The sequence below is a fragment of the Haemaphysalis longicornis genome, unplaced genomic scaffold (assembly GCF_048455015.1).
Source record: "Haemaphysalis longicornis isolate Haplotype H1 unplaced genomic scaffold, Haemaphysalis longicornis Haplotype H1 scaffold_371, whole genome shotgun sequence".
NCBI lineage: Eukaryota > Metazoa > Arthropoda > Arachnida > Ixodida > Ixodidae > Haemaphysalis > Haemaphysalis longicornis.
This window is the reverse complement of record NW_027526356.1, coordinates 17,152-161,330: the sequence shown is the minus strand read 5'-3', so window position 1 is coordinate 161,330 and position 144,179 is coordinate 17,152. Positions and strand designations below refer to the sequence as shown.

The window sequence follows — 144,179 nt, the reverse complement described above, 5'->3', positions numbered from 1 at the left end:
TAATGTACGAGGCACCAGGTGTGCGAGCTGCAGAAGAGACATCTCCAGAGTGACACGATGCAACCACCTTCCGCCGAACCATTACCGAAAAAGCATGCAGCTCCAACGATATGCCCCCACGTTATCTATTTTAACGACGGCAGTCTGCATTGAGGTAGCTAAACGAGAAAAGTTTGACCTGTCTTTATGGAAAAACGAATTTATTAAGACATGTATAAGGACGCAACGGCAGCAGTACTCAAGAAGCGGTAACGTATCCTATTTGTTTTTCAGCCACCCTGGCATGTTTTTCACTCGATTCGGCGGCTCAGTGAAAGTGACAGAATGAGTGAACACTGAGTACATACGGACAGGACCATTCCAAAATACTTGAACTGCTGGTGTGACTTGATCACGCAGGCCTTAATTGTTCAACAGAGAGGAAATCTCAGCTCTATTTCCGGCAAAATTAAAGTACACAACAGTGTGTATCAGCATTTCGTTAGTTCAGGATACACGTTGGATTGGTTTTTACGTCAACATACTAAAAAGCACGAAAAGGCGGGGACGCAAGGTAATAATTGTAGCTCCCTTTCTGTGAATTTTTTTTCCTGTGTCCCCATCTTTTCGCGCTTTTAGATCGCAGGTCTCATACGGCCGCTCCTGTAGTTTCGCGGCGGCCCTTGCCATCGTCCCTTGGTATAATTGAAACAACGGGGAGGACATTGAAGAAAGAGCGAGGAGAAAAGTGGAGGGGGAGGGTATGGTGAAAGTGTCAGGAAAGAAGCCAAGTGTAGCGAGTGCGCGTGAGACGTGCTCTGCGGCAGCGACTGTTGTGGGTTCGCCGGTGACGCGATCATTTCTAGAGACGGGGACACAGACGGGAACACACACACAAAAAAAATAAACGCATTAAAACACTGTCGAAGGGAGGCGAAGGAAAAGCAAATACAAAAAACAGAATATGACGGTTCGGGCTGTTACGAGCAGAACAAAACCAAGGATGGAGGAAAGGACCTGTTCTGTTCCCTAAAATGGCGCGGGAGAGGTTGCGACGCAAGAAAATCGAGTTTAAATAAACAAACCTCTATTGCCTTGATTACGAAAGTAAAGATATAAAAAGTGAAATTCTTCAGGGGGCGAGATGAGAGCGAGTTACGTGTCAGGGGGGACAGAAGACTCGCATTTAGACTAAATTTGCAGTGAAGAAAGTAGATACGCGGACAATGTCAGCTACTTTATCATCAGCATGACCTCCAGCAGGTTCTGAGCACACGCCTATGCAGACCTTCAGTTACTGCGTGTATTGTTGCTGTTATATCATTGAATTTCAAACGGCTCCTGTGGCAATGAAGCCAGCACGCTCTTAAAATGGCTCGTAATATTGTTACGAGACATAGGTGGACAACAACCCATGATGTCTTGACACACCACACTATGATTAAGCCTACGCAGGCTTAATCATAGCCGCTATGTACATGCTGTCAATACTTCCATGGCATGTTTTTGTAAATGACCAGCATCCATGGGTCATGTTATCTGTTCTGCAACCACGTAACAATATGAAGAGGGTTTGGAACTATAATGGGGTGCATGATAGCATACAAATCCTGCTCAGTAGGCATGGAAGACTGTTGAGCGCTTCCGACGCAGCGGACTGCCACCTAGACGATCAGAAGGAAAATCGAAGTACTTTCAAATGCAAGGGGATTGAGTCACTGTCAATACCTGCTCTGAGAGAGAGCAGAGATTTCCTCCTTTTCTAATGCTGGTGATGTAGTATGCTGTGCCTTCTGTCGCCTAGAGATGGAACTTCCCTTACAGAGTGCTGCTTGGTGCTCTGGAACACACGCGTAAGCGTCGGATTGCTTTGTTTGGCCAGTGAAGAGCAAAAGCGGGTAGGGTCAAGCAGAAATAGCATATCGAAGCCTGAAAAAAGAATTTTGTTGCTCTAGCAAGACACCATTGAAGGAAACCACTTTGCACGAGATATTTTTGGGCAATGTGCATGCTTTACTGCCGAAACAAAACCAATAAAGGTATAATTACCAGAAGTTGCGAAAGCTACGAAGGTGGAGAAACCAGCAGACAATTGGGTTAAAGTTGTCTCCATTCGTGCGTGAATGTTCCTCTGTAACAGGGGCCGGCAACCCTGCGCCCCCCGTGGCCACATGCGTCCCACCGGGCATTATTCTTCGGCCCCGGCACGACGCCAGAACCCCCTCCCTCCCCTTGTCACTGCCTATCTGAAGCCCAACATGGCAGTTTTGACTTCACATGATGTCAGGTAGGAACACAGAAAGATCCATTACAGTTGGCATTGTCCCGCATCTTCACTCAGCCAGGTAGCCCCTACCCTTTATCCCACGCCCGATTTGGCGTCCGACACCTCGCCGTGTCGGCTTTTATGCAACTTGGCCCTCCGCCTCAAAAAGTTGCCGGCACCTGCTCTGTAATACACCCTGGTCGGAGTGAACCTAAATAAACGCATTCAGAATCATTGTGTAACAAAGAACAATAGGATAAAAACCGATTATCCTTGAGGTTTTATGGGTGTACATTTCATTTCCGAACTCATGCTGCTCTCGACTTTCGTGCTCAAGTGCTGGTCAAATTTAGTTCCAGGTATTAGCTCATTCGTTGCACGCCCATGGCTTGTTGTTTCATGTTGTGAGCTTTGGCTTTTTTTGTTAATTTTTCCTTCATGCTGTAACTCAGCATATCGTGCAACCTCACCGACATAGCTTGTGACATGTCTACTGTGGAAGCGCAGAGGTGAACGAAAAATTGCGGGTGGTATTCTGACTGATACTGTAGGCCCGCGGTATCAAAACGATTTTGTTTGTGTGACAGACTCATGCAGACGAGCTCGCAACACTTCTCACAGCCTCCCACGGTTAGTATGCACTCAAACGAGGGTCTTGTTGTAGGCTTTCAAATGAGAGTCTCCGAAAATATAAATTTGTGTTTTCAAATAGTGGTAATCCTGGCAAATTTGCTAGTGCTCCCTAAGAAAAGAAGAAAAACTCCCCTAAACAGTGTTTGCTTTCCGAAAAAATGCTTTTGCTTATGCGCCACCAGACCAGGAAATGCGGCAAACGTACACCTAAGGTGACCAGTGGCATTGACACCTAATAGCAATAGGGCAATGCCTGACGTTAGTTCTCCACACGGAAGTGCGGAAGTGGCACCCGCTAAATCTGTGAGTGACTATAAAATTTTTGATTTGATTTGGCTTGATTTTACTCTTGCGCAAAAAACAGCAGACAAAACACTTTCGCGCAAAGGGAGCCGGGAAAAAACCCGTAAAACAGCTTTACAGCCCCAGCCCTGCGGCGCAAGCGGCATTGGCCAGTAGCAACAAAAGTCAACACAAACATAAAACGCAACGTATATATTATGCAGCGACTATAAACAGTACTCAAAATACATAATGAGCTGCAGGATTTGGAAAAATAGTAAATTTACGAATACAGTAGCGAGAAAGAGGAAGATATTTATCCTGATAACAACATCATGAGTTAAGTGTAAAGATGCTGCGTAGATGGCTAAAAGGAATGGTAGAAATGCCTTGAAAATTTTTACAGCAAAGCTGTAAATGGCTAGGATCCAGCAGAACGTCTCCGGTCCGAGAGCGATGTAGACAGGAATCGCTAGCGAGCGTACCCCACGTTGCGGAGCCCACTCAAATCCCCGGAATCGTAAAACTGCGCGCCACACCCCCCGGGCACGGAAAAAAATCATACAGATTTAATAAAATTAAAAAGGTCCTAGGGCCTTCATAGAGCATGCGCCGTGATTACCATACCCGCGCTATATTAAATTTCTACCCACGATTCCTGTGTGTTTTGTAGCGTATGCTACACTGGCCGAGGTTGAGCAGTTTCGCGTGTGCCATTAAGGGCCGTTCTGCGCAAGCGCTAGGGGCATTGGATTAGATTAGATTCGATTGGCTTGGCTTAACTTGTCTTGACTGGGCTTGGCTTGGCTTGGCTTGGATTGGATTGGATTGGATTGGAGTTGGATTGGATTGTATCAAAGTGGATTGTGTTGTGTCATAGCCGCGGCACACGCACTGGCGCCGGCGCGTGCCCAGGTGTGCGCCTCAATTGCGCAGTAGCCAAGTCTGACGCTCTCGTCGGAGCCGCTTGATAGCCGTTTCACGTGGCTGGTGAAGAGGCGTGCTGAGCATGCGCGAAGAGCCTTGACTGGAGAGGACTGGACTTTCAGTTAATAACCAGGAACAATACTCAATCGCAAATTACAAACAAACGTGTTTTGCTTCGTGCACCCCTTGGACTACGACCCAGTCAAACCACACGTGGAGGCTCGGCACCGCAGCTTTGCTGGCCATCCCTCTTCACGGGGTGGAAGGGCTCGGAATTTTTTAGTAAAGACGGCAATCTATATCGCGACATTTGTTCTCCGTAATTTGTTCGGCATTTTTTTTAAGTGCGAATGCACTTTATAAGCGACCCTGAATTCCGGCGACCGCCGTCCGTCCACATAGCAACAGCTGCGGGTGCGCGCGCTCCTCGTCTTCCTTGGCAACGGGGGGAGATGGGCGCGCGCTGCCTGGCCGCTGACATGGCACATACCCGCGTGGGGGATTGGCCAGGAATCTCCTCGTCTTCCTTGGCAACGGGGGGAGATGGGCGCGCGCTGCCTGGCCCCTGACATGGCACATACCCACGTGGGGGATTGGCCAGGAATCGGGCGTGAGAAGGGCTAATGCACCCGCTTAAAGGAGTACTGACACGAAATTTCAAAGCTGAGATCCGCTCTAGCAATCAAGTACAACGACAACACAAATAGGTGTCTGTGCATGGCACATACCCACGTGGGGGATTGGCCAGGAATCGGGCGTGAGAAGGGCTAATGCACCCGCTTAAAGGAGTACTGACACGAAATTTCAAAGCTGAGATCCGCTCTAGCAATCAAGTACAACGACAACACAAATAGGTGTCTGTGAATAAATGCATCTTTCTTTCTTTGTAGTTGTGTGTGTGTGTGTGTGATCTCTCTTTCGCGAACATTACCGAACCGCGCAAATTCAACTCGTGCATTCGCACTTTCACATTCTTCCCCTCGGGGAAATGCGGGGAAATTTTTTACTTTTGCAGGTTTCGGCATTGCGAGTAGAATATATGGAAGGGAGCTTTTCTGGATCAGCTAGAATAATTATTGAACCGTTATTTACTACGGCTTGTTTGTAAGATCGGCAAAGTTTATAACTGTAAATAGAATCCATGCGACTAAAATTGTACTTTCTAAATAGTTCTCGCGTAGGAGCAAGATACGGAACCTTGCTGACTAAGCGAATAGCTCGTGTTTGGAAAACCTATTTTTTTCTATATTTCCCCAAGTTGTGGTAGCCCACATTAGTACGCCGTAGGTAAGCGTAGAGCTGAAAATACAGTTGTATAGTAGAAAGTTATCTAAGATTGGAAAAGAACAATAATAACGGCGCATAAGACCTCTGGCCTGGAGTAATGTCTGGAATAAATAGTCAGTGTGTTTATTCCATGACATAGTTTCTTAAAAATATACACCTGGTGTTTTGAAACATTTAACAAATTCAACTGGAGTCTGATTGATTACAATAGGTGCAACTGCGCTGACTTTACGACGTGGATGAAAAAGTACTGCTTTTGTTTTGATAGCATTTAGTTTTAAATTATTGTTGGATGCCCAGCGGTCAATACACGCAAGAGTCTTATTTGCGCGATTTGCGAAATCAATACCTCAGCAACCAGCAAAAAATAAACTTACGTCATCGGCATATCCTATGTATTTAACGGTTTCATCGATATTAACAATATCGTTGATGTACAAAATGAAAAGAACTGGACCTAAAATGGCACCCCCTGGCACGCCACACTTAACTGGTTTAGTCGTTGAATTGTATTCTCCAATTTCGACAAGCTGCGATCGATGGCATAGATAAGATAGTATTAGAGAATGGGCTTTCCCGCAAAATACAAATCGATGTAGCTTATAAAGAAGAATATCATGACTGAAGTAATCAAATGTTTCTGTGCAGTAAAGGAAAATACGTAGAACGACATTGTTGTTGTCCAGATTGTCCAGGATAAACTGTTTTTGATCGAGCAGTCTCAACTCAGTTGATTTGTTCTTTCTGAAACCGTATTGAGGGGGGGAATTATGTTATAGCGATCAGAAAATGATGAAAAGCACGTCAGAAAATTTTTTTCTATACCTTTAGAAAAACAGGCAAAATGGAAATAGGCCAGTAGTTTGAGAAATTATTGCGATCGCCCTTTTTATATAGTACTACAACTTTAGCAGACTGCATTTGCGCGGAAAAACTCCAGTTTAGAAGCTTACGTTAAACACGGGTGTTACACATTTCGCTAATAAGTCAATGACAACCTTTACAGCTTTATCTAGAAACCGTCCACGTCAGAGGAATTGCTGTTGGTTAGAGTAATAAACGCAGCGATGAATTCATTCTCAGCAACGGGATCAAGAAAAATAGTGTTTTCCATGGAGCAATTTAGGTATCTTAAATATTCAGCATTCATTAAAACAGTTGGAACGAAGAAAAAAATCATTGAAGGCATTGGCTAAGGCTTCTCTTTCTAGTATATCACCGTCCTTTATAAGTTTTTCTGGGGGGCTCTGTTGGATTTTCAAGCATCATATTTAATTTTTTCCAAATGTCTTGAGGGCTTCAGAATTTAAAACGCCAATTAAACAGCAGGCACTAACACATTGGTAATTCTGGTTTATTGGAGGTTGGTGTGTTATAAAAACATTTACCTTGTTTTCCACAGCCACAGATTTACTGCATAAACTCTTCCGACCAGTGGGACACGGGCCTAATCACCGTCCGTTTCAAGGGAGTCCATTGCCTAGCCCAAAGGGATGCACAGCCGCCATTAATGTCAGCGTTCCTGAAAATCTGAGGATAAACGAGGTAAGTTGGCTTGTGTCAAGTTAAACATTTTGTTACACTTTTAGGGGCGAAGCCCCTTAGGGGCCTGGGCTGTCGGCGTGTCCTGTCGTCACCGTCGTAACGGTCGTCTCATGTAGTCACGGTACTAAAACACCGGAACACTTGTTCACTCCTCGCGCTAGAGAGCTTCGTGCTGAATTCAAATACAAGAGACTTTTACAACAAAGCTGCATAGCTCTACCCCAAACGGTTTATTCTCCGTTGGCAAAAACTCCGATGCACCAAAAATGCACTTATGCACTACATAATTCGTCCCTGGCCAGGTTTCACGGTAGTGGAGATGGCCCGGGGTTTTGTTCTAACTTTTCATGCCATATAATCAGCCTAAGTTATGTGTCAGGTATTTAAATATCTCGTAACAGCTCAAGGCGCGTGAAGTATTTTTGAAATTGGAGTGATTTTAGACGTGAAGGGTATACGACCAGAAATAAGGCGCTCGATTTCATTTAATGCCGGCAGACGCCCGTATCCCGTTGCTGCGAGAGATGAAAGGAATTTCACTGTCTCGCAGGGAAACTTTGCATGGGAGCCCAGCATGATGTTTGTGGCTTCCTTGTCGGGATATGCTTGACGCAGCGTGTCAAAGTGTTTGGATGGCGCTTTTTGGGTCTTAAACCACCACCACAGTATTTATAAGACGTTACACGATGTTCTTTATTTTTGTTCTAGGAGCCTTGCATTTAAAGTACCTTTTGGAATTGTGCTTTCACTGTTGTTTTTGATCTAGGGCGTCATCGCGTTGCAGTTGGTGCCCTCGTTCCTCTTTGTCCCGTTTAGCCTCAATTCGATTGTCCTCAAACTGAGGTTTTGTTCCTGGCAAAGTTAGTTGCTTCGGGCTTGTTTTTTGTGCTTTCTCTGCAATTTAGCTCAGCTTTGCCGTCTGGCTGAGAAAAAGGGAGAGAGAGTGATAGAGAGAGAAAGGGGAGAGAGAGCAGTTTTTGAAATCAAGGATTGGACGAAGGCCATTTGGTTGGCAAAGCTGATGGCAATAAAAAACTGTTATCGACCAAGAATGTTTACAAAAACAAGAAAAAGACATTTCGGCTCCGGTACGGGAGCCTTGTTCCCAACCTTTGTGACCAACGTTGTCAACAAGATTGTGAATAATGCTCCCGTACAAGAGCCGAAATGCCCTTTTTTTGGTTTTTGTAAACATTTTTGGTCGGTACCAGTTTTTTATTGTTGCCATCAGATCATGGTACGCAGCCGACATGCGACACCCGCACCGCGTTTCAGCGTATTCGTTCCCCATGAGCAAATGGTTCATTTGGTGAACCGGTGCCTTATGGCCCTTATATTACAGCGTACCAATAATGGCCATATATACCATTTTGGCCAACTGTGGATATAAATAGAACGTTGGAGATCAGCGCTCGCCGCATGGACCTGCCTATACACCACGGCGAGAGTCCAAGGCGGTACATGGCTGTGAGATTCAGCACCATGGCAATGTAGTAAACTGTGGTTCTGTTTGACTCGGTGTTGGTGATGGGGTCGTTCCTAGGTACCGCGGAACCCCGTAATCACATTATGCTGGCACTGTGACAGGCACGCAGCTCCTTTGCACCGATTACCCGAGCAAGGGCGATTTTTGTTGCAAGCCGGCAGGGAGCGAGGCAAACTGAAACAAATGTTAAGCAGCTTAGAAACAAGCCATCGGGATCCCGGTTAACCTATTGACCGAACTCTTGGAGGCACTTGAGTCACACTTTTTCCTAGGAGAAATCATCGATGCCCAATGCTTAAGGCAACGAGAACGATTAACCTACATCTCGACTGTCAGGCACGTCTTCGACTCTCTTGGCATCACCTATCCCAGTGCCGCTGGAAACAGAGTCCCACGACCTCCAGACATAAAAGAAAGCATAAACATTCCAGCTATCCCAAAAAACACGCACCCCGTGCACAATCGACAGTGGAGATAGGCGTGTGCCAAACAAAGCCTGCTTTCCTCGAACATGTTACGGTAAGCGCCCGCCGCGCAGGCCCCACTGGCGGTCACTCAGGTCGCGGAAGCTGCAAAACACAAAACAAACTGCTATACGTGTAGAGACTTGAATCTGCGAGCAGTGTACTCTCGCCGAGATCTCCTCTTCCCCCTCTCTCTCAGCCTGACGTGCGACACTAGAGCCGCTATAAACAGACCGGTAAATAGCGTTATTGTGCATCTGTACTTTGTTTGAGCTGTGTGCCAAGCACTGGGAAAGCGGCGACAAGCGTTGACGCTTCTGCTTATAGATTCAGTACTTTCATGGACGATGTCAGGCCGCTTACGGCTCTCGTAAGAAGTGATGCTCTGCTCGAGTAATGCTGTAAGCTCGCCCGCGAGATTGTTGTAACTGCATCGTCGCTGTTCATCTATCGCCATGCAGTAAACCAGTTTTGTTCTCGGCTTTTGTCGCAAACACGAGGGAAACTGCTCCTTCTCGCCGTTCGTTCACCACGCTAACACTACATGAAGAAGGCGAGGGAGCCCGGTTCGGGACACCTTCATCAATGTAACAGCCCGTTTCCCTACCCTCCCCCACTCCCAGTTCACCCAATGGGAGGTTTGGTTACTTCTTCAGACGAATTCGTATCCACACCCGGCTGCGTATTCCCAAATCATAGGGCCCAGGCCGACCCCACCCCTTAACCAGGGGCGCAGCCAATGTGGTTAAAAAGATTGCAATTTTTTAACCTCCTTGGACGCAGCACCATGGCGTCTCTACCTATATGTGCGAGACTTCATGCGATGTGGATTTTTTCTTTTTTCCCCTCCCCTCGTTTCGGCTGCTTTGCGAGCGGCCGATGGTTTCGCTCCGTGGGCGGGACTGGCCTGCGGCGCTGGGGAAGCTGACGCACATGTGATAGAAGCTAACCTTTTGTACCTGAGCCCCTGATCTCTCCGCGCTCTTCTTACACACCTGCAAGTTGACGCTGACCTCCGATCGTGTTCCTAGATAAGCTCTCGGCTCGGTGCTCGAAGTGCGCGCACGCGGATGGACGCTTTCACGTACATGTGGCAATTATACAAGTCCCGGAAAGTAAACACTCATAAAAATGAAGACAAAAATTTGTTTTGATCTTTTGTGATCGCGCTGCTTCGCGGCGGCCGATGGTTTCGCTCCTAGCACAAGCCTGGCGTACGCGCTGGGAAGATGAATCTCGCTCTCCGCGCTCTCTTGTGCGCCGTCAGTCGCTCGTCTCCCATGCTGTTCCTAGTTTAGCTAGCGCTCAGCGCGTTGCTCAAAGTGCGCGCGCGGATGGATGCTTTTGCACGTACATATGTAGTTATTGTTTACGTTCCGGAAGGCAAGCACTACCAATAAAGTGAAGGCAAAAATGTTTTTTTTGGTCTTGGGTGGTCCTTTCGACTCCCTACCGAAGCGCAGAACGTTTGCTCTCATTCGGTCGAAAGCACACGCGTACGTCGGTCGCTCGTCTGCTGCGAACATCAGCCAGCGAGTTATTCGCCATACTCGTCTGTGCCTCGCACTCGCGCCGAACTGCCCATCACAGGGTCCGTTCTCATAATTGTGTGCGCCACGCGCGTCCCCCGCGCATTCACGCGATGGTCGCGAAGCTTATAACTTCTGCTTCATGAATAAGCACGAGCAGCCGCTCGAGGTCGTCAGAGATGACCTCGCGTCAACAAATCATGAGTCTGTGTTCCGCGCGAACCTGTCTGACGAAGTAGCAGTCAACGCCTTCATGGACACGTAGAGAGGGTGCACCAACACAACCTGGATTGTCCAAAAGGTCCAGAAACGGGGCGAAAGGTTTGTTTTTCGATACGAAGCGTTGTAGTACGCGAGGCGGCATTTTGCAACTTGTGTTGTGCTATTTATATTTTTATTCCTGCTATTTCTTGTTTATACATTTGTATACGTTTTTGCGTGTGTGTGGCTTACAGTTGAGGCGCGAGCTGTGACACAATGCTGGCGAATTAAAAGGCCAGACACTACAGAAATCTATATATGTGGTAGCTAAAAATGCGTCGCAGGAAACAGACACAAACTGCTCATCTATACCCATAAGTGGATCTCTAAAAGTGACAATTCTTTGCAGCTATTTGGACTCCGAGATCACTATCGCAAAAATAGTGCGCCAAGGAGATAACGTTTTTACTTAGTTTTATCTCTGCTGCGACTACCGTGACTTCAAGCTCACGGGCAACTACTCATTAGTCCCAGGCTCCAACGAAAAGAATATACGTATCTGAGTGAGTGTAACACTGTATTAAATGAGAGGCCATGGGGCCCTGGGGGAGCAAGGATGAGGAGAAAAGGGGAAGGTCACAACTCGCACAATGAACACAGTTGCAGTCTTGGGGTCCTAACCGCAAAATGAAAACATTAAAGTCAGTCAGTGGCAGCAAAACGCACAGTTCACACTTAAATGTACAGTTCACACTGTAGACAATGCGGTTCACACTGAAAACAGTGCACGCTGCAGACACTTCACATTGTAGACCGAACGGGGAAGTCGGCCAGGCTGGTACACCAATTTGTAGAGTCTGTTTTCAACAGCGTACTCGGAAATTGCTTTTAGTGCGGTGTGATCGTCACGGACCCGACTAACATGTTCCTGTTCAGTCGCAGGGCGGGACCTAGAGTTAAAAGCTGGTGGCGATTACGGTCGAATAATGGACAGAGCCAAATTAAGTGGTGACGATTTGGTGTGCCTTCCCGATTACAGGGGGGGCATCAGCGCCATGCGGATCCTGCTGGAGCTGTCTATTTATAAATAACCAACTTATGCAGCAAAATCTCTCTGTGCATGAAGCACAAATTGTTAAAAATAACTAATCGACATTGGCAACAGTGTGAGTGGTAGCACGCATGTTTACTGATATCAAACTCGGCCTGATGGCTTCAGTTTCGATACTGTGGTCAATAGCCCTGTACAGAAGACATATATCAATCTCCTCGAGTATTTCAGTAGCTGTACAATCCAACTATCACTTAGCCCTTGGTTGGTATATATTTTCGATATTTTTTCCCTAAATTGTTATGACCAGCAGTGCAAATTATGCAGAATTTATGACCGAGTGTAAAACGTGTACGTTTGAGCTGGTGTCTTTCTTATCAACGTATCACCCTTGCAAGAACGATTCACAGCTTCCATTGCTGTTAACAAAAAGTCAATGTTTTCCTTAGTGGCACTGTTCCTGATAAAGAATAATGCAATGAAGTTAATGTTAACGAAACTCAATGTAATAGTGCTTATGAAAGTGCCAAAATGTAGCAGCTCATGCAGCTGTAATATTTCGCAAGAGTAGGACAGTTTGTAACTGTAGTCATGGGTAATTGGCTGCCTTTCCTGTAATCCTTACCTGCAGCACCGAATCGTGTTTTGAGGTGTGTATATAGTGAAAAAGCACCCAACTCAATTGTATACCCTTCTGTGTGCTGTAGGATGAGCTTTCAATGAGGGTGTTTGCTTTCCGGAACGTGTATAATTGCCACATGAGCGTGTAAGCGTCCATCCGCGCGCGCACTTCGAGCACCGAGTCGAGCGCTTATCTAGGAACACGATCTGAGGTCAGCGTCAACTTGCAGGTGCGTAAGAAGAGCGCGGAGAGATCAGGGGCTCAGGTACAAAAGGTTAGCTTCTGCCACATGTGCGTCAGCTTCCCCAGCGCCGCAGGGGAGCCCCGCCCACGGAGCGAAACCGTCGGCCGCCTGCCAAGCAGCCGAAACGAGGGGAGGTAGAAAAAAGAAAAAATCCACCTCGCATGAAGTCGCGCACATATAGGTAGAGACGTCACGGTGCTGCGTCCAAGGAGGTTAAAAAATTTGAATATTTTTAACCTCATTGGCTGCTCCCCTGCTTAGGGGGTGTGGTCGGCCTGGGCCCCTACGGGATATGGTTTGGGAATACGCCACCCGGCTACGCACAGCTATTGCAACCCGGGCAACGTTTTGACAAATGCCACAAATATCGAGACAGGGCAGGCCTAGCACATATGCTATGGGTTTGCTCGCAAGCGTCTACACTGGTGTGCAGAATCCCTCAGGCGGAACGATGGGAGACCGTGTTGCTCAGCTCCGACTCAGCGGATCAAGTCTAGGCCATCCAGCTCGCCGAGGACGTTGCTAGAGGCTATGGACTCTTGGCCGACGCCTAGGATGACCAGCCTCTCCCAATAATGTTATTTTTCTCTCTCCCTCTCTCTGGCGTGGTATACAAGACGCCATGGCAGGCTGTGTTCGAAATGTACAATGAGAGGAAAATCCCGTGAACCACTTGGGTGTGCCATTGAGGCAAGATCAGGGCATTGGTTGATTGAGAAACTTTATTATCCCGAATGATTGAGATTTCTTAGTTCTGGATGCTTTCCCCATCTTGGCCCAGCTTCAGCGTGCGCTGTATATTAGCCACTAGAGCAAGATGATCCGTCAAGGACAGCTTGAGTCAGCCAGGCCGGACTGCTCACGCGTAGGCTGAGTAGTAGCTAACAACCATGACGACGCCGAGGCCCGTATCGCGGTGCATAAAAGCGTCATTTTGCAGGCTTAAATATTGTTTATCCAACCCAATGCAATCCGCACTGTAGCTTAATGACCGGACATCCACACATGGTCTGAATCCCGTTCGAATAGTCTGTATAGTGATAAGTGGGAGGTAATACTGAGAAGTAGGAAGGCAGGAGATCAGCTCTTGCGGGTGTCATCTAGAGGGGGGGAGAGAGAGAGAGAGAGAGAGAGAGAGAGAGAGAGAGAGAGAGAGAGAGAGAGAGAGAGAGAGAGAGAGAGAGAGAGAAACTTTTGTTCTATTGAGCCCCTTGCCGGAGGCCCAGCCGCCAAGGCGTTGGAGTCTCAGGGGTGAGCCTCAGCCGGTGCCTATGTTGCCAGGCTGCCTCACCTCAGTGACCTGTGTGAAACAGTCAAGTCCCCGTGACCCAGCACGCCCCAACCCCCCAGTGCCCTCGTGAGGGCGGGCCACCGGTGTCCTAGCTCTGCGGGCCTCATCGAGGTTATTGTTTGCGCCTGAGAGAGAAAAACTGTGCTTTAGTAGCTGTTCCACTGCGAATAGTAGTAGCTGTACTTCTCCCATGTATTTGTGCACTATCATGAAATTAATAAACTTGGATTTGATTTGACTTGATTTCGAACAGTGCGAACAAAACAGGACCGAGGAATAAAAGCATGTTCGCGCGGTTCCGTTTTTTTCCATTACTTGAACCAACTAACTGGCACCAGAGTCCTGCTAAGAGGAAAACAGCTTGTTCCATGCTAATATCGGGGGGTGGAGGAGGGGGTTGCTGCCGCTTATGCCACACTGGAGGTGCGGCACGTCCAGAAACACCCGACAGTGAAAGGGCTAATAGCCGCCGGGATGGGCGAATAAAGCGATTTTTTAGCGCATTTATGGTATCACGCTACGGAATAAGCTTTGTGGTTCCGGATAGCTAAAACTGTGTGAAATATTAAATGGTCTTGCCTCTTGGCTTGCACTGTAGCTGGCGAACGTGCATAGCTTCCGGAAACGGAAAATTTCATTGTGAGCTTGTCGTGCACACACTGCAAAGTGGGAAGGCAGGAAATCGGCGCTTGCTTCCGCGATTATGCCGAAGCAACGGAGTTTTGTTGTATGTACCAAACAGGTAAGAAAAAACCGGTACAGTAGCGGGTCAGGTAACTGCATTTACCCGAAAAGTCACAGGGCAGAAACTCAATGACCCATATTAAATGCAGAGCATTTCTTAGCCTCGCCTGTTCCTGCGTCGAACGGTATCAACAGTTCCGCGTCTGCAGCAGGTGCGCCTCTCCTTCCCTCCTCTCTCTCAACAGCAGCTGGCGCGCGCATGCGTCGTAGTCAGCCCGTTCGCTCCGTCGCGGTCTCGGCGTAACAGGTGCGTGATAGCAGCGCGGTGGGGCGTGGAAGGGCGCGCGCTGCTTGCGCATGCGCGCTCTCCCCCCCCGTACTGCTCTCCCTCTACTGCGCGCGCTGCAAATATAGCGGCTAGCGGTCGCTCGTGTTTCAGTCACTGCGTTGCTCCTTCCTTTCTTGGTTGACGCTCGTGCCCACGTTTACTCGTGTCTGCTACTCCAGCATCACGGAAGAAGCGATGGAAGCAACACTGCCTTCAATCAGTACTGAGGCCCCAATGCTCTGCATTTACTCGTGTTCCCCTCGCGGGAAGGCGCGGGAATTTTTTTTATTTATCAATAACTAATTGATTTACGTTTCACATTCATTCATAAAATATAACATTGTCTTTTCTGCCGAAATTACGGCTCAGGAAGAGTTAGAGACGCCCAGTCAGGTTTCCTCCTTTAGTTTACATAGAAATGTTTACTCATTTAAAACCACGTTAGGATCAGGAATCGCAACCTGTGACGCGCGGAGACAAGCACGTGGCATAATTAATACTCTTGCCTACCGCCGCATGAAATATGACTTTCTAGACCTTTTAAATGTGAACAAAAGGGTGGCAAGATAAGCAGTATAACATAAAATGACCGTCGCCTCCCCTCGTGACTACGTAACACGCCTGGGAAAGCCACAACGATTCTGCATTGAAAGCACGTCAGCAGACTTGAGTTTTCCGAGGAATTTTTATGGCTTGGGGTCACGTAGTTCGATATATTTAACAAAATATCCGCGGATAATTTATACATAAAGGAACATTTGTATGGCAGCATGGGGAAGATTAAACCGGTAGGGCTTGTAGTACGATCCTAGGGTCCGTAGATCGTGTAAATTGAAGCTTGCGGTGGCTTCGAGGCGGTCGCACTGCCTGTCGGCGCAGCGATGTATTTTCGCCTGGCGTGACGGGCACCGCCGGAGATTGTGAGCCATAAACAGCTCCGCTGTTAAAACAGATGTTGCTTGTCCTAGAATTGGCCGGCGCCAATTTCTGTGCGAGGTAGCGTTAAACGTCGATGTTCAAATCAACCACAACGACTAAGAAAGGAAACCAGAGTACTGCAATGTTGAGGGAAGATAACTATTTAGAGAAACAAAGGAAGTTTGGTGAAAAATGTACTATGATCACGAACTGCTGCTCCCGAAGCTCAACGCTAAAAGGGGTGCGAAAGCACGAGGAGTGGGCAACTAAAAACTTCAGCTTCACAACTTAGAGAACCACGTACGGATTGAAGAAAGGAAACCTAAAGGCTCCGCTGGCGACCGGAGCATTGGGAGAAGTGTGGAGGTCCGATCCGGCTCCGTGTGTGGAGGCAGACCAGTGGGGAGAGTCCTTAGTCCAGGAGTACCTGGCTCTGTCTGGAAGTCCGGGCCCGTCTCACCAGGTTAATCTGGGAGCCGGGTTCAGAGCTGGACAGCTGCGCCGCCCACTGTGAAGGGGAGGGGTGGGCATTCGAAGGGAGGTCGGGTGCGTGGGAGCATTCCCAGACTATGTGATAAAGTGTACCCCTTTCGGGGCAAAACTTGCACTGTGGTGAGTGAGAGGTGGGGAAGATCAAATGCCAAAGTGTATTGTGAGGGAAGGTCCGGGTTTGAAGTTGACGGAGAGTTATTTTACAAAAGCCAACTGAAATTAGATTCACATTTCAATCTTGCAGTTCAGAGGCAAGATGTTCCTTCTTCATTTCAAGCAACGTGCGCCTTTTTTCAACAGTATCTAGCGTGAAATTACAAGAGATATTCCGAGTTGGGTTGTACTTGTCCTTTAATTAGTTTTGTTGCTTCATAGCTAGCGCACCAGGACATAAATTGTTTTTTTTTTTAAATTTTGCCATCCCTTCCTAAACAAAGTAGTCAGAAGCGGAAAACATGTCACGGCGCGCAACATGCGCTGAAAGTGCGTCTGATCGATCGCCACACCTTTAAAGTCCCAAATGGCAAACGAAGAACGAAATCATGCGACAATTTTTCGCGCACTGAGTAAACGCATCTACTCACGATCTAAATCTATACCCATACGTGGTGCATGAGATAAGAGTGTACTACTGTACCCCTTCTTCATGACCGATGAGTGTATTGTCTTACCTGTAACCGTTCATTTTTCATGATTTTTCAAGCGGCCGTTCTGCAGTATGGAAGAAGCCCTGTTCTTCACACGCGCCGTGTGTCCAGATATCATATCAGAGCTTTTCGGTCGACGAACCGGTCTATGGGGAAGTGGATTGATTTTCTAACAGAAGGTCATCGGGCCGACTGAGAAACGTTCGCTTTAAAAACGGCGTCCGCGTATTTGTCGATAAAAGATGTGTCACATCTGGGTTTCCAAACATCTATGCATCGGCGAGTGGTGCAAGTGACTGGATATTTCATTTAATCGCTGCAACCTTTACTAGTACACTTGTCAGGGAATTTCGTTGCTCGTCAGCATGTGCGTGTGACTTTGGCTCTTCGTCGTCGGAACGGAGACAGCCACCCTGCAAGCCGCTTAACAACCGTGTTGCCCCTACATGACGGAGGGACTTATTTGTTCGCCTTCGCGCAAGTAACAACAACCGTTTACTACATGCGGCTTCTCTCGCATATAAACTTTCTTAGATTATTTCATTACCGTAGCAATTTTACATTGCCACATCTGTATGTTTCGTTCTCGATGATTTCTCCACACGCTACCATTATTACCCACAATCACTGGCGCCACAGCCTCGCTACGTTCTGTTAAACTTTTGCGTCTGAGCAGGGGTTTGTATGTGGTGTGTTCGTCAATGTATTTTATTTTCATTCTCGTTATCCTGTTCACACCCGCGTTAGCAGATTGGCTGTACGAACGCATTTTATGTCCTTCCCTTTAACACTTCCATTCAGATGGTGCTGCCGCCTAGAAGTGAAGCGAAGTAGTACGTCATGATGCTAATGAGTGCCGATAGTTGGCACCTCGATAGGGTAGCGTGTAGCAGCGGAAGCTGGTGTGTAACCCGTCCGCCGCCTATGTGGAACGCTGCTCAGCTTGTAGAACGCCGCCGCCGCGTTCCACAAGCTGAGCTCGACCCAACGCATGCATTTTACTAGCGAAAAATAGACGCGGACAAAAAAGAGAGAGAGAGAGAGATGAAACGTTTATTTGAACTGAAAGGTCTTGATTGAACTAGGGTAGGTTCCTTCCTTCCAGGGCCCCTGTTTCCTCTGCCCCAGTCTTGGCCCTAAAGATCAGATACTTCTGAACCCCAGGGTCAGAGCTGGCCAGAGCTGCCTCCCATAGCTCATATAACTTGGTGTTGGTGTTTACTGAGGGCCATATAGTACGACAACCCCAGGATGCATGGAATAGGGTGGATATTTCACCGCACTTATTACATGCGTTTGTGAATTTCTCGGGGAACATCTTCGATAGCCTGAGGATGTTGGGATAGGTGTTCGTATGTATTTGTCTAAGAGACTGATGCTCTGCAGCTGTTAAGCTTTTATCTGGTGGAGGAAAGAGAGCTCTGGCTTTTCTTTGAATGTTGAGTCGCTCACCGAAGGTATTTGGGAGAGGGGTGAGTAAGCTAAGACTACTGGCTGAGCGGTTAGTAAGTTCTCGCGCAGCTTGGTCTGCTCTCTCATTACCCTCAAGATCCTCATGTCCCGGTGTCCAAATGATATTTTGGAACTTTGTGATATTTACAGGTAAAAGTTTTGTGAGCCTTTTGTGGATTCGGCCATTTATAATGTTTTGTACGGCTTTCTTAGAGTCCGTAATTATTTGGAGGCTTTTTCCTTGGAATTCTCCGTACCTTACGGTCAATAGAAGGGCGCCAGTTTCGGCCTCCTCTCTGCTGGTGTTCGTTAATGTGAGACAGTCCCTGATTACTCCTTCTTGGTCGACGATGACTAGGGAAGCATTGGTCTTGTCGTAAAAGCGAGCGTCTGTATATACAACGTTTGGGTTTTTTTCCAAATTTCTGCGTAGGAAATTGACCCTGCCTTTCCTTCTGTCTTCATGTAAGTGGGGGTCCATGTTTCTTGGAATGGGGAGCGCTTTGAATTTTTCTCTGGCGGCGTTGCTTAGGTCTTCTTTGTCGACAATTGATTGTACATCTAACCTGGAGCCTACTCTTTGCAGAATGGCCCTGCCAGTTATTGTCTTTTGCAGCCTTTCCTTTTGTGAAACAAGGGTAGCTTCACAAATTTCTTCAAAAGTGTTAGACACGCCGAGATTCATGAGTTTTTCATTTGCCGTGTAGTTGGGAAGACCGAGAGCCGCTTTGTATGCAGTAGGCAATATAACGTTGGCCTGTTCCTTTTCCTACCTGTTTAGAGATTGAAAATGCAGACTGTAAGCAACCCTGCTTACTACTAAGGCCTGCATGATACGCAAGGTTTCTTCTTCTGTCAGCCCTGCTCTCTTTTTGGTTATCCTCCTAACTATCTTGGCAATTTGCAGCGTTGAAAAAAAATACACAGGACACTCGCTAGCGAGTGTCCTGTGTACTTCTTCGTTTGCGTCTAGTTTTCGCTAGTAAAATGCAGTCAGATAACCAACTAGCCCAACTTTATGCCAAAGCATGCACCTGGCGTACACGCCACAGAGCAGGACCATTGGGGTCGCACCTTTGTCTAAGCTACCCGCCAGCAGGACGTCGCTCGCCAAGCACACCCACAAGGCTGTTGCCAACCCGGAAATCATGCTCCTTTTGCTGCATCGTACTGTTGACTTCACTAAACGATTCGCTGACAACACGCTTGGTTTCGTTCGCATGGTATGGGAGCGCCTGGGGCTTCAATCGGATTTACGGAATGCTCCAATGCGTGTAACCCAGTGTCTAATGTTGATGCGCTTAACGGTGCGATACCAATGAAATATAAATAGCGATGTGCAAGTTCATATCGATGGAGAATAAACATTCAACTGCTCCTGTGAAGGCACATTTCACTTTCGTGTCTTGCCGATTCCTATAAAAAAAGGATCAACCAAATTTTTTTTATTTGCTTTTTTTGCTCCTGGTGGCAGAACTAGGATAACATTCAGAATAGGTTTTATTGCTTCAAAGGTACATTTTTACAGTACTGTGTTATGCAGAACAAGGTCTTATGGTCTGTTACTGCATTCTGAAATCCTGTTCAAATAAACGTAGAAAGAGTGGAAAATAGTCATTGGTTGAAAAATACAAAACAATTAACTCAGAAAATGGTAATAATAAAATGGCAGCTACTAATCAAGCACTTATACAGACGAGACCGATAAAAAACGATAAAATGGAATGCCTGTTACTTTCTGAGATGTAGCCTCAAAAAGTTATGAAAAAAATGGAAGGCCAGATTAGACATTTCGGCTGTTGCCTATTATTACAATATTATTACTAGAATTAGGACTGATTATTATGGCATTTATGATATTTTTAGGAGTGGCTGTGAGACAATGTGTCATCGCACACATCAGTGCAGCTGCGCTATCCTTGGAAATGCCTAACGTCTCCGGCACACACGTCATGTATAGAAAAGTAAACGTTTGCTGTTCATATTGAAAACTCATGAAGTTGGAACATCTTTCTGGAATTAATTTCTAGCTGAGGGCGTTTTTATAAAACTACTTAAACAGATGCAGAGAAACCCTTCTCATCCCGGTGTTTTCTCTTATCTGCATCGCAGTGCATTTTACAAAATATTCCTACCGAGGCGGCGTTCCAGTTACTGGAGAAATTTATGTGCAATCTGTTGAGGACAATCTTAACTCAACTTTCATATACGACGGCGGCGCCACTGTTGTGCCCCCTACTTAATCTGATCCGGCTACTACTAGGATGTAAGTATTCGAAAGGTTTCGTTATCCAAAACTCGTCACAAAAGAATCACTCATCAATATTTATGCTTGAATGTGCGCGTGGTATTAGCAATATTGCCACGCGCAGTTAAAAGTTTTTCTTATTCTCTTAACAACTCCTCTCTGAAATAGTCATTCATTTTTATAACGGGAGTGTTATAAGTTGTAAGTATTAAAATAAAAGTTACAGCAATTTTTCGGGCACTCTTTGTGAGAAATGCAGCCCTGTATTTGGCATTTAAGTATTTCGGTAAATATAAAGACAGTGTATTGCAGAGAACAAAATGGTATAAAAAACACACAATGAGGAAAAGAACAAAGAGTTACGTATATATTTGGCTAAAGTGCAAAAGAATTTTAATGTTTTTTCCGAACACATTGCGTTGATTTCCATATATTCTTTGCTATCGCGAACAAGACTGGCAGACGTCAAGTCCCTTGAACTAGGGCTTCAACAACAACAACAACAACAACAACAACAATAACAACAACAACAACAACAAAAGTCGATGAGGAGTGCGCAATTCAGAGTGGTTGTTTTAAAAAGGTGGCACTATAACATATTAAACTCGATACATTTAATATGTTATTTTAAGGGAAAGAGGATGGCAAGGAGGAAGAAAAGTAAAATAGGCAAAGTTGCGTCCTTAAGGCATTGATAAAATAGAGTGCAGTGAAAACTCGTTAATTCCACTGCCCTTAATTCGGAAAATTGGTTAAATCGACCTGCGCGCGTAATTCCTAGATTTATATATAGAAGTCAATGGAGGAGCACTCCTGTTAATTCGGCAAAATTATAACGCGCACCGGTTAATTCGATATAGCGTCGCAGCATGCGAGCTGGCCCAGTCGATGCGCAGAGAGCAAAAACCGCTGCCAAGAGCAACGCTACTGTACCGCTGAAAAAAAGAAATGCCGCATAGGCCAACTCCATGGTCATCGGCCTCATCCGAAACGGCTACATGTATAGGCTAGGTGGCGCAATCTGGTACCCGATACAAGGGGTTCAGCCACTACCACCCATCCATTGGTCCACGAGGAAAGCGAGGTTGTTGGCGGCTGGAACGTGGGAAGCCTGTGTGCTTTGTTGTCTTTGTCGCCTTTGTGCAGGCGTGTCGCAGATATCTCTATCTTCAGCAAGTCTCGTTTTGGCGAGTATCCTCGTTTTTGCGTGTTCCTTGCGTGCTTCGGCAGGCGAGCACATGTGCAGCGGAGCGTCTGGAGGCTTAGAGGGTTATTGTCGGCGCTCAAATTCGCGTGAAAAAAAAGACGAGCTGCACAAACTTCCTTGGCAAATAAAGGTACATCATGTTGGGAAACATTTCGCGTTTTTGTTGTTCATTCGATATTGTGACAATCGGATAATTCCACATTTTTTCGCTATCCCACCAGTGTCGAATTAACGAATTTTTACTGTACCACCGAAGAACCACAAAAAAGAAATAACTTCTTGCTGTAAAAACTTGTAACATTTTGCCTGTGATCCTGTTTCTTGCAGGTGAAGCGTATAATCCTGTAACCGAACTTGCGGAAAGGACTCTCCTCAGCAAATGAAAACTCAAGTGAAACCTAATTTTTGCTTCTAAAACAAAAAAAAACGTGGTAATTAAAAAGACATATTTGCTCAAGAAAAATAATAAAAAGAATAAAATACACCAGTATCTGTGGCAATGCAGTATCTGGGAATGCATAAAATTATGTGTTTGCACACAGCAATGACAATCTTATACTAATAAGGAGCTTGCTTGTGCAGGGTAAGAAGTGTACTTGACTCAGTAGTTCTTGAATAATTTTGGAAGAAAAGGAAATTAGAGCTATAATACCGACAACCTATGAATTCACCGGCGAAAGTTTACCGGCATCAGACAATGGGCGGCAATTCCATCCAGGGTATGGTCTAATAATGCGTAGCTTTCCTGAGCTGCCTGTCTAAATTGTGAGTTCTTTGCTTAAAATTTCGCTCTAAGTAGCCGAAGATGTGGGGTTATTTTATTGTTTTAGGTTTTCATTTGTTTCTTTTCACCATTCAGGTAATTTTAAATCACTGTAGGGAAATAAGCAAACTAGGTCAATAAGCTACTGATACAACGAAGGCACGGGAAGCTGAACGTCAACGGAAACGACGAATTGAAAACTTTAGAGGAGGATGTTCAATTTCCTGCGGGAAAGCTGTGGCGGGAAGCTCCACGCGCCTTGCAGCTCAACGAGAGAAGAGGACGAAGAGGGCGGGCAGCGGGGTAGGAGCGTGAGCACGCAATAAAGAAATACGAGAACCAGGAGGTGTTCGATCAGGTAACGCGGGTGTTGGTCTCTTCGCTGTCTCATTTCTCTGTCTCTACATGGGGGTTCACACTACGTTCCCATTCGTGTTCCTATAAATGAAACAACATAACGGCAACACAATGGAACCTACACGGAACCCCCATGATGCTTCGCATCCTCCTCATGGTTCCCCACGGGAAGATGGTGTAATTTTTTTCTAATTTTTATTATTTTAGTTCTACAAAAGCCTCTTCGACCAATGATTCTCCCCTTACGCTATTATAGAGATGAAATGCTGTATATACCCAAGGTATGCATATTGTGGAAATGCAGGGCGTCACACGGTTTGCTCACTTTCGCTATTTTTTGTAGGTGTTGCCAACGTTGTTTTCCGGTTATTTTCGTTAAGTCTTCGTTTTTTTGGAGATGTAGAACAAAAATATCTCTGAGTGCGTGATTTATTTTTGTAGATTTTTTATTTTTCTTATCCCCCGGTTTTTAAAATTGCGTTCGACAAATTTTCTCCATTTTCGACAATATAAATGCCTGGCACGGTAGAAGACACCATCCCGAATACCCGAAAGGCCGCACTGCAAACGTGGTTGACTGCGAAGCTTTAACGGTACCCACAACGGTTATCCATGCGACACCACCTAAATTCACAGTCGTGGCTCTCCAAAAAGTAAAACCAGAAATTCTGCCAGCCGTTACCTGACTTTCGAGGGGGAGGCGTCCGAACGAAGCTGCGACGGCAGGAAGAAAAGAGAGAGGAATGCCTTTCGACGGGTGAAGAAGAGGGCGGCCGTTGCCGCCATGGCGTCGTTTCTCTCACTGCTTCCCTTTCACTATTATTTCATGTGTCGCCCACAAAAAGCTCTCTCCTCCCCCGACGCTGAATCCTAACCACCGTCTGTCTCTCCACGTATCTACGTGTTGGCGTAGCTTAGTTGGCGAGACGACGGACTTGTTCCGCTTCTCTTCGACCCCAAGTCAGATCCCTGGCAGTGCCAGTATTTTGTTTGTGTAGCCTGGGTATCACCGGTAGCCAGTAGTAGTCTGGGATGTCTGTGTAGCCAGTAGTAGCCTGGGAGTATTCTGCTGACGTGGGCACGAAAATGTCCTTGGCTGGTTATAGGTGTACTGATTCGCAGTAAAAGGACCCCCCACCTCCCCAGACGCTTTATCCAAAACACCGTCTGTCTCCCCGTTTCAACGTGTTGGCGCACCTTAGTCGACAAGACGATGGGATCTCGCTCCGATTCTCTTCGGGTCCTGGTTCGATCCCTGGCGGTGCAAGTAGTTTGTGTAGCCTGGTTATAGTCACTAGCCAGTAGCAGCCCGGGATGTTCGTGTAGCCAGTAATAGCCTGGGAGTTTTCTGCTGTTGCGGAAACAAAAATTTCCTTTGCTGGTTAGGATCAACGCTTGGATAGGACCAACTACGCTCTGGTCACATTTGTCACCAGCAATCCACCGAAAAGGGTGATAAAGTTTTTCGAATTATGTGTTGTGAAATTGTATGTGCCGCAAACTTTGGTTCTTAGCAATGTCAAAAGGATGGGGACCTCCAAAATCATTCCCAAAGCGGCTGTCTGCGCAACCTGCGGAAGAGGGGGTAAAAATGAGGGTTGTTTAAACTCGACGCCATGCTGCAACTTATGTCATACGAAAGGCCACTTGACGCGTGAGCCCGTACATGTTCAACAAAGCCCGAAAGGTAAGAGCAAGTGCGGGAGCGCACAAAGAATAAAGTTTGTAAGTGTGTAGCAGCCTCAAAAGAAAGAAAATGCCACCACCCGACATCGCCAGCTAGAATGATTTGCCATCGATAGAGAGTAAAATAAAGCCGACAGCATCGGTGAAGGCCAGAATACAACCTGCTTGTGAGAGTGAGGTTGCGGTTGAACCTTCTGCTGAAATGAATTAGCAGTCGGCAGCATCTACGTGGACCGCGCCTTGGAGGAACCAGGTTTTTCGGGCCAACAGGTCGCCATGCTGGCCCGCACAACCACACCTGCCAGACAGCGTCAAAATATTGCAGCAAGAGATCGCGCCCCAGCGACGCCACCTAGAGTGCCTTCAGAAGCAACCTGACCGAGCTTTTGCTGAACAGAAGATGGAGAGCGAAGACCAAAGGAGCAAGTCGTTACGGGAACGCTTACCTCCTCGAAAATAGACGCCCCACTGTGCAGCAGCATCGGGATTTTCGTGTAGTTACCTTCCTACTACAGTGAGATCCATAGTACGGGAACTTAACCTGTATCTGATCCCAAGAGAAGCTACTGCTGTTGAAACGGTGCAAAGCTCGAACTCACATAAGAAGAAGAAGAAGAAGAAGAAGAAGAAGAAGAAGAAGAAGAAGACTTTATTGTTCAGCAGACGTTGTTGCAATTCCTGCTGAAGGGGCAGGAGCTAAACGCATTGAGTGCCTGACGAGGGCTCCAGACCCTCTGGAGTTCACAACAGAGGCGTTCACCTCAGAGGACATGTTCAAATCAAATATGCGTGCTTAGCAGTAAGATCCAGCAATACAGAGAGAAAAAATTGGCCGCGTATCTGCTTCTTTCGTTGGAAATGTCGTCAAAAGACGATAGTCTTTATCGACGTTTGCCAAGTAAATGCCTCCCTTCGCTTTCCCGCTCACCTCTCATGTTGTTCCTCTTGCGTCGCGCTCCTCCCAAGGTAAAGACGCCAAAGGTTTGCTTAAATCCTTTTAAATTTCCCGCGTTCCACTGCTCCAAACCGGGTGTCTCGATGCCAACGCTGCCGAACGGCGAAGACGCGCGCGAATCGATGCGCCCTACTTCAACGTTTATAGGACCGCGTTTCCATACTACACGTGCGTTGCAAGCAGAACGTGGAACCTATCTAGTTGAACCTTTCGTAACTGTTGCCGGTTGATTCCTTAAAGTGGCGCGGGCGACAGCAGGCGACGGCGAAGTGAATTTTTTTTCTGGAGTTGATGAAGTATTTAATTTCACCAAAGTCAAGCATGTATGATTTTTTATAAAGGAACACTGCAAACATCACTTCTGTCTTAATTTGTTGTCTGATATTTGCGTAATGTCTTGTTCTTCTTCAACAATGTTGACAGGTATGCACATTACACTGGACTTAGACGGGTAGATTTAGCTGTGACTATATAAGATTATTGCGCAGGCTCTGTTTTACTTTGGCCGGGTGGCTGAATCGAGTCACAGATCGACAGACGGAGAGACAGCCAGACAGATAGACATACAGACAGACCAAAATTTCTGGGTTTAAGTAGCACAAGAAAGGCTATCGTCTTTAAAAATAAGTAAATTAAGAAAAATACAAAAATCGTACAGCGTAGAAGGGGGAGAGCACCCATGTCCAACAGCGAGCGAAGCAACTTTATTGAAAATGCCTGCAGAACGATTAGCCCTCCCATGTAAGGAAGGCGTCACCGTGACGCGGCCATGACGTCTTCCCGGCTGTTGGCGCCTCTACTCCGGCCGCGGCCTCACTACTCCCTTTGGTCGACTGCGCCTGCCCCTGTTTTGGGGTGGCAGCCTCCCTCTGGTTTCGCTCGGTCGTTGCCTTTCGAGGGCCGCCGAGATCTGCTGGACGGCCTGGGCTTGGACTTCTTGATCGTAGCAACGCATTGCGGCCTCGAGAAGCGGTGGGATCGTTGTCATCGTTGTAGCTTGCTGCGGGTTCTTGGCACAGTCCCAAAGGATGTGAGCCGCAGTGGCTCTCTCCTTTCGGCACACACAGCAAAGGTCACTTACATAAACACTCGGACATATGTGCTTCAGCAGAACCGGGGTGAGTAACGACCCTGTCTGTAGTTGTCGATATATTACTGCTTCCTCACGGGTCAAGCCTGGATGAGGTGGTGGCATAGTCCTTCTATCTAGTCTGTACCACTTCACGATTTCATTGTAAGAGGTCATCCTGTCCTTGGTTTCCCACCACCACGTCGGGTCGACCGCAGTAGCAGCGGCACGGTTGGTTAGTCCTCGCGCCGCCGCGTTCGCCGTCTCGTTGTGGTTTTCGTTGCCGCGATCCGAGACATCACAGCCCATGTGCGCCGGAAACCACTTAATCACAACACACCTACTTTCACTCGCGAGATCGACCGCACGCAACACACGTGCGGCTTCACCACACACTCTTCCTCTGGCGTAGTTTTTCACTGCCGTCCTAGAATCACAGAGCACAGTCGTGCACTCGGGGTCGGCGATGGCTAGGGCAATGGCCACTTCTTCTGCTCGATGCGCCGCTCGAGTCCGCACACTCGCCGCCGTCCGTGTAGCACCCGTCGCTGCCCCTACAACTGCTGCGGCGAATGCTCTTCTGCCGTCTGGATACTCTGCCGCATCCACAAACACAGCACCCCTGTCTTTGGCATGGAGATCGATGAGCGCCTTGGCCCTCGCCGCCCGCCGCTCCTTGTTGAACTCGGGGTTCATATTTCTTGGCACAGGACATACCCGCAACCGTCTGCTAATTGCTTCTGGTACATGCACGTCTGTATTCTCGGGTCCCCCTTCCTCTGGCTCCAGGCCTAGGTCACGCAGCACTTGCCTGCCCGTTCTTGTTTCCGATAGCCGCACGAGCTGGGCGGTCCTCTGCGCCTCGGCGATTTCTTCCAAGGTGTTATGCACTCCCAGGGCCAGGAACTTTTCGGTGCTTGTGCAGTCGAGAAGTCCGAGTGCTGCCTTGTACGCTTTGCGTATGAGGGCGTTGATCTTAGTACGCTCGCATTGCCTCCAGTTGTGGAAAGCAGCAACGTACGTAATGTGACTTATAGCGAAGGATTGCACTAGCCGGGTGAGGCTTTCTTCCTTCATGCCTGCTTTTCTGTTTGACACCCTCTTTATGAGCCGAATTGCCGTGGTGACTTTGGCCGCGAGACGGTTCACCGTCTCGCCGTTCACTCGTTTGCGTTCAATCAGCATACCCAGCACTCGGATCTTCTCTACCTCCGGGATAGTCTGACCGCCGCTCGTCCTGATCTTGATTTTCTCTTGCTCTCTCACAGGATCGTTGCCTTTCGCCTTCCTAGCTGCCCCTTTCGGTGGAATCACCAACAGCTCGGACTTGCTTGGAGAGCCGACGAGCCCGGACCCGTCCAGCTGCTCCTCGATAGCATCAACCGCCTCTTGCAATGCACCCTCGATGTGTCCGTCGCTTCCACCTGGGACCCATAGCGTTATGTCATCGGCATAGATGGTGTGTCGGACCCCCGTGACTCGCGAGAGCCGCTCGGCCACCCCAATCATTACAAGGTTGAAAAGTAATGGCGAGATGATCGAGCCCTGGGGGGTCCCGACACTGCCGAGCTTCTTCTCATTGAGCCGCAGGTCCCCGGCGTTGATCTCGGTGGTCCGCCCCGTCAAGAAATCTTTGATGTACGCATAGGTTCTGTTGCCCATGTTTAGCCGCGACACCTGGGCCAGGATTGCAGAGTGCCTCACTTTGTCGAAAGCACTCTGCAGGTCTAAACCCAAGATGGCTCTGTTGTCTTGCGTGTTGGTAGTGTCATCGAGGATTTCATTTTTTAGTTGTATCATGACATCCTGAGTTCCGAGCTTGTTTCGGAAACCGATGACGGTGTTTGGGTAGAGCCCCGAATCTTCCAGGTACCTCTGCCACCTGTTCATGAGAACATGCTCCAACGCTTTGCCCACACAGGATGTAAGCGAGATCGGCCGGAGGTTCTCAATGTTGGGTGGCTTGCCCGGTTTGGGAATCAAGATGGTCTTGGCAGCTTTCCATTGCCGGGGCAGTGACCCGGCTCGCCAGCATTTGTTGAAGTATGCCGTGAGGTTCTCGATGACCGCTTCACTAAGATTTTTCAGCGCTCTATTTGTAACCCGGTCGGGACCAGCGGCGGATTTGCTGTTAAGATCGTGCAGAGCAACCCTCACTTCCCATACTTCAATGTCTCGATCTAGCCACTCGTTTGCTTCGCCTTGGTAGTCCGGGTGCGTCTCTGTGGGAGTGACCGGCAGGTACTTATCCTCAAGGCGTTTCTTCACCCCATCTTCCCCGTGCTCGGTCAGCGCCCTGTGGACGATCTTGGCCACGTTGTTGTGCTGGTGCGTCTTGGTCGAGGTCTCATCCAAAAGATGTCTCAGCATACTCCATGTCTTGCCGCAGTGCATCTGGCCGTCCGCCGCGTTACAAGCCTCATTCCACTGCTGAGTGCAAAGCACTCTGCTATGGGACTCGATCTCTCCGTTGAGTTCGGCGACCTTCTTGCGTAGCCTTCTGTTTGTCCGCTGCGTCTTCCATCTCGCCAGGATGGACTGCTTGGCTGCGATGAAGTGAGCCAGGTGGCTGTCGACCCTTCCGATACGCTCGTCCGTCTCGACTTCCTTGGTGGCCTCTTCTGCCTTCTTTACAATCTCGGTCGACCACTCCTCGATGTCTGTAATTTCGGTCTTCTCCTCGGGTAACAACCTCCGAAAGGCTTCCCAATCCGTAAGTCGATGTTTCCGAAAGCTTCTGCCGACTTCTTCGTCGCCACCGAGCGGGACAGTGACCTCCACAATGTAGTGGTCACTGCCCAACTCGTGACCCGTGTTTCGCCATTCAAAGTCCCCCGTACCGCTGCCGTTACCCCTGACGAAAGTGAGATCGGGCGTTGTGTCTCGGGTGATCGAGTTGCCGATTCTGGTAGGGTATGCTGGGTCGGTTATTAGATTTAGACCCAAGTCAGTAGCATCTTGCATTAAGTCCCTGCCCTTTGCCAATGTTTTGTGGTAACCCCAGGCTTGATTGGGCGCGTTAAAGTCCCCGCAGATTACTAGCCTGCTGTCGGGCCCCGCGACGTTGCATGCCTTGTGTAACAGTGCTTTGAATTTCTGCTTTCCGTGTGACGGGCTACTGTACAAGTTTACCAGAAAAGTGCTTTCCTTCTTCTTTTTCCCCGTAAGCACTTCTACCATGGTGTGCTCAATTGTGCTATTGCCCAACAACTCGTGCTCGACGTACGTGAGGTTTTTCCTCACCAAGGTGCAAACTCCTCTGCCACTACTGCCAGCCACCGCCCGGAGGCTTGGCGGGCTAGCGTGGGACCGGTAACCCGAGAGCTTGACCTCTTCAATGCAGGTCTCTTGCAACATGATGACATCTAGCTTTCTTGATACTTGTTGTAAGTGTTGTTGGAGTACAGGCTTCTTCCCAGCAAAACCGTTGCAGTTCCAATGCCAGACGAGGAGGCCTTTCACTGCTGTTGTGGTTGCGGTGGTTGATGCCCTATCCATGTTTGCTGAAAGTTAGCCATTTGCGTCGCCAAATTCTGCACTGTCGTAGCCAACTGCTGGCATGTCTGTTCAATTGCTATGAAACGGTCGGTGATTGTCCTGGTGAACGTCGTGCGAATATACTCTTCAATGCGGTCGAGCCTATCTTCAAGGTTGTCGACCCTATCGCTGAGTCTACGCTCTTTGAGATTTTCAATTGCCCTTCTCTTGGGTGCCGGAGCCGCTTCTGCCCCGTTCGCTTCCCTCGGGTTCACCTCTACTTCTGGTTCATCCTCGGTCATTGCCATTTGCTGTGGTGGTGGCGATAACTGCTGCTGCTGCTGTGCCTGCAGTCGCTGTAACTGTGCCGCCATCATTCTCTTGAGCTCTGCCATTTCCTTATCTATCTTATTGACTGTCGCCTCTAGTTCAGTGTTCTTCTTCCGCAACGCCTCGTTTGCGTCTCTAAGCGCTTTCATCGCCCCACTTTCACCTTCAAATTTCCTTCTACCACTTTGCAATGGCAATGACTGCTGCTGCTGTCGTTGCTGCTGCTCCCTCTTGGCTATCCCGGACTTTGCCGCGTCTGCCCAGCCGACTCTGTCTTTGGATTGCGATTGGCGGCGGCGGCTCGTGCTTCGGTTTCGGTGTCTGCTTTCGCTTTTGTCCCCGACCGAGCGTGACTCCCGGCGACTAGCTGTGCCGCTCTCTCCTGCTGACTTCAGCAACGGTGGAAACTCCCCAGGCGCCAGTTGTTGCTTTACGCACTGCTCCGCAATCTTACGCTCCCACTGCCTTCTGGTAACTACGTAGGGAGTCTTGTATCTATTTTTGCATTCTCTGCTGCCCGTTGGGTGTTGTCCCCCACAAAGCTTGCATTTCGGGTTACACTCGTGCTCGTGGCCCTTAGCAGGATTGTTGGCCCCACAGTCGAAACACACTTTCACATCAGGGTTAGGGCAAACGTCTTTTCTGTGGCCTACTTTGCCGCACTGTTTGCAGACATCGAAATGTTTGCGATACAGACTACACCTTGTTAATACAGGGCCGTAACATACATAATTTGGAACCTTTTCGCCCTCAAAGACCACAATTACGGTAGTCGTGTTGCCAATCCGTTGCGCTCCTCTTGCTAACGGATTTCTTGAGTTAACGACGTTGCGGTCGATCTCCGCCGGAGTATCTTCGGTGGGAATGCCTCGAATGATCCCCTTTACCGTACCATATGGTGTGGTTTGGTATGCGCCCACCTCGTGTATCTTGTCCCCGATACGGATTGCCTGGATCTTGGCATAGGACAAAGCCCGCCCCTCATCAGGGGTACTCACAACCATGATGTTCTGGTGTAGGTTAGAGCAGAAAGTATCCGCCGCACCGTCTTCCCTCGAAACCCTCGCCGCCGCCATGATGGCCGAGGCAACGATCGCAGTCTGCGTTCTTGCAATGTTTAGGCCTCCCCGCGGCCTCACGATCACTTTGATGTCCTCTCTCGGCAGCACGTCTGGCATTCTCGCTGCCCTCGTTGTCGATGCGATCACTTTTCTGGCGAAGTGGTACCTTGTTTTAGGCCTAGACTCGTGGGTAATGTCGGAGGCGCCCTCACCTCCGGCCGGGGCTCTAATACGCCGGCCCACGTGCGACCAACCCGAACTCCCATTAAAATCTTCCGAGGAAATTTCCTCACCTGGAACCTCGATGCACATCGGTCCGCCGCTGTTGCTGGGGCCTGGGGTCGTTAACTCCTCCGGAGACGTGGTCGTCTCCATCTCGGAAGCCATGATGCCGTACTTTTTCACCACGCCAGGGTTAGGCCCAAACGGCCTAGCGGGCCGAAGTCCTCGGCCGTTGTCCTCAGCAGGTCGGGTAGGCTTAGCGGCAGGCCGCCACCACCACGAACACGAAGTCCGCGAAAATCACCAGAAATCGTACCGTTTGCTCGAAACTGGTACCGGTTGACGCCCTCGTACCTTCACGCGCACATCGGTACCACTTATAGCGCGGTAACTGCTAATTAACACTGCGAAAATTGACAGAAAAGACAGAGACGGAACAGACTTCAGCGCTCTTCTTCTTCTTCTTCTTCTTCTTCTTCCCATGTCCAACAGCGATTAATTTCTGCTCCTGCAGTGGAATTGTCATGGCCTCCGTGTGGCGGCAACCGAACTAAATGAGTGCATCCAAAGTGCGGTTACTAAGCCATTGGCGACTTTGCTCCAAGAAATGCTGGGGCCCAGACACGTTCATCGTGGTCAGACCCTTCACAAGCTGTTGTAGAATGCCAGACTATCCTTTACGTCCTGAAGACAGTAGCACACTGCCAAATCCCTACTGCCGCCTTTGGCACAAACGCCCAAGAGGTGGTGGGTGCACCGTTGGGCGTGGGACGCCGCAACTGCACGATTGCATTTACATAAGTGTGACCATGCGCTGCTCAACATGATTCCACAAGGGTGAACTTCTGGATGCGTCAACGCAAGGGTAATCGCTGGTAATTTTAAAGCTGAGCACAAGGCCTGGGAGTACCACGTATCCCAAGGTCGAGGACTACAACGGCAAGAAAAGGCTGACAAGGTGGAGCTGCTTTTTGTAAACGCCGATGTACGACTACTGTACGTCGATGTTGAACATAAGACTTGGGACGAAGTCCTTCCGTATGCCACCTTTGCGTACAACATGGCTATCCAGGAAACTACGCAAATGACACCGTTCGAGCTTGTTTATGGAAGACGGCTGACTACGATGCTTGACGTGGTGCTTCTGCACGTAGACGACGATAACTTCCACGCTGCCGTCCAAGGATACCTTCTGCGTGCGGAGGAGGCCAGCAAGCTTGCTCGAGGTCGTACAACGGACCAGTAGCTGGTGAATGCAAGGCGCTACAACCTCTGACGCCGGGGTCGTGTGTGTGTTTGGACTGCCATCCGACTACGTGTACCTTAGTGGGAAGCTCCTGCGATGGTATTTCGGTCCCTGCAGGATTCTACAAAGTGTTGGCCAACTTACGTACACACATGGTTCGCCTAAAACCTTACTACGCCCGATGATAGACTTTATTTTGTTTGTTCGGACAGCCGTTTTATTTTACCATCGGGTCGATGCACTCTTAGAGGGAATGGGGTGTAATGGCGTTAACCATGCACTAGATTTGTTTATTATGTTTTTGCTTTTATCGCCCGGCTGCGCCGATGCCGTGTTATCTGTGCCCCGAGTGAAGCGCATGTCCCATTCGTTCTTTCTGATGCTGCACGGATTTTCTCATTTGATAGGAAATATGTTTCGCCCTAACACCACTGGTCTTTATCTACAGTGTATTCGATGCAATTCGACGGTTCGAGAAACGGCCGCTCCGGAAGATAAATGCCCGCAGAGCAGACGCCGCGGCGTTCGACTTACAGACGCTCGCTTGCACACGCCACTTTCTTTACTGCTGCTTTGCCGCCGGTGTATTCTTTTAGTTGTTAGGGAAGCACAAAATCGCTCCAGTAAACGCGTTTTCTTTGAAGACCACTGCGTCGTTTTCGGCTTCGTGACAATATTCAATACATTGCTATTTGATAATTTTCTGTACGTAGGGTCACATTCTTGAGTTGCAATTCTCATGCGAAAAAGAAACGTTAGTTGCAGCAGAGTGCTTTAGGTCTCCGCCAAGAATCAGTGGCGCCTGGGCTCAATGCTACTGTGTAGACAACTTAGCTTTGTTTTTGAAATTTGTGTTCAAAGTATAACACACATTCAAAGATTGCTCACGTACAGCCGGAAACATTTATGCCAAAAGTATGTTTTATAAAAAAACAAAAACAAACAATTGCGGGTGAATCCACCCTCTGAAGCCGGTTGGAAAGCGAAGCTGCAAACCACACCCACAACATTTACGTATGCGACGTCACTTGAATTCACGCACGTGGGTCTACAAAGAGTAAAACCGGAGGCAAGCGACCATACTCTTTATTACTTCGAAGAGGCATTCTTCGCAAAGGTTCAATCAATCCATGACTCATGAACACTGGTTAGTAGAGTTGTATTAGTGAAGCACATAAGTGGAAACTGTTTTTTAATTAAAGAAATCTAGAACTCGCGATAATACAGGAAGCTCGAACTCGGCGTTGGACGATCTCACTCCTCCTCCGTCTCTACTGTCTCCAGCGGAGGCGACGGGATCGGTGGCAGAGACGGAGGAGAAGTGCGATGCCAGGCGTTGGTGTGAGTTTCCTTAAATTTTTGTAAGTGCGACGCCAGGCGTTCCTGTGAGTTTCCTTTAATTTTTATAACTCCCAGCGCATGCGCATGGCGCGCCCATGGACCCTACACATGTCGTGGCCGGATCTCACAGCGGCGCGAGAGGTGGCGTGACGCTACTACATGGCATTAAGCGAGAACACAGGGAGAAAACCCGTTGCTGTGCTGGGTGAGGGCACAGTCATCGCCCCCGTCTGCGGGCGGGGTCGCAGCTCCATGGGTAATAGAACGGCCTCTGGCACCGTTTTTCTATTCGTTCAGGGTTCGATTACTGAGGGTGCCAGTAACTTCTTTTATTTGTTCGCGGGAGTTCTCAGTTGACACGTGCGGTCGCGACAGAACCCGCGGGGGGTAGCGGTAAAAAGTTTCCCTTTAAAAAAGCTGTTACAAAAGCAATGTTCCTCATTTGAGCTCACAAATGACGGCAAAACAGGCTCTTACAGTGTCATGCGCGGTGTGCCCCAGGGTGGTATTTCAAGTCCAACCCTATTTGTATCAACATTATTGGAATTCAGATGTGCGTACCATGTACTGTTAGAGTTGTTACTAACCGCCAAAAAGCCGCCAAATCAATAGTGGACTTTTTGTCAAGACGCGGCCTCGACATCTCGGCTAGGAAATGTGCTGCAATAGCCTTCACCAGGCGCGATGTCTCACGCTGTCATCGTTCAGCGGCAGAGGACCCCATGCCCTTTGTGGACTCAGGCTGATTTCTGGGCGTAGCACTGGACAGGTCGATGACGTGGTCCCCGCAAGTTCGTCTCTTAAAGAAGATGCTTGGACCTTTGCTCAGGTGTTACGCATGCTGACCATCGGCTCAGGAAGCAGTTCTGTTGTGCCCCTCCGACGTCTCTACTCAACAGTCTGCGAAGGACTGCCCTAACTCAGCCTCTCAGCACGCGGTCCCCTTCCCAAGACCAACACAAAGCTGCTAGAAAGTATGTAGGCCCGATGCCTGCGGTTTTGTCTTGGCCTTCTGAAGACAACTTCTCTTCTGGGGACTCTCCGAGAGTATAGGCGTTTATCATCCAATGTACTGAACAGAGGAGCAGCTTGGAACACATCTGCGGCTGGCGACTAGGGTTCTGGAACATCTGTTAAGCTCTAGCTCCGCCTTACCAATACAAGAAACTGTACCACGCTTGTGTCAAAAGTTCCCTGATTCGCTTCATCTCCCGCCCTGGATGTTCTCCCCTTGGCGAATTGTCACCAGAATACCGAGCATCAGCCGTACATCCAAATTGCCCACTCAATCCCTAAAGTACGGCACCCTAGAGCACATTTAAAACTGCTACCCTAGCCAAAAGCATATTTACACCGATGCATCGGTGACGGCCACATCATCTACATAGAGAATCTGGGTTCAATCAACGCAGACCACAATTGCGGGCAGGTGAACTTTCACACGCTATCTACACAACTGTGTATATTCAATCATGCGCTTTTTTACGAAAAGAAATACGAAATCGGAACATTTTCGCTAGTTTAGCATACTTTTCTATCCTTCGTGTAAGAATGAAGATTTTAGGGCCATTTGGCGGCTAGTAAGATTAGTACAACCATAAACCAACAAACTGGAGACGCATGTGACGGCTTCAGCGAATGAGCTTTTTCAACTCTTTCTCCTCGCTTTCTCAAATGCCTTGTGGCACTAAAAAATGTATAAATAATGCATATCACACAAATATACACATATGTGGAAATATTCAGCGCTACTTGACGTTCCTTAACTTTGTGACGCTATGTACACAATAATGTACATGACTGAAAAAAAATCTAAGATTGTGCTTGGGTCAGTAACCTGCCAATTCATCTTATTTGGTGCATGGCATAGAAGTAAAAGGAATTGTAGGGGGAAATAGCGAGCGGCGTCTCAAAGGGTTAAGCCAGAAAACAACGCCGGCGATATCAGAAGTTGCTGCTTTCGACTCTGCTTTGCAAAGCATTCAAAGGCAATAAGCGTCTATGTGGATGATTTTTACCTGTCAATGAGCGGCGCTTCAACAACTGGCGTCATTTCCGCCAGAGCAAGTGGCTCACAAAAATCGCACTCTGCCTACATCGGCTACCACCTTGCTGCACGACGTAGTACTAGAGTGGCTACATGGGTATTGTGGGGTGATTGGGAATGTGGTGGCTAACGAAATAGCTTGCGCGGCCCACAACCATTCTAGCGTCATCATCCCGATTCCCTTCTCTCGACGTGATGCCGCAACGCTTGCGTACTCCGTTGCCCTGCAATTACATATAACAATCAATATGGACGGACAGATATGCCGTTGTTGGTGTTGGTAAGAGTCTTTGTGTCTTCGCTTCCCTCACTCACTTTCGCACCTGACATGTTCATATGAAATAGCAAGCCAGGCTGGCTGCCAGGTGGACTTTCTTCACATCATTTAAATCATCCCTCCCTTCTCCTTAGCCGCGTTTCTCTTTAAAAAGAGGCACCAGCTCAAAAATACGGCCCCGCCTGTTTAGATGCATGGAACGTGACGTCACTTTCAGCTTGAGTCGGCAGGAATATGTGACGTTAACAGGTATATGAAATGCTTCTTTGAAGGGCATAAACACGTGAATTCCTTCGGATTGGATGAGCGGTTTTTATTTTTATACGCGAATGGCTAACGGTGGACGATGTTGCAATATAAGTTTTGCCGACATCCGCGGAATTCTTTCCTTACAGGCGAAAGGTTTCCTCGCCTAAGCAGTTTTCTAGATGCTTACCAACAGCCAATGTCCACTAGTTGTGGCCGGCAAAGGTCATAGAACCTCGTTGAATATTTGAGAGCATTGGGGACATCGGCATCATGCGAAATAATAAAGTTCAAATTTTTTAGGTTTTAGTGCCCTTTATGTATGCTCCCTGCCTATTCGCTCAGCTAAACATTTATTTTCAAGATTGATAATGAAGCCGGGTTCAAACGGGCTTTTGTTCTTTCTCGGATGCGCCTGAAATTAACTGAAGCAAAACGCGTTTGAGCACTGAAAAAAAAAAAAGCAAAATTGCAACCGTAGTGAACCGTTTAAAAGCTGCCTACATGTATCAACGTCCCCTAAAGAACATTTCCTTCAGGTGGGCTTCTGTTGGCAAGTATGCTTCTGAGTACCTATTGAAGCGCTGGTTTCTACATTGTTATTTTTAGTTTCTAGCCGGAGCACCACGTAAAAAAGCATGCAGCTAAGAATGGAACAAACGATGTGATATATTCTTTCGAGCTTAAATCCAAAGTGAAAAAGAGCACAACCGGAGCAGCATTTCTTTATAATCTCTTCTTGACAAATCCACATCATGGTTATTGAATCAATTGCTTGGCGTAAGTTTATAGCCAAAAATATGTGGAAGTTGGTGCACTAAAGTTGAATTGAGGGTTTGCGCTCGTATGCGTAATGAGTTGACGATAACGTAGCCACATGCGGTGAACCGGTAACATCGAAATTCGCCTTTGGATAGTACTGTATGGATGATGGCCAGCTTTCAGAAAACAAGAGGTATTAAATGAAGCGGTAATAGCTGCAGCGACACACTGGTCCGCGACCACTTTAAACGTACATCTTGAGTTTTGGACGAAGTATCGGCGCAAGGAATATAGGAATGCCCATCGAATATGGCGGCCATTGCCACGAATGCTTGAAAAGGCATCTGTGGTGATGAGGCAGTCATGGAATGAGCACGGGATTTCCAGGAACTAATAAGTTACAGAAAAAATTATCGGCCATTGAACGCAAAAGCCTTGCAATATTCGTTCGCGCCCACCGCCAATGGGGCGATTCCGGTCCCGTCGGCACCACTATGACGGGTAATTTTCATATACACGTTCACCTCTCGACATGGTACCTACGCTATTTTACCGCTTCAGTGCTATGTTGGCATCCGCTGACGCCCAACTTAATTATACTTTTCTCCTCCTTAATCTTACCATATTAGCCAATACTATCAATCACTAATCAATCAGTTATACACCTAATTCATCCTTTTACTCCCTAGTATATGATAGTCTACCTTACTACACATTGTCACGAATCAGTAAACAATCATTATTGACTTGGGTAATTATTGTTTCTCTTTTATACATGGTTGGCGCTATTTGGCTCGCTTCTGGCTATCCATGTCATCGTCATTACTTCTCATTAATTGTCTTGACTTCTTAGTTTCTACCCCATGAAACATCAGTGAAGCACGCGTAGGGTGCCTTCTACTCATCGGTGATATCATTTTCTATTCAATTCATTCATGTTGACGCCGATTACGACGACGGTCGCTTGTGCGTTTCGGGAGACAATTTAAGCTTCCAGATTAAAATTATAGTACAGTCGAAATTTTTCGAAACGCGCCAGATAACGGATGCAAACAAGGTTACTTGACATTTGTTCGCCCGCAGTTATGATCACCCATATGGCCGCCTTAGCAATTGTTCCGCAGTAACCTGCCTGAAGCTGTGGAAAACAAACTTCACAGACCATTTCACGCGTTTACAGTCGCCAGTCGGGTATCGTGCAAATAAAACATAACCTTTCATCACAGCATCTAGAAAAACGGAACACAGTTGCTCTCATATCCTTCCTTGACAAATACATTCACCCATTAATAAACCACGCCCTTTCCCTCTTACCGCACCATTACTCAATTCAAAACGACCACACAATCAACGAGGCATTGCACGCATCTCACAAAAAGCAGTCAATCAATTCCATTGCGTTGCCTCCGGCATTCCACTCTGGAATGATATTTCCGACGTCACTGTCAATTTAACTGATCATGAATCTTTTCACCAACTATTGAAACATTAGTAATGCTAGCTTTGTATAAAGCCCTTTGTTTTTGTTCTTGGTGGTTTCCCTACGCTGCTGATATATTCTTGTTGGTTATGACATACCGCTATAGAGAATTGATTCAGTCATTGTTAGTAGTCCCAGTGTATTGGAGTCCTGTAATATTTATTGTATTTATTGTATCATTGTTTTATTAGATTATTCCTCGGCATTGCGATTGTGAATATGAGCGACTTAATTCTACTAGGTCAGTTAGGTGCGGGGTTGTGAGCCCTTGGAGACGGGTGAGCTAGGGGACAAGGCAGTGGCGGCTTCGGTGGCGGTAGAGAATTCTAGTGTATCAAGAAGAAAGGGATTTGAAAGAGTGCATGGCTGAGTCGCGACACTCGACGGGAATGGCGGGAAAAGGATGTTGTCAGCAGCGGCACGAGCAATGTCATTTCTTTAAAGGGAGGCATTTCCATGGACTCGACTTTGATGTATGGAAGAGCTTGGATTGCTTGTAGTAGGTTATATGCCGAGAAGGATATATGCGGCCTCTGAGGTAGTTAAGGGATGTTTCGTGGGAGTTTGTAATGAAGATGATGTATCAGCCTAGGGTAGTGGTGGCCGCAGTACAATGGCGGTTTCTTCAGCCTTAGCGTGGTAACATCCGCAGGCGTGGCAGATGTCTGGAGTGGTACACAACAGTAGTGCCGGCAAGTGAGTGGGCTGGTCGGCCGGTTTTGGCTGCGGCTTCGCGTACCGGTTGTCGCTGTTGTTTGAAGGAGTCAGCTGTTTGGTTCAGTTGATTGAAATATTCTACAGCCCACTCGCGCTGTAGGGTATTTTGTTACGTAAACGTGTGTGTAAAACGTTTTCAAACTTATTTTTACTGCGGCAGCATCGAATACTTTATACGGGTACTTTTCTTGCGAACGGCGAAGACTGTGCCTGGGTTGTTGTTCCCCGGTCATGTAAAGTTTGTTGCCACTGGTATCACGGGCCACAAATATCGCCCAGAGTACTCTACTCACTGATATTTTTACACGCGGTCTCGTTGCTTCCCCGGGCTTATAGCGTGCCTCGGTCGCAGGCCGTAGCCAGAATTTTTTTGGGGGGGAAGGCGGGGGGGGGGGTTAAGGGTTTGGGGAAAGGAATAGGTTTGCCGAAAGCAACAGTAGTTATTGCATATGGGCTTCCGGGAAAAGATATCGGGACGGGTTTGAACCCCTCCCCCCTTCCCTTTTGGCTATGGCCCTGCTCTGTAGTCGTCACTACCTGCGTAGCCTGTTCTCAGAGCTGACCAGTTTCTTGTCGGCGTGCGCCGGCAACCAGGCATGGCAAACAGGGAATGGGGGTATACCTGTCACCGCCGTTGGATTGCTTAAAAAGCTGCAATAATTGCGCATTTTATGCCTTTCTGCAGCATCAGCTACCATGTGGACGCTGGCGAGAACTGTAGCCTGTACTATTGTTACGGCTTTCCTGGCACCAGGATTCGGCTTTGCTCAATGTAAGATAATTTGAGTACACTTTTTTTCGTGCAATTGCAACAAACTATTATTCGGGGTCAAAGAGCTTTATTATAAACGCATGTTCACACCCTGAGCCGACGGAGGAAAGCATACTGACGAGGTGTTTTTTTAACGCTTTAGGTGGTGGCCCGGATCCAAGCTGCACTATGGTGCCCTTGCCCGATCCACTAGAACTAAGCACGGTACGTGTTAAGAGCTTATTTTTGTCTCATCAAAGAGCCACTACACGCCACTTTTTTATGTGTTCTCATTACTTCGGCGGACAGATCCAGGTCCGCACACTGTTTCTGGGGGCTTCGTAGCCGTAAATTCGCTTTTAACCTTCGCGCTGTGCAAGAAACGGCCAATTTCGCACAAAATTTGTAAGATTTATTGCTACCAAAATAATGATTTCGCTCGTTTTTTTTCATGGATGCGGCTTGAGCAAAGGAATGTAAAACGGAGCTGTTGACTTCCAAGCATCCGTGTACGTCCCTAAAGGCGCGCTTTGTCACAAATAATACGCGCTTCATTGCAAAATAACAGAGCGACGAGAATCTCTGTTCATGTGTACTACACCATTTATGAAGTGAAATAACCTTACATTTCATTTCCCCCCTCTTACGTGGCAAAGGTAATCACAGGACACGATGACGTAAATAGCGCTGTAACAGTTTTAAGGGTAGTATTTTCCGGTTCATTAACGACTAAAATTTAAAATCACTTTTTTTGTTGAGAAATGACATATTGTTATTAAAAAGAAGTATCCGAAAACTCTCACTATCAGATTTGTGAAAGCAGCCATACAAACGCGTCGCCCCTTCAGCTTAATCCAGGAATGATACAGCGACGTACTTCACAAATCAGCGTTAAAATTGCACATACACTTTTAATATTCGTATGTAGCCCGTATAAAAGATTGCTGAAAGGTGATGGTGTATCTATTTGTGCATACAGAGTAGCGTGATAACATCGAATTCACTTCCCTCGCCAGCTTGAGCATCGGCTCGAGACGCCCGTTCGAATCCGGTTTCATGAACCCGGAAGTCATCATTTCAAGCACTCCGTTTACGAGCCGCACCGTCGCAGCGGGTACCGTTTTTTGCCTTTTCTTCTCTTAGCAGGCGTGCTCACTAATCTACGGCATTGCTTACTGTTGCGGCTTTCGTTGTACAGCAGTCTCAGTATTCGTAAGTCGTTGTTCCCGTCTTCCAAAAGGAGTGTGCTAGGGCCCTTTTATAGCCAGCCATATAAGGCTCACTGTGCTTAAATATTTCCAGAGCCTAATATAATTTCAACATTTCAGTTGTACCCGTATTCAACAAACGGGAAGAAAACTTAGATTGGTTCAACGGGCCATTAAACAAATAATATTAGGAGTAGCCGTTAGTGACGGGAAACAAACTTCCTGGATCACGGAACAAACTCGAGAAGATGATATCATAGTTGAAGTAAAAAACGAGTAATGGATTTGAGCTGGCCATGTAGCGAAACTAAACGACAACCGGTGGACAATTAGGGTAACAGAGTGGATACCAGGAGACAGGTACAATAGAAAGGGAACGCCAGTAACACGATGTAGAGATGAAATCGGGAAATTCGGAGGCCAACAGTGTACTTAAAGGCCAACTGAACTCAAATATTCGACAACGTAAAAATAATGTCACCTAATAGTACACATAAAAAGGGTGCGAAATGCAAAATACAGCGTTTCAAACGTCAACGCGCGCGACGCAAACGGCTCGCGAAATTGGCGTTTTCGGAACTGAAACTGAATAGAAAAGGCGGCCATTACCGGCGGCCGGACGTGACGTACGTGAGGGAATGGAAGCGACCGCGCTAGCATGGGCGGCCGCTCAGAGTCGCCTTCAAATGCGCGTGGCAGCGTCGCGTTTGACACTGTTATTTCCACAGAAGAGCTTCCACCAACGTTTGCCCATGATAATGGAGTTATGCCCAATTCCGGCCTTGCGTTGCTATCAATCGAGATGAAGTAGACCGTCCGACAGTAATTTTTTTCCACCAGAATAACTACCGGAGTGGCGAAAGCGGACCCTGATTCACAAAGCTACTTGCTCCTACGATATCGAAAAGTAGCTTTCATTAGCCGGCGCCTCGGAACTCACATCGCTCAGTTTGAAGGGAACAAACTGCAAGCGGGTGGACATCAATCACTATTTCTACAATACATTAGGTACAAACAGCTTCGTGAATATCGGCCCAGTATTTTTCACCTTGCTTTACATCGAGAATTGAATTAAAAAGTGGTCTGAAAGTATAAGCCAGCTTCCACAGCTAAATGATGCACTAAAACACGAAAAAGTTTCCTATCTGTAACGCTGTTTTCTACTTTCCCCAGAGGCATGTGCTGTTGAAAACACTTTATTTTCAAGAAATAAATCTACCGCTTCACAACTAGTAAATACTTCACTTGAGAATTGAACAAAAAATCTAGTTTATTGTTTAGGAGAGCAGCGGTTTCGTTAGCTTTCGCATTTCGCGAAGACGACAGCCGATATTTGTGCGGATGTATTTGTTACTACGAGAAAGGCTGATTTTGGTTCACTTAGCGAGTGAGGCAAAAGACGCACAGATGTTTATACCTGCGTGTGCAGCAACTGTAGTTAGGTCGTGAAACTTTTGGATAGGTCTAAAAGATGGAGGTGGCGTTGGGCCATCCCAAATATGTCCAATACTGGACGCGGAAGTACAAGTGGTCAAGAATTTATAAAATATATTGCTGTGGTAGGGGCAATAGAAGTGACAAATGTAGGGTAAGTGCTCGTTTCGCGCTATTTTGTTGCTTGAGTAAAAATATTTTCAAGTAAAAAAAGTTTTGGTAACTCCGAAACGTTCGCAAGTGCGTGAATAATTTGTAGGCTCCTAATCTCCCTTATTGCATTGAAAAAAAAATGGCGGATATTGCTACCTATGCGGTTAGTTTTAAACATGTGATGATGACGGCGGTACAGCACGCTCGTTAAACAGAGAAATCCCGGCCGAACGCATCCCTGCAGCCGGCGCAGCGCCATGCAAGTCGCCGGAGAAGCGCGAGCTTCACGGGACAGGTTCCCCAACCTCCGTCACAGGCCACTCGGAACTGGTTTCGGCGACTCTCCGCCAGGTGCATACGTCGTCTGCTCGGGGGTGCTTTGAACGAAGGTACCTGGCGTGCTCTGTGATACCGAAGCTAAGGATTTCGCCATGGTGATTTTAAGAGCATAGACTACTCATTTGGATCAAATTTGGACAAACAAAAATTTGAGTTCAGTTGGCCTTTAAGCGCCGCAAAGCAAGAGTGGTTGGAAGTCAATAGGAGAGGCGTCGACCTGCAGTGTGCCTGAGTAGGCTATTGTTGATGATAATGACCGCATTCAGCTAAATAAAAGAAACTTGTTTTTGCACAGCCTATATACATAGAAGGAAATTTATATTTCATGAAATCTTGATATCTTTGAGCGTATAAATCTTTAAAATCTTTATATTTCTCGCCACAAAGAAGAGTGCAAGGTGAAACACATTAATACAACATGTTAGGGGCGAGACTCAAAGAAGAGAACATGAGACTAGTGGTGGAAATAATGTTTCACTGCTCTAGCGACCAGCTCGCGCTCAATGCATTTACATCTGGAAGGGGCTCACTACGCGCGTAAAATATTCCGCTAAAAAGTGGCCGCTCACGCTACCATCTTTTTAGAATTACCTTGATCAATAACGTATCTATTTGCGAAGAAATTCTAGTCATTATGTTCGTCAATTCTACATGACACATGTTAAGAGCTTATCTTTTATGTATCCTGAACTGTAGGTTGCGCTGAAATAGATATTCTCAATGCAGTTGCCTGGCGCAGTGTGCGGGACCTTGTCAATCGGCCTGTCTTTTATGCAGTTTTGTATAATGTCTTCTTTATCATGATACGGAAATAAAATTATTAATATTTTTTTTACGAATATGCCGCCTCTGCGGCTCTGCACTCGCTTTTCCTTTCATTTACGCTACGCATGAATTCGATCAAGCGGCGACGCCAAACGTTCAAATGCGCCCTACCAAACGTGACGAAGCGGAGGCTTTCGGCTTGCTGTCATCTTTTTCCGCACGCAGCAGGTTATCTCTCGCTGTACTACGCCAATCTGTGTCCATCGCGCTCTGCTCTCCTCCTGCCCCTGGAAAGCTCCTCGCACTCCCTTTACGTACACAGGATTTCTCGAGTTATATTTTGCGATTTCTATTCTTAAAACAATGGCCTTCGTGTTCCAGCGTTCTGAACGTGTGGAGTACTATATATAGATTTCTGATTAGTCGCTAAGGTGTATTAGAGCCCACACGGTTACCCAGTAGTGACTACATCCTTCACTACGGAATTTGCCTACACACTGTACACAAGCTCCGCCGTAGTTTCTTAGTTTATAGGAGAGGTAGATTCAGCAATGAAGAGTTGTACCCGAACAAAGCCGAAGAGAAAAGTGTCTTTTTATCCTTTTCCTTCTAAATTATGAATGCCAATCGCATAACCCACGTTCCTGCGAGTTTCAGCGCAATTTTCTATATCCCACATTGTCAGTGCCAATTAATATAATGGCTACCTATATCGGTTTTGCCGCAACTATAATCGCAATTTCTGATATCATTTTATGCAGTATTTTTGTATTCCACCATCGCCACAAAATCCGAAAGTTTTTTTTATTTGCTGAGGGTTTTTATTTAAAAATCATGTGAGACAACTTCATGACGCTGTTGGTGGCAACAATTTTCAAATGCACCAGGGTCCTTTATTCCAATTGAAGTTGAAGGTAACGCCAGGGAAATCATGTTTGAGGATACCGGTGCGGCCTCGATGACTAGCACATATCCCTGTACTTGAAGGGGTATATTGCCGTAACCCGTCGCGTTGGCTTTTCCTGCAGAGAGCTGCGTTTAATATCTTTTAATAAACCTTTTTTATGATTAATGATAAAGCCTGGCTCAGTTGCGTTTAGCAAAAGGCAGTTTTGAGTAAATGAATGTGGGTCCCATTTCGGCGGAGAAATGTCTGTAATTCATGTGCGATGCGCTAGCAGCAGAGGCCACAAAGGCCCTGCGTCAGGTGTCTATTGATGATTGATGATTTCTATTGGTTTCCCCTTTGTATCGGGGTGATGCCATGTCATCTTACCAAAAAAACTAATATACCTATGTTTTACACTTTTGGTTCAATACTAGCGCTGCTTAGGGCAGGCACAAAAAGCTTATTAGACACAAAATACTTTTTTTTTTCTGTTACAAGTGGTAACTGTCCTAGGCAATATTCCCCTCTCTGCTTTTCGTCCACCAGCACTCTAATCTTCTTTTCGTCCCCTCGACAGCCTTGAAGTTAACTTCCTCTGTGATACCTTTAAATCCTAGGGCTTCTGACAGCCCAATATTCCCTTCATGTAGATTTGGATGGATACCCTCACATTCTAGCACGATGTGCCTCATAGTTTCTGTTTCTTTTCCGCAGACCACGCATACCCCATCATTTTGTGAATACTTCCCCACAAAACTCTTAGTTCGCAGGCAACCTGCTCTAGCCTCAAAAAGCAAAGCACTGCCCTGGGAATTATCGTAGAAATTTTCCTTTCTGATGTTCATCTTCTCAGCCCTGTACATCTCTAACGACGTTTTGGCTTCCATTTTTTCCCTCCATTTATTCGTTTCAATCTGCCTTGCCTCTTTTTTGGTTACCTTGGCTCTACTCTACTCTACGAACGAAGCTAAGTTGATGCATCCACAAAGTGAATACAATAGCGATGTCAATACCGCTTAGTAAGGCTTTGGCCTAGAAAAACGGATGAAAAGGGGAAGCAGTTTAGAAAGAAGAGTGCACCTACCGTCACCTAGCGTGCCCTCGGTACCAGTTGACTGTCAATAGGTCTAGTTGGTACTGATTTATCATAGGAAAACAGCGCAAAGACAACGAACAAAAAAAAAAAAGAAGGGAGACTGGACAGGCCTGCCTCCCTTCTTTCCTAAGTCTGTCGTTTTTGCCTTGTTTTTTCATCATGATCCAGTTGGATTTTATTGCCTTGTCTGCGGTTTTTTCCCCTGCTGAGGGAGTGTGGCTGTCGTTCCCGTTTGTGCTCCCTTGGTGTCCGGATATCCGAGTCGTAAGGCGCGATTGAATGCAACAAAAAGTGGTATGTATCAGACACCGTAACAGACAACGTAGGCAAACTGCACGCAAAAGCGCCCAACCTATCATAACTCTCGCCCTCTGCTACACACGCCGACAGCGTTACACGTTTACCAGTTAATGATGAAGCTTCAATCAGGGAAGCCATGGATATGAACGAATAGGTATACATGAACCACCTGAAATTTATAGACATCCTTAACTTCTGTGAGTTGGCAGATATACTGCAAAGAGTACTTAAAGAGCTGCATTTAGGAAGCTTTCGAATAAGACTAATGATGAATATGAAGAAACTGAAGGTAACGGCAAAAAGACGCGAAAAAAGCACATATGAGCTCATCGCTTGGTTTGGGCAGGCAGCTTCTCGCCACCTTCCTGTCAAGGACGCGCTTTCATTCAGCATCATAATTGCGAGATGAAAATGAAGCGATGAGTTCAATGAAATATTAATGTTTGCTTTGTATTCTAGATAAGGAATTTCTGTTGCTATGACCAAATATACTTCGTCACTAACTTGGTCGGAAGAGGCCTGGTGTCGTTAGCATTCACCCGAATAAAATAAATATGAGAGCTTCAGCAAAAGTTTGCTCTCCGTATGTCTAGGCGACTAACCCGAAACTCGTTGCTTTTACGACATAATGCAGGCGCAAGAAAAGCCCAATCAATTCTTTGGAAACACTGTCTTATCCAGCTTTTCTAGCCATGAATGCCTTCAGCCGTAAGAACCAATTTAAATAAATCATTGGGAGATATTACTGATGTGCTTGGCAGTTAATTAGCCCAGATTTAAAAATAATGCATCCTTTTGGGTACTTTTTTATCAAGCGTATTCCTCAGAAGCATTGAAATGAGACTTATTACCACACACCCGCAACCTGATTTGTGGCACATAGAAAAACTGGGTAATTTGGAATTATACATGAAAACGTTTATCACGATAACGTTGCATAGATTGTTTCAATTGTCTGCGCAAATTTTCTCACTCTTTCGGAAGTTTCACCCCTTGGTAGCGCAAAACTCTGAATAAGTGCTGTAAAACCTACAAAATTTTAAATCAGGGGCCCTTCTTTTGAAGGGACCCGGCAGCAAAACACAACGTCACATAATATAGAAATAATTCTAGCTTTGAGTAACTAAGTCAGCTAAATTCTGGCACGAACGACTCCGGTTCTCGGTAAAAAAAGATTCGAAATAATAACCTTCAAATTTTCTGTTACGCAACATCAGCATGCACTGGCGCAATAAGCGCAATAGTAAAAACGGAGTTGTCAGTTAACTGCGGGTGAACATTCATGCTTCTTGTCGGTGGCTTTGGCTGGCAGCCGTCGATCTTACAAACTATTTCCTGCGACATCGGGAGAGCTCAGAGAGGAAGTGCGTGGTGAGTCGCCAGTGCTTCATCGGCTTTACTGCGCAGCACTTGAGCCTCTCCTGTGGTTCCGTGGTGCCATCCATGGCCCTCGGTGAAACCGAGCGAACGAAGGGAACACCGAAGACAGAAGCAAGAAAGCGGAGAGAGAAGGTGTGGCGACAGTGTGAGGGGGAGGGTGGTACGCCGAGACGGCGCAAGAGATTCTCTCCGGCTGAGAGCTCCCTCCGGCGGTGAATGGCTACGAGATAAGCGAGAGAAAAAAACTTTTCTTCTATGCTGGCAACGAACAGAGATAGCACAGTTAGTGGAGTGCCGGGCTGCTGCGGTGCGGACCCCTTCCAAATCTCACTGGATCATTCATGTACTTTTTAAAGAGACAGCTTTCTTAGTGGCACTGATGGCATCCTGTCAAAAAGAAATATCCCCCTCGCGAGGGGCACGATCAAATGCAGAGCATTTCCGGGGGCGCACGACGTTAAGTAGTTTGCGTTACGTTAATGTTGTTGCACTTGTGGCAACTGCTGACGAGAGAGCGCTCGTCAGCAGTAAAGGGGGACTTGAGTAAATGCGTCGCATAGGGGGTGGGTGTATTGCGTTAACGTTTAGTGTTTGGGGAGTTGGTGGTAGTGAATGCGTTGTATCAGCAGCTTCTTGACGTAGTTTGAATGAGCCAAGGATATAAGGCGCGTTCGTAGCCTTCCATTCTGTGTCGGCTTTGTGGCGCAGTGGGTAGAACACCATGCACATTGCGTTCCGCCCGCAGGGTCGAGGGATCGAAACCAGGCGCCGGATAGTATCTTTTTTATATAGTGTAGGGGAGGGGTGCGGACTACGACTACGGACGTCAACGCGGGTGACATCGTGAGTTACTGAAATGCTCAGCATTTAAAAGAGGCCACCGAAGATAGAGCGAGGAGGAACGCGGAAAATGAAAGCATAGCGCAGTCCTTCGCGGTCACGTACTACGAGACAACACCAGAGTATATCGCCCGCCTTCGTGCGTTCGCCGATGCAGGCATCCCTTCGTGAGACGCAGCAGGAATGCACAGTCACGCAGAATACTGCATTCACCCTGCGCGCAGATTTTGAATTAGGGAGTATCGCAAAGGTTAGCAAGTTTTTCTGATTTTTGTCACTAATTGTTTGGCGTTTCAATTAAAATTGTCTTAATGAATATTTTCCACGACTTTTATGTGTGCATGCACTTGCAGACACGGCCAAATGGTGGTGGCTCGTTCTCATCGGAGTCGCCGCTTCTCTGAAGGATGCAGTGGGCATGCCCAGCCCAGCTCCAGATAGATTCCGGTTGGCGATTGGTGGCCGCTGCAAAAACGCCAAGTTATAGGACAGGCGATCCCCGGCATTTGCAAACGTATGCAATTTCGTCAGCCACCCACCCAAACAAAGGTGTTCGCACATCAAGTTAAAAAAATTTGCTTGATCCTTCTTTTATTGAAATCGGTTAAATACGAAAGTGAAATGTGCCTTCACAGGAGCATTTGAATGTCTATTGTGCCCCGATACCAACTTCTACATTGCTAGTTATCTTTCGTCGGTGTGGCACCGTTAGCCGCATCAACGTTAGACAGTAGATTTTGCACGCCGGAGAATTTCCTAAGTCCAATTGAAAGCCCAGGCGCTCGCAAACAGTGCGAACGCAACCGAACGGGTTGTGAGCGAATCGCTTAGTGAAGCCACGGTCAGCTACAGCGAAAGGAGCATAATTTGCGGATCGGCAGGAGCCTTGTGGGTGTGCTAGGCGAGTGACGTCCTGCTGGCGGGTTGCTTCGAAAAAGGTGCGACCACATTTCTCCTGTTCCGTGGCGTGTACGCCACACGCTTGTATTGCGACGAGCGGAGCTTGTGGAACGCTGCGGCGGCGTTCCACAAGCTGAGCGGCGTTCCACATAGGCGACGGACGGGTAAACACAGCAGCTCCCGCTGCTATCCGCAGCCCTATCGAGGCGCCAACTATTGGCGCTCATTAGTGTCATGACGAATTACTTCGCTTCACCTTTCCTAGACGGCAGCACCATCTGAATGTAGAAGTTAGAGGGAAGTACATCAGGCGTGTATTTAGTTGGCAGAGCCTTTCACACCTCTCGTTCCGGCCGGACTGATCATGGGCTCGAATCCTAGCGCCGCCGCGCCAATGGAACATTTTATTGTGATGTCATTTCAGTGACGAATATGACGTCTGTGAGGTGTGTGTACCCCGGCATAAAACATGTTCTTGTAAAAACAGATTGTTTAAAATGTCACTGTTCACGTGCCACTGTTTTTCTAGGTTTAACGGAACGTTTTAGCATACCGTGATCTAAGTTACTGTAATGCTTTTCGGGACTCAGCCAACATATTTTGTATGCGACCGGAGCCGACAATGCCTGGCAAGAAACCGCTATATTAAAAATAATGCGAACATTTTACGCTAGCTACATGAAGCTTAGACTCTGCTTTCTTGGCACACCTGTGCACATACTAGTGACCTGTCGCATTCATTTACGGTGTCACTTCACGCTGCACAAAACATTTTTCGCGATGCAGTTTTGGCCCCATCTGAAAACAGCAGCCGCATGCAATCTCTTCAACGTACTTCATTAGTTGGGACCATAGGCCAGGTAGAAGTATTCTGACTTATCAGAACTAAAATAATTTATTACTGCAAATTTATCTTTACAGATGCCTTTTTGTCAACTCCCTCGGTGATTATATCGCTATATAAATGGCTATTTGGTAGCATAGTAATTTTACTTGGTGTTTCATGTAGGTAATAATTGGTCAAGTAAAGAAAGATACATCCTAGATATTTAATTTCTAATTCTATTTTCAATTTCAGTGCCTAGGAAACACTTGGGACATATGCACAACTACAGAAGTAAGTTGCTTTAGGAAACGGATTGTTCAAACTTTCGCTAACTTGGCGCAACCTTCGCACATGACGAGGTGGTCATTGTGGGCAGGTGTGGAATCGTTATATGGCGCTGTGCGACTCTTCTCGAGAAAAACATCGTAGTATCCATGGCCACCTTGCACCTATATAGTGGTGTTATTTGCGCACATGGTTCCAGAGATTAACCTATATTCTTGTAATAATATGCCAATTGCGACGAGAAACGTCGTAGCCAGGCATTATTGGATATACCTTAGTACGCTAGAAGTATATTAGTGACAGTTTGACAAGGACGTTTGCTTTCGGGGAGAACGTCAGCGTTTTCAAAACTGTATCACACCGGGTGGTTGTGTATGGGTTGTTCCTTGGAATAAGCAGTTGCTAGTAAATATAAGCTAATTCCTTATTCTAAGCCAGACAATGTAATTATCTCTAACGGAAAAGGCAAGTAAGGTGGTTGAGAAATTCACAGCTTGCACCCGTCGACAAGTGTCGGAGAATTTCCCGTGCTGTTTGTGGCACTCGGTAGGCCTAACAAAGACCGAAAGTGACGAAACCTTAAACGTTGAGAAATAACATTTGACGCCTGCAGACACAGCATTCTCTTTTTATAGCAACGATTTATATTGCCCTTAACATTGCCGAAATTTTTTAGTACATTTATTTAGGTATGGACGCAGTACACACTTATTTCTTACCGGAGCGCAATCAAAAGAAATGCTAACAATGATATCGTAAGTTTGTTAGTTGACGCGAAGTTTACGAAGTCGAAGCGAAGGTATAAAAGCTCAATGCGCAGCATTTGAAAACCGTAGCACTTAACATGCAGCAGCCTAATCAGTCAACGCACTGTAGTTCGAGCTGCTACAGCGGCATCAAAACTGACTCCACTATTAAAATAGATAAAAAACGAGCAATGATTTGTATTTGCTATAACCTATTTGTGCTTACATACATGGGTGTCTTGTCAAGATTTATTCATAAATAACAAGGCGAAAAAATAGATATCGCAGTTTGCAGTTCATTTCACTTATAACGCAGTAAATTGGGGCTCCATAAATTATGACTCACCGAGAATTTTTCTAAACTCCTTCATCAATTATAATATATTTGAGGCTAAACTTGTGAAAATTGATTTATTTTTGTGGATGTCCGTGATGTCAACAGCATGAATTGTCCAACGTGTATGTCATGGGCTTGATGACACTTAAGTTTGTGTCTGTTACAGCAGGCACAGGAAGGAACAACTAGCAAACCTGGCCGGGTAAGTGTCTGATGCCAATATTGACACGTTTATCTGCATGGGAAGCGCCACATCAGTTGCGCAACTTGGATGTCATGGGATTGATGTCTTGAATTTGTTTCTGTTACAGCAGGCACAGGAAGGACCGGTTGACAAACTTGCCCGGGTAAGTATATTGACAAGTTTATCTGCATGGCAAGCTCCACATGGCAAGACCACCAAAACTGTTACTGAAACACGCAGCGGCCTTTTCACGATGAAATGAAACAATTGAACAGCAAGAACAAAAACGAGCCTAATAGCAAAATTACCCATCACGAAACTGTGTATATTAAGCCGGAATCAAAAGAGATACAAGGTTAGCTGAAAACGTTTGGGTGACCTAGAAATAAAAGGAAATTGAAAATTTACATGCAGATATTTTAGCGGCAAAGAAACAAATCGAAGGCACTGCTATAAAACCCTTGTGGGCCGCAAAAACGTTCATGAAACTGACAAACTCAGAAGCGCACGCGCTGTGGTCGGGGCAGCCCATCAACAATTCCTGGTTAATCTCGGCATAGAAGGCTGTGCGAAAAAATGAACTTCTATTTTGATATGCAACATTGCGAGTTAAGACTCATTACATATGCGTTAATGAGGACAGTTTCGCTTGGGAGTTAGCTGTATTTGCTATATCGAGTGTGGGGGTCAGCTGTATTATGTATATAACCTAGGAACTCAACAAATTTTTTTAGCAAACTGAAAATCACCTTGTGACCTTTTCTTTTTCACTACATAGCAACAATTGTCTAGCACGCACGCACGCACGCACGCACGCACGCACGCGCACGCACGCACGCGCACGCACGCACGCACGCACGCGCACGCACACACACACACACACACACACACACACACACACGCACACACACATATATATATATAGCGAATTAGAAATTGGAAATGAGGGGCTTGGTGAATTAAGACAGAATAAGGGTTGGCAGTCAAAAAAACCTCGGAAAGCAAAGGGGAGAATGCGGTAGGTCATAGAAACAGATGAATAATTTTTTGAGTCAGAAAGAAAGTGGTGAAAAAACGCCCACCGGGTGGGATCTGAACCCATGTCCTCCAGAATACCGGTCTGGTGCGATAACCACTACGCTACCGGCGGGGCTGTTTCCACACCACTTTCTCGGGTAGTTATGGTAAGGTATTTTTTGTTGCCTGCACTTGGGGGTGGTAACCAGCGCCACTCGGACTATTCGGGGTGAAGGGTACCTTCTTTTTAACGCCTGGGCCGTGACTCGAGTGCCTACGACATGTAGAGAGTGGTCGATTAGCGTTGAACCCTCTTAAGCTACCTTTGGCACCAAGACTGCCAGAACAGAGGCCCTCGCTATGGATGTAGGGAATAAGAAATCGGAAATAAGGGGTGATACGAAAAGGGAAAGCCGATCTTCAGCGTTTATTGGCGCCATGAAGAGAGCGACGCAAGGCCATGCCTGGTAGTCCAAGCGCAGCGTTCCCAACTCAATCACGAGCGAACGTGGCCGCATGCATCGCCAGGCGCGTGAACGTGCTACTTTGTTGTCGGCGTCTCTCTCATCATCATTACTGTTCATGTTGGCGATAAATTATAAATCCGCAACATCCTCCCCGCCACTAAATGTTCATTCAGACAGTTCCAAAGGGCGCAATAGTTGCACTGGTCTAGTCAATTCCCGTGCACCCGCTAGCTGCACTTTGCACGCTCTAACGTGACCGTCCTTTCCTAGGTACACCTCGTTGACTTTGCCCAGTCTCCAGAACATCGCAGGGGGTTTGTACTCTCTGACAACAACTACATAACCTACTTTGACACTGCTAGCAGGGTGTACCGTTCGGCTGTGAGCACTTCTTAAAGCCAGTAGATAATCTTTCTGCCAACATTTCGAAAAGTCATTGATTTTTTGCTGCTTGTGCTTCCACAACCTCGAAGTTTTGCTGCAGCTAACAAGCGTAGGAGAGTCGTTCGTCTAAGAAAGGGTAACAATTGGCCTACCGCATAAAAAATGTGAAGGTGTAAGCACTTCCTTGTCCGCAGGATCAGTCGAAAGGTACGTTAAAGGTCTGGGATTCACCACCGCTTCTACTTCAGAAATTATGGTAGTGAGCTGCTCAAAGCTGAAGCTGTTCTTTCCTAATGTTTTTCTCAAACAGTTCTTAACAGTGCGAATCAGTCGTTCTCAAAATCCACCCCACCACGGTGCACGCGCAGCTGTGAACTTCCACGTAATGTGGTTTGTAGTACAGAAATGTTGCACCTGAACATCACGCAACACTCCGTATAGCACTTTCAGATCCCGACTGGCTGCGCGAAAGGTCAAGGCGTTATCAGAATAAATGACACTTGGTAGACCACGTCGCGAAACAAATCTCCGGAAAGACATCAAAAATGCGCTTACAGTCATGTCACTACAAAGCTATAAATGTACCGCCCACACTACCGCACACGTAAACAGTACGATGTACGCTTTCACTCTGCTGCTTCCTCGGACAAACACTAGTCCTGCGAAGTCAACACCGATGATCTGAAATGGGTGAGCTCTGTTGACTCGGTCACTCGGCAGTGGTGTGACCGGAGCTGTAGCAGGTTGCAGCTTCAAACGCGCACACAATTTTGCCGCGACCGAGTACTCTTTTCACGCATTGTCGACCTCGAACCACCCAGAACCTCTCGCGTATTTCAGCGAGGCAGTCACTGACTCCACTGTGAAGAAGTTGCCTATGCGCGTTATCAACAATCAGGTGAGTAGCACGGTGATTTCATGGTAGCAGTATCGGCCATCTAAGTTCTGAGGTCGCGGCATTATGTCGGCGGGTTCTGATTCCCAGTACGCCATTGTTGTCCACAAAAGGATGGAGGTCGCGAACGGTGGATGTCTTGTCTATGGGCTTGCTAGCGGACAACGCAGCAAGCTCGTTGCCAAATGCTACGCTTTGAGCAATCTTAAACCACGTATTTTCGCTCTCTTTCTTCTCTTCATCAGTGAGAGCTCCTTCTGTCTGACGGTTGGCCTGGTCGCGGCAATTGTGTACGAATCTTCTGATCCAGGCGGTAATCCTCACCACTCGTGTCCAGTGGCTTTTCTTATTGAGGTCGAAAAGAGGCTCCTGCTGCGGTGCACACTGACACGCCAAAACAGCCACCTCATCCCAGTTCCTCGCTTCAGAAAGAGCGTACGTTATTTCTGTTCGGTCCTCGGATGAGTCATTTTCTTTTGACAATGCTTCTTGCGGGCCCGACAGCCAGTCTGGCACATGCCACCAAAGACGGCTGACTGTCAAGTAGTTGGCAGGAATTCCTCTTGTCACTAGGTCAGCCGGGTTTGTTTTCCTCGGACAGTGTCTCCAGTGAGACGGATCCATTAGACTTTGTATTTCAGCGACACGATTGCAAACAAACAGTTTCCATTTAGTTGCTGCAGATCGCGCCCAACTCAAGCAAATTCGGGAATCCGTCCTTCAGAAATAATCGACTCCACTAAAAGGTAATGTTCCCAGCAGCAGTCTAGTGAGCCGAGCTCCGAGGAGAGTGGCTATAAGTTTGAGACGAGGCAACGTGACAGGCTTGAGTGAAGCAACTCGGGCTTTAGAAATGAGCTGCTGAACACTAACTTTGCCCGAGCTATCTTCAGCTCTCAAATATGCCACTGCTCCGTATGCAGAAGGGCTCGCGTCGGTGAACACGTGCAGGGTTAAGCGATCACCCAGGCTGATTTCGGCAAGCTGCTGTCATGGAACACAAAAAGCCTTAACGTCTCGTAGTTCCTCGCACCAGTTCTCCCATTCGTCCGATGTACCACATGGTAGGGTCTGCTGCCAATCTAGCCCTTGCATCCAGATCTTTTCAAACAAAATCTTTTTTTCTGATGGTGAATGGTGCTAACAATTTCAGCGGGTCAAAAATGCGGGATGCGGCTTACAGTACGTTTCGCTTTGTCGTTGTTGCATTGAGGGCTTCCTCAACCGACTCAAGATTTATACGAATAGTAGCGTCAATCAAGTTCCAGTTTAATCCAAAAACTTTGGTTGTGGAAGGTCTTGTTGTCGCAGAGTTTTCGTTATCCTGGCAAAACTTTTCTCGTAGCAGGTGGCAGTTTGTTGTCCATTTCTGCATCTTCATACCAGCCTTACCCATTATTTCGTTAGTCTCTTCATACAGCTTCATGCGAGTTGGCAGCTCCAAAAACTAAATCGTCTACGTAGAAGCTTCTCTGCAGCCCTGCCGCCGTATCTCGGTACCTACTGTCGACATGACTGAAGTGGTATTGCAAGACTGCCGACAGCCGAAACGGACTAGACGTGCTCCCGAAAGGGACTCGAGTCATTGCATCTCTTCAATTCTTGGTAAAAGCTTGGTAGCAGATGATACAAGAAACGTAACGCATCTCTATCTTCTTCGCGGATGCCAATCTGTAAAAAGCTCTTTTGTACGTCGGCTGTGATCCCAATCACGAACAGTCGAAACTTGGTCAACATTTTCAGAAGGTCCGCGTTGAGATTCGGTCCTTTTTCGAGGTGGCTGTTCAAGGAAGAGGCTCCAGCAGCATGTGAGAACGCGTCAAAAACGACACGAAGGCGAGTGGTTGTTGACGCTTCGTAGATGATCTCACGGTGCGGCATGTAGTATACATGCTCTGGGAAAGGCACACCTCTCAGAACCTTTTCGGTGTGGTCATCCTTCTGATATTGCCTATAGCCTTGTCGTAAGCCCTAATCAGTTCTTCGTTTGAAGAAATACGTCGAGCTAATCCATGTAGCCTCGAGAGTGCAACCTTGCGCTTGTCGGCTATGGCGACTGGTGTGGACTTCCATGGGAGTGCTACTTTATAGCGCCCATTTCGATACTCAACTGATTCGTTGAATTTGCACAACACGTCTTCATCAGGATGAGAACTCGGACAGTTCATGATTCCGATGGCATCCAGTTCCCAAAATCGCTGAAGCGAGAAAGTGAGGTCTTCCTTTTCGTGCGTGTCCGTGCGGAGAACACAGACGAGGCTGCTGCTTTTGTGGCTTTCACTCTCTGCCATGGAAAACGGTCCTTGTAGGGTCCATCCCATGCTCGTCTTGATGGCGATTAGTGATGGATTCTTGTCTTCCCACTGCACCTCGCTTGATTTCGGCATTAGCTTCCAGATCTGGTCTGAGCCAGCAAGTAGGCTGACTCCTTGTTCGTGCTCTAGGCCTGGAAAGACGATGGCGTCAGCTAGTGGTTTCCCTTCGGCGATTAGGCGTTGAAGAAAAGAAACGCGTTGTCCTACGGTGCTTCTGCCATCTCTTCACAGATGAAATGCATGAAGATTGCTTCTATGTCCACAGCGACGCTGTCATGCTGATTCCGAAGGGTCACTGCGACGACTTTGCACTTCTGACTAGGACACCCAGATCGTCCGAAAGCACTGATGACCAGATCCATCTCGCCAATCGCAGCCAACTTTAGCTCAGAGGCAACATCTTGTCTAATGAAAGTGCGTTGGCTGCCGTTATAAAAAACTCCACGTACGTAGCAGCAATGAGGCGAAGTCATAATCCAAGCCCGGAACGTCTGTAGTAAGACGTCGCTGGAGCGTCGCGGGATGGCTGATTTGCGTGTGTTGACGTGCATCACTGCATGTCGTGTTTCTGCAGCCGATTCCGACGGTTTCCGAGCGGGGGTGCACATTGTGGTGGCGTGGCGGAGCTTACATGTCCCACACCGGACCTTCTTTCGGCGACTCCGCACGAGATGCCCCTTGGCCGTACATCTGTAGCATCGGCCGTCACTTGCTAGGCGGATGCGCTTGTCGGCCAAAGGGATGTAGCTCGGACATTCTTCCGTTCTGTGATCTTTTGCGGAGCAGAATAAGCAAGACGAAGTTTGTGCCTTGCTGGGCAGGACAGCAGCGGTCGGAATAGACTGCTGCTTCTTGGGCCCTCGGTCAGCCTCCTCACTTCGTTGAGGCTTGCTGATCTGGAAGCTTCTTTCTCTGCACTCCACTTCCACTCGGATGAAAAACAGTAGATGTTCTACGTCCTGGGCAGAAGAACTCTGACTGCTCGTGGAAGCGGTGCTGGCAGCAACGCTCTGCTGTTTCACGTAATCGACAATAATGTCGCCAGGTATCATCTTTAAAAGCACTTCATTCAGCATAGCCGCGTAAGAAGAAATGCCCACGCCCAAGCTTTCCAGTCCTCGCTGGTTCATTCGCACGTGGTCATACAGCTTCCTCAAAGCTGGTGATGGCAGCTGGTGATGGCTGCCCTGAACCGTCAACGGCCTGAAAGTGCTCCTCCCCCAGAGGACGCGCAAGTAAGCCTTGACAGGGGCCCAGCTATCAAGACGTCCTAGGCCGCGTCCCCGCAGCAGGTGTTTTCCCAATAAAGTTGTTTCCTCCTCCTCCTTCCTCAAAGCGGCCACGTTGCTGGCTGAGTCCACAGGTCGGAGCTTCCGCACATTTTCAAAATCCTTCTGCTCTATCACTTTGGAATTTCCAAAACGATTCTTTAAAATATCATGAGCATCTCAGATAGCACGACTCTGTCACTTGCAGGCCAGCAACGGCTTCAGCAGCAGCTCCGCCAAGAAGCGAAAGCAAGTAATAAAAGCGGTCAATATTAGACAGCCGGGGATTCTCGTGGCCGGAATGTCAAAACATGTCCCAAAAAGGTTTCCACCGCGTTATCGCTCTGTCGAAGCTCAACAGTTCTAGCTCCGGGAGACGTGCTCCAAATTCACGAGTAGTTGGCATGAGTTGTTCGGTAGACGTCGCAGCCCGGCGGTCTCCGCTGGCGTCTTCCAATGGAGAAGCAGTCTGGAGCGTCGAAGATGACCTCAACACCTCCATGTCATGCTCGAGTAAAGCCATTACGCTGGTCGCTGCATCGTCATACTCGGTGACCGAAGCGTAGTCTTCCGCTGCCTGGGCGTCGGTCAGGTGGGATTCAAGCTAGGCGTTAAGTGCCGACAGTGCTGCATTGGTCGCTCGAAGACGCCCGTGAAAGGCACGATGGACGGAAAGGTCTAACTGCTGGGACTGTAGCAGCTGGTCCACCTTGCTTATAATCTTCGTGTTCATAGCCCGCCGTGACGCACGCTCGTTCTTCATACGTTCCATGCCGGTCGTAGCTGAAGAGAGGCGTACCAAGCTCGTCAGGAGAAGGCTCGCCGCAACGCTGGCTTGCTTCCCGGATTTCAGCACCATTGATACAAAAAGGGAAAGCCGGCCTTCAGCGTTTATTGGCGCCGTAAAGAGGGCGACGCAAGGCCGTGCACAGTAGTCCAAGCGTAGCGTTACGAACTCAACCACGAGCGAACGTGCCCTCACGCATCGCCAGGCACGTGAACGTGCCACTTCGTTGTCGGCGACTCTCTCATCATCATTACTGCTCATGTTGGCGGTAAATTATAAATCTGCAACAAGGGGCTCGGTGAATTAGGACAGAATAAGGGTTGGCAGTCAAGAAAACTTCGGAAAGTCAAGGGGAGAATGCGGTAGTCATAGAGACAGAAGAATTTTTTGAGTCAGCAAGAAAGTGGTGAGAAAATTCCCGCCGGGTGGGATCGGAACCAACGACTTCCAGAATAACGGTCTGGTGCGATAAGCTACCGGCGGGGCTGTTTCCCCACCATTTCCACGGGTAGTTATGTTAAGGTTATTTTTTGTTGCCTGCACTTGGGGGTGGTAGCCAGCGCCACTCGGACTACTCGGGGTGAAGGGGACCTTCTTTTTAAACCCCAAGCTGTGACACGAGTGTCTACAACATTTCGAGAGTGGTCGACCAGCATTGAACCCTCTTACGCTCCCTGGAGGCCGCGTATTCTGGAGGCCGTAAGTTCGGATCCCACCCGAAAGGCATTTTTTCTCCACTTTCTTTCTTTCTTTACAAATTATTTATCTCTCTCAATGACCTACCACATTGTCTCCTTTGCTTCCTGAGGCTTTCTCGACTGGCAAGCCCTTATTTCTGTGTAAATTCAACGAGCCCCTCATTCCCTATTGTGATTCGCTAAATGCATAGCGAGGGCCTCTGTTCTTGCGTCTTGGTGCCATAGGTAGCTTAAGAGGGTTCAACGCTGGTCCAAGCGCTCCTCGTCAACAACGGGAAACTGCGCTCTTGTAAATAAACACCATTTATCTTTGCTTAAACAATTATGCCTCTTTAATGTGACCGCACCCTCAGAGAGGCTCGGGCAAGCTTCCCGTGCATAATACCTGTTCTGATACAGAAGGCGTTAGTGAATATGTTTGTACCTCACAACGTGTTACATGAAGCATGGGGATTTATGGCTTTCACCTTAGAAAAGACTATTGTTTTTAAAAACATCCGCTAGGCCACGGTGTCAGTAAGGTTGAACAGCGAAGCCAAACGAGTACACGACACAAAACACGACTGACCGGGGTGCCGCCTAAATGAATGGAAGGAATAACAAAGCGCGTGCTTTTTACATTTGTAATGTAGAATTCTTGTGAATGAACCTAATCAATTCTGGAGCAGTAACGGTATTATTCTAGCAGATATACCTGGGTCTAGTCGTTCTATTCCGGCTTTGTGAAGCGGTGAAATTGCTCCGGAGGAACGGCATCATGTTATTTATATAAAATACACCTGATAATTATACGTGGCACCAGCAGGTATAGAACTTCTGGCGGTTACTTTGTCGTAGCCGCAATCCAAGTACTTCTAATTTGTTTTGGAATGGTTACAATAAGATGCGTTGCAGCCGTTTTATGTTACCCAATATGCCTCCCTTAGGACAACATGTTTTGACAGAAGACTGGAATTGACATTTGTTTGCAGCTAACCTAATTACGACAAGTAAATGGGCCGCATACTGAGAGCAAACAAAAAAGCCTAAATTGTTAAGAGCTTCGCGGTGACTCACCGCATACAAGACGAAAAGTAAAATCGGCGTATTAAGGTCGCCTTAGCGCCTAAATAAAGTAGGAACTTTTTATAAGCACCAACATTACATTGACAACCAGAATGTTGGCTTGGCCGGAAAGCCTAGTATTTTATCTGCTTTCTTCTACGTACGTTGGATACGGTTAAGTCATTGGTGTGTATTGGCATACAGTTTTGCTCAAAAGAGGCTAGAAGGTGTATTTCGGAAATTTTTTATTATCTCGCAGGCCCTTCCAAAATATCTAACTATTCTCTGCTGATATATCTGACGCTGGTCAATGTCTGCAAAGTAATTGTAGGATTTGTCCTAAGAAATATTTAAGGAAATTTAGGTAGATGTTGCCCTATTTGCACGTTTTTATAACTCAAGATATGTCGTACTCATTCTTATATTGCACGCCCGGGCATGGCTGTGTAATAGCGGTAGTTTAATACATGAGCGAAGAGTAGGCCACAGCGGGGTGTTTAAATTTTGGAATAGAGCTGGCCAGAGATCTGTACACTTACACTGACTTTCACTATGCAGCAAAATTGCATGTCAGACTTCTATTTCCGCGTAAGTTGTATGAGGTAGAGCTTACAGAAGGAGATACGCAACAAGAGGAGCTCGGAAGGCTGAAATTACTTTTCTTGCGCATCGGGTGTACGTACCCGCGGCAGAGAATATGGGCAGTTGGTTATAGATTGTTAAGAAGGAAGGAAGGATGCAGGTAAAAGAAAGGCATGAAAGTCAGCCTGGCAGTATACACATTTAAAGTAATTAAATAAATACTCAAACAATAAAAAGAGCAGCGCGAAGAAGCACAGGTGCCAGCAACAGGCAGATGAAGTCGATTTGCTGAAACACCGTTGTTTATGCAATGCATGCGCAGCTGCCCATTGATCTGCAACGCAGAGATATGCGTGCACACAATCAGGCATACCAAGAAGCGAGGAAGCGATATCATAAGGTGGTGGTGGTGGTAAAAAAATTTTTTTATTGAGCAGCCAAGGGAGCTGGAAAGGGACGTGGTCGGCCTCCTACGTCCAGGAGGCCGCGAGCCTGCGCCGAATCCAGGGCTCGTTGCACCAGGGCGATTTGATGCTCCGGCGCCGAGCTGGTCAGCGCAGACTCCCACTGCTGAAGGGAGGGGGAGTGAATGGGGTGGGGGTGGTGGGGACATGAATACACAAGGTGGTAGGTTGTGAGAGGGGTGTCACATTGTGGGCAGTTGTGGGGGAAATGGACGGAGATATGTGGGAGAGGATAGTGTGGTTGTAGAAGGTTTCTGTTTGTAGACGCCGATATATGTGAGCTTGGTGGTTGGAGAGACTGTGGTGTGGAGGAGGGTATGTTCTTCTGATGTGTGTGTAGTGCGTGAGGAGGGAGCTGTAGGTAGAGCCCAGTGGAGTTAGGATTTCATGGTCAGAGATGAGGCGCCCTGCGGTGTCGGTCCTTGCGGTTGGGAGTGCCCGGGTAAGGAGATCGCGGGCTGCGGCATGAGCCGCCTCATTCCCGACAAGGCCAGCATAGCCTGGGGTCCAGACGATAGAAATTTCAATGTCCTCGGGAAGGTGTTGGAGCACAGGGAGGGCCTGGGCTTGTGCAAGGCCAGCTTGATACAGCCGACAGGCTTGTTGGGAGTCCGTAATGATGGGAATCAAAATTTACGCTTTAGCGCACCGAAGCTGAGCTTTGACTACGAGGCGCGCTGCATTTGAGGTGTTCAGATTAATTACAATTACCAGGGGATCTCTGATGTGGGTCGAAATCTAGACACACGCACTTTTTTGCATATCGCCTCTATCTTGGGCGGGAATCGAACCCGCGCCCTGGTTTCAGCAGCACGATGACAGCCACTAATCCGCCGCGGCATGTGATATCGTAAAATAGAATGGACGAAAAGGTATGGCGTATAAAAGTCACCGTTAGTAATTCTTCGCGACATATGGCGCTTGGCTGTAATAGTCGATGCAGGGTATTCATTCTGTCCCAGTCACGCACACAACATGTGTTGCCATTCAAGGGATCTTGATCAGCCACGTTTCAATCTGTTTTCTTGTAATAACATGATAACGAGATACCAAAATGGGAGGGTGAACGGGCCTTGTTGCGGTCTTTGCATTTCATACGTATGAAGGGGTCCTGGCGTCTGAGAGAAAAGGGGTGAGACAGCGAAATTCGGGGCGCGGTGAAACAAGCATTGTGAATCATAAGATGAGTACTTCAAATAGGTAAATGTGTTCAATCTTTAATCAAATCGTACACGACCAGCCACGCGGTCTCATGGTTTCATTATGACGCTAAAACAACCATTACACTTTTTTGCAGTGCTTAACACAATCAAAAGCTTTCCCAAGGTTGCTGTTCATCTTCCTGGATGGATTCCGAGAGTTCCTATTTTTTTGTGTGAAGCTCATCTTGCCGGGCTGTAAGTACTTGTGCGTCGGTTTTCAACTCCACCTTCGTTCTGTGCAAATAATTTTGTTAGAAATAATAAATTTTCAGGGAACAGTGTCTGCAAATGCAAGAATAATTACTGAATTAGTCTTTTAGACCGATGATTAGCTTGTGAAACAACTGGTAATCTATACAGTAATGCACACAAGAGACATCGCCTAGGACGCACTATAATGGAAGGTGTATAATAAAAATGTAAATGCCAGTTACCGTTTCTTAAAAAAAGAAAACATCACTATAATACTTGCAGCGCCAAAAAGGGTGAATAGAATGCTGCCTATTGATCAATGAAGTTTTTGTATACGGCCAACTGTTCCTTCCACGTTTGCTATTTACCGTTATTATTCACTCCGCTATTCACTACACATTTTAAAAGCAACTACCCTGACAACTGGTTATACACTGGTCTTCTGTAATACTTAGCAGTTTTGATCCCCTGTCAATCCAATATCAGTCCTCACCCCCAAGCTTCAAATTATCGTGGCTCCTGAAAGGGTCGTCTCAAGGCTAATGGAACGTGTCGGACCGGCCCGGCCCCAGCGAGCCATAGGTGTGACCATTCCCCAACCCCGTGTACCGTGCCCTTGACCCGCCGAGACCAGCCGACCTGACCAGCAGTTACCTGACCAGAAGTGGACGACGGTCTCCCTAACAGTTCTCCGGCGTGTATCCAAGGGCTTTGAACATACATCGCGTCGGCGAGCGTTGCTGTTCGGGGGCCCGTTCTCACCAACATCATCCCTATTCGTGGTGGCAAGGACATCTCATTCTTTCTTTGCGTGTGATATCGCCTCCCAACCTAAGCTGTGCATTTACTGTGACCTCGACCGGGACAGCGTGCTTCGACAAAGAGACAATGTTACAAGTCGACGATGAAGCGAGAAGTGGTGCATAACCCTGCGGTTCCCGGCCCTGGCGGCGAAGAATCTGTGTGGGGCAGCCAGCGCGGGCATTCTCATAGTTTATTTGCAAATAATCCAAATAGATCACTCATCCCATTCAATTATGGTTGGCGTCATTTGTCCTGCGGCTACGTAACTATATTGCCGGAAACGATTGTGGATAGTTTGTTTTGTACCAAGGATTCCATTGTCACTCTTTTTGGATCGAGTACACAGTCTTCTTTATTTACAGTGTTGCGTGGTGCTGCAAGGCTCATACGTAAGGGTCGCGTTTCCATTTTTTGGCTACTGAAGAGTAAAAGGGGGAAGTGACAACCAGAAAATTTAACAGATAAAGCCTTAAAAAAGCATTTTGTTACACTGACAAGACGTCCTTGAAAGGAACCGTTTTATACTAGATAAATTTGGGCGTTACGTAGGGTTTACTGGCAAAACAGAACGAAGAAGGCAAAATTATCGGAGGTTGAGAAAGCTACGAATCTGCAGAAGCCAGGAGGCAATGGAGTTAAGGTTGTATTCATCCGCTGGTAGATGCTCCTCTATAATACACTCCGATCAGCTTGAGTACTAACAAAGGCGTTCAGAATCATTCAGTAACAAATAAAAATAGACAAAAACACTAGGTTATCGTGTAACTGATATTCCTGTATCTTTATTTTATTTTCCGAAGTCGTGCTGGTGCGCTTTTCTTGCTGAAGCGCTGGCACTGCGAAATGTAATTAGGGATAGGAGCTCGTTGTACGCCTATGGCTTTTGATTATGTAGTGTCTGCACTGGCTGTTTTGTTTATTTTGCTGTAATGCTGTAACTCGGCCTGTCGTGCCCCCGACTCTGACGTAGCTCGTTACTGGTCTATTGGTGAAGTGCGCAGGCGAACAAAAAAAAAGGGTAATATTTCTACTGATGCGGTGGCGCCGGCGCTAGCAGTACCATTATGTTTGCGTGACAGACTCATGTTGACGAGCTCGCAACACTTCCGACACCCGACCCCTGGCTATAGTGCTTTCAGGTCAGATGAGGCTTTCCAAAATTAGAAGCTTGATTTTCGCAGAGTTCCAGTAATGGCAAATTTCAAGATGTACCCAGAAAAAAGAAAAATTTCGGAAAGCAATTTTTCTGCCGTGATATGAAATAAAAAAATAACGCCGTACACATTACATATAATGTTTTCTTTTTTCATGCGGGATCAGAGCGGAATTGACGGGGAACGTTAGGCTCAGGTGACCGGTGGCATAGACAGCACCAGCAGCCTATGGCAATGACTGTTAGGTTTCAACGCTGAAGTCGTACTTGCAAACCTGTGATTATGACGTTGAAGATTACAATTGCACAGTATGCAATAAGAAACTTCTAGTTGAACCAAAGTTTTTTTTGTTTTGCGCGTGTGAGTGTTTTGTTAAAAAAAAACTTTAGCCTTGTCCTTATTCTCCAGCCACAGATGTGCTGGGCCGACTCTTCCTACCACCTGTACGGGGGCCCGGTCACCCTACGTTGAAAGTGAACCCATCTTCTACTCCAAAGGGATGCAGTCACACAATTAATGTCACCGTTCCTGAAAATCTGAGGGTAAAAGAGGTAAGTTGTTTTATGTCAAATTATCCATCTTGTTACACTTTTTCTAACATTTGTAGTCATGTAACTAGGCGGCAATTATGTCTCAGGTGTTTGCGTATCTCGATTTAGTGAAGAAGCATGCACTATTATCAGAAGTGAAGTGCTTTTAGACGCGACGTGTATTAGAGGAGTGATTAGGTGTTTGCTCACATCGTTTAACGGTGGCAGATGCGCTAGCGACAGCAGAACCCGTTGCTGGGATATACGAAAGGAATTTTACTGTAACGCAGGGAACCTTTGCACGTTGAGCCCACCAGAAAGGTTTTGGCTTCCTTGTCGGGGAATGCCTGACGTAGCGAGTCAAAGTGTTCGGACGGCGCATTTGTCTAGAGTGTAGAGCACTTAAGAGGGTCTTGTCATCGTTGCTCTTTCGCTGTACAAGGTCAAGCGACTGCCGTAGTCAGACGGCGCGGCGACAAAACGGACCCAAGTAGAGCCCGTGACAGAGGCGTCCAAGCGGGCGTCCAAGCGGATTACACACGCATAACCGTTCCAAACTCCTGAGCCCCTGGTGCTCGTCATGTGCCCCCCTGTTGTTTCGCGCAAAGGAAAGTGCAGATACATTACAGGAGACGAAGACGACGAAGAAGGAGCGGTTCGTTTGTGTTCTTCCTCTGCTCGGTGTTTTCGCCTGAACTCGTGTTTTTCGGCTGGTTTTTCACCTCCAGTGATCTGTAACGACGCTGGGACATCTCTGGCCCCTCCACGGTCCGACGGAAAGCAAAAGGATGACCCCTCGGGGTTTTGCTCTGCATCGGATCCCGCTTACCGGCCGCTAGGCCTAACCACTCTGTCCCTCAATTACGGGCGGGTGCGACGCAGCGGACCTATGTCACGCATGTCGGAAAAGCTCTGCGTAGCGCAATTCACTCAACCTGGGACGACGCTCGCCGCTTCTCCGACTTCGCTTCAAACCCGGCACTGGACGACCCAATGCCAATGGAGGTAACGCTACCGTTCCCGCTACCCTCGGCTGACCCCTCTACTTTATCGAAGCGGCCATCGGACAAAGGTGCGGCCCAAGTTACGACTGAGGTTTCACCCTCACCTGCGGCCAAACGGGCGTGTACATCTGTCGCAAACACATCCCTGCAAGGGACCGATGGACGGAAGACAACAACGACAGCTACATCATTCTGTACAGCCGCCGCCACATCCCCGGGCCCTACAACCAAGGGGCAGAGTCCCTCGGTGTACAAATTTGCCATCAAACCTCGAGAGCGATTCAACATCCTCTCTCTTCCGACAAAGACACTGAAGCAGGCGCTCGACGGATGTTTAGGAACATCCGGATTTGCTGGCTACGCATACCACAACCGAACCAACACAGTGTCTGTCTGGGTGTCGTCTCTTGAGGCTGCCCAGCGACTGTGCGCACTGCACCATATCCTTCTGTCGGCTGAAAAACAGCTACCCATACAAGCGTACCTGCTGTCCGGTACTGACATCCGACGCTATGTTGTTTCGGGAGTAGACCGCGGAGAGAAGCCTGAAGACCTGCAAGCTAGTATCCGGTGCTCCACGCACCAGGTTCTTGTCCGCTACATGGGAGCTGGCCGCACGTGTCTCGTAACTCTTCGCGGCCCGTTAGAGCCACCGGACCGTATTTTCTACAATGGCTGCGTTCTTCGCCCACGTCCATACAAGGCCGGTGTGGTTCATTGCTATCAATGCTTCCGTCAGGGGCACATGAGCAAATCGTGCCCATTCCCTGTCACAAAACCACCACTGACAACGGCCTCGGAACCAACGGCTTCTTCGGCATCAGAGGCACTGGCTGAGTCGTCGTCCGTCTCACCGCAAGTCAAGTTTCGATGCGGTCTGTGTCGCACGGATGACCATGACATCACGGACAAAAAGTGCCCTACTAAGTGCAAAGCTACTCGCGCTAAGCGACGCGCGTTCGGACGCCAGTCTAAGCCTAACGATATTCTTCTGTCCTACCGCTTCGGCTGTTTGGCGGAGGAAAGCGAGGAAGTAGTAGTAGAAGACGCTCTGGAGCCTTTGGATTACTTCCAGCCGTCATACCGGGATGTGCTCCGTGGCTCCCGCCACCGGAAGAAACAGCACAGTCAAACTGTACAATTGTCTTCGGATACAGAAGAGCTCGAAGAGATAGACCAGCCGCAAACTGAAGTGACTAAGCTCACACAGCGCCGTGCCCGCTTAATTCATCGACCGTCCCGTCAGCCTCCACCGAAACAAGACCGGTCGAGTCAGCCCCGTTTCGCCCCATTAAGCATGACCCCACCAAAGCCTGTCCCTTCTGCTTTCACACACCATGAGCTTCTACAGTTCGTGGTGCAGCAGCTGCAGAACTTGGTGTCAGTGTTAGCAGCCCAACTAAGTTAAATCTCATTTCACTATGCCTGTGCCACAATATATAGTCCAATGGAACTGTCGTGGACTCACAGCAAAGATTGGGGAGCTTCGGGAACGTGTTCGCCTAGGCAAACTGCGAGCGTGGGCCTTCCTACTACAAGAGACAAACTCTCTACCTCGCCTCCCAAATTTCACGGCTTACGCTACGCCATCCATATATGATCGGCGTTGTGGCTCCAATAAATCTCCGCCAGGCAAATCCGACATCTATGTGCTCACGGCTTACCCGCAGACTCAGATCCCCCTAGACGAGTGGTGTACGGAAAGGCAAGAAGTGGTTGTGGTGAAAGTACAACTGCCCAAGTCCGCAATAATCTTGGTGTCATGCTATGTACGTCCACATAGCGGGCGGGCGCCCCGTCTAAGACTGGGCGGGTTGACATCTCTCCGCCATTCCCACGCTGCCTGTCCCATACTTGTGGCCGGGGACTTTAATGCCCCTCATTGCGACTGGGGTTATGCTACCACAAGTGCACGCGGACGGGTGCTACTTGACTACTTCAGCGATGTGCCTTCACCCTCCTTAACGATATCTCGTGTCGTATGCGCCGATGTACTCATCCCCGGATGCCACCCTACTCGGCCGACTTAACCTGGTGGCTTGGTAACGATACGGTCTCCTGGCACCGAGAGGCCGACTGCTGGGGCAGTGATCACCATCCCATCAGGCTTGGCATTGTCCCAACGTCGACGCATCGCTTACGACGGCGCTGCACGGTATCAAACTGGGTTATGTTCCGGGATAACATCAACACAATGCTCACGGCGCCAAGTCCGGACCCCATCACTGTCGTTAAGGAGTCCCTGCGAAGCGCCTGTGAGGACACATGGGTAGAGGAATCCCGGCCGAAGCCTGACCTTCGACTCTTACAGCTATGGGCCCAGCGCAAACAAGCTGAAGTGGCTGCCTCCCGAGATCCCTCGTCCGTGGAGGTCCGAATACGCTTGCAACGTCTGACTGCCGCTGCCAGGCGTCATGAGAGGCGTCTTTCAAGGCAGCGATGGCTGAGCTGGTGTGAATCGCTCGGCCCATCGGCGACTACGTCATCCATCTCGCGCACCTTTCGTGCGATGGAAAGTGGAGGCCGCACTCCGGATGCGGCGGCCAGTGCATGTCGGGCATTGGACAGGGATCCTGCTCAATTTGCCGCCGAGGTTGCCCGCGCCCTGTTCCCTGCCTTTGACATTCTTCCGGCCACAAACCCGTGTCCGTTTCCCCTGCCGAGTCACGTCGTTTCCTCCCCTCCTGATGACGCCGTTCGTGGAATCCAATCGGCTTTCACGATGGCCGAGTTCCTTGCAGCGATTGATCACGCCAAACATCGGACCGCTCCAGGGCCAGATGGCCTTACGTACGAGGTTTATAAGAATCTCGACGATCCAGCCCTCAGTAATCTCCTTGACTCCATAACGAGGTGTGGCTCTCTGGTCACATACCAGAATTTTGGCTCTTCGCCGATATAGTCCCGATACCGACGCCTGGTAAGCCACCCGATCAACTCCCTAATTTGCGTCCAATTGCCTTGACGTGCTCCCTGTGCAAACTGTTGGAGCGCATGCTGGCAACCCGGCTTCAATGGTGGATCCACACTTTCCGGTGGTATCACCCGGCGCAGATCTGGTTTAGGCCCCGTCTGGGTACCTAGGATGGCCTTGACCACTTCTCGTCAATGGTGTTACTAGGTGGCCGGTCACACAAAGTGCGCACAGTGCTTGCCATGGACATACAAAAGGCATACGACAACGTTGGCCAAGGAGCCATTTTGGAAATTCTCTAAGGCCTTCTGCTCCCGGACAAGGTTTCCTCTTTCCTCCTGAACTTCCTCAGAAAAAGATCATTTCCTGTTCGTATTGGTGGGACAAGTTACGGTCGCTTTAAGCCTGTCCGCGGAGTGCCTCAGGGATCGGTAATCTCGCCCTTCCTTTCGAATATTATTATGTTGCCGCTTGCCTGGCATCTCCGCTCTATACCTGACATGCACTTTCTAATGTACGCGGACGATATCACAGTGTGGACTGCACAGTCAGGCCTGACTCGGCCAACCGCGTGCCTTCAACAAGCCTTGTGTGACACGCAGAAATGGTGTGAATATGCTGGCTTAACACTTTCCACCGAGAAGACAGCTATTCTGCCTGTGGCCAGTGCTTGGTGCCGTCGCCGACTGGAGGTGTCCCCAATCTCATTACAACTCTGCGGCCGACCTGTACGCACTGCCACTTCACTTGGCGTGCTGGGGTTAGAAATTTATGCGTCTGGGTCAGCGTCTGTGTGGTTAGGTTCCACTCGCCAAAAAGCGGGACAGATGCTTCACCTCATCCGACGTATCTCAAGTCTGGTGGCCCCTGTTCCAAAATGGCCCGTCTATTGGTGCGGTCTGTACTCCAGCCTGGGCTTGTTTACCAGGTCCAATTCCAACACTTGAACCAGGCGGAATGGGCTCGACTTGAGGAAATTAACCGAGCCGTAATGCGTGCAATTACCTGCCTCCCTAGGATAACACCGATCCCTGCTCTTCAGGCTGAAGCTCAAGTTAACACCTTGGATGAGCTTGTCCATCAGCGTCGGTCCGCCCGCATGCATAAACTCACCTTTGTTGCTGAGGCAGCGGCGGTAGGAAACTACACGGGTCGTTCACTACCCACAACTCTAAACTGCGCCGTTACCAGGTCACCTTGGCTATACCACCAGGTGATCGACAACAGGCCACTAACGCGACTGCACAATCGATCCAACGGACATTCTGACACGCTGTTCCAGGTCGCACAAGAACTGGCGGTTGAATCTCAACCCCAGCTGGTGCAGGCATTTGTGGACGCTGGGGCCAAGGGCGACGTGGTGGCCACAACACTCCAATGTCCTTTCCAACCAGAGTCCTGTCAAATGTGCTTCTACGAAACACGCCGCACCCTGCCGTCTATGCTGGCCGAGCTTACGGCCATCCAGGACGGCTTGCAAGCGCTAACTGCTGCACTTCATCAAGCCCCTGGAGGTACTGCTTAACAAATTTACACAGACTCCACGGCGGCCATACATGGTTTACGTCGAGTAAGTAACAATTCAGCTGTCTCGAGGGACATTCACGACATACTGGACACGTACCCCTGCCCTTTGCTGCTCTCGTGGGTCCGGCGAAATACTCTCCCCGCTCACATTGCGGCGGATGGTGCCTGCCACACTGCATTTATTCCTCGACCATTGCCTTTACTGCCACTAGACACCCCAGAACAGTTTCTCCAAAGGAAAGAAGATCTTCGCCGCGCCACACGAGCTCTTATTCCACCGTGTGGAACGGACTTCCCTAGCAGACTCGCTCGTGGGAGGAGGTCTTGCTGCGAAGACTTCGTGTTGGTGTAGCCCTCTCTCCCGCCGTTACCCGGGAGTGGCCACCACGTTACCATGCCCCGTTCGCACAGAACTGCCCCTTTTGCACGGCTCCTGCCGCAGATGCGGTCACAGGAAATTTTCTGTGGACTTGCCCTTCATTGGAAGCGGCGAGAATAAGACACCTCCGAGGCACAGGCCTCCACCCTGGCAGACCACCTGACCTTCATCGGTGGATTTGGGGACCCCATTATCGCTCCCTGCTTGAGTTTCTTCGCAAAACGGGGGTTAATCTATACCTGTGACGCAGTATTTATGCCAACGGGCATACTGTCGCAAAAAAAAAGATACATTTCAGGCAAAATCTGCGTATGTAACCGGCATCCCTCGCGTCCATTTAGTTAGGAACGCCTGCAAGGTCGGTTTCTACAATAGTAAGCGGAAAATTGGCTCAAATCCACGCTGTGAAGGTGAAGGTGGTTGGACTGCGAAGACGGGAAATTTGAAAATCCGTTCAATTCTTCAAGAGAGCAGTCAGACAGGGAGGCGAAGACAGTGATGGGTGGTAGCAGTGAGCGGATAACGGCGCCGCAGCCTATAACTGCGAATCACTGCTCTGCACTTCCGACAGCTTTACGTTGAGTGAAACGGCTTTAAATTTTTTAATACGTTACACAACCTTTCAAAGTTTTCTTGGAACCTTTTTTGTAAAACGCCCGTGTGTACGAGATTTCGGCGCACGATAAAGATCCCCAGGTGGTCAAAATTAATCCGGAGCCCTCCACTACGGCGCGCCTCATCGCCTGCGTTGCGTCGGCGCGTTAAACCCCACAATCAATCAATCAAATGGAACTTTTTTGTAAAGTACCTGTTGGAAGGCTAGTCTCGCTGTTGTTTCTGATGCGGGGCGTCGTCGCAGTTCTGGCGCTGCCATCGTGCGTCTTTGTCGCGTTTTGCGTGAACTCGTGAGAAACCACGAGAGAGGGAGTGTGCAGAAAGGCCGCGCGAGTACTACGCGCGGTCGACCTCGACGGCGAAAGAAGGTGCCTGGCGATCAAGTGGTTTCCGGAACACATGGGCAGCGGCCCATGTGTTCCGGACCCGCGCGAAGCGTCGACAGAGACTATGATCCCGCTGCAAATCGACGACGCAGCGGGAAGCGGCGACCAGGAAGAGCCGACCAAGGCCCTCCAGGAGATCTCGGCGGCCCTCGAAAGGCAACGACTGAGCGAAACGGACGGATGGTTATCGCCCCTAAGAAGGGGCAGGCGAAGCCGGCCGAAGGGAGTAGAGAAGCCGAAGCCGGAGCCAGACAAGAAGTCGAGAAGACGCCAAGGCCGCGTCGCGGAAAGACTCCCCGCGCGAAGGGGATCTAACCGAGCTGAAGGCACTTTATTAAAGTTCTCTCTCTCTCACTCTCTCCCTCTTGAGCTAGTCTCGTTGCAGTGAACTGGTTGTTCACGGGGACGTTCGGTATTTCGCGTTTGTATTTCCCTTGCTTGGTCATCCCGTAACTATTCTCACAACCCCAAATCACCCCATTATCACACGCTTGTATACCCTGTGCTTTTTGTGCATTGTGGCTAAGCGTCGCCGTCGGGCTAAAAGGGAACAGCACATTTCCTCTTCGTTCGCTCTGTTAGTTTTAATAAAAGCCACGACTTTTCGCGCCTCCTGCAGTTATTTGTTTCGCAGGCGACATTCTCGCGTCCGCACGCATTCCAGGGTATTCGTTTTTCATGAGTGACCGGTTCGTGCGGTAAACAGCGGTACGCTATGCTCTATATTCTCCAGCGCACAGTCTGTCGCCGGTTGCACCATTACGGCCCGCTGCGGATATTAAAAGAGCCTTTGAGATTAGCGCGGGCCGCATATACCAAACTATGCGCCGCACGGGAGTGCAAGGCAGAGCGTGGCTTTGCTAGTCAGCGCCGTGAGACTGTAGCAAAATATGATTACCCTTCGCACGGTCTGTCCAGGGTGCCACTGCTAGGTGGCCCCGTAACCCCATAACGCGGTCAGTGAGATAGACATGCACCTCTTTCCCCTGATTATGAAAACAAGGAGGCTTCATATTGCAAGCTGGCGGGGAGCGTGATAAACCTTCCCAGGGGTATATGGCTCTCAAGGAAACACCGTAGCATACGGTGCTGACACAGCGGAGGGACTTCAGCGCATGCTCCTACTCTCGCCTATTCCGCCGCTGTACGCCGCTATAAGGCGCTGACATGGCGATCGGTCGTCGCTCCCGTGATATTAAATATTTCGTAGGCTGTACGCAGCGCAAGCGAATGGGAACAGTAAACGCCACTGTTAACACAAACTTTTGTTGACCTAAACTAGTTTTAAGATACCGACCATGATGGCAGGAAATGGGTCGTTGTTTTTATGGTTAAGTCACGGCATTGGATTTTGGTTGTGTGTACCAAGCAAATAATATAAAAGAGCCGGAAGTGAAGGGGTTAAGATAACAGCATTTTAACCTCAAAACCCTAGATTGGAGTCTCAATAACGTATAGTTTCATTGATGGCTAAGTGATTTTTTTACGTTTTGCATTTATTTTTATGGTCTAAAAGTTCCTTATTCCGGAAACTTATGACACATCAAGCAAAACAGAAGGACAGACTGATTCCCTAATGAGTTTTCATAGAAATGTTTACGCAGTTTAAACCGTGGTAGGACCAGGAACCGAACCTAACCATGGATGCGCGGGGGCAAGCAAGCGACGTAATTGATACTCTTGCGTGACGCCGTATAAAAAACGGCATTTGAGGAACTTTATGTAGAGAAACCTAACAGAACGTGAGCGCACCCCCTTCCCTCCCCTCCCCACGTGTGGCTCCGTAACACGCCAGGGAAGGCCACAGTGATTTTCAGTTCGAAGCCCGTAAGCAGACTGAAGTTTCCCAAGGAAATGTTATCCCTGGAGTCTTTGTAGCTTGAGATATTAAAAATAGGTGCTGCAAATTTAGTCATAAAAGCCCGTTTTAGAGCAGTATAAGCGAAGTTCAAGCTTCTGGGCTTATGACACTTAACTAGGGATTGCGGTTCATGTAAATGAAAGTGTGTCGATTGGCAGCCGACGTTCTGGTTAACTTAAGGCATGAAGGCGGTCACGACTCACAACTAACGACTTTTTGTTTACTTGGTTGTTCTAACAATTTCTTAACAGGAATGTTTCGGGTATGTGGGATGCTCATGTTTGACAGATGTTGTAGAAGAAATGATGACGATGTTGTCGAGCAGTTCCTTGCAATTCGAGCTATTTATGCCCATAGTTTCTGAAAAAAAAATATTCAGGGAAGCTTGCACTCACGCGCAAGGCTTGAATGGCGGAGCTGTTGTCGGAGTCGGAGTATCATTGTCGGAGTATCACTTTCAGTGTCATTGTTTTTTTTTTTGCATAGGTACGGTGCTAATAGTCGCGTGATATTTGCATTGAATAGGTCGTCGTCTTCTTCGCGGAGATGGGTGGGTGAAAGTTATGCTCCGCATTAAACACTTCTACCAGCTCTTCGTCATCGACTCCAGAAAGCGGTGGCGGGATCACCAAGTCGTGTCTGGACGAATTGGCGCACTCGTGGCCATGTCTCCAATTATCCGTAATGGGTTCTACAGAATGCGGTGGCCGCGGTGACTTCTGCCAGCAGGGTGTCTTTTAAGCTTTAGCAGTAGCGCTGAAGTTGTTTTTGCAGTGGAGCTGGTGCGCAAGCCATAAGTTCGCTGTTGCAGGAAAAAATACCAAGAAAATGCCGAGCGCTTTGGAGCGCGTGCCTCGCGGAAACCGCCGAGCATCCCCGACACGCGCAGTGGCTTTAGAAGTGGATATAACTGGTTATAATAATGTTATAAGTAGCTATAATGTCGAGCAACAAGTGCAAGTGCGACAATTAAGGTACGTCCACACTAGCGGCGCTGTGCGGGGATGCGCACCGCTTGCAACGTTGGCAGCCGCTGGAAACCCGATTTCGCCGAGAACGGTGTGTTTTCCTTAACTAAAACGGAAGCTAAAACGGAAGACTGGGCGAGTTGGTACTTGTTCATATTAACAGCGCTACCGACACAGACAGAAAGAAGAGGGCACAAGCACGGAGCAGAGTAAATGGATCCTAGGCCCATTTTTGCAGTGGCGCAGAACCCAAAGGCCACTTAGTGATGGCAGTTGTGATAACGTGTGGTGACGTTTAGCTCGTGACGACTGGCTCCCGTGGGTAGAAGCGCTCCTCATGGCTGGAGCAACGAAGTGCTCGAGGCAGCAGGCTGGCACCACTAGAGATGGCTAGGCTTACCACCGCTTTAGATAGTTGATGGACGCTTTTACATGCGGCATGAATGACGTTTTCGAGTGCACTTTTTGCCCATATTATTGGCGCCTTTCCTAAATGAGCGACTTCGTTTGCGCCTCGTGCTGCATTTGAACGAGCGGTTAGAAGCGGTCGCAGCGGCTACCTGCGCCACTGCCTGGCCAGTGGCCACTAAGGTCCCTGAAATTACTAAGGTAGCGCCATCTTAAGGTCTCTTCGCCTTTCGCCCTCACCCGCGCTCCTTTCCTCCTTCGTGTTTTGCCATTTTCTTTTTCGCAGGCGAACGCCGCGCGCCATTGGCCAACGGCCAGTGACTTAGTACCTCGTCCCCGCGTTGTTTGTTTTTTCTTCTCTTCGCCGCCACTGTCCATTTAAATTCGCCATTTTAGGCTCAGCTGCCTCGGAGCAGGCCTTATCGAAGCCGCCAGCGTATAACAACCGATAACAACGAAGACTCAGCTGCTCGTTTCAAACAAGTGTTGCGTCGGCGTCACTTTATGTAGCTTCGCGATGCCGAGTTGCTGTGCCTTCGGCTGCTCGAATAAGGTCAGTGCAGTCACGGCCAGCTCGGCTGTAGCAAGCTGTAATTTATCAAAGCCCACACCTGAGTCAATGTTAGCTGTACAGCATAAAAATTCCCGCGCCTTCCCGCGAGGGGAACACGAGTAAATGCAGATCATTGGGGGTCGTTAACGCCGCGTAAAGTCGCGTTAGGGTGGGCAGTTGGGTCATAGTTGCGTTGGTGTTGGTTTGGGGTAGAGAGAGGAGAGTAAAGTCGCGTTAGGGTGGAGCGAGCGTCAACCAAGGAAGGAAGGAGCAACGCAGTGACTGAATCACGAGCGACCGCTAGCCGCTTTATTTTTGCAGCGCGCGCAGTAGAGGGAGAGCAGTACGGGGGGGAGAGCGCATGCGCAAGCAGCGCGCGCCCTTTCACGCCCAGCCGCGCTGCTATCCGCACCTGTTACGCCGAGACCACGACGGAGCGAATGGTCTGACTACGACGCATGCGCGCGCCAGCTGCTGTTGAGAGAGAGGAGGGAAGGAGGAGAGGCGCACCTGCTGCGGACGCGGAGCTGTTGACGCCGTCCGACGCAGGAAGAGGCGAGGCTAAGAAATACTCTGCATTTAAAAGGATTCACAATTGCGCTTGTTAGCGCGCTTCTGGCCTTGGAATACGGCAGTTATTATAGAACTGGGCACTACAGCTAATTGTAAGCGGAGCGCGTTCTTTAACTGCGCGTTCTTTGTGCCAGCCTTTTCCAGATATGCCCGACAGGGCCTTACTCGAAGTAATTGTGAACGCCAATCGCACGAACATTGCTATGCCACGGACGCACTGCCAAAAGTACAGCCGTCATGGACGAGGCCAACGAGGAGACGCGAGAACTTTGACCCTGACAGCAGCCTATAACGACGTGAATGTGACATATTTTGCAACAGCGTCAAAGCACCGGAAAGTGCACGGAATAAAGGTGGCATGAATATCAGTAGCTAATGCGGGACGCATACTGAGCGCTGCCTAATGATCTACAACTAACGCAAAAAAAACGCGAACTCCAAAAAGCCACCCCAGCGCTCGAACTGCCGCGAACCAAGGTCACCGCGAACCATGCGCAAGCCCTCTGTGCAGCGCTTGCACGACCACAACTTAATCACGCAAATGCAAAACGGAATTACTCTAACAGAGCAATTTGGAACGTCCACGTTCGATCCTTTCGCGTTCACGAACTATCCTGAGCATAGAAACACCGCGCTGTCCGTATGCGCTATCGGCATCCACCCCGCAAATATCCCCTTCTAGACAAAAATATACAACAAAACAGGCTCACTTAATGCACATTGGAAAAACGGGGCTCTAGAAATACTATTAATGCTACCAAAGAGCGATTGCGGCGCGAAAACAGGAGCAAACTGCACGAAAAACTGCAGCGAGCGGCCCGAAGCGTTGCGAGGGCGTCTGCTCTGAGGAAGCCAACAAATATGGCGGCCCCGCCGCGGGGTTAAAGGGACCGCGGCACCGCGGGTGAGGGGAGAGAAAAATGAGGAGGGCAGCGGAGAAGGAGGGAGCAGTTGGCGCTACCTTTGTAATTTTAGGGACCTTAGTGGCCACGCCATGCTGCCGCCGCCTAGCGGGGCGATGTGGCCTTTGCCGGCGGCGGAGTGAGAGACCGCTGGCGGCAGTTGGCGGCCGGCCGCCGGCAAGGCGGCACGGCGCGGAGACTCTAGTGTGTACGTACTTTTAAGGAAACGTGAAAAAACAAACCAACAAACAAAAACGCGCCCATGCACACACACACGCATTGCACTTTCAAATAACGCGCTCTAGAAAGAACACTAAGCAATTTCATTCAATACAATGTACCATACCCGGAGATGGCAAATAAAAGGAATAAACTGACCGCCATTATACAATAAACAAGAGGGAACCGCAGGACGAGCATACACGCACATAGAGAAATGAAACAAAACAAAAAATTGGTGTAAAAAATTGGCTCGCGATTGCGAAAAATGCGATATTTGGGTTCAGCAGCAGTGCGCTGAGGCAGCACCCACTCGTGGGTTCTCTCGGCGGTAGCGATGATGAGCCTCTGCGTCGGCGGGGGGAAGTGCGTCTCAGGAAGGGACCGTAACTGCGTATTAGCGAACGCACATCAGAGTCGCGCGCTCGCCCCTCTCCCGTTTTCGCCAAATGTCGCGCCGTAAAGTGCCTCGTGCGGGCACAGCATACATCCCCCTCATCTTCCTCACCGCACACTTTCAGAGAGCGCTGACTTGCGCCGCCACGGGGAACCGCCCTCCTCGCCAAATTTTACGGCACTCTGCTCATTTGCTTTCTTTCATCGCTCGTTTTTTCTTTCACTCGATTACGCCGACAACGCGGCTCAGCCCAGACACGACCGCGAAAGGGCTGCGCCCTAACACGAGTTCCAGTACAATGAGAAGCTGTTTATCGATAAGGGACTATTACCACACTGAAACAAATTCTACTGCCACAGCTTTCTTGGGATAAAGGTATATTTGATGAATGTTTTCTCTGCTTTGGAGGAACTCCGGGCTGTGAAGCGTACTGACGGACAACTCACAGACGCCATGTTGGCAGCTAAATATGAAAATATTACCAGCGGAGCGGTTGTGCCTGTCCGTAAGTTCAACGTTGCAGGAAAAAAAAAATGCCGAGCGCTCGGGAGCGCGTGGCTCACGACGACTGCCGAGTGACCGGCTCGCTCAGTGGCTTGAAGGAGCCATGAAGACAAAATACAAGTTGGGTTTATTAGAAAGACTGCTTAGTCCCGATAACAATGATACCAATATCATCGCAATCATCGAACAAATAACGGAGATATTAAAGAAAACGTGTGAAGCAGTCGCGACCCCCTAGCCAATTCCCCGCAACTTTTCTATGACGTCAAGGAACCTTGTTTGTGCGATTGGCGGCCGCCTAACTGACCTGTCGCGACGACACATGACTGGACGTCTGTAATGGGGCCTCTAGTTCCATCTGACCGCATCACTTGAATGCTAACGTGCAGTTAACTCACTGAAAATTATGTTTTATTGTTGGCCCGTATGACGTCATTCTTGCTCATAACACGTCACTGTGGGCAAAATTTGAAAGTTTTTAAATACTTTTTGCTTTTTTTTTCGTTAAAAAACATATTTTGGGGCTCTAATGGAGCTGAGTGAGATACTGAATCCTAGTTCTTTCAAATTAAACGAAGTTGTATTTTCTCGTAATGGCTCCTTTAAGCAAAAACAGCTCCAGCGCTGTCGTCAGGCACTACCGCGCATGTAAAAAGAAAAACTCCAGGGTAATGCTAAAGCTTAAACGACACCCTGCTTAGAAGAGGTCACCGTGGCCGCCGCATTCTCTAGAAGCCTTAATGGATAATTGGGGTCATGGCACGAGTGTGTCAGTCCTTCGCGATGAGACTTGCAGATCCCACCACCGCTGCCTCGAGTCCATGATGAAGAGCTGGTCGAAGTCTACAATTCTGAGGATGAGTTTGCATTCACCACTCGCCGCGAATAAGAGACGACCTCTTGGATGCATACGACGACTACTACTAGCACCGCACCTATAAAAATAAACAATGGGACAGAAACTTAAACATGTGTCCGCCAATGGCCACCTACAACAGCTTCGCCATTCGTCTTGTGCTACACTGCAAGATTCCCTGATTTTTTTTGTGAACCCCACTGCGTCAGCCACGGACTCACCGGTGGCGGCGAGGCAGTGCTCACGTCGTAATTTCCTTGGTATTTTTTTTGGAATGGCGAACTGACCGCCAGTAACTACAGCTCCACTGTTAAAAAAAGTACGTGATTACAGTGGCAGAGAAGCGTAGAGAAATATAAGTGCCATAGACTGGTTTTAATACGGCCTCGTGTACACGAAAAAGATGTAGACCATGAGTTGCGTTAAGCAGATGCATTTGCGGCACTTTCCGCAGTATGCTACAAAAAAAAAAAGGTTCTCACAGAATTGGCTCGCGCCAATTTCTGTACAAGGTTGGGTTAAACGACTCTGTTTAAATCAGTGTGTCATCATTTCTTGTGCCGTGTTGTTGCGCTGTTTTGAATTTCAGTTAGTATGCACCAACTAGCCCAAACCACAGTTTTAACGAGTTCAAATGAATCACAACGAACACCAAAAGAAGCAAAAATACAGCTTTGCAAATTTTGAGCTTGGATAACTATTAAGAATGACACAGGAAATTTTGATATGAAATATAATATGTGCATGAACTACTAGATCCGTAGCTAAACGCTAAAAGTCGCGCGGAATACAGGACAAGTGGGCTGCTATATACTGTAGCTACACAAGTTACAAGCCCTTGTAACAATAGTCTCTGATACTAATATCTACTACAGGGTAACCTGTCGGCAGATTCCAGACAAGAGGCGCAGCGGGCATTTCATCTTGTACCGGGTATACAGGTTCTACTTGTCTTTGGCAGTGCAATGAGCAGGCGGAAAAGTGATTTATTTATTTATTAACGATTGATTGTAGGGTTTAACGCACCGACGCAACGTGGGCGATGAGGGGCGCCTCAGTGGAGGTCTGCGAAGTAATTTTGACCGCCTAGGGATGTTTAAGTGCGCCGAAAACTCGAAAACACGCGCGTTTTAGATGCAAAGCATCTCTTGCTCTCGGCTCCGTCGTCCGTCGTCCATCCATTCGCCGGACCCGGAAGACACCGGCAACAGTGCCGCTCCAGGAGCCCTTTAAGGGGAAGCGTGCTCGAATCGTGCAGGCCCAGGGAGACACCGGCAACACTGTCGCTCCAGCATCTCATGGCCGGGCTATGTCCCTCCCTTGTTTGTGGCGCCGTCCACACCCCCACTGCGCATGCTCGGCTCATGTCGGGCCGGCCCAGGAACACACCGGTAACACTGTCGCTCCAGGAGCCATTAAATGGTAAGGCACTACCGGGCGTTCAGCAAGCCGAGTATGCGAAGTGGGGGTGTGGACAGCGCAACAACGACAAGGGAGGGACATAGCCCCGTCGTGTCTAATAAAATTACACCATCTTCCCGTAGGGGAACCCTGAGTAGTATGCGAAACAGCCATGGCCTCAACGCAATTTTCCATTTCGTTGTTCCGGTAAGTGAAAAGTGTGGTAGTTACCATGGAAACCAAACTGTAAATATAACGGTAGCTATGTACCTCAACCGAACGGAAACGACGAACAGAAAAGTAAAGGGCACTTAAATTGACCCTATGGCTGCTTTGCATACTACTCAGGGTTCCCCTAGGGGAAGATGGTGTAATTTTTTTTGCTTTTCACCTCCATTAGAAATGCTGTTGCCGCGGCCGGGCATCAAGTTCGCGCTCTTGGGCTCAGCAGCACAACGCCATAGCAGCTGAGCCACAGCGGCGGGTAGGCGAAAAATTAGCCTGCGAATGCGAAAAGACATCAATAATATTGTAAATGACCACCTAGAGTTGGTTACTGTTAGAAAAATGGAGCTCCAGGAGATTAGTTTGGGAAGAATTATTTGTATCTTTCATGCAGGACGAACAAGAAAAAATGTTCACATTTTTTGTTAATTTTCCCGTCAGGAGCGAAAAAGCCACGTGGTTAAACAAGGCAAGTAGGTGAGGAACGTGGCTAGCTGCTATGGCGGCTCCCAGTACGGCACGTAATTGCAGCGACAGATTTAACTGTTGTATATATTAGTGTGAAACTATATGCTTGTACCCTTGACGTTGCGTTCACCGCAGCACGATCATTTTGAACTCACCGATGGATAGATCGCACCTTTAAGCACTGGTGGGGAGATGTTATCACGTGCGCCAGGGCGCATGTGCATCGTTCGGTTGCCGGGAAACCGCCTTTTTAAACGAATGAGCTGGTTTAACGGAGCCCAGAGGACTGTGAAGCTCTATATATTAGGCTGCATTGAACAACGAGATGAAAGCTCCTGCTCGCGGCCGAAAGAACACACTGAAAACTAAGTTTTAAATATTTCCCTAAAGGATACCATGTGAGATACCTCTTCGCGATTTATGTGGGCAACAACCAGGTTTTAAACGAATGCCTTTAGTAGTAGCATTTGTAACAGAGACAATGTATCAGTAGTAAAATATAGATCAATAATTGTCAGGTATTGGCTTCTGTAACGGAGAAAAATTAGGGTAGCCAGCAACGCGACAAAGAAGCTAACCGACTTCTCCTCCATCACGTGAAATTAAGTCAAATCGATTCCATGCTTTCGCACTTTGAAAGAAATAGGGAGTGTGTCGTCGCAGTAGTGATGGTGGGCAGCAAGTTACTAAATCACGATCGTTTTCGGACTGCGGTGTATCATTATTTTGAGCTTACTAGCCCAATAAAAGGGAATGGAGTTGTACTTTTATCTTACTAATGGTCACGGTGTAACTTCGGCAGTGATCAACTGTTTCTTTTCGAACCGTGGGCTCTCGCTTAAGTAACCGTAATAACCTTCACTGCGTTGTTGCTATGTCTGTGTTTTCGAATGTGATGATCAAGTTTGGCCGGAATATTTCGAGAAAGATACAGCCATGTCCAGCATTTCTGGACCTTCTTTTACTTTAAATGCTTATTACCCTATTTCTGAGCCTACTGTTTTAAATGGAAAACATTAGGCTTTAATAGTAAAACTTCACTTCTGATTCAATATTGCTTTTAACACACACTTCTGCAATGCGATAGAGATGTGGAAACCGTACAGTAGGCGTTTGTGAGGAGCAACTCTTAGATGAATGCAAAAAAAACTGATTTCTTAAAATAATGGACTGTGGCCTGTAAAGGGTTACTTTGAAAACTGGTTTCGGGCGGTTCTGAAAGGAGTGCTCGATGTAGAGAATTTATAAGTATTCTTGAAGGAAGGCCAGACCCGCAAAATTTAAGCACCATTGTTTCAATAGCTGAAAGACTGCGTAAACAGTAAACACGGCCTAAAAAGTAATCGTGCTTAAATACTGGTAACAGCAGTTCTGGAAATTTAAATGCACTACGGCTCCACACATTTCAGTCATATAGGACGAAAGCTTCTGTGACTTTAACAACCTTTATAAAATTTTAACTATACCCACACACCTCTCTACGCAGTGCATTCGGCCCCTGTCAGCCTTCTGCGACCATTGGGCGCGATTAGACGTGAGTACGAAACTTATCCTAAATATCCTAATGCTCTAATATAAAGAAGGAACAAAAAAAATTTGCCTAGTTGGGAGAAGCAAGCGCATGTTGTTTTTTCTGTCTCATTTTCCTTCAAACAGCGCCACATGCTGTCATCTTTCCTGCTGTCCGCACTAGTGGTAAGTGTCTCCTTCGTGTCACAAATTGTTCTATGCAGGCAACATACAACAAAAATTAGCGGCAAATTTCAACTTTGCACTGCAGCAGCAAGATGTGCCCTGTTCTTTTAAGGCAGACATGCGCCTTTTTTCAGCAGTACCCTGCATACAATTACGACAAATGATATGCGGACTGTGGTCATGCTTGTCCTTAGGAGAGCTTTATTACTTCGCACCTCGCTAACACGACAGGAATTGTTAAAAAATAGCCTTTGTGTGTTGGCCGATGAAAGGTGTGTCATATCTGGGTTACCACCTAACAATTGGCGAGTGGTACATGCGACAGGAAATTTTATTGTATCGTTGTAACCTTTACTAGGGCACTTCTCGGAGAATTTTGTTGCTCGTCAGCATGTGCCCGCGGCTTTGGCTATTCGTTGTCGGACCCTGCAAGCCGCTCGAGAACCACACAACCCGACATGAAGGAGGGCCACATTTGTACGCCTACGCCCATGTAACAATGTCCATTCAATATATGTTGCTTTGCCTCGCATATAAACTTTTCGATTATTGCATAATCGTCGGAACTTTACATTGCCATGTCTGTATGTTTCTCTTGCGAGGATTTGTGCGAGCTTGAGCAGTAATACCAATAATCACTGGGGCGACAGTCTCACTGCTTTCCGGTATACTTGTGCGTTTGCGTATGGATTGTTTGTGTGTGTGTACGACAGCGTGTGTTATTTTTATTGTTCAGGTACAATGTTTTCCGTGTTTATTTTGTCGCGTTGTGAAAGGTGTGCACTGTGCTTTTTGTACTTGTTTTTTTAGGGTGCCTGCATCAGAATAAAAATTAGGATCTGATTTATTGTTTCAAAGCTATTTTTACAGTAGTGTATAAATGCAGAAGGAGGTCGTATAGTCAGTGACTGCAATATGACCTCCTGCGCCAAAAAAAACTAAAAACAGTAAAAAACAGGGAATGTTTGAAAACTTCAAAATAATAAATGCAGAAAGCGGCCAAAACAAAAATAGTCGGACTCAATAAAACACTTCGTACAGGGCCGACAGACACAAATTAATGGAATGGAATGCCTATCACTATCTGACTTGATTTAGAATAAACAATTACGAAAAACAACGAAAAACTCTGCTAATGCCTTCCAGCTGTTGTCTATTATTGCGATATTATGTTAGGATTAAGATTGATTATTATGATAGTAGGACATTTTTTAGAGTGCATTCGAGACTATGTGTCATCGTGCACATTAGAGCAGTGCCGCAATCCCGTTAAGAGGTTCACGCCTGCGGGGCACAGTGCATGTATAGCGAGGTGAAGTTTTGCTGCTGAAATTGAAAACTCATAAAGTTGTAACAGTTTTCTGGAATTCATTCTTTGCTGAGGGCGTTTTTACAAAACTGCTTAAAACAGATGCAGACAAACCCTTCTCATCCCGCTGTTTTCTCTTGCCTGCATCGCAGTGCATTTTACAAAATATTCCTACCGAGGCGGCGTTCCAGTTACTGAAGAAATTTATGTGCAATCTACTGAGGACCATCTTAGCTCATCCTTCATATACGACGGCCGCGCCGCTGTTGCGGCCCGTGCTTAATCTGCTCCGGCTATTACTACGTTGTAAGTATCCCACATTTTGCGTAATACAAAACTCTTCACAAAACAACCACCCATATGTGAGAGACAAGTGAATATGCTGGAATGTGCGCTCGGTATTGCCATATTATCATGCGCAGTTATCAGTTTTACTTATTGCCCTAACATCACCTCGTTTAAACAGTCATTACTACAATTAAAAGGAATGTCATGAGTTGGAAGTTTCTTGTAAAAAACTCACAGCATTTCTCAAGGCACTCCATATAAAAAAATGCAGCCCTGTATCTAGCATTTAGTGCTTCGTTAAATCCGAAAGGAGTGTATTAGCAGAGAACGAATTATTAATAAGGACAACGGCAGAATGAGGGAAGGAATAAATATGTATACAGTTGGCTAACTACAAAACGGTTTTTGAAAGTTTCTCCGAAGCAATTGTTTTGAATTCCAGAGGTTTTGAGTTCTCAAAATCAAGACTGGTAAACGTCAGGGACCAGGAACTAAAATTTGTACAAAGTAAAAACACGACGGAAAGTGCGCAATTAAGAGCGTTGTTTTGTGAGGCCGGGATGATAATATATTATACTCAATACATTCCATATGTGGGTTCAAGGAAGGAGGATAGTGAGGATGGGAAAAAGCAAGACAGGCAAAGCTGTATTCTTAAAGCACTGATAAAAGAGTGAAGTACCGAACATTTACAAATGAGAAATACCTTCTTGCTGTATGAACTTGTAACATGTTGCCTGTCATCCTGTTTGTTTCAGGTGAAGAGTATAACCCTGTAAGCAAACTTGCGGAAAGGACTTTGCTGAGGAAATGAAACCTCAACTCAAACTTAATTTTCCTTTCTGAAGAAAGAAAAGTGTTAAGTAAAAGAAGCCGTTCATTGAAGAAGTCGAATAAAGAAAAGGAAACACAGCAACTTTTGTCTGCTGCGTCTGAGTGCATTATATGTTTGCGCACAGCAATACCATTAGCCTAGGATAATAAGCTTGTACTAAGAAGGGGCTTGCTTGAACAGGGTATGTACGGCACCTTTTTTGACGCAGCAGTTACGGAATGATTTAGCAGAAATGGAAATTATAGAGCTGATTTCGACAACCCTTCAATTCTCTGGCTGAAGTTTACCGGCATCAAAGAATATGCCGAAATTAAATCGAGAGTATTGTCTAATAATGCGTAGGTTTCCTAAGCCGCGTGCCTAAATTGTGAGTTCTTTGCTGTCAACGTTGGCATGAGAAGCCGAAGGCGTTGGGTTATTTTATTGTGTTTATGTTTTCGTTTGTTTAATTTTGCGAATAATGTAATTATTAGCAGATGTATAGTGCAAAAAAGACGAAGGCCAAAGAATGCACTAGGACCAAGCGCTTGCGCTTCGTCCTCGTGCATTCTTTGTCCTTCGTCTTTTTTGCGCTATGTATCTGTTAATAATAATCGACCAACTATCCGAACAACGTACTTTACCAGAATAATGTAAATTTATGTCGTTATAGCAAATACGTGCCTTTACTTCGCCAAATACGTACCTTTTCGCAGATGTATAGCGTAGTGCAGGGGAGCTATTCCAGAAGGCCCGATTTGCACCTACTCCCGAGTTTCTAGCTGCTTGGGTTATGAAAGTAGAGATAGTGGAACATTAGATACACCTCGAGCGAAACCACCAGCATCGCACGCAGCATGCCTGGCTTATTCAGCACTCTGTATTGGTGCCGCTTACGTTGATAAAGCACGGCTTGTGCCATCTTCCGCATGCAGCACCATCTGAAATCGATCTGCAATACTCAATCCCTACCATAAACTAGATAACCCCAGTGCTACTTTGAAATCTCCAGCCTGACTGTTGGCCACGCCCGGCGCGAGGCGGTACGTTTTTCTCGGTGTTCTCTTCTTCCACTGAGTTATGTTTGCTACTTGTCTTGAGGGTAGCCCCAGTGCAGCTCTGCGCAAGCACAAACCAAGTAATCAAAGGGGTCCACTATAGCGAACGTAACGCGGCCTTCTCCCTACCATGAAGCATGGCTTTTTGTGTACGGCCTGCTTGTGTGTGCACGGCGGGCGCTTATCACAAATTGCCCCGTGTCAAGAGCTTGTTTGAGCATCGGCGAGTGCGTTTTCGACGTCAAAGTTGTGTCATTTGTCATCGACTGTTTTCACGGTGTATGAAGAAGGCTCCCCATAGAGAAATAAAAAAATTAGAAGAGTGGACACACGGGCTTATCGCGGCCGAGTGGCCTGACTCGTGCGCCGTCCGGCAGTCGGCGCAAGTGGTAAAAAACTATATATTTAAAATTAAGCTAACACACAATATTATACTTTTAAAATTTTGTTACACATTAGACTACACATTTTTATTTGTGTAATAAGTTGAATGGCTGTCAATGTAGATTTTTGTGGCTTCTTTGCGCCAAGCCTGGCCAAGCCGCAAGCGCAAGCCGCCATTTGGCTCTTTCGGCAGCGTTTGCACGTGCGTTTCTGCAGCCTCGTGCTAACCTCTGTTGTTGAGAAGGAAACGCCTAGCGCTTTATTTGCGACATCGGTTTTGCATCCTGAACGAAAGGTGAGACTTTCTTTTTTAAAGTGCTGGTGTGGCGTATCATATTTACGTTTCATTGTACCGCAAACGCTGCGAGCACTGCGTACCTCAGGGAATCAGGCATAGCTAGTGCTCCGTCTTTAAGATAAGTATTTGAAGTAATTTTAATGGTATTTTAGGCTGGTTGTGCCGTTTTATCTAGCGCTGAGGGATGTCAGCGGTACGCACCCGTCGTCGCACGTAGCGTTTACGTGCCGCAAACTACGGCTGTGAGTTGCGGAAGTGGCCGGCCGGCCGGCGGTCCGTAGGCGAAGCAGGCGTTGTTCGCTGTCGCTGCACTGAATTACGTGAGCCGCAGGCCGCGTTGTATTATACTAGCTAGCCATTGCTAGCTTGGCCAACTGTTACTGCTATTATGGCCGTGATGCGCTGCAAATCCGTCCGGGCTAACGTACACGGCGAAGTAGCCATATCTGCATTAATTTGGCTTATCTGGGCATAACCAGCAGCCGTACACTCATCGTACGTTTTACACATGGGTGCATACCAAGCTGCCTGCGTACAAAGCGAACCCGCTCGCCGACGCCGATAACGCGCGCTCGTCGCTTCGATTTGGCGCGCCAGGTACGGTAAAAACGCGTCTTTCGTCGGCAGATAACAGCTTTGCTCGAGGCGGGGTGAGTGCGCAGTGCATTGAAACCTTCAAATTTGGTCTTCGTTCTACATCGTATATCAATTCCGGTATCGCAGGCATTGCATACAACTGTTCTACACTTGCCCTTTTTTCAAGCGTTTGCTCTCTTTTCTCTGGTCATATTTTGGCTTGTTTCATTAAACACGTATTGCGCAGATTGCACCTATTCAGTCGGAACTGTGTGTTTCTTGTCATATCTTTTTAAGGCATGGCCTTTGGCGGTCAGTAGTACTCAGTACGACGCTCACTGCTGCTTGCCATGGTGCCCACACAGCGCCCAAATATACTTTCGCCAGGTGCGCGTTCTCGGGATGCGTTTCTTTCGCGAGCCCGTGGGGCAACAGGTTTGTTTAACGTTCAGCTCGCTCTCGCTCTTTGTCCTGATTTTACAAAAAAAGACAAAGGGATTCAGGCTATGTGAGCAGCGTTATCATTCTTGTTAACCCAAACAATAGGTGAATTGCATTAAGAATGTGCATAACCAGTGTTGCGAAATTACAAAGACCCATATTTTAAGTGTTGCTAATAGCTTGACCGCATGATTGCTGAATAGAATAAGAGAACTTGTGTTTTAAATAGGTGGCATGCACTGGAGGCAATACTTGAATACTAGTTGCAGTGAAATTTACCGACTATTCGCATATTATCTGTCATTGCAAGTAGTTTGTGTACACCTATCACCTGTGCAGGTCGACAGGTGCCCTCAAGACAGAGCCAACCAGCCAGCTGCATTCGTCATACCAAACATGGTGCAAGCACTTCATGAATCGTGCCCTCACAGGACTCACAAAAGTGGCCGTGCCAACTGTTCTCCCAGAGTTATTCAGTTGTATTGATGACTGCCTGCAATGCTTCTTGCTACCTTATTGATGCTTCTGATGGATACCGCAACTGTATTCCATCTATTGAACCTTGCCATTAGCACCTAAAATCTAACGCAAGTCTCGGCACTCAATAAGGCGTGACCACTGAAAAGACTATCGTTGACTCGAGGAACAAACGGTTTTTTATCACTGACATGCCTCATATCATTAAAACCACTAACAACAGCGTATACAGTCTCCAAACTCCACTCGCAAGTTATTGTAACTGCTAGTTGTAATATTGTGAAAACAGTACATTCACAAAAACCCTTTTACATTATGAAGACTGCCAGGGTAAGAGGTCATGCTAAATGTCGTTTGTCACCATACGTGCTGCCTGTTGTCGGGCTGGCCTAGATGAAGAGAACCATGTTGGGACCTACGTTGTCAAATGCTTATGGGATTCTGTAATGTGCCACATTTGTCTCATACACGAGAAGCATATACTGCTTCCCTGTTTCTTATATTAGACTGTTCGTATTGACAGCGGAAGGCATGAATTTGTGTGCCTTAATCGAGCCTGGAACCTGTCGGTTGACTACGTGCGCATACCTAAAATATCCCCGCCTGGCCCTTTGCCTTTACTGGGAAGGCAACGCTTTCGGAAGGTAACCCGGCTTCTTGGGAAAATGCACCCTTGCAAGGAACCAATAGGAAGGGGATTTTTTTCCTCTTAACCTTTTGCGTGTGCATCTCCACATAAATGGGATTTCTGTTCAATTACTGCTACTGATTTGAAGTTGCCCCGAGGCAATAGATCTCATTAGCGTTCATCAAATAAGCGAGGCCATCAAAGCCAAAGTTTTTCCCTTCTTTCACATCCTAACTGGAGAAATTGCCAGACTAAGAAAATTATCTGCGGAGATAGTGGTTGTAAACAGTTGCAAGTATCCGAGTGTCTAGATTATGTTATGGTTGCTATTTTTCTATGACTGCAACAGCGCACAGAGTCTGAGGGTGTCGTAGATACAAGTAAACCTGTGGATGGCTGAGTTTCTGGGTTTTCTGCATTTTCAATTACCGTGGAGAAAAAATCCTTTGTGTGGTTGTGATACCTTTACTTGTGCATTTTTTTTCATACCTGGAAACGTATTTTCCTCTCACTACTGTGTATTGTCTCTGTTGTGTATTGCTCACTGTTTATTATTATATGTGTGTTGCAAAGAATGATGACAATTTGAACTTGTTCCGTTTAGTGCCATGCAATAAATATTTCTTCATTTATGGTGTGTCTCTTTTATGTGGCTCGGCAACATGTGAACACGCGACAGAATTGTTAACCAAGTGTGAGTGGTACTGTAAATTGCAATTTCACGTTTTCAGAAAACGGTTTTTTTTTGTAAAAGCATACGGGCACTAAGCCTGAGAATGATATATTCAAATAAACACTAATTATTGCATGAAAGCGTCCGAATACCGTGCCGATGCCCGTCGCTGTGAGCAGCGCTTTCCAGTCTTTCAAACTACCCGCCAAAATCGGTGTCCGCGAAACCGAAACCGAAAGTGGACGCACGAAAGTATGGTTAGTAGTTTGGCTCTCCGTCCGCTCGGTGCGCTACACTACAGTACAGTCATTCGGCCGCAGGGCTCTATGGGAGTGTCCACTCTTACCAGTATTTCTTTCTCTATGGGCTCCCGTGGGAAAATCGTGTCGTCTTGGCCTCTCCTATCGGTTCGTATAATAGTGAACTCCAGATTGGACCAAACAACCCCGCGACTGTAGCACCATTGGCTGACGGTGGACTGGGGACTTCATTTTTGTTTTATGCTAAGTTCTTGTCGCTGCAAGCGGGAATGAAATGACGACTTCGTGGCTACGATGCTACTCCCCCACAAAGCGGACGCCATGGGTGGGTGTGGCTTCGATTGTTACGCCACACCCCCGAAGGGGCTGGATGTGTTTGACTGACATTAAAACTCGGAGGAAACTCGGGCATGGTTTTGCACCGCCGAGTTGAACTCGGGACTCCCGTGGTGGCCGCTGCTACAGAGGGGTTTATATTTATGGTCTCGGTAGCACGCATATTTCTGCACCGACAGGTCTTTTAAACGAACTAGGAATTTCGAGCCCGTTTCTTTCTTTCGAAAAGTGTTTTGCATTGGTTGTGCAGTCGTTTGGCGACAGACCCCCGTTTGCGATGACTTAGAGGCGGATTTAGCTCCATGACCGTCGAGGAGCAAGTGTAGTGTGCGCTGCGGTTTTACGCGGCGGGCAGCTTTCACATAAGCCTTGGTGGCGACCGCACCATCGACCGTCACCAGTCGACTGTCAGCGGGTGTGTGCGCAATACGATCAGTGGAGACGTGTTTCCAAGACCTCGCCTTTTTTTAGGTGATTTGGTGGACATGGCTTCCTCAGGTTCCTACTGCGCGTCTATCTGTCTGCAGCGGGGACTTGTCTAAGTCTCCTTGTCGAAACGTTGGCAGAGGTGTGAGGCCGCTACCTACTCCAGACTATTATTTCTCTCTCTCTCTCTCTCTCTCTCTCTCTCTCTCTCTCTATATATATATATATATATATATATATATATATATATATATATATATATATATATATATATAGTCGTGATGTAGAGTACTTAGTTGCTGCAGGAATACGCACAAAGTAAAAGTACGCTCTTCGGAGACTTTATTTCCAACGTTTCGGCCTGAGACAGGTATATACAAGGCAGAAATAGGAATTGGCAGTCAAGAAAACCTCGGAAAGCAAAGGGGAGCATGTAGTACGTCAAGATAAAGAATTTGGAAAATAAGAAAGCGGAGAAAAAATGCCCGCCAGGTGGGATCCGAACCCACGACCTCCAGAATACCGGTCTGGTGCGATAACCACTACGCTACCGGCAGGGCTACTTTGGCCTCCACTTTCTGGGGTATTTATGTTCAGGTGTCTTTGTTTCCTGCGCTCTGGGGTGGTAGCCAGCGCCACTCGGACTACTCAAGGTGAAGGGGACCTTCTTTTTAACCCCCGGGCCGTGACTCGAGCGTCTACGACATGTCGAGAGTGGTCGACCAGCGTTGAACCCTCTTAAGCTCCCTATGGCACTAAGACTGCCGGAACAGAGGCCCTCGCTATGCATGTAGCGAATCAGAATAGGAAATGAGGGGCTCGTTGAAAATAAGGCAGAAATAGGAATTGGCAGTCAAGACAACCTCGGAAAGCAAAGGGGAGGATGTAGTACGTCAAGATAAAGAATTTGGAAAATAAAAAAGCCGAGAAAAAATGCCCGCCAGGTGGGATCCGAACCCACGACCTCCAGAACACCGTTCTGGTGCGATAACCACTACGCTACCGGTGGGGGTACTTTAGCCTCCACTTTCTGGGGCATTTATGTTCAGGTGTCTTTGTTTGGCGCTGGCTACCATCGAGTGGCGCTGGCTACCACCCCAGAGCGCAGGAAACAGTTGCTCATAGGAAACCGAGCGTCATAGGAAACATTTGCTATCATGCGTAGTGCTTTCTTTTGAATCTTGTGTAACTTTGTTATGTTAGTTTTTTTCGTTCCCTATACCAGGTAACAACTGCTAAGTTTTGATAAAAAAAGATATTTATAAATGATACTCTTTATGTTTTGTGGGAGAAAGAATCGTAGCCTAGACAGAGTACTGAATATCGTGGAAAGCTTATTTAGGACACGTTTTACATGATTGTTCCAGTACATGTGTTCTTCAAAGGGTACATCGAGGGTTTTATTAACAAGCCGAACTTCTATAGCTCTTGATCCGTGTTTTATATTAACTTCATGCCGAAAGACTTTTTGTCGCGGTGGAAACAAAACTGCTTTCGTTTTATTTGTGTTTATTGTAAGAGAGTTCACCGGGCTCCAGGTATTAAGCTCATTTGGCAAGTGGTAGGTTGTGTTTATTAATTTCGGAACTTTTTGTCGGTCAAAAAATGCTGGTGTCGTCTGCGTAAAAATTAAACTTGGTGTCATTGTCAATATTTACATCGCCGTTGATGCCCATATTCAATAACAATTGCCCGGGGATACTGCCTTGTGGTACTCCAGCGTTTATAGACTTCATTTCGAACTTCATGTGAAGTTTGTAATTTTTACTTGTTGACGATAAAATTATAAGATTTAAGGAGAGGCAGAAAAGCTCCTCCGAAGCCATACCGCTCACGTTTTGTCAATAAGGTCATAATAATAATGCAGTCAAAAGTCTTGAAATAATCGAGAAATACCCGCAACCTACAGCCGGTAAAAGGCTTGTCTATAACACAGCGTTTGTACTCTCAGCCCTATCCTGCCCCGCCGGAGTGGGATTTGAATAAAACTACTGCGGAATTCTGAAGTCTTAGCCCTTCGCTTTTGCCTCCGACATGTTTGGAACTAGTATATTTCTGCAGTTTTCGGATGTAGCTGGTTGAAGTTGAAATCGCTGTTATAGACAAGCGTTTTACCGGCTGTACACAACTGCTGTTCAAAAGATGCTAATATGGGTTCTTTCTGGTAAAGTAGAGCTGTTTATGTAGAGCACCCATTCCTGAAGCCGTACTGGCAGGGCGCGATAAGTCGTTATTTGTTCAAAAAGTAAGTCATTCGCTCATGTATCAGTTTTTCTGCGCATTTCGAGATTATTGGTAGTATCGATATCAGTCGATAATTCGAAAAGGAATTGCTTTCACCGCCTTTAAAAACGACAGCTACTTTCGCTACATGAAGGCGTTCAGGAAAGTTCCTGGCGGAAAACTTAAATTTATGACGTGTTGCAACACTGGGGCGATAATGTTTGCATCGTAATTTGGGGATTTATTTGGAGGCCATAAACGCCTTCCGAAGCGTTGTTTTTAACGCAATGGCGTTATTAGGCTCCTTTTCGATTTTCGCGTGGCTGCTAGTCATCCGCTATCATAACATGTGCTCATCAAGCGTCCACTGAAATACGTCACCACTGCCAGTCGGAAGCCATGAATGAGGCAGCAAGATTCGAGGGTTGGCCTGAATCTGTAATATGGCGCAGGAGCAACTGAAGTGTGTAAAGGAGGCCCATGATACTACGTCGAAGAAAGAAAGGACACACATTTTCAGCAGGTGCCGCTCCACCGCAGTAAATTTCGTTCAAGGCCCCAGTCGGTGATAGCATACTGGAAATACACGTTCGCCAGCCGTGCCCGCAACTGATGCCACCACACGAAACCTTCTTACCACCAGAAGATAAAAAATGCAAATTTCCGGCAGTTCGCATGCCGAAGCTACACCTTGGATACGCGGCGTGGCGCAGTGGAAGGCTCCGAAATAATTTTGACTACCTGGAGATCTTTAACGTGTGACGAAATCTCGACACACGGGCGTTTTAGTTTTCTGTGTCCATCAGGAAAACGGCTGCGGCGGGCATTCAGCTCGTTCAGTTGAAACGGGTGGTTCAGCTCAGTGGCGCAATGCTATAACCACTGAGCCACCCCAGCGTGTTTCTGAACGTCCTCATGCCGGCACCAACATTGGGTCACCTAACTAAAGCAGGGTGTTAAGAGTTAACGCGAGTCTCTCAGTAATCAAGGTAGACAGTGATTACGAGAAGAAATGGAGTGAAATAAAACCCAGTTACCATAACCATTATCAGTCTGGTTGTGCCCACCGCAGGGCCAAGGCCTGTCTCCCGAGGATTTCCAGCCACGTTTACCGAGCGCTGGTTAAGTCACCCCCTTTCCCCCAAATTTCCCCCGTTTTCCCCTCCCCATTCCCCCCTCTCCCCAGACAATAAACAGTAAGCCCAATAGGAGTTAGCCAACGACTCGATGAAGGGATAAGCTACGAAAACCCAGTATATAGGAATTCCTCAGATGAATTTTAGAACTACTTTTCAATGGAGCCGTGGTTATGTCTCCCCGTCAAGCTCAGCTTGGCAGACGACGGAGGGCTCCAGGCGGCAACGCTGAAACGCATCCTAAAACAGGTCAGGATGTCCTCCCAGAGAACAGCCACGTATGAATTCTCGGCGCGGCTGTAGAGTCAGTCGGCAGAGCCGAACTCACAATCGCCAAAAAAAAAAAAGAGAAAACATTTAACCTATTGCCCACATTATAAAATGCCTAACCAAGAGAAGAGAAATAAAAAAGACGAAGTTGTAAGACTCACTCAGCCACTGATCCAGATATTGGAGAGACTACCGTAACACTAATGTGCCTACACCGGAGAAAAAAACACCATCATCAGGACAGCATAAAAGCAGTCCTCAACCTCGCAATTGTGACCGTGAAATGAAATGACAATAGGTGGGCCACGAGGGCAACAAAATGTACAACCAGAGACGGGACCAGAAGAAGTGCCCCCCCCCCCATGACTCGATGGAGGGATGAAATAAAAGCATTTGGAGGCGAAGGATGGACTCGGACAGTGCAGGAAAAGACCGGTGAACGTGAATGGGAGAGGCCTTCGTCCTGCAGTCGACATAAATAGATTGTTGATGATGACGCCTTAAAATTTTGTCTTCATAATGCTTTTGAATAAATCAGAAAAACCACCCTCCTAGCACCAAGACAGGGGCAGGGAAAACAAAATCGGGACGGGCCATCGTATGGAAGACGGGCTACCCCTATGAAAAGAAGCGACTGCGCGCCATAACAGACATGTCACCCATCCAACGACTCCGCATAATAACTGCCCTCTATCAGAAAGACTTCCTCTCAGAAACACTTTCTCAGAAATTTCCTCTATCAGAGGAAAGTTCCAAAATTATGAGAGCTCAATCTACACCGACTCCGGCATTTATGAAAATACTACGAGGCAGCAATCGCCGTAGTTCACTAGTTAGTTCTTATACGTGCATGGCCCTTCTGCGTTCAGGCACAAAGAAACGTAAGTCGGAGACAACTTGACAATCCGACAATCGGAAGTGGCGAATGGAAGCTTAAACATCATTACAGTCTCCCAAAGGGCATGGAAGTGTTTTCTGCATGCATAATGTACCTTAACGCTTTGGTAATATACTCCCTTTCACAATTCAAAAAGTTAACTTCACCTGGACATCCGGACGCAAAGCTGTGGAAGAGAACGACGCACCGACCAAGAAACAAGCAAACCCACATACCGTGCTCCTTGCAAACAGGACTACCGCACTCCTCTCCAAGAAAACTCCAAGAAGGTCTCCTCATCCTGCGCCTATCAACACAATTTTTCCCCTTGCTTCAAGGCGGTCCCAATGCCGAAGAATCGCAAGCTCTAGGGCAAATGAACCAAAACAAGTATCTAAGAATCTATGTGGGCGAAGATGTTCGGTGGGAACATCACGCATTAATTTAGAGCTCCACTAAAATTATGGAAACATCCACACTCTTCCACGAAACCTTGCCGTGTGCAAGGCTATGCTCCAGGGAGACCCAATCGGACATCAGATGTTCCACTTCTATCGTGACGTAGGACGCAGCTTTTCCTAGCCCGTGACCTCAAAATCAGCCTGAACTGATGAGAGGGAAAAGGAAGTACTTGCAGCATACGGCACCCTAGACTTCAGGATCCACACGTGAGGCCCCTACCATCGTTTTACCCTATTTTCCTTACCTCGAACTATTTCTTCTGTAGCAGAGGCCTTCGCTCTCTCTCGCTCTCTCGGTGCAAAAAGCAAAAAGGGTTCGTCAGGCATGCACATCTAATGATAAACGCTTTGAGACACCGACATTAATACTTTCAAGCTGAAAATGACCAACACCCCGCAGCTGCAAACGTTGACGCTCACATCTCAAACCACAGAAGCGCAGAGGGCCTTTGTCTCTCCTCGGCCGTGGCGAATAAAAGACCTCGCTACTAGTCCTTCTCTCTTCGCTGACCTTCAGTCCTCGTGAAGCATAGATCTCAAATACAGAAACTGCGTTGGAAAACGCTCCCTGGAAACGTAACGCTATCGCGTTTTACGTCTTAAGACACAAACGTAGACGCAACCTGAACTTTTAAAGACGATAGTCTTTCTTGGGCTACTTAAACCCAGAAATTTTGGTCTGTCTGTCTGTATGTGTGTGTGTCCGTCTGTCTGTCTGTGACTCGATTCAGCCACCCGGCCAAAGCAAAACAATGCCTGCGCAATAGCATTATATAGTCACAGCTAAATCTACACGTCTATGTCCGGTGTAATGTTCATATTTGTCAACATTGTTGAAGAAGAACCAGACACTACGCAAATATGAGACAACAAATCAATACAGAAGTGATATTTGCAGTGTTCCTTTATAAAAAAATCAAACAGGCTGAACTTTTTCGAAAATAAATACTTCATCAACTGCAGAAAAAGAATTCACTCCGCCGTCGCCTGCTGTCGCCCGCGGCACTATAGCTTCTGGCGCCATTTGAAGAAATCAACCGGCAACAGTTACGCAAGGTTCCAATAGATAGGTTCCACGTTCTGCTTGCAACGCACGTGTCGTAGGAAAACGTGGTTCTATAAACGTTGAAGTAGGGCGCCTCGATTAACGCGCGTCTTTGCCGTACGGCAGCGTTCGCATCGAGACACCCGGTTTGGAGCAGTGGAACGCGGACAATTTAAAATGATTTAAGCAAACCTTTGGCGTCTTTACCTTGGGAGGAGCGCGACGCAAGAGGAACAACATGAGAGGTGAGCGGGAAAGCGAAGGGAGGCATTAACTTCGCAAAAGCCGATAAAGACTATGGTCTTTTGACGGCATTTGCAACGAAAGGAGCAGATACGCGGCCAATTTTTTTTATTATAAAGACACCTAAATATATATCCGCCATTTTCGCCCTCTCACCGTGGCTGCATTTCTTCGCATGGCTGCAACACGTGGGCAATGGTGTTAAGTTGGCGAAAAGTGTGGATATATATTTATGTGTCTTTCAATAAAAACTAGTTGGAAGTAGCGCTGTGTGGTGTCTCTGTTTTCATGTCCCCGCCCACATGCGCTATGGATTTTTTTCGCAAGGAAACTAAAAACAACATAAAAGCCCCATATTTGCTTCACAAATTAGACACAGTGGTTTGTGACCCAGCCCAGATCATCGCCTCCGATGCCCAGATATATCAACAAGAACAGTGGGGCTTGAACTCGAAATAAGCAACTGTGTACACGAATACCATATACCGCCAGCTCCAAGCTCTCCCTTAGCAAATTTATTCCATTGACGTCGGCTGGTATAAAAAGTCCGAGTTGTATTTTAAGGGCATTTTGGACTGCTTGATTTCAGGTTTTTATATGAGTGTAATAAGGCGTTTGTTTTCTGAGTTTCTTTCCAGTTGTCAAATGCCTCTTCAAGAAATGTCAGAACAAGTTTGTACATTCTGCACCGAAGCAGCGCCATGACTTCTTAGCATGCCGCAGGGAAATGATGGAGGTCAATTTAGACACGCAACTAAATTGTGAGCACACAGACATTTTGTTTGCGTGTAAGCTCATAATCTAGTAAGGACTACCGTGGCGAATAGCGCGATTCCGTAGCCACTAAAGCAATGCGGAGGGCACTTCAAAAAATGCTCAGCATCTCAATTATAGAAAGCCATGAAAACACTGCCTCTAGTTATCTACAGAATGCGAAATGAACGTCTAGTTCGTACAAAGGCTATTAGTGCTTTCTGGCTAGCTTTTCAAAACAGCTGAGGTTTTTTTAGGCAAATAAGAGTTGCGGTCACAATGTGGTGTTTCACAGCAGAAAGTATAGCCGAGTTTTAACTGTAGGCCGCTTCATTCTCTTGCCTTGCATTTGACGAAGTCGCCACCTGGCGGACGGTGGTATCGTGAAGCCACGGAACCCTTCACTGCATATCAGACTGCAAGACGTTTGTACGTTTGTGTGATTGGAAATTTCTGATGTATCGGCAAATCAGAGAAAACAGTTATGCAGTTGATGTACGTTTAGGCCGTCGGTAAAGCAATCTGCAAGAAATGATTTCTTTTGCTATTTCTCGTGATAACTTCATGATAGTGAATTACAGATGAGGCCGCCTTTGGCGCAATGGCAAACATGCAAGACTCGGCAGGAAGACACGGTGCCTAGCCCACCCAACCGCAAAATAACGCTTTTCTGTTAAGATGCAGAAATCCCAGGAAAATTGAGAGAACATACATAGGCCTGCCGAAAGGGAAAGGTCTCGTAAGTTATAGAGGATGAAAATGTAGAATGTAAATAGGATGGTAAAGACCCCTAGAATGCTCCGCCGGTATGTCGGCTGGAAAAATTAAACTCACTTATCTGTCCTTGCTGACGTCCATCGAAATTCCGAAAGAGTAAGACAAACAAGCATGCGCGCCTGCTTTACTCACTTCAACTCCGATATTCCGGTCAGAACTGTCGGCCATAACCTTTAGCGAGACTTGAAACACGCGGAAAAAAGCACCAAGTAAACAAACAACAAACGTTATTGCCGCAGATGCCCGCATTCTTTAAAAGCCCGCAAACCTGCTTTCTGCACTTGGTGACTCACTAGGTTTCGGGAGCTGCGTGTTGAGATAAGTTGGCAAGTATAATTTTTCATACTTATTTTGCCTGGTTGAGGGTCTTGTACGAGTATTCAACTGGTTGTTGGGAACAAAAGAGCGTTGCGGGTACCTGACCAAGCCTGAAGTATCTTATGAAGTTGGAATCCTAAGCCAACTATGTAGACCACGGGTCCTGTGCTGCAATGATCCCGATGCGACCCCAAGTGATCCCAAACACCACAAAACCACCGGGAAACGGCACAAAGACACTTTCGCTTAGTGTAAAGAATGTTTGAAGCTTAGAGCTCTGATATTTCAGAGAAGATTTTTTTTGCTGAATGGTTACCCAACGCAAAATAACGCTATGTCATTGTACATCACGCATTCTACCCCTCTTGTGCCCGTCATGGACGGGTGTATGGAGGGTAAACCATTTATTGAGAATAAAGGGAAGGGGTAGAAGGGTGTGGTTTGCTTGTTGAGGCCAGGAGGCCTCTTCTCCGGGCTGCCTCCAGGGCGCGCCGCACCAAAGCGTCCTGGCGCTCCGATGCGGAGCTAGTCAGATCGGACTCCCATTGCTCATGGGACGGGGAGGGGAGGGGTGGGGGTGTGGGTGTTGGGGGAAGGAGAAGACGAGCTGGTAGGCGTTGAGAGGCGTGTGACTATGTTGATAGTCGGGTCGGAAGAGGCAAGTGTTTCCCCTTGTTTCTTCCCACCCGACGCCCCACATTATGGGATAGAGTGATTTGGTTGTACAGCAAAAGCTCGTTAATTCGAACTCGGTCAATTCGGACTTCCGGTTAATTCGAACGGAAGCTCTAGTCCCGGCACAGCCCTTTATATATCAATGGGAGAAAACTCCAGATAATTCGAAAGCGTCGGTATCCATACCGGTTAATTCGGACTGGGATCCCCTGATTTCCATCGCTCCTCTCAGAAAACGTCGGCCCGTAGTGATTACAACGGGCTACAAATCCAAACCAAACCAAATTTACTATAGATGCAAAAGAACGAAACAGAAAAAAAAACAGCGTGGCACGCGCGCTACGCTCCTGGAACAGCTTATTTTCTTCAACAGAGGGCGCCGCGCCAATGGCGCCAGTGCTCTGGCGCATGCCATTATTAGTTAGGAAACATTTTTTACGAAATCACATGCCACAAACGCGTAATAGCGCCTAATTCGCGACGACGAGTCCACAGGTGGCTTATTTGTCTTCTTCCCGCGCAGTGTGGCGCGATTACAACAATTTTATGGTCCCCTTCGAGTTCGAATTAACGAGCTTTTACTGCAGTAGGTCTCGGTCTGTAGTCCACGAAGGGTGTACGCTTGTTGGGCGGCGAGGGACGGGAATTAAAAATTGGGCATCTCCTATGCTATCAGGCCTCCTACTAGGCAGGAGCAAGAACTAATTTACAATATACGAGAATCCAACGTACGGTGAACTCTCGTAGTTATGAGAATTTTATTTTGCTACAACGTACTATAAACCACTTCCAGTAATCAAAACTGTGATCCGTCGCTATACAGGGCATCGCGGTAGCCACTGAACCGACATGCTTATTGGACCTCGCGTCACAACTAAGCTCCAGAAAACATGAGGAACATTCGAAGGTAACTAGTGGAGCCTCTTTTGGGAGAACATAGCAGCCGCAATTGAAACAGAATGCTTGTAGGGAAGTGAAATGATCAATCGAGGTAACCTAGTATTTCAATGAGTAATGATTACCTGCACAGCAAAGCGATGTTTGTCTTCGGTACGTCAGGCACTATTGCTTTTTCTGGAATAAAAAAAGCGGCTGACACACCACGTAGATCACCTGCACACACTGGCATGAATTGTGAAATCGTTCACATTCAGATCAAGAAGAGAAATTTCCGGGGTAGGATTTTCTGGAGCAGTGAAGTTGGAGTTACGCTAATGATGCATCACATGAGCTCTAGTAGCTGTTGGTAAGGAGGCTGGCGTTTTTATAGTTGTCAGGAAGCAAAAATTAAGAGGCTTGGCATGCAGACAGGCTAGACCGGGAAGCATCCGATCGGGAACCTCACACGCAGATAGGGCTAAAGTTTAATTGAAAGATAGAGTATGTCTAAAAAAGGGAGAATAACTAATATTGTGAGTACGGTAAGGGCAAAGACAAATCACGCATAAAACGAGGACAAACATAGAAGGCAGATCTTTTGAGTGAGTGAATGAATGATGCACCGGGAATGCCTCTACAGCCGTTAAAGAAGTCTGTGACATTTAAATAGCGAAATCAGGATTTTGTAGCCCATTGAAAACTGAACGGGCAGCATCAATGATTCAAAATAAACTGTATGTGTACAAGTGGTTACCCAGTTTGCTGCGTATGTTTGAGAAGCGCTCCCTCTGTGCTGCGAACCGGGAACAGTGGCCACAGAGGATGTCGGTTGGCTGATCACTTCAACACACGTAACATTCTTGCTTAAACAATGCATAAAATAGTGCCAGGATGCTTATTTATGATAAATCAGGGAAATCAAAAAGTGGGAAATAAACAGCGAACAAATAATTTCCTAAATTGGTCTTGCCCTCATATATTACTTAATACATTGTATTAAAAAGAGAGTTTATCGTCCAGCGTACTCAGAATTTTCGGACAGCGCAAAGCAAACCTAATGGAGGATGAGTATATAATATCAAAAATTCAGTACATATTTTTCTTGGGTTCTGGTAGGCTCTTCTGCGTTGTGTTGAAGGTACAAGCAAGCTGTATGAGAAGTGTCGCTGTGAAAACCTGGATTGCTTTGTACTTTTTAAAAAGTTCCGCAAGTTTTCGATTGCGGAGAACATACTGAGGTTACAACTAAAAACATGTTATTGCACTCTTGTGCAGCTGAACCCACTATGTGGACATCCGCGACTAGAGCTGCCTGTGCTTTGATCATTACTTTTTATGCACTGGAATCGAGCACAGCTCAATGTAAGTAAATTTCTTGCGTTTTCTTCGTGCTATAGCAAATAAAACAAATGGAATTTCGTGACCAAGGAATTAGCTTTAAAATTTATGCAAAGGGTGCTTTGCTGGGGTCTTATAAATTTTCTTGCCTTCACAGGTGCTTCCACTGAACAAGTGAAGTGTACTAGTGCCGTGTTTCTTGATCCACTTGGTCTCTCAAAGGTAACGTTCAAACTGTCTATTGTTGTGCTTCGGCAATGAATCCCTCTGCGACTGTTTTAAGCCTGATAAGTTATTTACGCAACACCAACTGCCCATCGATATTTGTTCAATTTTATATATTGGTATAAATAATTGCTTTGTTATACTGTTATGTTAGATTGTTCAACTTTACTTCCTTGCAACTTTCTTACGGTACTTGGGGAGGCACACCTCACCTAATGGTGGCAGCAATACGGAACCCTTGGCGTCATTTTGTGAATGTACTAAGTTGCATAGAGAGTGGTAGAACGGTACAGCGAGTTCAAACTACCTTTCACACCGCTACTCTGGAGAATACCAGTAAATAAAACGTCGATTCTTTACGATATCGTGTATCTCGTTGAGATAACAAAACTTGTTGCTGAGCTAGTTGGTACATATTTTAAGGAAGAAGAAAACGTGGCGCAAACTAGACGTAGACGAAAGAAACGATGTAAGACATATACAGGCACCAGTATATGTCTTACCTCGTTTCTTTCGTCTACGTCTGGTCTGCGCCACGTTTTCTTCTTCCTTATAGCACATTGAGATGCGTGATATTTTGCTGAATACCCCTTTAAATTTCTACCAGCCACTAATGATTGACGCTGCCTTAAGGAACTGGTTTTAGCATCTGCGATGGTTTATACTATGCAATTGCATAGTCTGACGTTGTATTCGAGAGCCCCTCCGTTCTTCTAATTAGGAATATTCGCTGTATTGGTTCCCCCGATAGCAATAAAAGAAATGGCTGACGATTACAATGCTGCCTCATTCGGAATTTGAACGAAGCTGTTTAGCTGTTTCAACTGTACAAAATATGTTTACCAAACAGTTTCAGACAGACGTATGTCCATGGTTTCACACTACTTTTACTCTTTACATATTACTCATTATTTATACTGCAGTGGCAAACGCAGTATTTATTTTGTGTTAGTTAGTCTTCGTGTCATCAGCGAACGCACGGCGGCGCTCGCTACTCTCGCTTTATCTCAGCGCATCGCCGCAGCCGCGCATGTCTCGCGCGGCTTCGGCATACCACCCTTCCCCTCACAGTATCACAGTACTCTAATCCACCACTTTTCTGCTCGCTCGATCTCATCCTGTGTGTACGCGATTTCGGCGCACGTTAAAGCTCCCCAGGTGGTCAAAATTAATTCGGAGCCCTCCATTACGGCGCGCCTCATAGCCTGCGCTGCGTCGGCCCGTTAAACCCTGCAATCAAAGCAAGCGTGTGTCTTCATCCCAAAGAGATTGCATATCTGCGTGGGCCTTGACTGTCGCCGGTGTCTATTTAGTTGCGTTATCATTGTGGCTTTTAAGTGCAGAGCACTTTAGGCGCTCGCCTTGTCGTCGTAGCTCGCTTGCTGGACCCAAATAACGCAACAGCGAGTTCCGTTGTAGCGCTGTCGTCGAGGCGTACCCCAGAGGCTTCGAAATCTAAGTGGTTTATATAGTTACAGTGTTCGAAACTCACGCGCAAGAAAATGGCGCGTTCGAAATGCCGCAGAAAAGCTTTAACCGTGCCAGAAAAAAATGGGGCGTTCGAAATAAAGCAGAAAGGCCGCAGCCGCGCAAGAAAGAAAATACGGGTTCGAAATTACGCAAAGCAGCTGCAGAAAAGAAAATTAAAGCAAGCACAAAAAGAATAGAACTCCCTGGCGCAGTTTCAGGCACGGGGTGCGGGAGCACTGCGTGGGCGGAAAATTTAATTTGCATTGGGTGGTAGGAGTGAGCGGACAATGGCGTTACAGCCCATTATGGCGAACACTGCTCTGCACTTCCGATAGCTTCCACACTGAGTGGAACGGCTTCAATTTTTTTTGTAAAGTTCTTTCACTGATGCGCAATGTTTTTATTCTTTTGTGTTACGCGTATATTACCACCCTTCTTCATATTAAACTTTATTTTTAGAGCAGCGGCTGTCCTTGTATTCTTGGATTAGATTGGAAAAGACTTTATTTACAAAGATCCTGAAGTAGGCGGGGGCCGATTTACGGCTCCGCCTCAACGCGGCCTAACGTTGCATCCCCTTTCGCAGCCCTACTGAGCACTAGCTCCTTTCCGGAGCCCATGCCTTTCAAGCGCGGTGAAGATCTGCTGGATGGCCCATTTTTGATCTATCTTGCTGGCTGACTCGATGGCTCCTTGAAGTTTCGCTGGATACTTCTCGAAACTGGCACTGTCCGGTTCGGTGGCACAGTCCCACATAACGTGCCACCGGTTGGCCGGTCCCTTCTTGCACACACTGCACAGGGCCTCGGGGTATTCGTAAGGGAACATCTGATGTAACGCTGCCGGTGATATGACCGACGCTGTCTGGAGTCTTCTTAGCCACACTGCTTCATCGCGACCCAGAGACCGATGTGGCGGCGGGTACGCCCGTCTCGAAAGCCGCATGTTCTTGAGTGTTTCGCCATAGCCTCTCGCTCGGTCCTTGGTCTCCGACCACCATTCGCACTCGGGACGACTCTCCACATTGGGAGCGCGGTGAGTAATAGCGCGCGCCTCCCTGTGGGCCGTCTCGTTGTGGTTGGGTGTATTCGGAGAGCATTCACCCGCGTGCGCAGGGATTCACCTTACTTCCACTCTTCTTTCTTCCTGCACAACCACTCGTTCGATTATCTTGGCTGCCTTGTAACTGATCCGGCCGTTGGCTAGGTTTCGTACGGCTTCTGCTTCCTTTGTATTTGTTTAAGTTCGCGCTGGTTTCGTCCCTGATTAAGCCTATCTGTCCCCGCCACCGGGCCACTGCTCCGTTCTGGGCGCTTGCGGAAGGGAGTGTGGTTTGACCTCTAGTTCTCAAGATCCAAACTGGTCACCCCGCGAAGACCCCGCGAGGTAGCGTAGTGTACCTTTCAGTAAAAAACAAAGAGAGCTTGTCCGGAGAAATGTGATGTGATGCGACCAATCTTGCGTAAGGAAAACGCTTTTTGATAACAATGCCTTGACGTGAAATCATTCGCTGATTTTGAGAGCGAAAGCTCCGCTGGGATTTTTGTGATGCAGCGTGCAGCAATTATATTCGTTTCAGTGTTAACAGAACAAGTCATCGGGCATTTAGGCTTTTAAGTGATTTGAAGGCGAAGTGCAGCGATTATCGAAGACTTCTTCATACGCGCCGTGTTTGCGGTTCCATCACGCTCAGGTATCATGTGACACGCAGCCGGATAATGATTGTTCCATTGTGGCATGGCACACGGTTAGTGCTGTTGTTACCGCAGTTGACTGGCGCTCTGGCGACCCGGGTTCAATTGCCATTCCAACGCAAATAGGTCTGTGTGTATATATTTGTTACTTATTTTCTTTTTACAGCGGCCTTAATTTGGTTTCATTCGTGTAATGTCCAGAAACTTTTCTCGTCTGATGAGGCATCGAAGGCTTCCACCTTAAGAATTATTTCGAGTCTTTTATAGATATGTGCGGAATAGTCGTTTTTCAACTGTTCATATTTTTTTAGAAACATGAAAAAAAACGACTTTTTCGCACCCGTCGAAATTTCAACAAAGCATGCATCTCTAAGGTCCTGGTACCCTCGCATTGTGAAACCTGCGTCTATCCAATTTAGCTATGTTCGCAATCCATGTGCGCAGCATTTCCTTTGGGTTCGTAACCCGGGCGTTGGCTTTGGAATTGGCCGCGGGTTCTAGCGCGTGCTAACGTGGTCTACTTTGGGAGAGATGTGAAGGCCTGGTGGCGAAACGATGCGGGCCTGCCAGTCATTAAGAACGTGCAGCGGCAAGTTCGTAAATAAATGCGAGGTGCAACCGCCGGGTCTCGACAAAGGAAGAGGTGCCGCCAGCTCTGCTGTTTCTACAGCCTTCACCAGTAGCGCTAGCCGCGCCATTTTTTAAAATTTTATCTTGCAAAAAACAAGCACGTGTACTAATAATTAAAAGAACACTGCAAATTCCAGTTAGGTATTGACGTTCATACTCAAATAAGCCTAACGTTATCTTCTGCTGAAGAACGATGAAAATATTGAGCATAGTTAAAGATTTAGTGCACTGGAAATGTTCTGTCTATATAAACATCTTGCTCAGGAATTCATTTTATCTTTTGTCCAGTAGGCTGAATAGAGAATACTGAATACATTGTACTAGCGCAAGGACATAACACCAGAGGAAGAAAACCGCAGGACGAACGTTACACTTCAACTGAAATCTTTACAAAAATACACATGCACGCTACTTTGTCGGCGCATGTGCCAGGAGGAACGAAAAGAGAAACGAGCAGTGCGAGTTAATCTTTGCTTTAGGAACCACAGTTCTTTTGTTGACAATGCCACTGATCGGGTACTGATACACGCGTCGCATTCGCGGCGAGTGCAATATGCCTCCTTGATTTTACCTTCGATTTGGCGGTTTGAACTGCGCAAAACGTGCGTTTTTTTTCTTATGCTGGAGTGCCTTTGCACCTGCGACAATGGTCGGCCAAGTGCCCCCCTCCATTTACAGGCAATACTGCTGAGCGCTGCTCTCTAAGTTCGGCGTTCACCCATCGCCCGGTCTGTTCAATTTAATATTTACGGCAGGGAAGCGGAGCATGATAGACTGCACTAGTACTGCAGGGCATATGACGCGTGGCGCGCTTCTTCGAGCACTCGGGTCTTTTTGCTTCGCAGTTGTCTTTCTGGCACATTTGCGCCAACTTGTGGGTAACAGAAAACGAAACGGACACTCCGCATTTTGCCGCCACATTTTTTAGATGTTTCGAAAGCTTATGAATGTATGGGACCACCACTGGTCTCACTCTTCCAGACTGCTGATTTCCCTCAGATATGTTTCTGACGGCTTTTATTGCGGCGACAAGGCTCTCCGCCACACTGCCAATGGTTTCTTAAGGGAAACCTGCTCTTTTTAAGCACTTGACCTGTGTCGTGACGCTATAGTGCCGACCTTGTGTTCACAAGACTTTTCTAGAGCAAGGCGCAGACAATTTTCCGCTATTCCTCTTCGTATAATTTTTGGGTGGAATGAATTAGAACTGAAAATTTCCTCTTCAGGCCCCGGACTATACCTCCGCAGTATACGTTATCACGATGAATGCATATGCATTTGTCACGGTAACACAGACACCCATTTTCTGGCATTTCATACGTGAAACCAAGTCCTTCCGCATTTATTGGTTGGTCTAGGCAGGAGGCAATACGCTTGCAAATACGCCTTTGAGAAGTGATGAAGTGATGGTACGAGAGTAGAATAGCTGCACAGCACATGCTGGTGATTTAGTCGCGTGTGCCAGCCAGCTTGGTTGCATAATGTGCTCTGTTAAACAAAGGAACGAGACGGAAGAAAGAGACGCATAAATGCAGAGCACAGAAGAAGGCGGTCGAAGCATCACGTGCCAGAGCACGAGTAAGAGCAAGCCAAGAGAGCGATGCAAATGGGATGTTTCAGCGAGAGAGTTGGTGATAGGTATCACGAGGCTTTCACCGTGAAAGCGCGCAGTCAGAATTAAGTGGCCCGCGGACTTTTTTTGGCTGTTGGAAAACGGGTGGTGTCCACAAGCTTTCGTGGCACTTGCTAGAAAAAAATACGGGTGAGACAAAATGAGCTCAGTTCAGGAAAACCCAGCCAGCAGGAAGGCATGCGTCATACCTGGATATCAATGCGCCCTTCGAAAATTAACAAAATTTTAGCAAACTGTGAAACAGGGGGGCTGCTACTGATTCTTTTATCAGAAAGTACCTACAAAGCATTTACCAATTTCAGGACGCTTCCATCATGCAGGTTTCTATAGACAATATCTGCATTATTTCCTTATTATGAAGTATGTTGCGGACCAAAACACTTGGGCATAAACCCTCCGAGAAAGATTGTCCACAATGCAAATTCTGAGTGTCATTGTGTTAGTTTTGTCGTTTGATATAAATACAGCTAAACCTGGATATAATGAAGTTGACAAAAGTTCGTAATTTTTAGTAAAAACGGTTTTCGTTGCATGCAGGCCTCGAGTTAAGATTTGCGTGTATGAAGCAGAAACGAAACCGAAATGCTAGAAATAAGTGACGGTGAACTCACCCTTCCAAAATTTATTCCACCTTAAAAAGCTGCGTCAGTTACGCTTGCTGCATTCCCACGAGCTCAGTCACTACACGGCACTCCAAAGAAACAATCTCACTCACACCCGTATTCAGAAACGCAACCTAAGTATCACTTTTGCCTTTCGACACTTTTCGGGGACTTAACGCATTTCAAGCACCAAATTTGGGGTGAAAGGGCGCCTTTTCGCCAACTTGATGTTCTTTGCCGCACTCAAAATTGGTGGTAAGGTGCTAGCTGGTATACTGTACCGGGAGGTTACGTTCTTTTTTTCTCGGCGGCGGAGACGGCATTTGAAATTCCGAACTTGTGTTGGAAATACAAAACTTTTCCTTTCTTAGCAGCAGACTTTACCTTCGACGAACCGACCCGACACATAGCAGTGGAGACTCGCGACTACACACCGACGGGCAGGCTTCGCACCTAACCCACACCGTACTCACGCGTGAAAAGGCACAGTAGTTTGCGGTGCGGGCGAAATTTACTAAATTAGTGCACTTTTCCAGCCGATTTTTCAGAAAACGTGCAGAAAACAATAGCTAATCAGCATAGAGAATTCGTTACATGAAGGTTAACAGTCGCAATGCCTACGTTACAAAGAGGTCGCAAACACATCGGTTTCAATGGGGCTGACAATGGAGAAATGAAAATCTTTGTTAAATCCACGAATTCGTTTCATAGAGGTTCGTTACATCCAGGGTTAACTGTAAAATAATTTGGCATTTCAAAATAAGCACGCCCGGGCATTAAATCAAATGTTTTTCGCTTTTACTAAGTTATCAAAAAAGCTGACGTCAATGTAATATTTTTATCTGGTTGAAAACAAACTTTATTGATATACGGCTTCTTATTTATTTCAATTTCAGTGCGTAAATGGCAGCAAGTGGGATGTGTGCAACGGTCAAGAAGTAAGTCACTTACAAAATTGTTGTTGGCTTTTTGCAAACAAATGTTTTCGCAGTGATGTACATGGATACTCATTTGAGTGGCTGTATGCGCAGAAATGCAGCCAGCGTAGATCGCTGTAGAACACCTCCCTTTCGTTCTTTCGGAAGAAGAGTTTTTTTATGACGGGATTTTTTGGTGTAATATTGAGGATGTCCTGGAGGTATAAAGAGAGAGAAGTATTGGGAGACGTAATGCGCACCACACCAGTATTACTGGCTCCTCAGAGCTGAGGCTCTAGATAATTGTAGCCCTTACGCTATACTGTTTAGGCGAAGCCGCGCTTTAAGTAGAAGCATGCAATTTGAGTTATGTTGAGCTCTTTGAGTATCGTGAGGTATATACGGTTGTAGGGATGAAAATTACGCAGTAAGAAGGTTCTGTATCATGTCCAGAGTCAGGTGGTAGCAACCGGCCGGTGGTCCCTTCCTTCATACCTTTTGCACTGCCCTTTCCGGTATTTCCCATTAAAAAACGCTACTTCCGGTAGAGGTGTTTCTCATTTTCACTTTCTAATTTTCATTCATTCATTCATTCATTCAGTGAGTTGACTAGTAAAAGAAATAAATGTGAATAAATCTGAGCAAATGATAAATAATCACGCTGCAAGCATCCTTTTAGAAGCATCCTTTTAGAAGGTAGAACAAGTAGAGGAGTAAAACGATCTGAGACAGGCTAATTAGGGCCTATTCCAATCACTGTAAAGATCTCCGGCACAGAATAGCTACGGCGGGACGTGCAGTAGAAATGCACTCCCAAATAATTAGGAGTGAACAACGGGTGTCACTGCACCAAGTATGCGACCAATGTAGGCTGACGGTGATGAAGTATGGAGAAGAAACTTGGCTTTTTACTAAACAACTTGGAAGAAAACGTTTACAAGTTGCGTCTCGAAAAAATGGTTCCTACATCTCTCAATTACCACCTTAAGGAACAATGCGCTCATTTCCATCCAGCGCAAACGGGGTTCCGACCAAACCTTTGCACACACGACAACCTCCGTAGACCTTCGCAAGGCGTTTGACACAGTCTCTCACGAAGCCATCATTCAGTCATTGGAAGAAGCTCGTCCTGGCACACGAATCGTAAACATGGTAAAAGCGTTCTTGCATGACCGCACATTCGAAATATGTAGCGGGCGTAGCCAACCACGTCACTACACAAAAGGGTAGAGTGCCCCAAGAGGCAATCCTCTCACCAGCCTTATTCAACTTAATGATGAGAGGGCTTGAAAATTGCCTTCACGATCACGCTACGGGAATTCATTTTACTATATACGCCGATGATATCCCCATCTGGACTAACCCAGGGCAGAATGCCACAACGGAACAATCAGTAACTGCCGTTCAAACTGCCCTGGATGCTTTATTTGCGTACCTTCTACGAACTGGCATGTACCCATTGGCTGAGAAAACCCAGTGCATTCTCCTAGGAGGGTCACAGGAAGAAAGAGACAAAGTGAGTCTGAAGCTCGGGGATCAACTAATCATCAGATCACCTACTCACCAGGTTCGCATCTTGGGCGTACTACTTCATGAGAAAGGGGATGCTCACGCATGACTTAAAGAGGTCACGCCTACATGGATGAAGATCCTTCACCTCATTAAGAGGATTTCCCATCGCAGTGGGGGTGCGGGTACGAAGGTCACCCGCATGTTACTAGCAGAACTTCTAGCCTCGGGGTTTGACCTCACTCAGGCTCAAAAAAAAATAGAGGTGTTGCACCGAGCCATGCCTGTTAATACGGGCCTTCACCGGCACGCGCGTGTACAAGAGCTCCATCGTTTCACACATATTCCTGCAATAGCTTCAACAATCGAACAGTGGAGGCGCAATCACTCAAGGCGCCGCACATGGACTCTTTCTGGTCAACGCTTACTATTGCTGGACTACCCCGTGCCCTATACCGACCTGCCAAACAATCCTCCAAAGATTCCACCATGAGAGGATGAAAATGTCTGCCGGCTCAATCCTATTACCCGAAAGAGTACCGAAGCGTCCCATGCTTTCCAGCGTTTCGCTCAGGCTGCCCGTGCCGATGCCGATCCTGGGGCCATTTTCACAGACGCCTCCTGGGATTCTACCACCCACCGCGCAGGCATTTCTTTCTACCACCCTCAATGTGACGTGCGCCGTGGCTTGGTGCTCCAGTAGAATGATCAGGAGTGCCCCACGTCTTGTGAACTGGTGTTGCACGCTATTCATATGGCCCTGGACCTTTATCGCAACAAGAGTCTCAAGGCGCCTTTCCCCCAGGGAAGCGCCTCAGCATTTACGCAGATTCCCTTCAGGCCATCAAAAAACTACAGCAGATTCCACGGCATGGCTTCCTAACTCATCAAATTAAGAGCAGTTGCCGTGCACTTTCCGTACAAAACAACGTGGATGTACATGTGACCTGGGTTCCCGGACACGCGGGCGGCTTCGGAAATGAGGCCGCTCACGCTTTGGCGAGCGCGCTTCTCAAATCCCGCTTGCCGTCACAGGAACACAGGTTCACTATCGTCCGTCCACTCTAGGACCCCGAGAACCAGCGTGACTTCGTGAAGCAACGTGGACGGCATGTGCTCCTCGCAATGGTCCCTTTGACCCCCATACATTACCGGGCGGACTGCCGCGTGCAGTCGAGGTTTTTATCCATAAGGCTCGAGCTGGTGCGGCACTCATTGATGTCATTGCTAAATGGCGAGCCTGCAACCCTCGTCATGGACCCCAGCAAACTGAAGACATTGAGCCCTCCCATCACGACGTCACCTGTCGAACATGCTATCTGGGGTCCGCCCCACTATGCAGCATCTTATGTGGGAGGGTCCGGGACTTGAGACTATTCGCCCGCGTCATCGCCACCAAATTCCGACGTACGACTACTGGATCTCGCCACCACAGTACAGGCATGCAGCCCAAGTCCTGAGTTCCATCTGGGACTTCGCACGCGAGGCTGACATTCTGAAACGGACTTAATTTTACCCCTTTCTTTCCCGCCCTACTATCGTTATAAGCCTCTGAGCCAGCCCTTTCCTTAACAAAGTTATATCTATCTATCGATGAGCTCAACGGGCCATTGAACGAACGTTCCATATCAACGGCCATGGAATGAAGGATAACATGAGTAACGTTCACTGACAGGAAACAAGCCCCCTGGATTAGGGAAGAAACTTGGGTGCAACACACCATAATTAAAATTATGAAAAAGATGGGCTTGAGCTAGCCGTGTAGTAAGGCAAAAAGGCAACTGGTGTGGCACCTGGGTAACACAGTGGTTAGAGAGCGACGAGTTTAGAAGGTAAGGGAAGGCAGTACTCGGTGGAGGGACGGAGTAAGAAAATTCGGATGGAAGGTTCGCTTCTTGAGTAGCGAAGGACAGGAGTGGTTGGGGGTCAATGGGAGTGCCCTTCGTTTTGTAGTGAGCTTAAGGGAAGTTGACCATGAATAATAAAATTGCGCCCACCTCCCTGCGAGGGAAACCCTGTGTAGATGCGACGCATCGTGGGGTTCACTTGGTGTTTCCGTTGGATTGATTCTGAAATCGCGTGAAACGTGTGGGGAACGCGTATGGTTATTATGTTTTATGATTATTATTATGTTTTATTGGCCAATCTTGGTTGATCTCTAAGTGGTGTGCTTGGGGCTTCGCTGTCGTAACGACCTTTACTCCATCATTGTTGCTGTAAGTGGGAGCTTCTTTTCTTTTATTGCAAGTGTTAAGCATTGTCCCATCATGCGTTGTATCAGTAGCTTCTTGACGTAGTTTGAATGAGTCAAGGATATAAGGCGTGCTCGTAGCAGGTGTTAAAACATTTTTCTTTAAATTACACACTTGCACGCTTCCTGTTAAAACTTGGATGAAAGATCGGGGTCTGTTTATAGCTTGGTCGACAGACTGTCGGCTCTGTACTCGACCAGAGACAATTGATCACTGCTTTGTAGACTGCAGAGATGCTGTCTTTTTTCTGGGACATTCTACAGCGAACGCTCAAAAAAGACATGGATATTACGCCTTTCTCTATCCGGTTTTTGCCATTCGACTAACCTTGTGAGCCACCTTATGACATGTTCGTGTTGATTGGTTTGTACAGTCTGTGGCGATGCCGCTTATGTGATAGGCATGCTGAGCCACCAAGATAAACTAAGTCTTATTTCCGAGAAACTGTGGCATTTGTACATAGTGGGTATAGTTCGCTTGACCAACCACCTGACTGGTTCCCTCTTTTGAAAGCTTGTGTGTGTTTGCCTGAATTTTGATGTATATTTGCTTCTCATAACTTCAGGGTATTCTTTTGTTTGCTTGTATTCGTCGTACTGCAACGTCTGAGCGTATTTTCCCATGTAATAAAGAAAAAAAAAATTTGTGGCGAAGTGGGAAGAGCAACATGTACCTCTCATTCCGCCCACAGGGTCGTGGGATCGAAACCGGGTCCCGCTAAATATTATTTTTTTATAGTGTAGGCGGAGGGGTGTGGACGAGAGAGGAGCATCGGGGAGGAGGGGGGTTGATCGGCGGAGAGTGCAGCTTGCGCGGTGAGGAAAATGGGGGAGGGGCGGATGACAACAACGCCGACGCTGCATGGACAAGGCGAGTGAATGAGATGCAGTCGCATCTAAAATCAACCGTGATATGGAATTTCAATGACCTGGACGGGGCAGAACCTCCCCGCCACAACAGAAGAGGTAAAAATATTTTATGGGAGCTGTGCTAGGAATATGTATTGAGGTTGTATTGCTACATCAGTTGCTGCTAGATGGAGGCTTTTGGGAAGCGCAATACATTTGATTTTCTTCTCAAACACTTAGGGCCGTATTATAAGTCCCTCCTCCACTCCGCGTGCTCCTTCCATTCGGCTGAAGGCAGGATTCCGCAATGTTTATGCAGGGGGAAATCGATTTCAATGTTCTCCTCCGCTGGAGCCTCGAGTGGAGAAATTCAGAATCCAAGCGCTAAAGTCGCGATTCCAAATTATGCTTCAATTTTTCACGCTTGCTTTAGTGCCGTTTCGACTGAAATGAAACGACAATACGCTCATAAAAAGGCAGTTGCCAGAGATTGTAGCGCGGTTTTGTTCTTGATGAACTAAAGCTAACCTATAAACACATAAATTAACACGGCCCTCATGTCCTAAATTTGTTGTTATCGTTGCTGGGTCTCCACTCGAACTAAACACTGTGAAGAATAGTAGCTAAAGAATTTTCAGTAAGAAAGAAAACAGTGTCTACCTCAAGCTGGAGTGAAGATTTAATCCACCCTGCATTTTTTCCAGAACCAAACAGCACCCCCTGCAAAACAACTTGCCCAAGTAAGTAACTAAAACAAGCAACAAAAATCAACGCATTCAGTAAGAAAGCGAAGCAAAAAAAGAAATGCATAACTACAAAATAGGAGGCATCTCTTAATTCCTGGACAAGTTTTTTGAGCGCCTTATGCAAATATTTACGTTGAAATGAAGAAATATATAAGAATAAGCAACGCAATTATTTATAGTTTCTTGGAGACAGCGTGCAGGAAAGGTTTAGCAGAACCTTTATGTCTCCTTACAAAGTAGAACCCTGAAGTTAAAAAGTCCGGGTTCTCCGAGGCGTATGTATTACTAAAGTGAGGATATTCTATTAAATGAAAAGTGTGGACAGTGTTGAAAAAATGTATGATTTCGACTTTTACAGGTTGCAAACTCAGGAACAAACTAACGAAATCGACGCAGCGTCCATGCAATATGTCGTCCGGAGGTGTTAATTGATCATATCGTAGAAGATGTAGTATGCAGTTCTATGAACGTAAGGTTCAAAGCGAAATCTGTGTTCGCTCAGTGAATCGGCGGGGCATTTCATCATCCGCTCAGAGAAGAAGGCTCAGGGCCGCCTGGAGGCCGAGTGAAGCGACGAAGAAGTTGAAGCTCACTTTGACTAGCTTGCTGACGGGAACAAGTTCCCCTCTAAAGTGAACATTCTTATTAACAGCGATGCTGCTTGAGCTGGCGTTGGGCCGGCGATTGAGGGCAGCAAAACACAGCCGTGCGAAGACGTTATCGCTCCCGCCGGCACCGCTAGGCTTTCTAGAACACTCTTACCAGCGTTCGTGGAGGTTTCTCTCGAGTGCTCTTCGTCTCGCCAGTTCTCGTGCGTTCGCGCCTCAAGTGGGAAGCGCAGAAAAGCTCGCTGTGTAGACGCCGCAAAAAAACTGTACTCTAGCAGGTTTGCTAAAGACGGGGCATGATCTGCCTGCGTATATCTCATTTATGCATGCTAGCGTGTAGCGCTACAGCAATGATGCGTAAATATATTGTTCTTTCCTCTTGCAGTGCCTATACAGCACAGGAGCCACGCGAATATTCCTCGGTCTGCTTCTCCGAGGGTTTAGGCAGTCCATCAAGTTTTTCTTAGACCTTGCTTCTCCAGGATGTAAGTGGCGGTTTTTACAATCTTCATTATTAGTTTAGCATTTGTTACTAGTTTTCAATCACGAACAACAAGTGTACGAGAATGTTTCACAGCGGCAGTATAGGTATTTAAAGACAGAATATTAGTTTCTATAACCCATCCAGTTATTCACACAAACGCACACGATCGTTTTGGCTGGGATGAAGGGGGCCTGGCTAAAGAAAAAAATTTTTAAGAATGCGGTCTAAATGGACTGTTTCAAGTATAAATAACTCATCGTAATACTACCTTGGTCCCCATCCTAACACGCAATTTGAAGACAAGCTTGTGTGCTTAAGGAAGTAATGTAGAAAGATGCGGACAAAATGGACTGTTTAAGGTATTACTTAGAGATGCCAAGGTGAATCCAAATCTTCATGATTTCTCCCTTTCGTTGAAGCGAGAGTTTAAAATTCCGCTTCAACTAAATCTTGATTTGCCCCTCTCGCTTCCCTTCGGAGGTGCTGCAGCTGGATGTGGTTCCTCTAGTTGCGGAGGAGCCCTGCGGCTCGTACTCGCCCGCCACTTGAATGCCGAGAAGGCGCATTCAGGGTTTGTCAGAAGACCACCAGATGCGGTGCTTGTTTTCGCATATACTGACCTACCGATGCGTCGAAAGAGCACGTGAACTCGTGCCAGAAAAATTACCCGAGAACATTCCTGCAGCGTACAGGGCATCCAGGCCCGCACGATGAATCGTGCAGAAAAAGAACGTCTTCGACAAGATCGAAATGTGGCGTAGACCGTGAATGTGTGCTGGGTATTCTGGCTCGAAGACGCAAGTCAAGGCAGCAATGCGGGGCGGCAATAAAAGACGACGAGCGTTGGGACATTTACGGCCAGAAGCGACGAGCGAACGAAAAATGCCACATGCACTGTAGTCTGAACCCAATTTTGAATGACTCCTGAGCAATCATTTCAAACGGTTCTGTGCTTCAACTCCATAATGCAGTTAAAATTGCTGCCATCAATGGCAATGTAAACATCACTTCCCTTCCCTTTAGGTCGCTTCCTTTAGGTCGCTTCCTTTTAGGTCACTTCTTACATCTGCGTGGAACTTCGCAATTTTTTCAACAAGATGGTGCTAAAATGCAGGAACCAAGCTATACCGTCGGCTTAGACTTGCGCGACCTGGTAGTGATCTGGATGAGTGGCGTGGCGTCGGGGTCACAAAAGCTTGTTCGCTCCTGGGAAGGAGCGTTCAGACTGACTAGGGCCGGCCGGCCCTTTTCAAAGGCGGTTTTCGCCAGCAGAAGGATCTTCAAACATTAGCGGCTGAGGCTGGTTCTCCGCATCACGTGTTTAGCACAGCCTAAGAAAACGCAGCCTTCTCTGTAATGGCGGGGGACGTTTCAGGCAAGTTTGTGTATGCAGACTCGATTACAGACTTAACCATCTTCGATAGGTGATGTTACCCTGCAAAGCGGCCAACGGAAATACGCCATACACCTTGCAGCTTCGTCGGCATGCTTATAAGATATGAGCGCGCTCATAAATCGACCATCACTCAGTAGATTTTAAAGGTTTCAGAACGACCTGGAGGAAGCTTGCTTTTCCAGAAATAGAATATGTGCCTTTCGGGATGCAAGAGAAACATAGCAAATAGCTTAAGTGGTGAGCTGAAAGTTGAGGGTCAATGTTATACAAATTTATACGCTAAAGATCTCTACATCGAAATCAGCATTTAAGTACATGTATTACAGGATCTGCTCCAACTGACACCACAGATGACATGACAGCTGCGCTCAAATGAATAAAAAAACCAGCATATTTCCGTGAGACTACGAAAGCCAATCTGTTGTGCCATCCTGGCCCGCAACCGATGTATACTTTCTGCATATAAGGCATAAACGTGGCGTCTCATTAAGCAGCTTGAAATAAATCTTGGATTAGCGCAAGGGACAATATAGAGAAAACACTAGGAGCTACACTTAGAGAGAGAAAGAGAGAGAGAGAGAAAGAAGAGAGAGAGAGAGAAAGAAGAGAGAGAGAGAGAGAGAGAGAGAGAGAGAGAGAGAGAGAGAGAGAGAGAGAGAGAGAGAGAGAGAGAGAGAGAGAGAGAGAGAGAGAGAGAGAGAGAGAGAGAGAAAGAGAGAGAGAAAGAACAAATATTTAGTGTTCTGGTGGGACGGACGAAGTTCTTAGGGCCTCCACCCAGTAAGACGCACCATTATTCCAAGATGCCTTGGTGCTGGCTGGCTGCCCGGGCCTGTTCCAGCACTCTGGGCTAGTGGTCCGAGACCGCGGACCTGGTCACCTTTTTCACCCACTGCTTATAGGTAGGGTTGGTATTTGGGGTTAGAGTAAAGGTCCTTTGGCGTTCCCATACTACGTGGTATAGGGTGCCAGAAACAGAGCAGAAGTTACAAGTGGCAGGGTATTGGGCGGGGTACATAGCACTTAATAGAGCTTATGAAGATAGGAATTGGCTTGTAGGCGCCGGAAAGTGGTTTCTTCGTCGCTTGTTCGTTGTGAACGAGGTGGTGGGAAGAGACGGCAGTCGTTTTTGTAGAAAAGAAAACAGCAACGTAGTTTGTTGATAGAGGTATGAACGAATAAAATTCGGGGACAAAAAGTGGGCTAGGCAGAGCCGTGATAGGGGCGACTGCAAATCTTTTTAGGAGGCCTTTCTCTTCAAGTGGACACAGCCCAAGTGATGATGATCATGATCACCATGAATAGGAGCACAACACCTGAAAAACAACCGAAATTGTTTTGTCACTTTGGAATATTCACGCTGCAAGTTGGGAGTTTAATGCCATCCACAAAAAAAAATGTTTTTAAAGGAGCCTCGGTAAACCAGTCACGCAGTTTCCACGATTCCTATGCGTTGGAGCGCATCGGAGTAAAGTCAAGTCTAATTGCTGGGTTGGGCGTATCTCTCAATGTTTTAGATGCGGAGCATCTTACAGTCTGGGTATGTCACGCGTCAGCGTCCGCACTCACACTGCGCAAGCGCAACTCTCCTCCTTCCCTCTCTCCCACAGCTGCGCGATACTCTCGCCACTTCTTCTCTCGTACCAGCTGCGTGCACTTCGCTTTCGCTTCTGCCGCGTTCTGGCTTCTGCTTTCGCGGCGCATGCTCGGCGCTTGCGCATCTCTCCTCCTCTCGTCTCCCCTCCTTTAACCTGGAATGTAAATCGGCTAGCGCGCTGAGCGCGTTCAGTTCAGCGCTTGCTGCGGTTGACTCCACTTCACTCCGTTCTTCCGATGAAGTGTGATGGAAGCAACAGTCCCGTAAGTTAGTGGGTTGGCGCAAGCAAGCGTCAGCACCACGAACACAACGGAAACACAACGCAACGCCGAGATGCTGCACATCTACTCAGCGTTCCCTTCGGGAAGATGGGGCTAATTGTTTTATATTAGACTGGCAAACGGACTGGCTGCATACTTAGGCTAAATTACGTCACTGCAATGATTGTAGTAGCCACGGAATGTCGCTGTTGTGTGCGTTCGGGTCTTATATTGAATGCGAAGCACACACAATTACCTTTTACAACACAGCAGGTGTGCTTACATTTGGCTAAAACAGCGGGAATCGTCATGCTGCTAGATTTTAATAATCACTGAACCACCGCAAGCACGTCCAATGAAGCTTGTTCTATTGATATATGGTCACAGCGTCCTCTGATGATGTCTTTAGCCCCAAGAAGACATTTCAGTAACGTATTCTTTGTCAAATGTCACAACTCCCTAATGTTTAGAACGTAGAATCGTGTAGTTTCGCAGAAGGCTACAGTGTTATGAACACACCACTTTACACCACATTTATTTTTTCGTCGGCTCGCTTAAACCGTACGCGATATTACCATGTTTATGGCAGTACAAATATATTTATGACAAAATACCATTGTGAACACTCCCAGAAAGAACACTTGAACCGTATATTTCTAAAGTTTTTACTTGCGATAAAGAAAAATCCCACCATCTCCACAAAGTGGATGATGATGAGAGGGGCGAAGCTAAAATGCTTATCGGTAAAACCGTGAAACATTCGCGCACACATCATATAAAGACTCGACACGTCAAGCTTTCTACCGCTCCGTTGACAAGCCCGTCGACGACGTCGATGTTTGTGGTGATTTTGTAGGGCTTGTTTGGGACGATGAGAATCTCCATGGGTAAGTTGGCGAATTCGGTGTGTGACATTTTAGCCACCTTGGCCGTCGCCTTCTGCAGAGCGCCTTGTGTCGCGTACCCCCGGTACGTGTCTTGAGCTCGCAGGCGACGAACGACAACCTCTTCTTCCTCTCCTCCTTGTTGGGTAGCAACGAACGCGTCAAGCGTTATGACCTCTTCGGCCAATCTTTGGTTGGCCAATCCCTAGGGAGATCCTGCCACAATCATCATCAATCTGCCGTGTACAATGTGCGGTGTACGGCCGGGACAGGGCCCGAGCAAGAGGAGCTTCGCCCTTAAAAGCAGCACTCCGATTATTGCCGCCTGATAACTACTGCGGACAGCCATTACGTTGTACCAGTGTATAGTGCTATCACCCGTTGCATGTCCCTGATGTGGAAGTTTGCGGAAACATACATGTGTCAACTTTATGTACAATACAGCTGTCATGTAGGGAAGGCACGGAACTAATGCTGTCCAGGTAATGTCCGCAAACCAAACTTGGTGTGGTGGCCCTGCTCCTGAGGCACAATTTTTTACAAGGAAAAAATCGCCGAAATGAGGTGGAATAAAATGCGTGTACGTAGCGAATAAGACTTCTGCCAGAAAATCAAAGTTTCGGGATAGATTTCTCTTCAAAGTAAGTTATTGCAAATGTGTGTGCGGTGAGATTAGACATCTTAGCGGCAATATTGTGTTCCTAAAAGGTTGGAATCCTTACGGTAAAATGATTCTGTGCTGAGTGCACACTTACGAGTTATCTGCAAGGGGCGCTTGTAGCATTACGCAGTAAAGGACTCCGGAGAGAACCACAAGTGATTTCGACTACTTCCCGAGCAAATGGGTTGGCTTCAGAAACCCCTTTTAAATTCTATGATCGTAAAACGTTACCCTGAAAGCGTTCGTTAATGGGCAGGACAGCTATATTATGAAAACCTATTTTAATTTACGAACTATTAGGACGAGAGCGTAGAAATATTGTCAAATATCTGAATGCACGGTATCCGAAAAACACTTCTGCACACCCAGGAAGCGGTAATTTTGTGCCCTAACCAAAAGTCCCTGCTTGCATGCTCTTAGTTGTATTTTAAAGTTATATTGTTTTCATTCTACAGCCAGCTATATGATTCAAGACATTCTGGACGTACTCAGCCCCCAATTCGAATTATACGGCATCGAAGCCAGGCAGCTGCATGCCAAACATGGATGCCATCAGCATGTTAACATTACCGTTCCTGAAAATTTGGGAATAAAACAGGTGAGTGGCATTTATTTCTTTATATATATTTTTACATCGATCTGCTCTAAGGGTTTCAAGACATGCTTGTTTGTACGAGTTACAAGCATTTGTTTGTACGAGTTACAAGCATTTGGTGAAATAAATGTTTCGGTACGCCACGCACTAGTAAAATATTATAGAGGTCTTGTGGAAAGCTGTTTATTCATGCTGTTTGTTGCTTTTATGAAAACAGAGAGAGGACTTTTGTAACTCACAATCAGTGGAGGAAGGGAAGGAACTAGTCAGTAAGGTTTTTTAACAAAAGGTGAACGGCTTTTTCTTCACTTCGCGAGAATATGTTGCGTCTCGTTCCCCGCACTTTTCAATATTTACGTATTTTATTGAGATGGAATCAGTGAAGCTTTTGAGGAAATTAGAAAAATATTCCCACAGGGTAGCAGTGCTATTTGTAACCCTCAAAATAAAACTTTAAGCAGCTACTAAAACAAATTGGTACCTGCTCCATGGCAAAACCCTATTTCTGTAACTTTTAAAGTTTGAAGGTTCGCGAAAAGCTCGTATGCAAGTTTTGGAAGGGATCCCTGTTTGTTACTTGGAATTGTTTAATGGTTGTTCGTGACTTTAGACGTGTATACACATGAAGATTCCTTTGAAGTTTATTGCTCCGGATGTAGTTTTGAAGAATTGTGTACATACTGAAGGACAAGAAAGATATTTTTCCCGTGCAAACCTGCACTCGATGCGGTAGCTGTTCTTTGTCACTATTCTTAACCGATATCTGCCAGTAAAAGCAAACCCATTTGCTGTTACAGTGATATATCTATAAAAGGCGCCAGAAAATACATAGGACAACGGCGATGCCTTTATGTTACGCCGTGTGACGAGAAATTTAATAGACAAGTGGGCAACTCAGAGTTGTGTGCGTTCGAAAAACATTCGTCAGAAGTCTGGATATAATTTTGTTGCCGGGCTCTTCACACACGCAGAAACAAACGCCCTAGCCCTGATTCTTTTGTGGGACATGCAGTCATCTGCCTTCAGCCACTTAGGACGCGCTCCGAGTAAACGATTTGTTTCGTGCAAAACTCAGAATTCCCGGCTGAAACATTTTGAATGGCTCCTGTTAGACGGCCGTCTAATGATTCAGTTGATACTCAGGTACATAAATGAAACTCGCTCGACATTCGCAATATTTCCGACGTAATTGCAATATGTAGCATTGCAGAAAAAATTATAGGCATGCGGACGAGGACAAGGACAGAGAACAAACACCATGGAGCGCTCTGCACTGCAACACCAACTAACCCGGTAATCCGTAATCATGCAATATAGGGCTTGCGCTGACAACACTGTAGCGGCCATCTTAGAGCACTGCTTGCGCGGTGGAAGGCTGTGAAATTGTCTACCGTTGTTATATTGAGAAGTGCTGTGAAAACTGATAGTAGTGCTCCAGAAGGAGCTACGGTGACGTCACCTGTATAATATGTATATTAGGTTTACATCAATATACGCAAGCACCATACGCGACTCCTATTAATAAGCATATTCCCAGTGCACATCTTTATCATTTGATTCCAATTAAGGCTGGAACTACACGAGCGGGACCTCTGTTCTTGCGCCCGCTTTTATCTCGAACAATTCGTAGCCTTTCTGGGTTATTTCAAGTCTTTGTTTTTATCACTTGCTATCTCCAAAACAAACACAACGTGTTTTCTCCAAATGCATGGGCACTCTAGGTTATCCACTTACATACCTCCTCAAATGTGCCAAGGTTTTTAGGTGCGGAGCACCTTGGTACCGCACAATGTCCGTCCGCGTCTGTGCGCATATCATTTGCAATCCCAAAAAATCACACAGGCACCGGCAGGATTGGAACCTGTGTCTGGTAGATCAGACAGAGTTAGTGTCAGTCGTATTACCAATTGGGCTAAGACCGTGAGTTAGTACCCGAGAGTAAAATGGCTTACTCCCTCGCCTGTAACGGTGCGGAGTACCTTAGGACCTCCCAATGTCCGTCCGTGTCCATCCGTGCGCACACCACTACCAAGCGAAAATCATGCGAAACTCAATTTGAGGCGTGAGTTGCAGTTTAATTTATGGAATAATCAAGGTGCAACTCACGGCTCAAATCGAATGACGTTCGGGGCGCAAATCAGATGTCACTCGGGGCGCAACTTGGATGTCATTTCGAGTCACCGTACTCCGCACCCTCGCCATAATCCACGGAGTGAAGATGCCCCCATTTTATTTGCAGTAAATTATCGGGAGAACTATGACTTTCGCCGGCAGTTTTAGTAGTTTGGAGCGGTTCGGCCTACATATGACTTCATATAGAGGACCTGTTCAAACTTTTGGCCAGAAGGTTGAATCAAGGGACAGACCATATTGCCCCATGGATCTCTGGAGTGGGGGGGGGGGGGGGGGGACACTCTCAAAAAACAGCCGAACGAATGCTTCTGCCACAACCACCGCTACCAGACAGAGAGACGGGCAAGCCGACGGGCGTACAGACTCACAAACAGAACAAAACTTTCGCATTTGCTAGTCCAAAAAAGACTGCGGGTTAAAAAGGATTATTTCGCCTTTTAATAAATTCGATACTTAGAGCAGAAAACACCTCCGTAAAAAAAACTTCGTCGTAGTGGCTCAATATTAACGGCGTTCTGCTAGAAAAAAGGAGACAAGAATTCAGCTGTTCCCTTCAGCAGTGGTTTTCTTGTTGGGCAAGAGGCAAGAAGTTCCAAGAATGTGGGGCACAGAAATCTTCAGACCTGCTCCGCCTCAAAATCCGCGCGTTCCGGCGTAAAACTCAAATCATCTCTGCTAGGCGAATGATTCTATTCTTCATCAGCAGGAGCCGTCTGGAAAGTGCACACAGTCATTGTAAAGCACGTGGTCATCTTTCTCACGCACAAAAACGCAGCGCTGTCGTCAGTTTATCAGCTCATAATAAAGGACAATGAATAGACGAATGGCATCACGTCTATTATTCAATACCAACATACGCGGCACCGAGGTCCACCCAACTTAGTTTTTTCTTCGCTGTTTGTATTTTGCAGGTAGTCGCGCATACCGAGGAGGGTTCAGGCAGCAGCCTCGTGAAAAACATTACCGCACCAAACGTTGCGAGATAGAAAAGGGGCTTTACGTGAGCAGTGAAACAAAATATAAATGGCACTGGAGACACATTCGCCACAGTACTTCAACGTCCGGATGCTTGCGGCACGGCGGGATGAACGCATGTCTGCTTGCTGTCGTGCGGGCTCCTCCAAGTTTGCTGGCGGCGGCTGGCCTCTCCTGGCTGGCGGCACTACGAGCTGGCTACTCTTCCCACTCTGTCAGCTGCCGCAGCGGTCATCTAGCATTCCTCCGCCGCGCCACGCCACCGTCCATCGCCCAGTATTTCCACGGCTCCTTCAAAGATGGAAGGAGATGTGGCCCGCGGTAATTCGAACGCAGCAACGCGACAGTTCACAGGGAAGAATCCCACACTTTGCCCCCTTAGAGAAGAAAAAACAGCTAAAAAAGTTCTTGGCTCATTGCAACGCATACACAACAGTCCCTCCCGGTACCAGTAACTTGGCATTTCAGCACGTAGATCTTTGTGCGTAGTTGAGGCAGTCACGAAAAAGTTAACGGTGATGAAGATAGAGGCGGTGCACCAGCAGCCATCGGCGTATTTGTTGGTGCCAAAGGATGACGCACTAGCGAAGGTCGCCGAGGCCAAGACCCAGCTGCTTCAACGAACTGCTACAACCGAAAAAACGCATTCAAAACTATGTTTTATGCAGAAAATACATATTGGGTTGGCTTTCCCGCATTAAACGTGAGGCCCCAAGTGCAACAGTAACAAAAAGTTCCGACAAATGCCGCGCGGGCCGTGTGAACGTCATAAATTTTATTTCAATTGCAAAACTCTTCCCTGCTCTAATCATAGAGGGGGGAGGGCGAGACAGGTATGATGAAGCCTGAGCAGCAGACGGAAGATAGAGGATGGGCACTGACGTCGTAGAACCGGCAGAAGACTCATCTTCTGTAGACATTAGCAGGAATGCGAGCGAGGCGAGCAAATACGCCGCTAGTTTTTTTCTAGCTACCGCCTTCGACTGAGAATTCCTGCTGATGCAATATTGTTATGACTTTGTGTTTGCAAGCCAGTACCCATGTTCGTAATAAATGGCAAACGTTGTTAGTGTTTCACAATGAAAAAAGCTTGACAAAAAATTATTTTGTTAACCAACCCCTTATATAATACCCGCTCGAGAAGTCTTTAAGATAATAAGGTGATGTGATGTTCCAGCGTGAAGTCTGTAAAAGTTTCCCTTTTCTCTGCTGTCTTGTGGAGTGTACGCAAGCTTTCCTTGAATAACTCCGGATTTTCGCGCAACTTCTTGGTGCTGTACTGACCGCTACTTTTCTGCGTGCAGTGTGTGAAGCTTGTACAAGCATTCTGCAAGGTCAAGGGAAGACATTCGGTGAGTACAAGTCAAGCTTTATGACACGTTTTGTTTCCTCAAAATGCAATAATGATAAACGCAATTTAGATACCCGTGAGTTATGACGTACTAAATATATTTGTCGTGTTTTCGTGTACAGCATTTTGCTAACTTGGGCTACCTCCTGCCGTCTATAGTCGTAAGTAATGAGCTCACATACTCTTCCGTACTAGTGACAATATTTTAAACATTACTTTGAGGCATACTCGTTAAGGGAAGAACTGTGCCTTATACTTAGAGAATTCAATAACAGAGCGACTGATGCTCAACTTACAAGATAAACAGATAAAATACCACGAAGTGCCTTGAACCACTTCTGTGCTTTAATCCTTCTTGTTGCTCTGGAGTTGTTGCAAATTAAGTTTGCTGCCCCCGCTTAAAAGGGACAGAAGAGTTGCCGAAACAATATTTAAAGCAGAGATCTTCAGCGCCGTCTTATGCGTTTGCGGGACGACACCATTGCAGAATTCGGGGTATGCGGGCGAGCGAACGCGGAGAGCAGCGGAAAATACACGGTTATAGCGAAGAGAGAGGGAGGAAGAGAGCGAAATGCTGCACGAGACGTGCTACATAGCGACGCCCCAACAATAGGTGCGGCCAGAGCAGCGGGCGGCAGTCTTTTTGCGGGTCAGATCATGGGTAAAGTATGGGGTGACAGCGTCTATCGTTATCACAGTTGTCAACAAAGCGCTGAATGAGTGGAAGTACGTCTAATGTGGAGATAAGAATCTGTCCAGAGTGGTGTGTCACTCTACATAGATGCACCTCTCTGCCACATTTGTGCACTCTATATGCAGCACAATCGCAATACTTAAAGAGCGGCGCCCGAATTTGTAACTAGAATATCTAGACCATGACTTTTTTTCTGGTGACACGAGCCAAGTTCCTATACGCTTTGCCTAAATCACGGACGTAGTGGGAAAAAGGGGAGAAATGTGGTGACAGACGGAGATGTTTCTGCCACATTTATGTCGTTGACGGGAAAGGTATGTTAGTAAAAACATTTCCCGCCATGAGCTTCTGTTATTCAAAAACCAAAAATACTTTTTGGCTGCTAAAAATAAACATCTTGTTAAAACGATGGAATAGATGTCGGCGAGGGTCTCTAGCACCACGTAGAGCGAACGCGGGCACAAATAAATAGTGTTGTGCCGTTTAGTGCTATTAAATGTTCTTAATTAAAAATGTCATTGTCTGCGACATTATGAGGATTAATTTATTGCGGGAAACCTGCGGTACATTGCTCCTTTACGAGCATTGACAAAGGAATTCCGGCGTTTACTCCAATATCAAAATGTTCAGGAACTCAGAGAAATGTCTACAAACTTTCAGCCTTCCTATGGCGCTTGTCTATGGTGTGTTAGTTCCTTACTTCTAAATTTCGCTACGAGCAGCGAAAGACGCTGGGCTTTTTTATTGTTATTAAGTTTTATTTTGTTTCTTTTTAACAATAATGTAAATTTACACCAGTAATGCAATGTGGTGCCTTTAGATTACTACTAATATATTTTTCAACAGATGGAAGGTGTAGTGGAGGGCTGGCCGGTTTTTTGCTATTGTTTTAGTATTTCGATCATTATTTTGCGGCTTTTATTTAACCTTCAATTTTTAGAGAAAGTGCATAAGGTGCATATTTTTAATTTCGTTAAATCACGTTAGCAAAATTATTATTCTTTATCATTTTCATTTTTGCTCTTTTGAAAATTTAAGCGTCTCCTAATATGTCATTTTAAAGATTAAATCTGTTACTTAGGACAGTTATGCATTTTTCGGAAATGCAGGGGGTTACACGGCCCTGACGATGCGGGTACTAAGCAAAGCATGCTATGCATTAAAACATACTTTTGAACTTCCCATAAACTCGCTTCAAATGGATGAGTACAAACGAAATTTTCTCTGCTGGCGGAAAGAGAGGGAGAGATTGAAAAAAAAACAGCATTGTGCGCAGCACCAAGGTTCATGTTCCGATTTCAGTCTTCAATTCACCGGGTCCACGTAGTGCTAAAGAATTGTCGAGCAGAACCTGTACGCATGTTTAAAGAGAGCTCCCTGGGCAGCCTGCGTGTTCCCTGTCGGCGAGGGGTACAGCCAAAGGTCCTCCCAGAGAGTGATGCAGGCTAGGTATGGGGTAATGGAGTGTGGGGTGAATTCCCAGAAAGAATGAGGCATGGGTGGCTGGGAAGGACAGGGGGACAGGAAGGATGGCCAGCACGCCGATAGATGCGGGGAGCATTTCTCACGATAAGCTCAGATTTACCGCTTTGAGATAGCTGTATTAGAACGGCCGGTGAAGCTTCTTTGGGCCGCCATGTATATGCGCCAGTATTTCTGTTGTTGCATGTACACGGGCTCGGGTGATTTGTGGTAGTACTTTCTTGCCGTTTTGCGCTAATTACTCCAATAAACCCGCAAGCAAGGCATGAGCCCATTGCTTTTCCAGTTGGGTTGAAGCACGACTTTTATTTTGCAAAAACTCCATTTCACGTCACCCAAACTTTAACAGAAAGTCTTTTGGGTAATGTCGCGTACTGCATACAGGTTTTGTAGGAATTCCCAACGCGCTGGGAGGAATTAGCATAATATTTCTCATTAAAGGCAAAAAAATCTGTATGTGTGAATCTCCCACGTGCATTTGGCTCTAACATTCTAGCAAATTTGAAACTGTACGTTTTGCTATTTTTATAACGTGAATATAAATATCGCGCTTATTTAGGCAAGTTTATACTGACCTGCAAATAGGAACAGTTGCCTTAAAATATCTCTAATACTGTGACTTTCCCATACCTTTGTTGTAGTGCTTTTTTCAAAATGTGCCAGTCGTCAATGTGTGGGAAGTACTGAAGGAGACGTCATGCATTGTGTTGACGACGGTCATCCGTATTCTTGAAGGATCGCCGGCATCACTTCTCGCTAATTTTCTCAAATTTGTCAAGATGCTTCTGAACTGTGAGTATCAGCTCCGAGGTATTTTTATAGAAGCAGTATCTTTGAAGGTGAAGATTCTGTATTTGCATGAAATAACTTTGGGCGCGGGAATATAAACATTTCTACACAAAGGTTTCGTAAAACACATTACTTCAGTAAGAACAGTATTTCTCACAATGAATGCGTATGCTTAAGTCCTTAGCATTTTAGGATGACTACGCCACCTATTTCAGGCGACCTCCCTACGTCGGACGACAGGTTTCTCTTTAGAAACTAGTCATTCATGGTCCGCTCATGCAGGCGGACTAGTTCGGAGGGTAGTTACTGTAACGTCTTCTATGACTGCAATACTCTTTACCCTAGCAATACCCAAGCGATGGGGTTCTCATTCCTTCGTGAGATTTTATGCTCTCTTGGCATGTTTAAAAGCGAAAAGTTTTGTTTTTTACTTGTGATCAGGGCGGTTGGAGCCGCACCCTGTAACTACCCTTGGCGCTAGTCAGGAGGCTGGTCTAAAGGGGTCCAACACCGGCAGACACAGCTGACTTCCTAATAAAAATTCACGGGACGATCACTTTACCTGTTGTGAGTTGGGACCTTAAGTGAGAGGTGAAGGTTTGGTTTGCGTTACGAAGCCAACTTGGCAGCACGACGAGAAAAGCCAGTCTTCGATTTCTTGCCCCTTGAGATAGTGTTAGCCCTTTCTGCATCTACGTATGCTTTGCTTCTTCACGTTCGGAGACAATGCTCTATTTTATGCGTGTGCTTCCGTTTGTTTCTGATACGATGTCCGCATTCTTCCGTGCGGACACCGTGTCAACAGTTCCTCATCGCACTTAAAGGCACTTTTCTATATAAATGCTCACTGAGTTCCGGGACGTGGACAAGTGCGGTGCCGCGGAATGACATTTCGTTGTATTTAGCTGCACCTTTAATTTTCCCAACACATTGTTGTGGACACCATTGATAGCGGCAGAAGAACACGGCCGTAATGCAAGGCGTGGTATTGTCCATAGAACCTTCTGCACCTTCTGCGAAAGACAGTGCAGGCAAGAAAGGCACGTGTATTCACGTTGCCTAGCATGTATGAGAGCTTTACTTCACAGTTGTCAGAAAAACTAGCAATATTTAACACAGAAACGTACAAGCAGTCGCAGTTGCTGCTGTTAAATACTTTAAGCGCGAACTTCCATTGTTTTCGTTGGTCTGTCAGGGTGCTGGTCTGTCGGTCGTCCACAATGACACAATGCGGAGCTCGCCCGCTCTTAGTAGCGCAATTATATATGATAGCGCTACATGTCTCTATCGCCCGGTGACCTTAGTTGTTTCCAAGTGTAATTGCGTTTGTTTGTGATCCCGGCACCGGTAATACCGCAAGCACCAACAACTGCTAATGCACCAGGAGCAGAGCCCCGAAGGTTAAGATGGGAAGATAAGCGTATTAAACGATTTTAAGGCTTACAATTTTGGCGTCCGAGGGGATGTAACAAACCAGAAAGCAAGATCACAATGCGAAAAATTAACGTTAAAGCCAATGAAAGAAATACGGATAACCAAAAAAATCCTTAGCCACTGAAAAGAAAATCTCCTGATGTGTTTCTCTTTTTGTTGCAGGTGAACAGGTTATGATGATACCTAATACGGCAGAAAGAAGCCTTCTCAACAAATAGATATTTGTTGGCTAGCGACTTTGCGAGGAGAGTTGTGAAATAAAATGTTTCCGAAAATTAAAATTTGTTTTTCTAATAGTAAAATAAGTAACCACAAGGGATCAAGGTTCATGATGACGCGGAATATTATTAGCAATACATCAGAGGCTAACAAAATCAGGGAGCGCTACGATAACGTCCCGCAAGATTTCGCGTCGATCAAGCGTGTACGTGGTTGCAGAGAAAGAAGGTGCAATGCGAATGTTCTTGGTAGATGAGCGTGCTCTACACAAAACTCACTTATATTATAGCGTCTAAGAATGCTGGTCCACTTAATTTCACATGTTTACTACAGGTGAATAAACAAGCCAAGAAACAAGAGAGGCCCCAGAACAAAAGCGACATGCCAGAGCACTGCAATGTAGCCAAGTTTTGCCAATCTTGCCAATACCTCGAATAAAATATAGGACATTTGTATCGTCCATTCCACAGAGGCGCGGTATCGTGGACACATCCACGTATATATTCAAATGATATCGCAACATTGTCAGATAGAAAGATAACTTCAACCTAATTTTTTCACTATTGTGGTCAAAGTGGGTACATGCGTTGGTATAGGCGTGTGATTGATGGGTCGCAGTGCACTCTGAGCATACATGCGGAAGCCCAACAATTAAGTAATAACAGAGAAGCTGTTTAGCAAATCGTAAAGCTGTTTAGCAAATCGGCGCCACCAAAGAACATCGGGATGCCGGAGGAAGAGGCGGCTTACCACGAAGCGTGCGTGCTGCCAGGAGAGAATTCCATTTCCCAGAAGAACAAGAACGAACAAAATACATAGCGCATGTCTTCGACGGCGAGGGAGCGCTTGACGAAGGCGGACGATAGAGTATACTAATAGTATGGTGAGCACTGCACAAATAAAGCACTTATGCACTTTACATCGCGTTTGATTTGGTCTTCTGGTGACGAGCGCGATATGTACACAGGGTAAATGGTTCTCATTGCTTTATATGGTGGTCATCGAGTTTAGCTTAGTCAGACGAACACAGGGCGTCTGTCACATCAGTGTTGCACCGTTTTGAAAGATTGCTTTGATTTTGGGTAACATTCCAGTCTTTCCATGTGCCGGATTACCGAGTCTGTCACCTCTGGTCTGTTCATGTGACATTGTGTGTGATTACGTCATTTCATGATGACGTGCCAACGTGTTCGGGTTGTGTGTGTGTTGCTGTGACCGATGATACACAGAATGCCGGGTACGAAAAGAATAGACGAGCGCGTGGTCAGGCTCAGTAGTTGGGTTACCGGTGCGCTTGGTGCTGTAAATCAATGCGGTACTGAACAATCGGATTCACTTCGGGCACCAGGTCATCTACCACCGTGGCGCATTTGCATAACTGTAGCTCTTATGTGACCCGGATAGGCCTGGGGACAGAGGAAGCGGGTTCATGAAGCCTGTCAATACGTCACGTGCCTGATACGCACGCACTCTAAACATTTGAACAGCGGCCACCTGGAAAGGTTCCAGCCTGGTCGGCAGACCCCTCTACTAGATCCAGGGGCATTGTGCCGAACATTTTGTTTAGAACTGGTTGCCGCTTTTGCGGAGCCATTTCTTGCCTCTGTGTTGCCCGGAGCAGCCAAGAGTAGTCATCGCCCCTGCGTGGGTACAATCCGAAATCATTGTGACAGATGATAAATTAGCAGTTCCACGAACCTCCACCGCCCATATGAAAGCTGTGAATGGTGGCTGTCGGCACCTAGGTCAAACACCGGCTGTTGAGCTTTGTTGTATCGCGGCGGAAGCCGCAGAAGAAGGAACAAACAACTGCTGTCGTAGACGAACACAACAAAACTTTCATTCATAGGCACGCATATACACATACAGAGGTCACACTGGCGCCACTGGCGGTGTATAAAGACAGCATAAACGTAAACCAAACTGAAACCCAAACTAAAATATTATATATTCCCATCCGCAAAAGAAATATGTCAGTAATAGTTAGTGGATTAGTATTACATGCAAATACACAATAGTTGCAAGTATTTACAACCACACATGGCATGTGCGCTTCACTATAATGCGTCATGTACAACTATGCAGCATGCATATAACAACCAACAAAAATACGAACAAAAAAACACCTGCAGAAACACGCAAACGTCTGCATACAGTTAGTGCAGCATTCAAGTTTTGTCACTGCACACGTCTACACACAACACACACCAGCTATACGCGGCTCCCGTGTCGATCCGGAGCCCTTCTGTTTCTAGGTGGCTGGTCCCAACGTTGAAGTACAGCGGGCTTCGACTCAGATGGCGCTGGATCATGTAGAATGGGCGTAGCTGGTGAGGATTCGGACTACGGTGTTGAGGAGTAATCCTCGGGTTGCTCAGGTGCCGTAGACGGGGTTGCGGGCTCGGAGGCAGTGTGATGTTGAGGATTCCATGCGGTTGAAGGTGCATGTACCTTCGATAACTTCGACGTGTTTCAAGTTCGTCCATCTGCAAGCCGAAACGTTGATGGACCCTGTTGGCGGACAACCTTCTACGGGTGGATAAATATGAGGTCGCCCTTAGCAGACATTCCGGGATTCTTAATACTCACAAAAATAACCAACAGACACTCGTCTTCTTCGCGGCCCTGAGACGGTCTACCTACGTTTTTTGCTGTAATCGTGCGTGCTGTTTACACGTGGGTGTAGATGATGGAGTTCGGAGCAGGATCGCTGAAGTAATGCTGGTGACGGGTGACTCACAACATCAAGGAGCGTTCTCAGTAGCCGCCCATGTAGGAAAACGGATGGTGCAACCCCCGTAGTGGCATGTGGCGTGCGGCGATATATGCCCAAATAGTGTGTTAACGCTTGGCGAAGCGGACGTTGCTCTAACATTACAACCTGCACGGATTCCTTGAAGACACGGTTAACCGCTCTAGAATTCCGTTTGTTTGAGGGTAGTTAAGGGGAGAGCGCGCAAGGAGGATGGCGTGATATCTTAGGAACTTGGTGAACTCCGAAGATGCGAATTGGGGCCCATTGTCGCATACTATCACGTCCGGGTAACCCTCACGGGAGAGCAAACAAAGCAAACAGTTTATGATGGAACGCGACGACACTTCACTGCAGAATTGAACTTATAGCCATTTCTAAAAGTAGGCGATCAGCGTAATGGCGCATCCGCAGTCATGTGGTGCTGTTTGCAGGGGGCCGACAATGTCAATGGCCAGCTTCTGCCATGGGTGTTCTGGCAAGGGTACTGGCTGCAAGGGAATAGCAGAAGTCTTCGCACTTTTGTCAGCCTTCTGACAAATGCTGCAGTTCTAGATGGAAAGTTCCATCGGTCTATCGATGCCTGGCCACCAGAAACGTTCTTCTAGTCGAGCTTTCGCCCGAACTATACCGGAGTGAGCTTCGTGAGCCACAGCGATTACTTGCGGTGTGAGAGACAAAGGAACGACAATCCTTTTGCCGTGCAGGAGCAAGGTGTCAACAACCGACAATTCTTGCGCACCGAAAAGAAAGGCTGAACTTCACCCGTGAGCGTCTTATGAGGAGGTCAATATGTGGCGACGTACGTGTTGGCTTGCTCCAACATGCAGTCTTCACGAAGGGCCTGTTGAAACTGCCCCTTGGTGAGGCAAGGTAACTCATCAAAGGACAGAACTTGGTCGAATGGAGCATCTTCCTGCGGAAGCGTAACTGGGAGGTGGGAGAGTGCATTCGCAACCTGGTTTTCGGACCCTTTCCGATACTCTACTGTACAGTTGTAGAGAAGCAGCCGTTCCGAGCAGCGTGGGATACAAAGGGGGCAGCGGCCAGTGCCTTGCGAAGAAATAATCGAGACCAAGGCTTTTTGGTCCGTGCGAAGGGTTAAAGGCCGTCCCCACAAGTGCGTATGCCAATGCTCACATGCCCACACGCACGCAAACGCTTCACGCTCCCCAACTCCGTATTTCCTCTCTGCAGGGGAAAGCGTTCGCAGCAAAGGCAACAGTTCGCAACTTGTGGCCATCTACTTGCTGGAGAAGAGCACCCAGTCCGCAGTCGGACGCATCAGTGGGCACTACGGCCGGAAGGGACGCATCGCACATCGGCAGAACTGTGCTGGACGAAAATCACTTAGTAGTAGTAGTAGTAGTAGTAGTAGTAGTAGTAGTAGTAGTAGCACCAGTGCAAATGAATGGCTGGTTCTTTCGGAGAAGAGCTCGCATTGGTTCTACTACATCAGCAAGACTGGGAACAATTTGACGTAGTACTCCATGAGACCGAGAAAGGAGCGGAGACTAGTAGCACCAGCCGGCGCAGGAGTATTCATAATGGAAGCAACTTTCTCCAGAAATGGAGAAATGCTTTGCGCTGTGATCCTGTGTCCCAAGAAGGAAAGTTCCTGTATGCCAAATACGCACTTATAATTCAACTTGATTCCGGACTCTTTAATGCGGTGCAGTGCAGCGCTTTGGTTTGTTAATACTTCCTCTTCATTCTTCAGAAAAACAATGATGTCATCGATATAGAGCAGAACACTCCAGCAACCTTAAATGATTTTCGACACTTGTTGAAACGCAGCTGGGGCAGACGCCAACCAGAAGCACAGCCGTTTCAAGCGGAAGAGACCATCGTGGGTAGTGAAAGAGGTCAAATAACGGCGTTGAGGATCGAGCAAAGCCTGGTGGTACAGCAGATGCGAGGTCGAGCTTCAAAAAATTTGTTGCCCTAACCATACTGTGGAGGGGTTCTTTGTTGTATCGAAGAGGAAAGATATCCGTCACTATGTCCTTGTTAGGCTCCCGTAAGTCGACAGAAACACGAACGCCTTCATACTTCTTTTGAACAACAACAATCGGAAAGACCCGTTTCGAAGCATTAATGCGCTGTCTTGTCGAAGTGCTCGAGCAGACGAAGTTCTTCAGATACCTGAGCTCGGAGTGAAAGGAGAAGGCGGCGATGTTTTGCTACAATGGACGGAGCTGAGATCTGAACTTTGACACGATGCACAAAACCCTCCGATAGGACGAGGCGGGAGTCGAAAAGACACGCGAAATCGTTGCGCAACTCTGCTGGAGGGCATGCAAATGAAACTGGTTCCTGGACTGCGGCCTGTACGTTGGTAGCACTGCTAGTTCACGCGGTCGTCTCAAGGCAGCGGAGGGACAAGCCATCAGTAGGGAAATCAAGGGCCTTAATGGAGTCAATACCTGGAAGCGATTTGCCTTTCGATACAGCGTACAACAGAACGTACGCTTCGCGTTCCTTGTGCACCACTTTCGAAAGAAAGCATCCCCGCACGAGGATAGGCTGTTTCAAGTAATCTAGCAGCTTTACATGGGGCACGGACAGTAGCGCCTGTCCGGAAAAAGGCATGTAAAAAAATTGACCACATCTTTCCGCGGATAGGGTAATGCGACGCATCTGGGCGGTGCTTGTTACGGTTGCACCGACCATCGCGGTAGCTGACCTGTTAGTCTCCATTCAAATCATGGGTGGTCATTGGATGTCATCCGAGCGGCGGCGGTGGAGCGACTTAGTGGAGCGGCGCAGTTATCGCGTTTATATGTACCGCGCGTTAACGGTGAGGGGAATGAGAGAGAGTAGCGCATGCACATGTGTTAACCAAACGCTAACGCGCACTGACGCACAGCTGGCATGGCGAGAGGAGCGAGCGCTAACGCAAGATGGCGCTGCGCTGAGAGCGGCGTTACCGCGCAGCTGGCGTGGCGAGGAGAATGGAGGAGAGGCGTGTGGACTACGGATGGATGGAGGGACAAGGCGAATCAAAGAGATGCGTCGAATCTAAAAGATCAGCTAGAATGGAAACTGAAGAGCCTGAGTCGATAAGGACTGTTAAGGCGCATGACCAACTGTTACATCGACGTGAATTACAGTGCGTCCGGGCGTGGTCATCGATAGAAATAGAACGATCACAGCTTGATCGTCGGGCTGATCTTCGTGGTGAGTTTATGGACAGCACTGCCCTGTCGCTTCTTGTTTCATATAGAACTGAAGTGACCAAAGAGAACCCAATGATAGCAACACTGGCCTTTAGCTGGGCAGCGGGATGACGTGGCACGGTGCTGACGCAAACCACAGCAATAGCAGTGAGAGGACGAATTGGATGGGCAGGTATAGAGGCAGGATTGAAGCTGTCTGGATGCGTGAGCGTATCGGTACGAAGTGCAGGCAAGAGTGTATCGCTACGCGAAGGACGGCGGCAATTTCGTTGCGACTGCAGTCGTGCACCGTCGAGAGAGAGTTCCTTGAAATACGCTGAACGGTGCTGCAAGCAAATTCTCGAAGGTCCTTACTCACCTGTTCGATTTGTGACGCTAGAGCCACTCCTCAAGAGAACGAGAGGGTCGAACGCTCAAGATGAAGACGTTCGCGAAGGTAATGGGACGCGATTCCTTCCACGAAGTGGACATGAAGCGAATCTTCTCGAGACGCAAACGAACATGCGGCGGCGAGCGCCGTTCCCATTTGCGGAAAGGAATGTCGAAAGCGGTTCCTTTCTGCGAAGACATTTCTTGAGCTTGTGAAATGATGCTTTACAGTTGCCACAGTTTCCTCGTAAACGAAACGCTGAACGAAGGCTTGCTAGCTTGAGTAAGTTTGTCGCCGGTGGTTGACTCCCCGGTATGAGATGCATTCGATGAAAGCGGTAGACTGGAGAAGGCACATTGACCCTCAATGCCGAGGCTGTGTAGCAGCAGAGCCTTGCGATGTTCGGGCGGGAAGTCGGATGCTCCTGATGCCAGTAGGAAGTTCTCTAACATTTGGTGCCATTGCATCCAGGGAATAGGAGGGCGGCCGGGTTGAGGCAGGAATGGTGGCGGCGGAGCGAGTACGATACAACTTACAAAAAAAAACACGATACAAAGAAAGGTTCCAGCGTGGTTACGCCCTCCGAAAAAGACGCATCCTCGTGGCCATTGTTGTATCGCGGCGGAAGCCGCAGAAGAACGAAGAACAATTGCTGTAGTAGACGAACACAACAAAAGTCAACTTTTATTCAGAGGCATGCAAATATATAAACAAATCAGTCTGCAGCCACTGCCATCGCATAAAGACATCAAAAACCGAAACTGAAGCCGAAACTAAAACATTACAGGCTCCCCCGCCGTTTACCAGGCGCAGGGCTCGAAGCCCTTGCTCAGTATAAAAGTCTTCTATTTCACATTGTATTATTCCCTCCAAATTGTCGTTTCTTAATTATCTGGACCCAACTCGAATCACAACAAAGCGCACAAAAACCCTACACAAGATTACCAATATTTTTAGTAGTTCATTCTACGACAAAAGCACTAACTGACATCCAGGCAGTGCTCCTTATGCAAAATGCATAAACATCATGATATCAGGATCGTTGCAAGGGCAGAATGTTTTGTGACGGGCCTGAAAAACATGGTGATGCCACAGAAAGAAAGCGATCTCACCGACCTTGAAGTGAGGGTGACTCTGCATAATGCGATATACCCTGTCCGGGTTGCCATTGTCGAAAAAGAGCTTCAGCGCGATAGCGAGGCTGGCCTTCTGAACGATATACAGGACCAAGAATAGTCAGTGTTCACAATCGCAATAAAACGTTATAGGGAAGGAACGCAGTGCAGACATATAATAACGGCGTTCGGAAGCACTAGTGCATCTGACACTTCAAAGGCAACCTTGATAAGCTGTTGCGTAAGCGCTTGAATTGCGAACCCAATACGCTGCTTCAAAGCCCCAACTTTGGCAACGATAACCCACTTTGCATGCATTGGGAAGCTCGGATGTGAAAACTATGATTTGAACAAGCCCCTTTGAGAGAACCGTAAAAGCAATACAGAAAACTCTCCGAACTGCAGTGGCCAGCACATTGAATACTCTTGTTCATGCTCTAACTTCAAAAGAGACGTAGGTAACAGCTAAAATTAGCTTTTCTGAGGCGTGTCAAATCCCAAAGCATTTTCGGCGACATTCAACGCTGACACCGCCCAGCATGGGTTGAGGGGTCATTCGTTTGGTACGTTTCCCAGCTGACTTGCTGTTGTCCGTCCCCCGCAATCAGAGACAACCAGCTGCTTCTGCAATAGCAGCTGAGGCTGCGGTCGTTACTCGATATGGTAAAAACCACGAAAAAAGGGGACACCAGAAAGAACACCTTCACGGGACCAGCGCCAGTCCTCTATAGCATACTTTCTTGTGTCCCTGTTTTTTCGTGCTTCCTACCATGTCAAATTTCTGTCACCGACTAGTCGAAATTTCCACGTTGTCGTGTCGTTCCTTCCACTGCCGGACTATTATCAACTACAGACCAGAGTCTTGGCACCAACTGCTGCCGACAGCGGTGTGTGTTGCGTAAAGCGCCGTGGGGACTGGTGTGGCTCCCTTCGAAACAGCGCGGTTGACCACCCGAACTTCTGAGGGCGTTGCGAACGGGAACGGGGGCCCAAAATCTGTTCACACACCCACTGCATCATGCCCTCTACCCGAAAAGCGCGGATCACTATACCGGTGTCTTCTCAGAGCCGGTGTGGGAACAAAAACACTTCGTTGACGCCCAAGTATCAGACGGTTACGATAACACCTCTGGTACTCTCGCTGCACAGCAAGAATTAAACGTTTACAGAGCAAACTTGGCCATTGAGAATGCAACTACTCCGAAACAGTCAGAGAGCATGTACACGTGTCACAATGAATATTAAGCTAAATTGACAATATGAAACTTTGCACCGGGAATCTGTACGGGTCTGATAAAAATCTGTATGGTACATAACAGATAGATTTAAAATATAAATATGACATTGTCTGCATTCGAAAGACACTAATAAACTCCCAATACATACCTTTTCCTAAACAAAACACTGGAATTCGTTATGCGAGACACCTGTGCTCATTCGTGCCATGTAGTAGCAATTGTCATGTCGTTCTCTTATGAGACAGTTAGGACAACAAATTTAAAAGGGTTAAAGGGACACTGAAGTGAATTTGTCAAACTCCCGTTTTTGCTTGCACTGCGTAGACTGGCTCAAATTAGCACACTTTTCATCGTTTATCCGGTTGACAAATCCGTAATTATTTTACAAAGCGCGAAAGAAGAAAAACTACCATGCGCGGTTTGCGGCGGCCGCACCAACTAAGGCTGTGACGTTGGGAGGAGGGGCGCCGTGATTGGACGATGCCCAAGGTTAGCAATCAAACAAGTTTCGGTTTCGGTTTCGGTTCTGTAAAACATAACCAATGGCGTTGCTGGATGGGCATTCTCAATATCTCAGTAATCATCGTACCGCGCTTCTGCCATGTTGTCGGCTGTAAAATGCACAAGATAAGACTCCCAGGACGGCTTGTAGTCGTAGCATTCACTAGCCGAGACCTACGCAGTGCATGAACGCCCTCTGCGCACCCGCAGACGCCCAAATGTCATGCGCTTTTCCCCCATATTTGGAGCTTTCCTCCCTCATGCCTGTATCGTAAAAAGCGTGTTCGTACCAGGCCAAGGGTCTGTTCATTATGGCCTGTGCCCACTGCCTGCAAGCAGTCGGTGCTGGCAACAGCACACCAACGAGAACTCGCTAGCGCGCCAGTGCCAGCCTGCGCGCGTTTTGTGAACTAGTTCGTGGAGCCATGAAAGTTGCGGGCCAAAAAAAGGTGAACTCAATATAGAAAACATCGGCGGAAAACGAAAAAGTTAACTTACAGAAAAAAAAGCACGTACCCGCGGGGATTCGAACTCCTGACTTGCAAAACACTCGCGGTGGCATATCTAGCGCCCCAAACAACTCGGCCACGGAGCTGGCTCCGCTGGCCATGGTAATATAGGGTATATATTGTACAACCGGATTACACTTTTATTTAGTTTTGGCATTTCAAGTAGCGTAGGTGACTATTTGTTGTACTACGCTCGTGCAGTAAGCGTCGCCCGAGTTTCCACAGTAGCTCACGTCTAGCAATTGCATTTCGTAGACGTAAAAGCGTTCGCAGATGCGTAGTTTTGCTGCTGACCGCTGTGCTCTCTTGCTCCGTGCCGCTGTGCTTGTTCGCCCAGCGCAAAAAAGTGCTCTCCGCGCCCTAGTTTTACGCTGTACGGTAAAAATATCAGTTGATTTTATTTCCTTAGTACCTATATTGACTTCGCTGACTCTTCTCCCGCCTTCAAGAGGCCTTATATTTTCCTACTGGCGTACCAGTCAGCGAAGCGTCGCATGTGGGCTTGTGCAGCGCTTGTGTGAAGCGACCTTGACTTGGACCTAGATACAGTGTACAAACAAACCAAGTAAAGAAAGGCACATTCTTCCATTCACAAACGTGTCCTGGCTTCGTTTCAACTGAGCGAACGAATTGCGACGACCCGTCGACGGCCGGCAGACGAAACGCTGGGCCGACTGACTCTGTCTGAAGGCCGGGGAGCCGTGCAGTAGCGCAGCCAGCCAATTGCCAGCTCATCCCCTCCTGACGTCACACGAAAACGCCACAGAAAATGGGCGAGCGTAAAGAGAGGAGGACAGCATTTTCGAATTAGTTTTTTTACTAAATAAAATCGCGTAAACGCGCCTAGAGTGGTCGAAACATGGCCTGGGGACTCCGGACTACAATTTGCGCTAGTAATCCCGCAATGTTTACATATCACTTCAGTGTCCCTTTAACGGCCGCATAATTATTAGCCCGAGCGCCTCAATCTCACTAACATTGCCTGATTTGGCAAACAATGCGGAAAAGCGAAGTCTACAGAGAACCGGGCATCACAATTCCTATGAGATGCCAAGCCTATCATAGAAATTGTCATTTGGCGCTGGTAGTTGAAAACGTGTCACTAAAATTCACATGGACTTCGATGGCCTAAGAAGAAACCCACTCGTCTGATTAGGCCATTTAAAGGGATCGTATTCTTCAGAAGCTCACGGCGGCTCTGCTATTTATGGTGTTGCCGGTTTGGTATTCGACAGCGCTGCAATAGTTGTAGCGTCAGGCATTAGGATCTAATGCCCTATACACAGACCTCAGCCTTACCTACAAGGTTAAGTTGCTGGAACATCGTTAGATCCTTCGTAATTTTAAAACTGACTAAATCCGCAAGAACGCATTCACTTGGCGGTTTGGCCAGTGACGATGATAGCCGCCTTCGAAGCTAACAGCCCATTCCTAAAGTTTGACTGTAAATTCAACGTACTCCTTACAGTGCACATATACTCATTTGGAAGTATTCGTTCGTGACCCTGACAGCTGCCGTTCAAGCTCACGGCCAAACCACAACTTCAATTTAGCGGCGATGGCGGCGTGCTAACTCATAATTACTCTGTATGGCGGTCTTCTTTAGAATATATTAGTTTAATTTCGAAGCCGGAATTATGGGGCCCAAGCTCAAAACAAAACAAACGCGTGTAAGTCCGTCATGGCACCAAGTACTACAGTTTTTGCCCTTCCTGCCATCTCTTCATTGGGCCATTTTATCCTCCATTCCCAATCCTCAGCAGATAAACACGTGGGCGACTGTAAACATCAGAAAACCTATCTGCTTCTTCAGTAAAGAGCCATCACTCCCTCCCAGAAAGATTGGTAAAACGGGAAGCTGCCTCAACCACGTCAGAATGGCGCAATCGGATAGACGACGACTCGATAAAGCGAGAGATGGGAAATATTTTGTGTGTTGTTGATGCGATTGATGTGCCTTCGCTTACCGTCATCATGGTTATGTGAAACTCACTGTGTAAAATCGGTTTTTCTGCAGTGCGTTTTGGTGACACGACGGTCGCCGTCAGTGATGCATAGAAAGTTCAAATTTAATATAATGGTACCTCAACTGCCCACAAGAAAGTTTTCTGTTTTCTGGACCAGCGACTACCTTTTAAATCTTACCTGAAAAATGTATTCGGCCACAAACGGTACCGTGGGTCTATATGTCTTGAGTTAGGGAGAGCATCGAAGCCAATGCGGTGATACGGCATCCTTCGTGACTTCGATTCGGAAACACGTTCAACACACACAACATCAACTTGCCACAGAGAACTTTTCGGATTAGCTTGAGAGTCGGTGCAGGAAACGGTGTCACTAAGGTTGGGCAATTTTGTTGCCCTTTTTATTATGCGAATATTAGACCGAGAAATTCTTTGCCACTCACAATTTCAACGCATGAGTTAACGACCCTGTTCTGCCGAAATGCCTGCGCCGTCGGCGGCGTTTACCATGCGCGAAAATCGAGGAAGTGCGACATTGCGGTGCCCAGTGAAACCAGCTGACTCAGCAGAGAAAATAAGTAACCAAAACACATTGGGATTCGTTTAAATTTTGGACCCGGGTCACCGAAAGAGATTCCGCGTGCTTTACCACAGCGCTCATTTGGACCACCGCCGTAGGGAGTACAGGGGTAAGTTTGGTTGCGTGACCCGTGGTAGGTGAGGGTGGCGACACGTGAGTAAGAAAGACGCGCGCCAGCAACAGAGATCTCTGCTGCAGGGAGAGCGGTCCCGTAAAGCGCGGCATCTACATGCCGATGTAATTCGCTGCAAAATACGACGAAATCCAAGACAGGAAAGATACGGAGATATGATGTAGCAGAAACGAAGTCTTGTGAAGTCTCAGGGATTTCGCCTTCGTTCCACGTAAGCAGGCTTATGTGCACGAGAAATTTTCCCGATGTTTTTGTCAGCCTCTAATAGCAAACTTTGGTTCACGTCATGACTCTTACGGCAGAGGATTTCCGTGATAAGCGGGCGGTAATAGAGAAGCGAACACCATGACATTTTTGTTCTTCTCAAAACGCAGTTCTTTTTGCTGAGCTCGAGAATTCGGGACCCCGGGACCTTAAAAAATTGCCCCATTTGGAAGCGTGCGAACACTATCGGAATTTTTTCACCGCTCGAAAAGTTTCCATGCGATACGAACAGGACATCATAACGCTATCGCTCGCGACAATGAAAGACGATGCTTCATTCAGCGTCGTCCAACTTCTCTTACTCCATCAGTGTAGGGGATGTCCGTACTAATTTTAAATAGTTCAGTGTCCGCAATTTCTGTCAGCATAAAACGCCTAGAAAAACCAAGCTTTAAAAAGGGGACAATGACAGCGCCGTCTGCCGCAATTTCTGTTTGCAAATTTGCATTTTAAGCGAAGCTGCTATGGCCACGATCTGTGATTTAATGGCGTCCGCGCGCACACAGGGTAGAACATCAATGTTGGAAACCCAGCTTAAAATGTCCAAGCTTATCTCCAAAGCAAACGCATAATGCAGAAAAGTTTATTTGTATGAGGGGCAACTTCGGAAGCA

General features: G+C 47.2%; 2 protein-coding genes, 2 long non-coding RNA genes and 1 pseudogene across 4 annotated transcripts; 4 read left to right on the top strand and 1 right to left on the bottom strand.

Moving 5' to 3' along the window:
• Positions 1-26,241: 26,241 nt before the first annotated feature.
• LOC144178017 (uncharacterized) lies at positions 26,242-28,667 on the bottom strand (annotated as a pseudogene).
• Positions 28,668-40,495: 11,828 nt separating this feature from the next.
• Positions 40,496-52,267, top strand: LOC144178016 (uncharacterized). Its single transcript, XR_013323916.1, has 4 exons — positions 40,496-40,591; positions 40,734-40,795; positions 50,953-50,991; positions 52,235-52,267. It is a non-coding gene; the product is annotated as an uncharacterized LOC144178016 (long non-coding RNA).
• Positions 52,268-52,307: 40 nt separating this feature from the next.
• On the top strand, positions 52,308-86,405 carry LOC144178020 (uncharacterized). Its single transcript, XM_077705559.1, has 7 exons — positions 52,308-52,415; positions 63,471-63,570; positions 65,934-66,076; positions 83,702-83,749; positions 83,872-83,910; positions 85,372-85,525; positions 86,266-86,405. The coding sequence occupies exons 1-7, from the start codon at positions 52,308-52,310 to the stop codon at positions 86,319-86,321; spliced, it is 648 nt and encodes a 215-aa protein (XP_077561685.1). The 3' UTR covers positions 86,322-86,405.
• A 1,527-nt stretch (positions 86,406-87,932) lies between these two features.
• LOC144178019 (uncharacterized) lies at positions 87,933-90,815 on the top strand. Its single transcript, XR_013323918.1, has 2 exons — positions 87,933-88,058; positions 89,418-90,815. It is a non-coding gene; the product is annotated as an uncharacterized LOC144178019 (long non-coding RNA).
• An 11,999-nt stretch (positions 90,816-102,814) lies between these two features.
• LOC144178015 (uncharacterized) lies at positions 102,815-131,016 on the top strand. The gene is made up of 10 exons (XM_077705558.1): positions 102,815-102,897; positions 103,031-103,095; positions 110,024-110,065; positions 115,358-115,393; positions 116,393-116,492; positions 121,745-121,887; positions 126,297-126,344; positions 126,466-126,504; positions 129,161-129,311; positions 130,905-131,016. Exons 1-10 carry the CDS (start codon positions 102,822-102,824, stop codon positions 130,958-130,960), a joined length of 756 nt encoding a protein of 251 aa, XP_077561684.1. The 5' UTR covers positions 102,815-102,821; the 3' UTR covers positions 130,961-131,016.
• The last annotated feature ends 13,163 nt before the right edge of the window (positions 131,017-144,179 follow it).

Excerpts from the sequence above, each read along its gene's own strand:
- LOC144178020 (XM_077705559.1), top strand. The coding sequence starts at position 52,308 with ATGGGAAGCGCCACATCAGTTGCGCAACTTGGATGTCATGGGATTGAT. Across the intron at positions 63,571-65,933 it reads GAAGCTCATCTTGCCGGGCT|CCACAGATGTGCTGGGCCGA; the intron begins GTAAGTACTTGT and ends CTTATTCTCCAG. Across the intron at positions 66,077-83,701 it reads AAAATCTGAGGGTAAAAGAG|TGCATTCGGCCCCTGTCAGC; the intron begins GTAAGTTGTTTT and ends CTCTCTACGCAG.
- LOC144178015 (XM_077705558.1), top strand. The coding sequence starts at position 102,822 with ATGTGGACATCCGCGACTAGAGCTGCCTGTGCTTTGATCATTACTTTT. Across the intron at positions 115,394-116,392 it reads CTGCAAAACAACTTGCCCAA|TGCCTATACAGCACAGGAGC; the intron begins GTAAGTAACTAA and ends TTCCTCTTGCAG. Across the intron at positions 121,888-126,296 it reads AAAATTTGGGAATAAAACAG|TGTGTGAAGCTTGTACAAGC; the intron begins GTGAGTGGCATT and ends TTCTGCGTGCAG.